Raw genomic sequence first — 129,700 nt, forward strand, 5'->3', positions numbered from 1 at the left:
CCACATTTTTATAGATGAGGTAGGTAATTGAGACAGACAAAGGTCTAGTGATTTGGCCAAGGTCACAGAGCTAAGTAAGTGCCAGAGGCTGAATTCAAACTCAGCTCTTCCTGACTCTAGACCCATCAACTTTATCCACTATGCTGTCCAGCAGATCCACTGTGATACCTAGCTGTTTAAGCATGAAGAGAGATATAGGGAGCAGAAGAGCATGGGCTATGCTTGGGAGATAGAGTTTAGTTTGACTCCAGCAGAAAGAAGGATGAAGACGGGAAAAGGCTGGAAAGGTAGGGTAAATTCCTTAACGTCAGAGACACATTGGATTAGGAGAAAGATTCCTAAGTCTTTCTGTAAACATTCAGCAGCACCTGTAAGCTTCCTTCAACAGAAGTAAGACTCCAGACATTAGTAGGTCAGGAAGTTGGCCCTTCAGAAAGCACTGACTCTCACCAGGAGGGGGCAGTGTTTGACCACACAGGGTTCAGGTCAGCACTGCTGTTCACTTTATAGATGTTGCCATCAAAAGTCTTTAGCCCAGGCCTTCAGTGTGTGATGAGCCCCTGGTGCATCCAGACCTTCGCAAGAGAAGGAAAGTCGTGTTGGGTTGTCCATTGTGGTGCTTTTTCCACAATTATGAGTTTCCTGTTTGCATAGTGCCTAGTAATTTTTTAAGAGCAATGTGCAAAGTCAAGAGCCTAGGACTTGGATCAGGAGGCCTTGGTGTTAATCCTACCTATGTGATCTTGGATGCTTCTTCACCTAGTTGGGCCTCACTTTTCTCCTCTGTAAAATAGGGGTGGTAAAACTTGCAGCACCTTTTGAGAGGAAAACAAGGTAACTTACACAGAAATGTTTGATAAGCTAAAGCACCATACAAATTAAAGGATGATAATGATAAGAAAGGCAGTAGGGTGTACTGGATAGAACAGGGCCTAGGGTCAGGAAGTCTAGAGTTTAGGTCCTACCTCTGACACAAATTGCTGGGTGACCCTGGGCAAAATCAGCCTACTTCTCAGGTAGGTAAATCTATGAGACAATAAGTTACCATAAACAAGATGTGCTGATTTGCATAGGTAGAAGGATTTTCCTCGCTGGGAATTCCTTATACCAATGAAATCATTGGTCTGGACAGAAAATCAGAGAGGCAGTATGGCGTAATGGATGGAAAGCTAGTCTTACCTCTGAAATGTATGGAAACACTCCAGGTCTGAGTGGGAATGGAACTGTCAGGTAGTGGGAAGAAAGGAAGGAAACAAGCATTTATTGTGCTTGTTGTATGAGTGTGGGTAAATCACAACCTCCCAGGGTCCTAGATAACTCTTCAAGGGAACAGGTTACTAATCTCCATCTGTGGAAAGAACTTCCTACCCTGGTGAAAACACAGGTCCGAAACTGACCTCGTCCCCCACTCCCCCATGTGATTCCGTTGCTGTGTCTTTGCTTCCAAGGCTGGGTGACTAAGCTGATTCTTACAGAATGGCCAGCTCTCCAGCCTGGGAGCCAGCGTCAGCTCATGAGGCTGCCCCATGTTTCTGGGTGGGAACTGAAACCCAAGAGAGTATTGCTACCCAGTGAGGTAGCTAGGTGGGTTGAGCTCCAGGTGCTTCTGAGGCAAGGGCTATATGTATATTTAAAGAATCACAAAATCAGATTGCAAAATCCTAGAATCTAGAATTTGGATAGGGCCTTAGAGGTCATCCCATCCAACTCATAGATGAAACACAAATCCCTCTCTCTGTAGCTTCCTTGACAAAGGATCCTCTTGCTTCTGCTTGGAGAGGTACAGTGACCATTAACTCGTTAACTATGGAGTTATTCCTTTTTTGGGCGATTCCAGGCCGTAAGACATTTTTATTCAGAAAGTTGAGATTATCTCCCTGTAATTTCTTCCCGTTGGTTTGGGGCCAAGCTCAATGAGTCTATTCATCTTCTACGTGACAGTTCTGCAAATACTTGTAGGCAGCTATCCCATACCTCCAAGTCTTCTCTTGTCCAGACTCTAAACTCAAACAGTTCCTCCAACTGACATTTATATGTGAATCAAACAGTCATCTTATCATATTGTTATCCACTGAATATCAATAAGATAAAAATGTCAATAAGTGTTTGAGGGGAGAAAAAGCATTGAAGTCCTATAAGCTCTGCCATTCCATAGGATGATAGATTTAGATCAGGAAAGGATTTTAGATTTATCTAGTTCAACCACCTCCTTTTTGCAGATAAGGAAACTGAGGCCCAGATAGGTTAAGTGACTTGCAAAGGCAGAATAGGTGCCAGCCTGGATTGGAACTAAAGTCCTCTGACTCCGCATTCCTCACTCCATTGACTGCACCATGCTTATACAAGGTGTACCAAAAGTCTTTAAACTACACTAAAACTTTTGGGACACCATATATATGAGACATTGGGAAAGTCACTTAATTTTTCTGGGTTTCTCTTTTCTTAATAGATAATGAGAGAATTATATTAAATGACTTCTAAGTTCTCTTTCTTAGTTTTCACATTCTGCAATTTAAATGAAGGCTGAATAAGAAAAGTTTCATCATTTTCTTCCCTCACCCAATAGTATTTTATTTTTTCCAATTACATGTAAAGATAGTTTTCAACATTCACTTTTATAAGATTTTGAGTTCCAAATTTTTTCTCCCTCCTTCTTTCGCCTCCCTCCTTCCCAAGATGTCAAGCAATCTGATATAGGCTATTCATGTACAATCATAATAAGCACATTTCCACATTAGTCATGTTGAATGATTCACTGAAGAGATTCATCATTTTCTAAACCCCAGGTTTGTTTCCACCAGGATGCCTGGTTCAAAGCCTGAAGTTACTTTGTTTTCCACTAGGTGGCACAAGTGCACAAGTAGGTTGATCTTTCAAGTGTTTTCCATTGGCTGCTTCTGGTAGCTGACAAGAGCTAGGGTAAGATGTTAGGAAATGAAGAGTAGGAGATTTTCAGGTACCACAGGATTTAGAGCTAGAAAGGACCTTAGAGGCCATGTAAATCTTCATTTTATAGATGAGGAAATAGAGGCCCAGTGAGATTGTGAACTCATAATCTAATAGAGACCATGACATGTGGACAGGCAAATATAACACAAATTAGAATACAGTAAGCATATAAGACTAAGACAAAGTGCTTTGAGATTGAATGAGGAAGAAAGCATGTCCAGCTAGTGGGGGAATCAAGGTTTTTTGGAAGAGGTGGCATTTGATCTGGGTCTTGAAGGTCATTTTTAGATGAGCAAATCAGAGAAATGTGAAGCTATAACAGCTGGACCTCCTTGACTTTGAACATATATCTTAGGTGGATACAACATAATACCCAGATAAACACAAAGTATATATGTAGTAATTTAAAGAAGGAAAGAATATTAGCATCTGGGTTGGTGGGGCTGGTAATGAGGAAGGTTTTATGCAGGAAGTGATGCCTGGATTGTATGTTGAAGGAAGTTAAGGAATTGAAGAGGTAGATGTGAGAAGGGAATACATTCCAGACTTGGGGCAACCATCTGTGCAAAGGTGTGGAGGAAGGAGATGGGATGTTGCATGTAGGGAAGAGCTATAATGGTTAGTAGTCCAGTTGAATAGTAATCCAGTAGTCCAGGCAGAGCATGATGGGGAATAAGATGAAAGAAAAGGGGAAAGGTAGGCAGAAGCATTAATTATGGTAAGCTTTAGAATAGGATTAAAATAGGATTTTGTATTTTATCTTTGAGTTAATAGGGAGTCACTGAAGATTTTTGAGTAAGGGTATAGATCTATATTTTAGGAATATCAGTTTGACAGCTGTATGGTAGAAAGATTAGAGAAAGGAAGGACTGAAAGTAAGAAGACGTATCAAAATATTATTGCAATATTTTTGATGAGAGGTGAGGAGAATCTGAACTAAAGTAGAATTTGTAAGTAGAGAAAAGGATATGTATGGAAGAGACATTCTCATAAAATAAATGAGATTTGGCAAGGATGACTGAGAGACGTGGCTGAGATAAGGGTCTCATACTCACCCTACCCCAACCTTGGTAAAAGTTTTACAACTGGATCTCCCCTCCCCCCAAATGTAAGTAGGACACACTTTTCAACTTAATCAGCATTATTAATATTTTCTCCATCACTTTCTTAAGTCTAGAAATGAATCAAACAATAAATCAAGCCCCAATCCATAGCATTTGCTGATTTCTGAAGTATAAACGCTTATGCTGAAAATTTAACAATTGACTGAAGGTTCCGCTACAGCACACCTTGTTTCTCCCTTCCCCCTCCCCCACCTCCAGGCTATTACCATAGGTGTCATTTTTCAATAAGCATGTAAGTAAGCATTTTTATTTGTGATTCTGAATTGATCTTGAGGAATCTTCTGTTAGCACTTTCCATAGTCCAACCCTTTGCTAACCATGAACAATTTCTCTTTCATCATTGATGAGAGTCAGGGCTGGGCTGCTATTTTGGGGAGTACAGAAGGGTTGGAAGGAGCACCTAGGACTAAAAGTCCAGGCTCTATCTGCAGAGTCAGATTTGACTCCAGAGGCCAGAACTAGGAAAAATAGGTTGAAATTGCAAAGCAACAAACATAGGCTTGATGTAAGGGGAAACTCCCCAATAATGGATACTAGCCAAAATGGAATGGGTTACTTCAGAAGATAGTAAAATTTTCGTCACTGAAGGTTTTCAAGTGGTACCTGAATGAACATGTGTAGGGGAATATTTTGGAAGGGAATAAACTTGATTAGGAGACCTGTAAGAACCCCCCCCCCCCAGGGTTCTTAGTTGTGATAGCTAATTAGGGGATGTATATGGTAGGCATATGTAAAGAACAGGCAAGAAACCTTGCTAGTTCAGGTCACAGTGTGGGATGAAATGAGGCACTCTTGGTCACTGAACAAGTTAACTCAAAAAGGTTTACTTATCCCAGCCATAGCAAGAACATACAACCAGGATACAGTAGCACTTAGGTTCTACAGATATGTCCCCCTCCCCATTTCCATTTGGAAATGTATCTTTTTATCATGGCAGGATGTTGTGACTTGAGCGGTCTCCTGGCATTCACTGAATCTGAAGAGCCCCAACCCCACCTTTTCTGCCACCTGAGTGACTAGAAAGCCATATCAAATCATCCAGAAGCCACAAGAAAGCTATTAGAGGCAGAGTTTGATCTTTGCACCACCTCACAGGCCAATCAATTCCTGGTTTTGTTGGATTTTAGGGAAAATCTGGCCTGATCAATGTTAGGGCAGCAAGGAGGGCACCCTGGTAGAGATTTGTTATATTACGACATAGATATTATGAATTCTTTGGAAGTTGGTACCTGTATGGATACGAATGGCAGCTTGTGTGCCAATTATTGTGGGTAGAACTAAATGGAAACTCTTGGAGTTACTTAAACAATCTCATGTAGTTAATATTAAATAATATAGGGTCCTGGAGGGCTGGCTTATTAAAGCTCTTTCCTTCCTTGTAATTGAGATGGAGGAGACTAGAGAGTGTTGCTTTACAAACTCCCCTTATAATAACCCTATGTGGCCAACATATAAATTGGATGGTGCCTGGTAACTAATAGTAGATTATCAGAAGCTGAATTAATCTGTTATCCCCTTTGCCATGGCCATTCCTGACTTTGCTAATGAGTTATACCAGGCAGCTCAGGGTGTAGCTAAGCGGGGTGGGATTATTGGTCTTGTCAATGTCTTTTTTCAATTTCTGTGTCTGAGACAAGTTGGAGTAGTCTACTTTTATCTGGGAGTTCAGTATACTTTCACCATCATCCTTCAGAGTTACTTGAATTATCCTTCACATTGACACAATTTAGTGAGCAGAGACCTGAAAGAGCCCCTACTTTCCAAGGGCATCAATATCCATGCCTATATTGATGATGTAATGTTACCTTGGGCTGATGAGGCCATGGTAGTAGTTGGTGGTTCATATGATAGACAAGGGGGAGGGGAGATCAATCCTAAGGTTCAAGATCTAGCTCACTCAGTTAAGTTGTAAAGAATACAATGTCTGGAAAGAACCCAGACAATTCTTTATATAGTCCATAATAGGCCCCCCCAACTAAAAAAAAGGTCAGAGGGTGGTTGGATTCCTCAGGCTCTGGACAACCCATATTCCCTACCTGAGTATTTCAATGGCTTGCATTTAACGTCACTCATAAGTCTGTCTCTTTTGAGTGGTGACAGAAACAGCTTAAAAAGGAACCACAGCAGAAACTGAAAGGTAGCTATCCAGCAGTCTCTTCCAAGCCCAGGGCCCTTATGAGCCTATGGGGACTATTTTCTTGGGAGGTTCAAGGCCTTCTCTCCCTGGTTCCCCAAGAAGTCCATATTCTTTTCCTAGTTCCATTCTGCTTCTACCTTTGGTCCAAGCTAAACTTCTCTGGTCATTGTAGGAAATACTGGCTCTCATTTGCAGCATTTGTTAATTTCCAATGTATATGTGCTCGTGTGAAAATTTAACAGTTGGCTCTCACACACCAATTTCTATTTCTGGTATAGCCTGAGTTGTATCTCTTGGCCTCCTTCATTTGTCTTGGGTGGGAAGAGCCATCTGCATTTGAGGTCAGAGGACCTGGGTTCAGGTTCTGACTCTGCTATTTGTATTCCATTCAACCAATTTTGTTTAAGCAGCTACCATGAGCAAGGCACTATGCTCAGTCCTGGAAATACAAAGACAAAAATGAAATAGCCTTTGCCCTCTTGGGGCTTCCATTCTACTGTGAGGTAGGCAGGGGTCTGGGAGAAATAGGGATATTATGCTGGAGCCAGCTTGTCTGGGCTCATGAGAGTTAATTGTTAAATTTTCAGTGTGAGCATAGGGAGTACACTTTGGCAATCAATGAATGCTGCAAATCAGCATTTATTGTTTTGTTGATTATCTAGACTTAAAAACATGATGGAGAAAACATTAATAATGTATATTAAACTTACAAGTGTGTCCTCCATACATCCGCTCCTCCACCTCCCCGAAGAGCCAGTTGTTAAACATTTATAGCACAACTGGCAGAGATGTGTTTCATGCACAGATGAATATAATTGAAGTAATTTTAGATAGCGATTAACCACTGGGGGAGGGGGAGGGAAAGGAATCAAGGAAGGCTTCCCAGAGGAAGTGGCACCTGAGCTGAGCCTAGAACATAAGGATGCTAACAATGGAAAAAGGTCTTGGCCCTATGTGTTTGTTAGCTATCTTATAGGTCAGGCAGGTAGAGGGAAGAAATTAGGCAAGGTTGTGAGTGAGCTCTGACTTTTGTCTCCTGATGGGAAAGCTGCCATAACAGGTCGACAAACTGACAGCCAGAGAGCTTGCTGTTGGGTGAGTCACTGCCCCTCTCTGGGCCTCACTTTTCTCAGCTGTGAAATGGGGAAGTTTGGACTGTGTTACTTCTAAGGGCCTTTCCAATTCTAAATCCTGTGATGATAATAATAGCTAACACAGCATAGCACACTAAGTTTTGTAAAACACTTGACATTTGTTATTTCATTTGATGTTCTCAACAACCCTGTGAGGTAGGTGCAATTATCACCTCCATTTTACAAATGGACAAACAGAGGCAGGAAGAGGTTAAGTGACTTGCTCAAGGTCACATACTTGTTTCAAGTCTGAAGCAGGCTTGGAACTCAGATCCTCCTGACTCCAGGTTTAGTGCTCTATCCACTGCCACATCGCCTTGTCTTGTTGTTAACATGTATCAGTAGCAGGTCTTTCTTGGTATGCTTTTGTAGAACTTTAAGGAAAGCCTTCCTTTAATTTCTGCATCTTGCCTCCCATACTGATGCTTTGTTTCTACCTTTTATTCACTGTGGAAGCTGAAGATTGACCCATGGGGAGCCATTCAGTCCTGCTGATTAAGTTTGCTTACCCATTATCAATTAACTTTTAAGAATTACATATATATATATATAATATAGTAATTAGCATGCAAATGAAGGCTTTTTTTTTTTGACAGAGGGAATTTAAGGTAGAGAGATATAAGTGCTAGTCCCAAGGAAAGCCCTTGTGTTCAGGAAAATAAAGTGAATAATAAATATAAATAAATAAATAAAAAGTATAGTGAAAAATCTTAGGATCAGAAGAACTGGGTTCTGGTCTGGCCTATGAGACAAATGATTGGCCTCTCTGAGCCTCAGTTTCCTTAATGATAAAATGGGGAAAATATACAAATATTAAAAAATAAATATGTACTGTTTACCTCAAAGTGTTGTTGTGAGGGTGATGTCCTACAGACTTAAAACACAATGTAAATGTGAGTTATACTACTACTACTGCTGCTGCTGCTGCTGCTGCCGCTGCTGGTGAATAGGTTCTGTGGGGTTAGAGGATGCTTCCAATTCTCCTCTTCCATTATTGTACCTCCCCAGTCTTTCCTGAATCAGCTGTGGTAATTTCCTAGAGTTTTTTTTTTTTCCACAGTTTATACTTAGTAAGGGTATGAATCTAGCATTCAGCTCTGGCTGGAGTTCATCTTGTCCATATGATATCATTTGGGTCTGCATGGGCCAACTCAAGGAAAGTTCATAGGTCCATAGATTTAGAGGTAAAATAGACCTCAGAAATCACTTCAAACAACTATTTTACAGATGAGGAAACTGAGATGCAGAGAAATGAAGTGATTTATTCAAGGTTATCCAAGGTAAGTGGCAGAGTCAGGATTTGAACCCAGGACTTCTGACTCAAAATTCAGCACTTTTCCCATAGCCCCAGCCCCTCTCAGGATTTCAGGATAAAAAATAATTAAAAAGCCTTGAATGTTGGGGTGCTTACCATATATCTGAGTCAAGGAATGAACAATGGTTGATCATTTTCCCGTGTTAACATATGCTGAAGTCCATAATCTTGGTGCAACCAGGATGTGACAACAACACCTTGCACGCTCTTTTCTAAGCCTAATGAGCCTCCTTTCCTCAGTGTCTCACCAGTGATTAGCATAGTGCTTGGCACATAGTAGTTGCTTAATAAATGATCATTGACTGACTGGTGTGTGTGTGTGTGTGTGTGTGTGTGTGTGTGTGTGTGTCTCTCTTCTAGTTTTTCCTTCTTTCTCTATATATACCAACCCCCTCCCCCTCTCTCTCTTTTAACTGGTCAAAATAGGAAAATGAAGTTTATTTTTAGATAATGATCCCCATTTATCTAGTGCTTTAAGGCCTACAAAGCAATTTCCTCACAAATCCCTGTGAGGCAGGTAATAACTCACATTTATATAGTGCTTTAGATTTTATGATGCATTTTTCCTCACAATAACCCTGTAAGGTAGGTAGCTGAAATATTATTAGCCCCATTTTACAGATGATCTATAGAGAAGTCTTGCCCTTGGTCACACAACTATTCAGGGTCAGAATCAAGACTTGAATCTAGGTCTTGACTCCAAATGCAGCTCTTTTCACTATACCATGCTACCTCTCATTTAAAACAACCTGTATTTCTGTATCGAGTAACATTTATGCCCCTATTATTCATTTAAAAAGCAGTTGAGTTACTTGCTTTATGTTGCTCTCTGAGGGGAAAAAACCAATAAATGAAATTGCACTTAACTTTAATTGATTTGTTTCCGTGAGCCTGTGGCCCTTGATAAGGAAAAAAAATTCTTTATTCCTGATCTATAAGGGGTGGCAAACGTGTGCTTCTTCTAACAGAGTCTGAGAACTCTGGGCTTTTGGTGCTGATCCCCAGTGAGAATGGTTGGTTAGGTCTGGGCTGGTAGTGGTAGTAGCGCTGAGTGCCACTGACTCAGAAAAAGGAGGAGTTTGCAGCTGCCCTACCCTTGTTCTTTATTAGTCCAGGCCAGGTGTGTGTGTGTGTGTGTGTGTGTGTGTGTGTGTGTGTGTGTGTGTGTGTGTGTGTAGGGTAGGGGAGGTGGTGGTGGGCAGTAGCTATAGGGGGCTGATTTGAATTTTCCCTGGTTTAGGAAGAAAAGGGACCAAGCATCTATTGAGCACTTAATTTGTTCTTGGAAGAGGCAGTTCGGTGTCTCAGTGGATAGAGTTCTAGACCTGACAGAGAAACCAGATCAAGACCAGAATTCACAGCAAGGCCCCAAAGGGGCTATTAGGAAATGAGGTCTGGGGTTTAAGCTGCAAGGATTCACTAATAGGCAAGTCCAGAAGACCTGGGTTCAAATATAGCCTTAGACACTTGCTAGATGTGTGACCTAGGGCAAGTCACTTAACCCTGTTTGCCTCAGTTTCCTCATCTGTAAAATGAGCTAGAAAGGAAAATGGCAAGCCATTCCAAAATCTTTGCCAAGAAAACCTAATATAGGGTCATGAAGAATTGAACATGACAAAATGACTGAACAACAACAATGTGTCAGGCATTATGGTAGGCATTATCTCATGTGATCCTTGTGACAACTATGGGAGGTAGGTGCTGTTATTACCCTCATCTTACAGATGAGGAAACTGAAGTGGGCAAAGGTTAAATTACTTGTCCAGGGTCATACAGCTAGGAAGTATTTGAGGCCACATTTGAACTCAGGTCTTTCTGATTCCAGGTCATCTAGTCCAGCCCTCTCCAATTTTTGATTGCTGAGGAAACTGATGTGCATAGAGCTTGTGACTTGCTCAAGGTCATGCAGGTAGTAAAGGGCAGAGAGCTGGAATCTGAGTTCAGGCCTTCTGACTTGAACCTGTACATTTTTTTTAACTGTACCAGGCAATATCATGGGACAAATCTGCTGCTTTTTGTACCTCTGTGGGGAAAGTTGATCACTGAATCTTTGTACTGGGGTCAGATGGCTATTTCCTTTCCTGGAGAAAGCAGCTTTCTGTGGTTTGGGGCATCTTGTTCACAGAGTTACCTGTTAATTGTGCCAAGAGCCTGTCAGGGCCCCTAAGGTCCTACCCTCTTCCTGTCAGAGGCTGACTTGGGCTCGTGGTGGTTTTCAGGAATTCTGTCTTATTCTTTGTTCTCAATGCTGATTCAGGGAAGGGAAATGTCTCTGATCTTGGCCTTAAGTTTTATTTTATTTTGTGAGTGAATTTATTTGTATGCATTCTTTTTGCCTATTTGCCCCAACTCTGCCTTTTTTATTCTCTGCTGACTGCCTCCTCCTCCTCCTCCTCCTCCTCCTCCTCCTCCTCCTCCTCCTCCTCCTCCTCCTCCTCCTCCTCCTCTCCTCCTCTCCTCCTCTTCTTCTTCTTCTTCTTCTTCTTCTTCTTCTTCTTTTCTTCTTCTCTTCTTCTTCTTCTTCTTCTTCTTCTTCTTCTTCTTCTTCTTCTTCTTCTTCTTCTTCTTCTCTATCCAGCTCTGATTCAGCCTCACTTGGCCCATGTGTCTCCTTACTTTTCAGCTAAATTTCCATCAGTGGGTCGTTCTCTTTCCTAATTATCTTTTTGCTCCTCTTCCTTGAGTCCTTCATGAAACTGGTTTTGGCTTATGATTCACTGAATTGACTTGTTCTTTACCTGCAGCAGAAAGTTTCCTGGTGCCTGGAGACTAGGGAATTCACCTTTTTCTCCCAACTTTTCTCTTCTGTCAATTTGCAGACAAAAGCATCAAGTGTAACAAAGTGACCCAGAGTTCTCGGTATCAGGAGGTGGTATCAGGCAGCAAAGTGATTCTGTTCTGCAGATATAAGGCTTCGTTTTCGGATCCATACTTATACTGGTATCGCACACGGTCTGACTCTTCCATCCAGTCTATCCTGCATGGCTCTAGATATTTAAATACACATCTTGCCAAAGGAAGGTTTTCTGTGCAGCATAATGACGCCCAGAAAATCTTCCACTTGGTGATCTCTGAGGTGGGTCCTGAAGATGCTGCCTTTTATTACTGTGCCTTGTGCACAGAGGTGCAGGTGTCTTGGGGAGCTTTACAAAAACCCCTGTTGACCCTGATCAGAACCATATGGGGAATTCCCTGTCACTCAGTGACACACCTACTTTGAATGAGAAGAACTCAGTACCTCAAAGAAAGTGGCATCTAGTTCAGCCCTTGAATCATAACCCTTAATTTTATAGATGAGGTAACTGAGGCCTAGAGAAGTCAAACCACTTACCCAAGGTCACACAAATAGGAAGTTTCAGAGGCAGGTCTGATTCCTAGCCCAGTGTTTTTCTCTGCAAAATTATAGCATATTGTTATTGTTCAGTTGTGTCCAACTCTTTGTGACCCCTTTTGGGATTTTCTTGGCAGAGATACTAGAGTGGTTTGCCATTTCCTTCTGCAGCTCATTTGACAGATGAGGAAACTGAGGCCAACAGGGTGAAGTGACTTGCCCAGGGTCACACAGCTATTACACGTCTGAGGCCAGATTTGAGCTCAGGAAGATGAGTCTTTCTGACTTTAAGTCCAGCACTGTATCCACTATACCACCTAGTTGGCTTCATATTTCCCCAGAAATAGTCTTTTGAAGTTCTTTGGCCTCTTTTCATTTCAGTCCCATTGGCATTTCCCCTACTTTTCTATGTTGGGTGTTTGGATCTATTTTTTTTTTAAAGAAAAAATGAAATAGGCATGACTAGGTGGATAGATCCATAATCTCATTAGAGTGGGTACACTTTTTCTGGTGTAGAGCACAATCCTTTTATGCCTTTTAATTCCATGGGATTTTTCTGGTGTTTCAGTTAATCTTCTACCTAAAATGCTGGAAGCTTTCCTGTGGATATTTTAATATCTCAGAAATACAAATGTAACAGTTGGGCTGGATTCTTGAAGGCTATAGCAATGGATGGGAATACTGGAAAATCTTACCAAATTGGAAAGTTTGGTCCCGATGGTGGACTTTCTTGGCTAGCTGAGGACCAGTTTAGCCAAGTATGGAGACACTTAGCACCAGAAAAGTTGACTGAACTTTTTTGACCTGAGATGACCCTTGAGTCACAAGGCAAACTTTTAAAAACGTTTCTTTAAAAATTGTTTTATCTTATTTCTATTGATCTTTTGTTTTAACAGCACATTCATTCCCCAATATATCCCTCTCTCTTCCCTTACCCAATGAGCCATTCCTTGAAACAGAGATTATAAAAGCAAGGGGAAAAGAAAGCAGTTCAGCAAAATTGACATGTTGACCGTGTCTGACAGTGTATGAAATATTCCACACTCCTGGTCCTCTAGCTATGCCGTGAAAGGAGGGAGGTGCATTTTCTCAGTTGTGCTCTGAGGTCAATATTGGTATTATACTTACAAAGCAGTCGGTTTTTTCTTAAAAGCATTTTTGACATTATTCTCCCTCAATTTTTAAATCTCCATTTTCCCCCTCTCCCATTCTCTCCCCATGAGGGAATTGAGTGAATATCAGTGATTCAAGAGTGTTGAATTTGGAGTCAGAGGAAGTATGCTCAAATTTCAATTTTACTATTGACATAATTATTTTTCCTCGGTTTCTCTTTGGCTCTCTGTTTTCTTATCTGCAAAATGAGGTGTGTGGCCCAAAAGAGGGGAAAAAAAGAGTATGAAGCTTTGTAGTTATGTTCAGCCTCTAAAGGATACCATCTTTTCATTCTTTGCCCTAAAGAGCTGATGGGGCAATAGAGAAGTGGAATTTTAGAATGTTAGATTTGGAATGAACCTCAGAGATCATCTAGTCCAACTGTCCATTTGGCATATGAAGAAAATGAGGCCCAGAGAGTTTAAATGCCTTGTCCAAAGTCACATAGGTAGAAAGTAGCCAACCCAGCACTTGACCTTGGGTGCTTTAATTCCATGCTAATTAACCTTGAATGATCGAAATAGAAAGGACCTTAAAGGTTATCAAGTGCAACCCTTTCATTTTGCAGCTCAGGAAACTTGAGATCCAGAGAGGTTTAAACAGAAATAATGAATTCTCAGTCCATGGCTGCCAGATTGTAGTTTAGAAACTGAGTTATATTCTGACTGCTGACAAGAGAGGAGGGGAGGCATACATACTTGTTCATTTGGAGTCAGAGGAAGTATGCTCAAATTTTGATTTTACTATTGACTAATTGTTTTTCCTTGGTTTCTCTTTGGCTCTCAGTTTCCTTATCTGCAAAATGAGGTGCATGGCCCAAAAGAGGAAAAAAAAAGGGTATGAAGCTAATAGTGGTTATTGTGAGTGTCGCTAACACTGATGAATATAGAATAAAGCTTTGAAATATAGGGGAATCTCCATGTATACAATTATGGAGGCAAAGTGAGAGTGGCTCTACCTCTTCCCTCTTAACTCGAGTGACTCCTCCTTTTAACCCACCTCTACTTCAGTATAAATGAGCAGGCAGGTGTTCTTTCTTAGGTTTGGTTTTCTCCCTTTGCCCTTCTTTTTCAAGCTTGGCTCACAGACAAAGAACAGGCTCACTCTGTTCCAAGTCCCCAAGGCCAACACAGATGAGCACGTACCTGTTCTCCCTCCTTAAACACAACAAACTGCAATTCCCAAGGCCGGTGCAAATAGTTTGTGATACAGACTACTGACTCTCATTTTTCACTTGCACTCTCTATATTCTGGTTAATTATGACGTATGAGGCTAGCTTACTTGGATGGCAGAGGAATGCTGTCATTCCTCCAACTTCTTCAAGTCATGTCTTGTGATAAAAAGGGCTTTACCCCCTGATGTATCTAGACTTTGAGATTTGGATCTCTTTACTATGACAGTGGTTCATCTGGCAGCCTGACCCTTGCTGAAGTGTGATTAAGGACATTCTTGGAGCACTTGCAAGGAAGAGGTCTAAAAGTAGAACATGCCAGTTGGGTAATTGCTAGCCCCTCTGTGTTCTCTGGTCTAAGCTGACAGCCAACTGAAGGAATCAACATTTCTATGATCTGATGTCAGAACTGACACACCTCCTGCCCTTCATCTATCACTTACAGCCTCAGGCTAGAACAGGAGCTCAGACCTAAATGAACCTTCTAGGGAGACTGGGAGCCCCGGATGTTCCAGTGGTATACTTGTTCATGCTGTCTGTCCACTGAAGCCTCTCCGAGCCAAAGGTGCAGTGAGGATGCCACCAGACTCCAATGCACCCTCTCTCCTCTTGACATCCGTGGTGATTGAGAAGCCTGTAGAAAGGATTTTGTTGTTACATCAGTCTTCTCCCTTTAGGCATTCCATTTTAGGAGAGACATTGAAAAACTGGAGTGTGGCTGGAGGAGGTTGATGCAACCAGTGTATTCAGGTTAATTTGGTAAGGAAACTTGAAACAATGTCACCTGAGGACTGGTCAAAGGAACTGGGAATGTTTAGTATGGAGAAATGAAAACTTGAGGTGAGCATTGTAGCTGCCTTCAAATATCTTAAAGATTGTCATCTGGAAGGGGGATCAATCAATCAATAAACATTTATTAAGCACTTAGTATGTGATGGGGTCATGCAAAGCACTGTGGATACAAAAAAAGGCAAAAGACAGCCCCTGCCTTCAAGGAGCTTACAATCTAATGGGAGATTAACATATAGAGTAGAATAACATATAGAATAGAATAACACATAGAAACAAATGGAAAAGTGGGGGTCAGGATTGGGAGGGCAGATTTGTCTACCAGTAGTTGGGTGGATAACAACCAGATGACCGCACTGGGCCCCTCCCTTAAATGGAAGATCTGTGAGGAGGTATAACATGCCCACCTTTTACCATCTCCAATCAGATTATTTTTTTTCAAAAGGAGACTAGATAGTGTAGTAGGTAGAGGACTGAATTTGGCTTCAGGGAAACCTGGATTCTAATTCTACCCCTGACACCTACTAGCAGCATGGTCACAGGCAAGCCATTCAATGTCTCTGAACCTCAATGTCCTAAATGGAGATAATAATAAGAGTAGTAGCTACCTCCTAACTTACAGGGTTGTTGTGAGGCTTAAATGAGATAATATCTCATGTAAAGTGCTTTGTAAATTTTATAGTACTACATAAATAACCATTTTATTTTTTTTCTTACCTCTAGACAATAAAATTTCACGGAGGCTTACTGGAAGAACTTGCTGGGTTCCAGAATGGAATATTGACAGATATTGTAAGATTTCTTTTTGCATGGAGGCCTTTAACACAGGACAGGTTATTATCTGTGGGAATGATATATTACCTCAAATTGTGGTCTGTGGACCTTTGGGAGTCCCTGAGATTTTCTATTTTCATAATAATACAAAGATGTTATTTAGCTTTGAAATACTCCTCTTCTTTCCCATTTATACAGGTGTGGGCCCTGATTTTCTACACATATTTTAACTAAAACAACATATCATAACAATTGAATGCAGAAGTATATATGAGAATCCAGCTGGCTTCCATTAAGCAAGATATTAAGGAGATTGTCAAAATATATAAAACTGTGCCCACTCTTCTCTCTAAATTTTTTTGAAAATATGTTTTTTTTTATAAATAATGTTATATATGTTAACATACAATAGGTTTGTTATTGTTATTTTAAAATGAACAAGCATTTAAAATGCTGTCAGTTTTAATTTCTAATATAGCCAATATCAGTAGTTATAACGCATCTAAATGAAAACTCTTTGGGGTCATCAATACTTTCTTTTTCTTGTGGTTATGCAATGAGGTTGAGTGACTTGCCCAGGGTCACACAGCTAGTAAGTGTTATATGTCTGAGGCTAGATTTGAACTCAGGTCCTCTTGAATCCAGGGCTGGTGCTCTATCCACTGTGCTACCTAGCTGCCCCATCATTAATACTTTTCAAGAGTGTAAAGGAGTCCTGAGACCAAAACGTTTGAAAACCACTGCAGCCAAGATGGTGGAGTGAAAGCTGTGACTTGCTTGAGCTCTCCTCCAAACCCCTCCAAATACTCATAAAAATGGCTCTAAACAAATTCTGAAGAGGCAGAACCCACAAAAAGACAGAGTGAAACAAATTTCCAGCCCAAGACAACCTGGATGATTGATCTGAAAGGTGTATCATGCCGGGCTGGGAGCACAGCACAGTGCGGCTTGCGTGCAGGCCAAAGCTGGAGCAGGCCTCAGAGGACTGAATCTCAGTCAGCTGTGGAGGTTTCCAGACTCCTCAATCCACCAATGCCAAAGACAACTTAGAAGGTCAGTGGGAAAAGTCTGTTTCTGTCGGTGCTGAGAAAGGAAGGCGGAGTCTCAGCTCCATTTCTCAAGAGCATGGTCCTGGGGGGGGGGGCAGCTGCTTCCCGAGCTTCCAACCCACAGACTGAGGGGGAATCCAGTGGCAGATCAGAGAGGGATTGCAGGGATCTCTTTGCCAGTGCTGAGGCAGGGATCTCTTGCTTTGCCCGTGTTTGGATCTGGGCAGAGGTGCTAGGGTGAGGAGGAGCACTGTATTGGTGGAGCTTGTAGTGGCTGTAGAGAGGAACCCCTCCTCACAGTTACAGGACAGAAAGGAGTACTTGTAGTCACAGGCCAGGAAAGGAGTAAGCACCTCGCCCCTTATCATACCACCTTGGAAGAACTGAAAATTTACAGGTCCCTACAAGTATCTCTGAAAACAGCTGTACAAACCCCCCAAAGCTTGGGACAGTACATTCTCCATATTGGAAGCAGACTCTTAGCTTAACAAAGAGTTTAAAACTCAAGTAATTGGCCAGGATCATAAGCAAGCAGCGCAAAAAGAGTCAGACTATATTATCTTACTTTGGCAAAAAAAGAAGATCAAAATATACAACCAGAAGAAGACAACAAAGTCAAAGCTCCTACATCCAAAGCCTCCAAGAAAAATATGAATCAGTCCCAGGCCTTGGAAGAGCTCAAAAGGGATTTGAGAAGCAAGTAAGGGAAGTAGAGGAAAAACTGAGAGTGATGCAAGAAAATCATGAAAAAAGAAGTCAACAGCTTGCTAAAGGAGACCCAAAAAAATACTGAAGAAAATAACACCTTAAAAAATAGCCTAACCCAAATGGCAAAAGAGGTCCAAAAAGCCAATGAGGAGAAGAATGCCCTAAAAAGAAAATTGGCCAAATGGAAAAGGAAGTCCAAAAGCTTACTGAAGAAAATACTTCCTTAAAAATTAGAATAGAGCAATTGGAAGATAGTGACTTTATGAGAAATCAAGACACAGTAGAACAAATCCAAAAGAATGAAAAATTAGAAAACAATGTGAAATATCTCATTGGAAAAACAACTGACCTGGAAAATAGATCCAGGAGAGAGAATTTAAAAATTATTGGACTATCTGAAAGCCATGATCAAAAAAAGAGCCTAGACATCATCTTTCAAGAAATTATCAAGGAAAACTGCCCTGATATATTAGAACCAGAGGGCAAAATAGAAATTGAAAGAATCCACAGATCTCCTCCTGAAAGAGATCCCCAAAGGAAAACTCCTAGGAATATTATAGCCAAATTCCAGAGTTCCCAGGTCAAGGAGAAAATATTACAAGCTGCCAGAAGGAAACAGTTCAAGTACTGTGGAAACACAATCAGGATAACACAAGATTTAGCAGCTTCTACATTAAAGGACCACAGGGCATGGAATATAATATTCCGGAGGGCAAAGGAGATAGGATTACAACCAAGAATCACCTACCCAGCAAAACTGAGTATAATCCTTCAGGGGAAAAAATGGTCATTCAGTGAAATAGAGGACTTTCAAGCATTCTTGATGAAAAGACCAGAGCTGAATAGAAAATTTGACTTTCAAATACAGGACTCAAGTGGAACATGAAGAGGTAAACAGGAAAGAGAAATCATAAGAGACTTATTAAGATTGAACTGTTTACATTCCTGCATGGAAAGATGATATTTATAACTCATGAGACCTTTGTCAGTATTAGGGTAGTTGGAGGAAAAAAATTATATGTATGTATGTATGTAGAAATAGATAGAGGGCACAGGGTGAGTTGAAGATTAAGGGGTCATATCTGGAGAATAAAATTAAGGGATGAGAGAGGATTATACTGGGAGAAGAAGAAAGGGAGAGGTAGAATGGGGTAAATTATCTCACAAAAAAAACAGAAAAGAAAAGTCTCTTACAGTGGAGGGAAACAGGGGAAGGTGAGAGGGAATGAGTGAATCTTATTCTCATAGGATTTGGCTTAAGGAGGGAATAACATACACATTCAATTGGGTATGGAAATCTGTCTTACCCTACAGGAAAATAGGGGGAGAAGGGGACAAGAGAGCAGGGGGATGATAGAGAGGAGGGCAGATTGGGAAAGGGGTAATCAGAAGTAAATACTTCTGAGGAGGGACAGGGTCAAAAGAAAGAATAGAATAAATGGGGCAGGATAGGATTAAGGGAAATAGAGTTAGTTTTTACAACATGTCTACTATGGACATGCTTTGCATAACTGCACATGTACAACAAGCAATATGAGTTGCTTGCCTTTTCAATGAGGGTGGGTGGGGAGGGAGGAAGAGAGAAAATTTGAAACCTAAAGTTTTAAAAACATATGTTTAAAAAAATATTTTCACATGCTACTGGGAAATAAGAAATACAGGAAATGGGGTACAGAAGTCTATCCTGCCCTACAGGAAAATAGAAGGGGAAGGAGATAAAAGAAGGGGAGAGAGATAGAAGAGAGGACAGACTAGAGGAAGGAATATTCAGAATGCATGCCATCTTGGGGTGGGGGAAGGGGTGAGATGGGGTGAAAATTTGGAACTCAAAAACTTGTGGAAGTGAATGTTAAAAACTAAAAATAAATAAATTTATATTAAAAAAAAGAAAAAAAAAGAAAACCACTGCATTTGAGTATAAGCTCCTGGAGAGCAGGCACTATCTGTTGCCTTTCTTTACATTCCCAGTGCCTGGCCCACAGTAGGTACTTAATAAATGCTAGCCAACTGACTGATTTTGGGGTGAGGGATTACTTAGTTGACCTGCAAAGGGCCCTACTGTAACTTACATGATACTCATAAGTTGTAAAAGTTCATAAGCCTGTCACATGGGAAGTAGCTTTTCTCTGAAAAATCAAAGCCACGTCTTATAGTTGAGGTGAACCAAAGAGTGGCAAAATCAGTTATGCAGTTTGGGACAGTCGAGATGGCCAGGCCCTGTCCTCATTTTTTTTTTTGTTTTTTGGTTAGGCAATGGAGGTTAAGTGACTTGCCTGGGGTCACACAACTAGTAAGTGTTATATGTCTGAGGCAGGATCTGAACTCAGGTCCTCCTGAATCCAGGGCCAGTGCGCCATCCACTGAGCCACCTGCTGCCCCCTCATTTTTTTTTTTTTGCCAATGGTATTAATACACCTTCTGCTTTTTCTCTAAGATGCTATCTCTACTACCCTATATTACTTGCCTCATCCCAACCAAATGAAAATGAAGATGATGCTATATATGCTGACTACCTTCTAACCCTATTGGGAAAGTGACTTTGGGCATGACACTTATCCTTTCTGAGACTTGGTGTCCTAATCTGCAAAATGGGGATAATGATACCTGTAGGGTCTGCCACACATGGTTCTTGTTAAGCATTAAATGAGATGAGGTGGGTAAAGTATTTACCAACCTTTAGTTGCTATCTAAATGCTGATTCTTGCTGTTGTTGCTGCTGCTACAATTATGTGGTCAACCATTTTCAGTCATGTCTGACTCTTTGTGACTCCATTTGGAGTTTTCTTGGCAAGGATACTGGAGTGGTTTGCTTTCTTTTACAGCCCATTTTACAGATCAGGAACTGAAACTAATAGGGTTAAATGATTTGCCCAGGATCACACAGTTAGTAAGCGTCTGAGGTTGGATTTGAACTCAAGAAGATGAGTCTTCCTGACTCCAGGGCCAGCACTCTATAGACTGAACCACCTAGCTGCCCGTAACAGTTATAACACATGTAAACATACGTTAGAAGATGCAGGCAAGGCATAACGGTAATGGGCTCATTGAGTTGCCTGGGCCTGAATGATTTGTATTAGAGACTAGTTCTTACCCTTTCTTGTGTTAGGGACTCCTCTGGCAGTCTGACAATGCCTGGAGAGCCCTTCTTAGAGTAATAGTTTTAATACATAAAATAAAACTAAATACACAGGATTATATAAAAAAAACAACAACCCGAAGGTTAGTGAAATAAGGTAGTTTTTTTCCCATTCCCATTCACAGACCTGGCCCTTGTAGATCCCAGGTTAAGAACCCTTGTTCTAGACAGTTTTGAATTTCCTTGGTTAATTTGTTTTGTCTGTATAGAACCTGGTTGGGAGTCTAGCCCCTCAGTGAGAAAATGACCTTTCATGGCTACCACTAGGTATCTGTTCTCTTACTGATAGCCAGAAAAGTTTTCTTTCGCACCATCCTCTACCATGACCCCCAGTCTTTGAGATTCTGATGTCGGAGCGGTTAAGCCCGGAAAGACCTGCAAACTTGCTGAGGCAGGGGAAACAGAAACTTGTGAGTCATATCAAGTGGTCTTGCTGGTGCTGCTACCAGAAGGAAACCTGGGGGCTGGGTCTCAGGGAGCTGTGGTGTGACCTTGGGGCACTCAGCTCTGATTCAGCTTGACTAGCAGTGAGCCAGGCAATCTTCGAGGCCCACCCAGTTCTCTTCATGTGGTCTGCAAATGACTTAGAACCCCAGGAGACAGGAAGCACAAAACACCACTTAGTATAGGGTAGTACAGACAGCATCTTAGAGAAACAGCAGAAGGCGTATTAATACCATAGGCAAAAGAATCAGGACCTATTTTCTCCCAAATCATCCTTGTCTTTGGAATCTCTTGTTAGCTGAGGATCTAGCCTGAGTAACAGCCACTAGGTCTTGCTATCACCAGAGCGGAGGTTGTAAGGGAGTGAGTCAGTAAATGTACTTCTAGGGAGGGAAATTCAGCACTGGATGCTGTGACCTTAAGGTCTTATTTCTACTCTGAGTTAACTAGATTTTGGGAAGTAAGACATGGTCCTCTCTCCTCTATGTATTGGTCTCTCTTTGGAAACACCAAGATAAATGTCTGCCTAAGCTTTTTGGTGACTCTGTAATATGTTCAGAGAGTGTCAAGGAGGAGGCTTGATGTCATTTTGTCTGTGAAGAGCTAAGTAAATTGAATGGTCCCAGGACAGAAAGAAGAGCTTTGGTGGGTTGTAGGCTCAATATTATTCAACAGCGTGACATGTCAGCCCAACCAAGTAACATAGATTTTGGATACATTAATGGATACACGTACAGTGTCCAGAAGGGGAGATTCCACTGTACCCTGCCCTGGAGGGACATAGACAAAGTGGAATACTGCCAAAGGAGAATGACCAGTGGAAGGAGAATCAACAAGTCAAGTCAACAAGCATTTATTAAGTGCTTACTATATGTCAGACATTGTATTAAGCTCGGAGAATACAAAGAAAGGCAAAAAATGCAAGTTGACTATAAACCAGGCCATATAAAGATGAGTTGAAGGAATTGGGGATATTTAGCATAGAGAAGAAAAAACTTGGGGGGCAAGGGGAACTATATATTAAAATATTTGAAGGGCTCTTATGTAGAAAAGAGATTAGATTAATTCTTTTTAGCCCCTTTAGGAAGAGCTGTGGGGAACAGAGGGTAAAGGGTTAAATGAGGCAGTTTCAGTTTATTATAAAAACACTTCCTAATAATTATAGCTACAAAACATTAAATAATAATAATAATTGATAAAATAATAGATTTAGACCAAGAAGGGACCTTGAAAGTCATTGAGTCCAACCCTGTCATTTTACAGAAGAAATTGAAGCCTAGATAAATTAAATGTGACCTTTGCCCAGGGTCACAAACTGGTTAAGTATCTGAGTCAGAATTCAAATCCAGTTCTTCCTGATTCCAGCTCCAGTGCTCTAATACCCTGCTTACCCTCCACTATGCCATGCTGCCTCTAATGGGCTGCCTCATGAGGTAATGAGTTCCTCATCACTAGATGTCTTTAAGTAGAAGCTAAACAGTTATTTGTCAGGGATGTTGAATGCATGCTGCAAGTAGGGGTTGGTTGAAATGAACTCTGGTGTCTTTTCTAGGTCCAGGGTTCTAGAAAAAAGGAAGTTTCTGACACTACCTCTTTTTGTGGCTGCCAAGGTGAGCACAGAGAAGATGGGCACATTGGGAAGAGTGGGTGTGGGGTTTGGGACAAACCTGAACATTCTCCTCTCTCCCCTTGGTTCAAATTCTGGAGGCTGTAGAAATCAGAAGGGTGGGAAAACACTTTTCAAATGTTTAAGTCTGATAGCCAAAGTGATGAAACAATTCCATTTCCCTTTTCAAAGTTATAGAAATGCATCAGTATATAGAATCAGAAGAGTCAGCCACCTCCTCCAGGACTATCTTTCCACCTGGCTTTGAAAAGAGTTGGGTCTAATTTTTCCAAAGCAAAAGCAGTTAGGAAAAAAAAAACCTGCCAGTCGAAATAGTTAGCCACAGAGCTATTTACATCACAGCCAGGGGAAGTCAAGGGAAAACATCTCAGTGGATCCTTGGTTTCTTTTTTCCCTGTGCTGTAGAGAAGCCTGCAAGTAAAGGAGAATGGTTAGTCAATAACCTGTCCTTTGGAAGCCCTTTAGTGTAGCTTGATGGAAAGTTTAAAAATATTGGGTTAGCCCAGCCTCCCATGTCCGAAGCTTGGGGAGCCTGGGGACAGGACCTAGGATTAGGGAATATTTGGTCAAGTTATTGATGCCAGGAGGAAGTTAAAGGAGCAAGGAATGGGAGTCTTCGAGGCAAAGAACTAGAGGTTAAATATGTTCATTAGCCGATGGCCCAATGGCCCTAGCAAGTGTCATGTGAAGTGAGTAATTAAAATAGCCTGACTCTCATGTTGCTTCTTCTGTGAGGGTCCCTCAGTTTGGGTGGAAAGTGAGTGTGGCCAATTTTTATTCTCACCTTAGAGTAAAAAACATTTGATAGTCAAGAAAAAGTTGACAGCGATGCTCTTGGCGAGTAGCACACGGAGTCCCAGCAGGGTGATGGACAGCAAGTTCACTTTCTCAATTTGTACTATGGAAGAGGAAAATGAGCAGAGTAACATTGGCTGTGACTGGATTCTAGCCCAAAGCAAGCCACTCAATGGTGACTCTGTCCTTCCTGTGCCCTGAATTACTCTTTTTTTCCCTCCCTGTAATCAAACTTACTCTTAGGCAACATCCCAGAGATCCAAGTCTCTGCTGGGGTACCCCCGATCGAGAGCTTCTCTGGGATTCACACTCACAGACAGTCCAGGCAGCTCTGCAAGGGGTCTCAGAGGTTGTAGATTCAGAAGGGACTTCAGAGGTTGTCTAGTCTAATGTCCTCATTTTACAGATGAGGAAACTGAGGCACAGAAAGGTCAAGTGAATAGTACAAAGTCATACAGACAATAAGAGAACGAGTCAGAATTTGAACCCAGGTCATCTGACTATAAATCTAGTGCTCTTTTTATTGCTGCCTCTTTTTTCAACAAACCTTTATTAAGTGCCTACTATGTGCCAAGTGCTATATAGTAGATTCTGGGGATATAAAGAACAAGAAACAGACCTTGCTCTCAAAGAGCTTACAGTGTGTTAGAAAATTAAATTCTTCCTTCCTTCCTTCCTTCCTTCCTTCCTTCCTTCCTTCCTTCCTTCCTTCCTTCCTTCCTTCCTTCCTTCCTTCCTTCTTTCCTTCCTTCCTTCCTTCCTTCCTTCCTTCCTTCCTTCCTTCCTTCCTTCCTTCCTTCCTTCCTTCCTTCCTTCCTTCCTGCCTTCCTTCCTTCCTTCTTTCCTTTATCTATCTATCTATCTATCTATCTATCTATCTATCCATCTATCTATCATCTATCTGTCTGCCTACAAACTTTTCTATCTTGAGGCAGTTAGGTGGAGTAGTAATTAAAGCACTGGACTTGGAGTCAGGAAGACCTGAGTTCAAATCTAGTTTCAGATACTTACTGGCTGTGTGGTCCTGGGTCAGTCACTTAACTTTTGTCTGCCTCAGTTTCCTTATCTATAAAATGAGGCTAATAATAGCACCTACTTTGTAGGGTTGTTGTGAGGATCAAATAAGATATTTTAAAAATATTCTATAAATACTAGCAATAATAATAATAATATATGTATATACATACACATACATACACACACAAAGTAATTTTCGGAAGTACTACCAAGTGTGGGAGGATTAATCGCTATACACTCCCATATTTCTTAGGTAAAGTTTCTGTTAGTCTCTAATTTCAGCTGTTTTTGGTCCCCCTCTCACTCCATATGGGAACTACAGAATTTGGTCTTAAATTTCTTCTGCCCCCATTTGGATCCTTTCCTGAAACTTACCTGTGGATTTGAGGCACTCTTGGGAAGATGATGGCTGGCCAATGGGTTCCTCTAGGTCTAGAAAAAATGAAATAAAAACATAAATCTCTGTATTCTACTTCTAGCCAAAGCAATCATAGCATTTCAAAGCTCAAAGGCATCATCTGAACCAGCCCCTCAAATTTACAGAAAAGATAAACAAGGCCTAACGAGGTTGAGTGCCCTTGAAACTTCCTCTGTCCTCTGGAAGCTTGTTCTATTAAACATTCTCTCACCCATCTTCAGTTGCTCCCTCTCTGTTGCTCCTTTCATCACTTCCTATATGTATAACACTCAGATCTGTCCTGGCATATAACATTTTTTCCCCTGATCATGCCACCCTCCTATTTTCCTTCCTGTACTCCTAACTTCTAGAAAAAGTAGTTTATACTCCTTACCTTCACTTCCTCACCTTGCATTTATCAGTTAACACTCATTTGGTGCTAGATGGCGCAGCCAGGTGACACAGTGGATACGTAGAGTGCTGGCCCTGGAATTCAGGAGGACCTGAATTCAAATCCAGCCTCAGACACTTATTAGCTGTGTGACCTTGGGTAAGTAATTTAACCCTGTTTGCCTTAGTTCCTTATTTGTAAAATGAGCTAGAGGAGGAAATGGCAAACCACTTCAGTATCTTTGCCAAGAAAACCCCAAATGAAGTCATGGAGAGTCAGACATGACTGAAACACCTCAACAATAAAGCAGAATTGCTTGACTGGAGCAGCAACAGGTGGTATTTATAGAGCACTTTGAGGTGCAAAGAGTTTTTTTTTTTTGGTGAGGCAATTAGGATTAAGTCACATAGCTAGTAACCGTCAAGTGTCTGAGGCAGGATTTGAACTCTAGTCCTCCTGACTCCAAGGCTGGAGTTCTATCCACTGCACCAACTAGCTGCCCCATGCAAAAAGTTTTTACCTTTGCTATCACATGCTATGTTTCAGTCACTGTGCTAAACACTGAGGCTACAAAGGAAATTTAAAAATCTAGTTACTAACCTCAAGAAGCTTACAATGAAGGACAATACATAGAAAACAAGGTGTGTATATGAAATGCAGAGAGTAGATAGAAGGTAATCTTAGAGGGGGCTGCTAGGAGCACCAGAAAAGACCACATGCTGAAGGTGGCCGTGAGTTGAGTCTGGAAGGAATCCAGGAATCTAGGAAGTGGTGGTAAGAAGGAAGAGCATTCCAGATATTAGGGTTTGCCAGTACAAAGGCATGAAGAACTGTGTACAGCTTGGCTTCCAATATCACAGGAAGGTGGGGAAATTACTTTTCAAAGGTCATCAGCAGCTTTTCAATTGTGAAACACCAACATCCTTTCCCCCAGTCCTCACATTTTTCTGCAGCATTGACTACCATTGAGTTCTTTCTCCTTCTGGAAATCCTGCCCATTTATAACTTCTATTACACTTCTCTTTCTCACTTCTACTTTTCTGACTGCTTTTTCTCAGTCTCATTTTCTGGGTCATGGTCTTACTGCCCCCTTAAGTCTATGTCCCTTGCAAGGCTCTGTCTTTCCTCTTTGGGATTTCTTCCATTACCATGGCTTTAATTATTACTTCTATGCAGATGATTTCTTCCAGAAATCTAGGCTCAAAAACTAATTCATCCTTTGACTCTTCCCTCTCCTTCTCCTCTGCCCCTGTCAAATTCAACTGGTGGCCAAGTCCTGCTTATTCTATCTCCATAATATCCTTCATGTCTATCCCTTCCTCTCAACTCACTGCCACCATACTGATTCAGGCCCATTTTGCTTGATTCATTGCAGCCCACTAACTCCTTACCCTAGTCTCCTTCTTCTCCAATTTATATTTTCCATAACTTCAAACATTATCTTGCTAATGCAAAGTTCTGATTCTGAATCACTCTACAGTCTGGCATTTAAGGCCCTACACATTTTAGCTTCAATCTACATGTCCAAACTTATTTCATATTACTCCCATTAATGTACTCCATATTGCAGTCAAAATAAGATTACTAACTGTTTTGCAGTATCATTCTGACTTCTCCTTCCTCTTACATGTGCACAGGGCATTCTCTGTGCCTGGAATATACTACTTTCTCACCTTTGCTCTTCTGAAATACTTTCTTTCCTTCAAGGCACAGCTCAGGTGTTATCTTTTCCATGAAGCTTTCACTATCTCTCCATATTTTTTTTTTAAAGGCAATTGGGGTTAAGTGACTTGCCCAGGGTCACACAGCTAGTAAGTGTCAAGTGTTTGGTTTGGGGCTGATTTGAACTCAGGTCCTCCTGACTTCAGGGCCAGTGCTCTATCCACTGCACCACCTAGCTGCTCCAACTATCTCTCCATCTTAAAGTGATCTTATTTCTCAAAATTTCTAGAGTACTTTGCAGTTTTCTTGGACCCTATGACATTCTACTTTGAATTGTATTCATTCATGGTCATAGCTTAAACCTATAGTAGACTATAAGCTCCTTGAGGTAAGAGATTGCCATTTTTCAACTGTGTGCATTTAGTACCTTGCATATAATAGGCACTTAATAAATGTTTGTTGAACTGAATTACATTGAAATGACTTGCCCACAGTCACATAGATAGTATGTTATGCTGTAGTGATAATAGTGCTGGATTTGGAGTCAGAAGACCTAGGTTTGAATACCTCCCAGTGTTGTTGTGAAGAAAGTGCTTTATAAATCTAAAAATGTGAGTTATTAATTATTCTGACTTCTAATCCAATGTTTTCTATTGCTTCATGATTCCAATATTTAAAGTTATTTGGCTGGCTCTTTAAATGCATAGCTTCTGAAGGAGTTTGCTATGGTTATCCGATAGCTAGGACAGGCTGGGCTGCTTCCTTTTGGGGGAAGCTGAGCACCAGTCTAGATTGGACAGTGCCCCGTAAACATTCAGTCTTGAGCAACAACAAAGAGAAAGTTATGTGGAAAGGGCTGATTGGCTGGTGGAGGTTCATAGGGGAGATGAGAATAATAACTTACATTTATAAAACACTTTATAGTTCACAATGCACTTTCCTGATAGTGACATGAGCATTATTTCCACCATTTTTACAGATAAGAAGATTGAGGCTAAGTGCAGTGTTTATGGTCACATCAACAAAGTAAATGTCAGAACTAGAACTCAAACCTAGAGTCTTTATGTATGCTGTTTTTCTTTTCACATCTTACAAGGGTTTCCTCCCAATGTCCCAATTAGTGATATAGAAATGCATGTGGTGTGAGTTTTCTGGGGCCATGTACTTGAATTTTCCCTTCTGCTACTTACCTTCAGTCACAAGATGTTTGAACCAAGCGCCCTTGCCTGGCTATGATTCATTTCTCATATGGTGCCATTTTGAGGCTGGAGATGAGTTCAGTATTCCCTTCCACAACTTCCCTTATTCTTTTCCCACTCCTTGTTTGCCTGAGATCCTACCTGAACTCTTGTCAGTGGAATCCTCATGAGACTTTTTGTAAGAAGCCTCCACAGTCTTATTGTTGTGCCGAACTGTACACTTAATTTGCTCCAGATCTTTCTTGTATTGACCAAGCTTGACAGCACTGAACTTCCCATTGGCAGTGGTGACCACTCCTTCTGTTGTATTGTTGTCTGGGTCAAGATGTATATCCACAGGCTTGGGGTAGAAGTCCTTCACCAGACATGCAACATTGGTCCCATTTTTCATGACAAAGACTGAGGGTGTAGAAGGTTCTTGGAGTTCTGAAAAATATAATCAACCTTCTCTGTGAGGTGACTACCCAAAGCATGGTAGAAATGGTTATTTTAACTCTAAAGATCAACTTTCTACCAATGATCTGTATTTTTTACTCTGTTGTCTGCTTGCTGATTCCTGAGCACGTGAGAGGATGGGCAGGGAAACAGAAAGAGATGCACTATATGAATGTTCGCTGTTATCATTATCAATGTCATGTTTATATGGCTAATGAGGGGATGATTATGTTACTCGCAGTATTCTGATTCAGCATTGTCATTCTTATTGCCACAGAACACAGGATATAGGAGTCATCCATCATCCCTGCCTTTGGCAGGACTATACCTAATTATCTTCTGAGTCTTTAGTTGTGCACTCTGTGGCAGCAGTCAATTAGCTGTGGAATACTGGATATTATGGATAAAAGCTCTGTGCTGATGGTGTCATTTTGAGCCTGCACCATGGCTGATAAGTTTGACGGAAAGTTATGGTCAGAATGGCTCAGAGTCATTGTGCTGCTGAGTGAGTAGACTTTCTTTCAGAGAAAGACAGTTAGCCCATGGCTGAATTAGGGCTCTGGACGAGAATATCTATGTGCCTATTTCCTTGCTAGCCCAGAATTTCAGCCAATAAATCAGACAGGTTAGAGAACTACAAAGCCCACCCCTCCCCAAGATCGGGGGTTTTTACCTTTGAAGCTACCATCACTTCAAGTGCTAGGGGCTATTAGGGATGCTGAACATGGAGTTCACATTGAGAGGATCACAAAGGCAGGGCTGAGGAATGCAGAAAGATGAGGGTGACATTTTGCCCTGTACTGGCTCTCAAGATAGGAAATTTATCTGCCAGTTCAGTGAGATGAATACCAGAGAAGAGCCAATATAGCTGGTGGTATTTAAAATGCACTTAAATGATGAGTTTAGAATTTCTTCCTAGAGAACCAGCTATGCAGAACAGTAAGTTAGAGAAGGAGTTCCTACTGGGTGGATCTTCTACTCTGGTTTTGACTATAGGTTTCTAACCTCCTGTGTTAGATGGGTCCTGAGATTTCTCCACTGAAAATTTTGGTGTAAAGATATGATTGTGCTCATTTTTACTGAGTACAGGAGGAAGGTTTCTAAAAGGCTGTCTTCCCATCATCAGCTTCTCATCATTTAAGGGTAAAGACCCCTCCCTTTGTGCTCTCCCAGCACCTGCTTTCAAACACCCCAGTACTAGATGAGAAATCTCTCACCTTTCCCTCCTTTAGCTGAGACCAACTGACAACCTCAGTATTAACGGCTAGAAACCACACATGACAAATGGCTTTCTGTTTTCCTTCCCCACTCACCACCCTCTCTCTTCCATATCCTCTCCTCCCTTCTCCCCTTCTTAGCAGAGATACTTCAGTTCGATCTCCCAGGTTTGATCTTGGACTGAAACAAATTTCTGCTGGTTTTATGGACACTCAGTTTCCTCATCTGTAATGAATTTTCCATGAATTCTAGCAGCTTCTTGACTTGCCCTTAATAATTTATCTTGATTACAGTCATATCCATACCAGAGAAGCATGACATCCTGATTGAGGGGGATTTGATGGCTTCTGGAGTCTCTTTCAGATAGAGAGCAAGGATCTCATGAGGTGGGGAAGGTGATCGAATTAACAAAGAAAAAAATCATTTACCATCATAGACTTAGGTCTACACAGCTGCAATAATGCAGGTTACCATTTCTGTTTTTCAAAGGTTGTCGGAGAACTAAAGGAAATCAGGTTTTCTACGCTGTTGTAAATAAGCTTGGTGAGAGCATGCCTGGATTTCTTTCGAGCTGGAGTTACCAAGCAAAGACCCCATTCTGGGCCCAAAGAAAGAACACTTAAGTGGACCTGGTTGACCCTGGTTATGGTGTAGTCTCTGCTACAAACTACTTTTGTGATCTCAGGAAATTTCTTTCACTTCTGTGGGACTCATTCCCCTCATCTATGAAAACAGACTAGTTGGAACATACAAGTTTGAACATTCTATAGTTCTAGAAAGTCAAAGGCAATTCCATTGACTCGAGCTGTGGAATGCTGACCTGAGATTCTTGATCCTGACTCAGGAGACAAGCTACAGATTCACAGAGTTGGAAAGGACCCTTAGGCCATCTAGTCTAGCCCGTACCTGAACAAGAATGCTCTTTACATCAAACCCAGACTTTGCTTGAAGATAGCCCGTCCCACTTTTGGTCTAATGGGTTAGGGTAATTTTCCTTATGTCAGGTTTAAATCTGCCTCTCTGCAATTTCCACCCATTGCTTTGAATTCTGCATTTGGGGGCCATGCAAAAAAAAAAAAACGGAATTGCTCTTCTGTATGGCAGCCCTAAAGTATATAAGAAGAGGCTTATGTTTTTAACTATAAGCTCGGGAAATGATAGTCTACTGTTGAATACTGTTGATGTGCTGAATTTGATCATAGTATACTGGTTTGCTAGAATATTTCGTTATGTTCCCTGTCTTGATTAGTGTCAAGACTAATCAATAATGAATTTATAATAATTGAGCCCATAGTTGGGACTAATCAATAATTTTCAACTAACCAATAATTACTTGAAAAGTTAAAACATCTTTATAATCAGTTATATGACATCCTAATGATTAAGCAAAGGTTGTTTAATTTGGATTAAAATAAAATAAGACAAAACCAAAAAACCTTGGATATGGTTAAACATGGTTCATATGTGTAAACATAATATAGAGGTTCTCAGCCTTTTTTTTTGTGTGTGAAAGGGACCCTTTTGGCAGTTTGTGGAAACCTGTTGACGTCTCAGAATAATGGTTTTAAATGCATAAAATAAAATGCATAGGATTACTAAGGAAACAATGACATTTAAATGCAGTTATCAAATTACATTAAAGAAAAAGTTCATGAATCTCAGGTTAAGAACCTCCGGTTAAGATGTTACACTTTGTTTCAATAATAATAATAGGTGACATTTCATAGTGTTCTAAAGTTTACAAAGCACTGTCTTCTTAACTTTATAAGGAAAGTAGTGCGAATATTATTTACTCCCATTTTATAGATGGGAAAACTGAGGCTCAGTGACTTGCTCAGGGTCACACAGCTAATAATCACTGTAGCTGGGATTTGAACACACGTATCTCACTTGACTTCATATCCAATGCTCAAAAAAATTGAATTTTGAAGTTGAATAAAGGTCATTTTTGGGCTCCTATGTCTATAACATTCTACCATGTATCACACTTATTTTTGCATCTTTTTTACTCTTTTAAATCATAAGCTCCTTAAAAGTAAGACCCGTGTTATCTTTTATTGATATTGGATTGAATTGAAATGTGCTCCGAATTTACTTCTTTTGGATTTTCTGATTTTTCACACCCTTCCTCTCCCCAAATAGAATCACATTTGCTAATTTAAAAATGTGATTTGTTTTGAATTTACAATCCTACTTTAGGTCTTTCCCATTTTCATGGAAATCAATCACAGATTAAGATTAAACTGTCAGACAGAACACTCAAATAAGCGTACACTTCACCTTGAACTTGCTTTATTTGCCTGGCAGCTTATGTATGCATATCTATATGTATCTATATCTCAACATATCTGCTATATTTTTGATGGTAGTGAGTGTACATTAGATGTTTTATGTAGCACTGTGTCTGAAAAAGGGGTGTGTGTGTGTGTGTGTGTGTGTGTGTGTGTGTGTGTGTGTTTTGTCCTGACCTCTGGACAGTAGTGTCATACTTCTTTCATTTCCTTTTGTCTGTGTGCTTTCTGGAATGCTCTGAAGATTTCTAAAACAAAACGGAGTTTCTTTCATTCCCTAATCAAGTGTCCCCTACTCTATCCTGTTTTAAATCTGCAGCTCACCATCTCTTGTAACATTCCCTAAGGATTGTGACCATCGAAGTAAAGAAAATGGTACCATTGAGAGAGATGAAATTAACCTAAGAAATAGACAAAAAACTGTAACTCACCTGGCTCTACTGATAGCTCTGTACCAGGTCCGAAATACATTGCTCGGGTGTGCCAGGAGCACTCTGCTGTACAGCCATGCACATAACTAGCCCACTGCTGACTTAGGCCCTGGGCAAAAACATCTGTGCCAGTTCCTCAGCTGGCCTGGAGCCTCAGTCAAGAAACCAGACAAGCTAGGGAACTACAAAGCCACCCTCACCAAGGCCAGGGGCTGGTTGTATGAATTCTCTTCTACCTTTGAAGCTATTGCCACTTTAAGTGCCAGAGGTTATTAGAGATGCTAAACATGGAGTTCACATTGACAGGATCACAAACGCAGGGCTGAGAAATGGGGCAAGATGAGGGTGACATTTTGCCCTGTACTGGCTCTCAAGATAGGAAATTTATCTGCCAGTTCGGTGGGATGGATACCAGAGAAGAGATAAAATAGCTAGAAGGCAGACCAAGAGAGACTTTTTTTAACGGTTGAAAAGCCAGGGATGGAGTGATTTAGAAATTTGTCCTATCTTTTATTCTGGTGAGTAGGACTCTCTTGGGTCATAGGAATGGCTTTTCCACTAGAAAGAAATTCTCTATCCTCCTTTTCCTTGCAAATCTTTTCTGTTCTAAATCGCTCAGACAGAGCTTTACCATAGATTTGAATCTGCTTTATGATTCACTGGGCCAACTGAGGTATTTTCCACTAACCTCCGAGCCTAGAAAGAAAATCAGGAAATTGGCTCTTTTGGGGGGTGCTTTCCATCCCTATGTGTCACGGATGCCTTGCAGAGAAAATTCCTCTTTCTAGAAAGCATTTTTAAAAAATAATTTTGTTTTATAATTCCATGGCATCTGGACTTGGATGCAAGTCTCATGAGGTTTCAGTGAATATGGGAAATTGAACTCCAAAGACTACTCAGGTCACACTTTGTTCCACCACTGAAAAATTGGTGTCTGGACGGGGAGGTTGGTGGTTAAATAAGGGGTTGATATGTTGTGCAAATCTCTCTGGGGTGAGAGATTTGATTAGAAGCACAGACTTCACACTCCTTCAGTTTCAAATTTGTCACCTCATACCCCATTCCTTCAGAAAGTATGTCTCCACTAGTGGAAAACCAAGTAGAGAAGATGGTGCCTTTGGGTAATGTGGATCAGCTCCATTGGGCAGGGCTTGAAGTCTTCATCATTTTCCTCTCTCCGACCCCTTGAAGGAATAGACTTAAATGTTTGATGGAAGTAATTCTCATTTCCAAGTGGAAATGAATTAAACAAAAAACCTCAAATGTTTACTTTTTTTCTCAGCTGCCATTTGCCAGCCCCAGATATTCACATAGCAATTAACTATAGCTCTTTTCTGTCTCTCTCTCCTTCCTCCTTTGCATTGCATTTCCTCCTGTTCCTTAAGAGTGGATTACCAGATTCAGCTAATAGAGGTAAAGGCAACGAAAGGACCCTCTGTTCTAGAAGTTTACTATTGACTGGGAAAGTAGAGACACTACTGGACACCAGTCTGAATGGCTGCCTCATCCTTCCCAGTCCACAGTGTCAGCTGAGAAATCCAGCAGTACAGAAGGTGACTAAGATGAACTTGCTGAGCTCAGGGGATAGGCTATGAAAACCCCTTTGGGACCTATTCGTGATGAAGAGAATCCCAGCCCCTTTGGCTCTGTTTTCTGGTTGCAAAATCCTGGGCCAGAAGTCCTATTTCAGGAATAAGTTTTTTTTTTAAACAATTGAAAAGGATTTGTCAGCCAACACCAGGCTCTGAGACAAACCTGCCAACTCCAGTGACACTTTCTTAAGATAAATCTAATGGGTTTATCTTCAGAGTTTAATCAACTCTCTTTGCAGAGAAGTAGGTATCCATCTAATGCTGTCAGTGTAAGCCTGGCCACAGAAACATGCCTCATTGTGAATCTTCATTTCCCTCTGGGATACGCCAGCTGTGGATCAGTGGGGAGACCCACTTCACTGGACTCTTCATGCTCCGAAAATGACTTAGCATTAAAGTACAATTACTTTGTGTGGACTGTTCACAGGTCCTCAGGCAATAGATGAACCAACAGTTAGGTTGCTATAACGGATAATCTCCTGCCAAAGATTGTCTAGCACAATGAACATCATCCCTTCCCTCTCCCCTAGGTCTCCAAACACTTCCCCTATGGTTCAGGAGCCTCCAGGAACCATCAGTGCTCATTAGCCTGCATAGTCAAATTGGGGTCTATTCTAAAGATAAGTTTAATAGCTGGGTGCCTGCTGGTAAACTGAGGCTGACTCCCCTAGGCTCATAGAGGTATCGGACTAGGCGAGAAGTGCTCTGAAGTATTGATTGTGGCAGATGCTACCGTTGTGTTGCTTTCTGAAATCTGGAAAGAGACTAATTAACATGAAAGGGCTCTACACAAGCGGGTGCTCTGGCTGCCCAGTTTTGTGTGGTCTTTGAGCCTGAAGCTGGGTGCTTTGGCATAACGGCAGCATTATGTAATGCTCAGAAAAGAGCACAAGCTGGATGTCTAGAAACTTGGGTTCTGGAACCAATGCTGCAACTAACATGCTGTTATGATTTTGGACAAGTCACTTACCCTTTTTGGATCTCAGTTTCTTTGTCTGTACAGTGAGGAGCTGGACTAGATTATTTCCAATTTTTTTTTTTACAGTTCTCACATTCTATAGTTATATGGATTGCAACTAAACACAGAGATTGTAACAAGACAGTAGCATGATGCTCTTCCTCTTACCTGAAAGAGCAAACATCCTCTCTGCTATCTATCTATCTATCTATCTATCTATCTATCTATCTATCTATCTATCTATCCTTTTCTCTTTCCTTTTTTCTTCCTTCTTCCTTCCTTCCTTCCTTCCTTCCTTCCTTCCTTCCTTCCTTCCTTCCTTCCTTCCTTCCTTCCTTCCTTCCTTCCTTCCTTCCTTCCTTCCTTCCTTCCTTCCTTCTTTGCTTCCCAATTCAGTTCTTGGCTCTTCTTTTCCTAAGCACAGAAGAAAGCCTTATCACTTCTGGCATTGCCTTTCCACTGGGTGTCAAATACGATGTCCCTAGCCAGAAGCCCTAACTCAGAAATGGATTTTATTTAAATGGATATAAAGGGCCTGTCTGCCAACACTGAACTCTGGAATAAGTCTGCCAAACACAATGACATTTCCTTAAAGTAAATCCAACAGGTCAATCTATGGAATTTAATCAACTCTCTCTGTAGGGATGGGCTTTTCTTTAAGAGTTTTTCATCTCCCCAAGGAATTTTAGCTTTTCAGAGCTGTGGGAAGCTCTCTCTTGTGGAGGGACAAGTGTCTCATCTCTAATATTAGGGTAATAGAAAAGTGTGATACTTACTTGGTTCCACAATAAGCTGAGTTGCTGTTCCAAAGATGAGCTGTGCAACATAGGCACTGTTGAAACGAAATGTACAAAAACACCCTTGCTGCATCTCTGTTCTCCCTCAATCTGGCTGCACAACTCAAAAAGAGGAGGTCAGGGGGCTTGACTAGAGACCCACAGATCTATGGGGTTTTCTGAGATCTAAGCACATGTGTTGGTATCACGTTTGAAGTCTGGTACCATCTGGGTGCTAAGATTTTTATAAAATCCCCTGGGTTTCTTGGTATCCCCTCTACACTGACATCTTTTACCACATCATGAAAGGAGGACTGTCCCTGGCTAACCTTTATTTTCCTCCTGGTCTCTGCCCTTAAACTCTCATTTGCTCTCATTGACTGTTAGAGGTGGAAGGGACATTTTACCTTATCTAAACCAATTTCTTTATTTTAAGAATGAGGAAAAAATCCTATAGAGATGAAGTGACTTTTCTAAGATCAGACAATAACATTTACTAGTGGAGAGTAGAATCTTTTTGACTCTGCTGGAGAATTTCCCAGTGGTCACTGCCTATTCGGATGGTGATTCAATCCATACTTCTTGTCTGTCTGACCATTGTTCTTTCTACAATACAGTACACCTCATTACAGGTACGTTCAAAATCCATTTATTTGCTGCCAACTGGGTAGGACCTCCAAAGTTTGTCAGAAAGGAAAAGAAAGAGAAGCAAAGAACATTCAGGATAAGATGGATAATCATGAGGGCAGTGTTGTAGGGAGAATCTTTCAGTCCCCCCCAAATTAACTTGAGAAACAAGCCTAGGAGAAACAAAGCCAACCTTTAGTCTCAGAAGGAACACTGAGTCACAGTCACTTACTTGGAATGCCCTCCAGTTGGGTTCCTTTCCCAAAGATCCATGGATTAGTTAAATATGAAATATTACCTGTGGTCCCAAGAAGAAAACTCTTCTTTTCTTATTAACATAACTCTGCTCTTGGCATCAACAACCAGGTAGATGGATTCTTAGCTCCCTAGCTCCAGGTTTTTAGTCCTGTTTTGACCTCTTCACACTCAGCCTTGAGGAAGGTCTTTTAAAGAATAAGCATTAGAAAATGGAAACCTATTTTATTTTCAAATATAATTTGAAAAGATTGTTATCCATATTTTCTAGCTTTCCTGTGCTAAAGGGAATAGGATATGTGTGGAAAGGTTAATGGAAATAATAATAATAATTATTATTATAATAATGATAACTATGTATATCAATCTAATTTTCTACTTCATTGATTTAGGGAGCTTCTGATGAGGTAATTGCCTTTATCAATGCAGATTGCCAAATGCTCTGTAGCTTACAGTCATAAACTTGTCTGGGAACTAAGTTATATCTAGTCAATAAACACTTATTAAGTAGCTACTATGTGTCATACAGGCAGCTAGATGGTGCAGGAGACAGAGCACTGGGCTTAGAGTCAGGGAGACTCATCTTCATGAGTTCAAAGCTGGCCTCAGATACTTACTAGTTACGTGACACAAGGCAAGTCACCTAATCCTCTTTGCCTCAGTTTCCTCATCTGTAAACTCAGCTGGAGAAGGAAATGACAAACCACTCCAGTATCTTTGCCAAGAAAACTCCAAAATGGGGTCACAGAGAGTTGGACACAACAAACAACTGAACAACAACAACAAATGTGTCAGACACTGTACTAAATACTAGGAATACAAAGAAAGGCAAATAACAGCCTATGCTCTCAAAGAGCTCACAGTCTCATTGGAAGACAACATGAAAACAACTATGCACAATAAAGATTATCTAGGTGGTCTATAGATCTACATCTACATATGTATCTATAGAACTATATATGAAATTGAAGATAATAAATGGAGCATTAGCGCAATGGCACTAGCATAGAGATAGGGAAAGGCTTTTTGTAGAAAGTTTGATTTTTAGCTGGGACTTGAAGGAAGCCAGGGAAGCCAGGAGATGGAGAAAAGGGGGGAGAGCATTCCAGGCATGGGAGACAGTCAATGAAAATGCCCAGAGTCAACTGTGGGAAGGCAAGTATCAACTGGGTTGTAGAGTATGTGGAGCAGAGTAAGAAGACTGGAAAGGCAGAAAGAGGCCAGGTTTTAAAAGGTTTTAAAAGGCAAAAAAGGATTTTATTTTTAATCCTGGGAGTGATAGGGAGACATTGGAGTTTTTTGAATGGCAGGGGTAGGGGTGACATGGTCAGACCTGTTCTTTAGGGGGATCAATTTGACAGCTGAGTGGAGAATGGACTGGAGTGGGGAGATCAACCAGGGCTATACAGTTAATATCTATAAGAGGTTAATGTCTGAGGCTGTCTCCATACTGCCTCTTTAACATAGAACACATTAAATTTTGTAAAAAGCCTTAGGCACATGGTCATTTTCGAGCCTTGTGAGAACCCTGAGGAGTAGGTCCTACAATCATTATTTGTTCCATTTTACAGATGGGGAAATTGAGGTTCTGAGAGGTTTGAGACATCCCTATAGTCACATAGCTATATCCCTATCTTTCTAATTCTAAATCCAGTATTTTCTCTATAATGCCATGTTGTCTCCTGAGTATGTTTAAAGGAATTGGGTTTAGTTAGGTCTGAAAGAGGAAGGTTAATGACAGCATCTAGGTGAATCTAGAGATTGTATTATGTAGAAGGGAGCTCTTACTATCAATACTCCTTCTTGTGGGAGTAAATTATAGTGCTTATTGACTTCATATGACTTAGTGCCCCAGACAAGTTTATGACTGTAAGCTGCAGAGCATTTGGCAATCTGCATTGATAAAGAGAATTTCCTCAGTAGAATTTCCCTATATCAGCGAAGTAGAAGATTAGAAAGATATACATAGTTATTGTTATTATAATATGTCAGATGGTGTCCACATGTTTAGCAAACAAGAGAGGATGTGGAAGAGAAGAGGACTTACTGGCCTTGGTGTCAGGAACCCTAGGTTTGAGTCCAAGATCTAATAATTATTAGCTATGTGACCCTGGGCAAGTCGCTTAATTTCTTTGAGCTTCAATTTCCTCACATGTGAGGAACTACCTCACAGGGCTATTGTGAAAAAAGCCCTACAAGGATATGAGCTATTATTTTTCTATTAATTTCTATTATTTTTCTATTTGTATATCCAGCACTTAGCACAGTGGCTTTGCACATAGTAAACAGTTAGTAATTGCTTCATTCATTTATTCATTCACATCTTCCAAAGGATAGGGTAAGAGGAAGGAGTCTTAATTTGCTGCAGAAGGGAGTTAACTAAAAGAACCTATGGAGTTGGAAAGAACTTTAGCAAGCTTCCCATCTTACAAATGAGAAAACAGACATGGAGATGAAATGTCCCTTGCCTACCACCCCACAGCTAGTTAGTGGCAGAATTGGAATTACAATCCAGGCCTCCTCCTTCCCCTTCTAGTGCCTTTTCCACTCTGAAGCACTGCCTTGTTATAGATATTTTAGCTTTTCTATATGATTTCTGCCAGCTGGGTTGAACTCCCAAAGTTTGACAGATAGGGAGAGGAAAAGAAGGGAGAATAATCAGGGCAAGATAGATGATCATGAGGGAGTATGGTAGAGGGGAATGAATTGGGAGAAATGTACTTAGGAGAAACAAAATCGACTTGCTCTCTAGGAAAGAAGAACAGAATGTCACCATCACTTACCCGGCACGACCTCCAGGTGTGTTCCTTTCCCAAAGATCAGTGCATTACACTGCCTGCAGTCCCAACACAAAAACCTCTCTTTTCTTGTCAGCATAGCTGTCTTGGCATCCACACCCAGGCAGCTGGGCTTGCTCCTTGTTATCCCCACCCCCACTTTTTGCTTTCAATCATATTTGAAAGAGTTGGGTTTGGTTAGGTTTGGAAGAGGGAAGCCTGGAAAGGAAGACTAACGACAGTGTTTAGGTGAATCCAAGGATTTTATCATATAGAGAAGGGCTCCCACTGCCAATACTGATGATGCCTACATGTTCAGCACACAAGAGCAGATGGGATATTGTGGAAAAGTACTGTTCTGGGAGTCAGAAAACCTGGGTTTGAGTCTTGCTCCATCACATTAGTTATGCGATTCTGGGCAGATCCCTTAACCTCTCTGAGCTTCAGTTTCCTCATCTATAAAATAGGGAAAATGATATTTATACTATCCACTTCACAGGTTATTGGGAGGAAAGCCCTACATAAATATGGGCTCTTATTATTATTTTCCAAAGGAGATTATTATTATTATTATTATCTTCCAAAAGAGGAAGTGGTCTTAAATTGCAGCAAGAAGGAATTTTGCTAGTTGAAAAAAAAAACCAGAATTGGAGAAAATCCTAGTGTACAACCTTCTAATTTTACATATGAGACATCATTTCCTTAAGGTCACATAGCTAATTAATGGCAAAATTAGGATTAATTCTCTCAGCCCAGGGATCTTTCCTTCATATATCACTGCTTACAGGTACATTTGAACATGCATATTCACTACCAGTTGGGTTGGACCTCCAAAGTTTGACAGACAGAGGGAAAAGAACAGAGAATAGTCAGAATAAGATAAGGTGAACATGTGAGTGTTGCAGATGGAAACTTTCAGCCTCTTAAAAGTAATTAAAGAAATGTACCAAGAAGAAACAAAGCCTATTTTCAGTCTTGGAAAGAACCTAGCCATAGTTACTTACTTGGCATGACCTCCAGATGGGTTCCTTTTCCAAAGATCAGTGTTGTATGTATAACACTACTTTTTCTCCCAGCATAAAACTCTTTTCTTATCAGCATAGCAGATCTAGCATCAACACTCAGGCGAAAAGGCTCTCTTGTTAAAGCCATCTATAGTCATATGAAAAAATGCTCTAAATCACTATTGATTAGAGAAATGCAAATCAAAACAACTCTGAGGTACCACATCACACCTATCAGATTGGCCACCATGACAAAAAAGAAAATGATAAATGTTGGAGAAGATGTGGGAAAATTGGAACACTGATGCATTGTTGGTGGAGTTGTGAAATGGTCCAACCATTTTGGAGAGCAATTTGGAACTATGCCCAAAGGGCTTATAAAAATGTGCATACCCTTTGACCCAGCAATAGCACTTCTAGGGCTGTATCCTAAAGAGATCATACAAATGGGAAAAGGACCCACATCTACAAAAATAGTCATAGCGGCTCTTTTCGTGGTGGCAAAGAGTTGGAAATTGAGAGGATGCCCATCAGTTGGGGAAAGGCTGGACAAGTTGTGGTATATGAATGTAATGGAATACTATTGTGCTATAAGAAATGATGAGCAAGCAGACTTCAGAAAAACCTGGAAAGACTTATATGGTCTGATGCTGAGTGAAGCAAGCAGAACCAGGGGAACATTGTACACAGTAACAGCCACATTGTGTGATGACTAATATTGATAGATTTAAACCTTCTCAGCAATACAAGCATCTAAGATATCTCCAAAGGCCTCATGATGGAAAATGCTATCCACAGCCAAAGAAAGAACTATGGAGTTTGAATGCAGATCAAAGCATACTATTTGCTATTTTTTTCTGTTGTGTTTTGTTTCCTCTTTCTGGTAGTTCCTTCTATTGGTTCTAATTCTTCCTTACAACATCACTAATGTGAAAATATGTTTAGAAGGAATATATATGTATAGCCTATATCAAATCGTGTGCTGTCTTGGGGAAGAAGGTAGGGAGGGAGGGGGAGAAAAATTAAAAACTCAAAAGCATATGAAAGTGATTGTTGATAAATCAAAATAAGTTATTTAAAAAACAAAAACAAAAACAAAAAAAACCAAACCAAACCCAAAAAAGGCTCTCTTCTCCTTAGCTCTCCATCCCCAACTTTTCAGTCCCGTCTGGCCTGACTTCTTAACTCCTCATTCTCAAAGGAGGCCTAGTTAGGAATAATCTGTGATTTGGTTATTTGACCAAAGTCCTGCAGCTAATTAGTGTAAGAATTTGAAATAGAATCCAGGTGTCTTGATTCTCAGCTTAGGGGCCCTCTATACCAATGCTGTCACATTCATCTAGAAATGAGGCCACTAAGGATCCCTGTGGGCTGCACATTGATTAAAAAACCCACATATGAACATTCTCTATGTTCTATTGTATTTTTATTTATTTTGTTGAATATTTCCCAATTACAGTTTAATCTGGTTCCTGCTGCACTCTGGAATGGTGGCTGCAATGTGGCCGGTGGCCCAGGTGTTTGACACCTCTGTTCTACATCACGCTGCTTCATTACAGCTGCATTATAGTGTCAATTTGTGAGTGAGAATCATGTAATCATAGATTTAGAGCTGGAACGGCCAGCTAGTTCAATCCTCTCATTTTAGAGATGAGGAGATTGAGGCTTAGTGAGTTTAAGTGACTGGCCCATAGTCACACAGTAGATACCAAAGTCAGGATTTGAACCCAGGGCTCCCTGACTCTAAGTCGAGAACATTTTGCATTATGTTCTACTGGCAGCTTGGTGGCTGAGTGGAGTGGACAAAATGCTGGATGCAGAGTCAGAGAAACCCAAGTCAAATCCTGCCCCAGACACTTACTGGGAGAGCTAGTGCTCTATGACCCTGGGCAAATCATTTAACCTTGCTGCCTCAGTTTCTCATCTGTAAAACAGGGATAATGGTAACTCATACCTCTCAGGGCTATTGTGAGGGTAAAGTAAGATGACATTTATAAAACACTTTGTAAAACTTAAATAGCTATATATGTGATGTGATGATGATGATGATGATGTTGGTGATGATGCCATGCTGTCTCTCACCTGCAACCTAATGGGTTGGTCAACCAAAGTTCAACATATGGAAGAGTGATGTGAATGGAGAATATTTAGGGGAGGAAGGGTGATTATGAGGGCCAGTTGTCAGTCTATAATCCATATTGGATAGAGCAGGAGATTCTGTCCTTGTCTGTCATATCTGACCCTTCATTTGTTTCTCTGCCATCCCTCTGCTAGGTTGGGGAAGGGAGGGTTTTTTTTTTATCCAGCTCATGAGTGGAAGAGGTAGGACTAGAAGCCATGCTTCCTCTAGTCATGAGGGGCTTTAGGCACTGAAATAGGTTGTTGAGTGAGACTGTGGAAGAATCCTTTCTGAAGGTCTTTAAGAATAAAGAACAGACACCTACCACTCTGGGATGGTTGAGCTGCCTTCCCTCCTGGGAAGGGGGTTGTTACCAGATGACCCCTGGGGGGTCTTTACCATTATGAAGAGGCTTTGAACAGTCAAGAAGCACAATCTCTGATTTCTGACTCCCTTCATTTTCTCATGGTTTTTTGTCATGCTCGCCATTTCAGTCTTTCATACTTTTTTCTGATTAAAGAGCTGGAGGTAGATAAAATTTTCCTCCTTTTCAATAGAGCCTGAATCCTGTGCTGTGCAATGCACTTGTTGGATAGAATTTAAAGCAGAGAAAAGAAAATTATTTTGACCAAAGTCCTTGAGATTGATGAAGAATATCAAATCTATTTTGCCCTATTATTCTCTCAACAATCACTTTATGAGTGCTTAGGATTATAGAAAAATAGATTTGTTTGTGGGAAGGACTTTCAGAAAATATCTATTCTCATTCTTGCTATAAGACCTTCTGTTCAGAGTTGGAAGGTGTCCTAGAGATCCATAGAATCTTAGAAAGGGACTTGGGAGATCATCTAGTCCAAACCTCTTATTTTACAGAAGAGGAAACTGAGGTCCAGAGAAGTTATGTGACTAGTTGGACATGACACAAATACTAAGTAGCCGAGTTGGAATTTGAACCCAAGTTCTCTGACTTCAGGTACAGCACTTTAATCTGTGTTACAGGGTTATTATGCAGTAATATAGGTAATATGATCATTATCTACATTTTATAAATGAGGAAGCTCAGGCTTATAGAGGTTAAGTCACTTACTTGCATTTCCATCACTAATAAGTAGAAGACCTAGGCCTAAAAATCAAGTACTTGGCTCTTTGGCCAGTGATCTTTCCATTGCATAATTAAGTGAGTCCAGGTGATGTGTGTGTGTGTGTGTGTGTACTAGTGGTACTCCAGAAATGGGACTATAACTCTCTTAAAGGGTCTCCTCACTGTGAGCACTTACTCATCACAGGAAATGGCTTGAGAAGAGTTTGATATGTAGAATTTTTTTTTTTTGTAATCCCATAAATGAGAACTTAGAAATTGCTTCAGAGGATAAATAAAAGGGTTGGGAGAGGAAGGGCCTCCAGAAGAGAAGACAAAGGAGCTAGGATTGTAGTATCATTGATGCAATTAATATTGTTTTATGAATGAATGCATTAATTAATTGGCTAATTAATGCATGAATATTGGGTTATCCAAAAGATTATATAGTTCTGGGAGACTGCCATCTTCACCAACTGGTAAACTATTTTCTATTAAAATAGAATATTAGCAAAGCTTGGTTGATTCAAAGTCCAATTTGTATGGTCCATTTTAAATGAATAAGAATTGACTCCAAATGATCCTGTTCTTAGGATCATAGAATCCCAGGGGTTGGAAGACCCTTCAGAAGGACATATAGAATCACAGAATTCTGAAATCATTTAGTACAATATCTTTATTTTATATATGTATAAACTGAGACCCAGATAAGTAAAGGGGCCTTCTCATGGTCAGGTCAAAGAGTTCTTTAATTATGGAGTATAGATTAGAACCAAGGTTGGTATCCTGATACCCTGGCCACTGTTCTTTCCACTACTCCATTTTGAATATGTTTTGTGGTAATTGATTGGCTGTTTAAGATATGGGACAAGGAAGGGTCAACAATAACAGTGGGAAAAGTACAGAACAAATAATTTAATGTATGGGATATCTATAGGATCACAGGATTATATGACTTTAGGAAAAATTATATTGAAATATGTTGTTTTTTCCCTTCCAAATTCATGGACTCTCTGACATCAATCCACAAATCTGTGGATCCCAAATTAAGAACCTGTGTTCTATATGGAGTCTTTGCTAATTCCCCCAGCTGCTACTGCCTTTTCACCTCCAAATTATGGGCAGGTAAGTGGCAAAGGGATAGAAATTCCTTCAGCAATTGCTGCTAACTAATTATTCAGCCTTTATCTGAAGATCTCCAATGACAGGGAACTTACTATCTGGACTTCCCCTTTTCCACCAAGGCAGCTCATTTCATATTTGGACAATTCTAATTTTTAGGAGGTTTTCTTTATGATTGCGTTCAAATTTTCCTTTCTATAACCTTTGTCCATTGGCCCTATGTCCACCCGTTAGGTATAACAGGTCATAGGATCATAGATCTAGATCTGGAAAGGACCTCAGAGGTTTTCTGATACATTTTACAGATGAAGAAACTGAGGACTAAGGAGGCTAAGGGACTTGCCCAAGTTCACAAATGTAATAATAATAATAATAATAACCAGAGGTGTAATTTGAACCTAGCTTTTCTCAGTGCTTCTAACAACTTTCCTGTATAACAACTCTTCAAGCAGGTGAAGACAGCTGCCATGTTTTCCCTAAGCTTTTCTTTTTCCCCAGGCCAAATATCCATAATTCCTTCAAGTTCCTTCACACTGATCGTCTTATTAAGCATAGTGCAGAATCCCTTTATTATCTTGGTTTCCCTTCTCTAGTCAATAATCAATCGATAAACATTTATTAAGCATCTACTCTGTGCCAGCACTGTGCTAAGTGCTGAGGATACACAAAGAGGCAAAAGATAGTTCCTGCCCTCAATGAGCTCACAATCTATTGGGGAAAAACAACATGTAAATATATAAAAAGCTATAAATACAGGATAAATAGTTGATAATTAACAGAAGAAATGCACCAGAACTAAGAGGGGTTGGGAAAGGCTTTCTTTAGAAAGTAGGATTTTAGTTGGTGCTTAAGGGAAGCCCTATCAATGGCATTAACAACAACAACGATAACATTTATATAATGTTCTAAGGTTTGTGAGGTATCTTACAAATATTATCTCATTTTATCCTCACAACAACATGGGAGGTAGGGGCCATTATTAACACCATTAGAATCCACACATCATGATTCTTATTTAGTTTTATGTTCTGCAATATCTATGATTTTCATCATATTTTATATGAATATATATATATATTAATATTTATTATTCTTTTTATCTATTTTATTTTTATCTATGATTATGAATCAGTGATTCTTTGAGCAGACAAGTAGCAGAGCTGAGTGAGGAGAGTATGGTTCCCAGTTCATGGAGCTCATGGCCAGCCTCTAAAACTAGAGATACTTTAGTTTCTGGTGCCTGATCAAATCTACCATAAAAATTGTGAGCTTATGCCAAATGGGGAAGGATTTTTCCCTCATTGTTTTTGAAACAGAAAGACTTTTTATTTAAATGTCTTTCAAATGACTTCACAAGATGACCTCTGAATTACCATGGGATGTTTAGCATTCTCTCATTTGCAACCATTAATTAAAGAATCTGCACTATCTCCTATTATTGGAGAGGGAGATAAACAAAATAAAATGACTGCTCTTGGGTAGAGTAGAGAAATTTTAAAGTCGAAAGTATTAGCTTCATTCTGCTTGGAACTTAGTCTCCCATTTGAAAATATAAAAGGTCAATTAAAGTTTTGACCATACTTTATCTAACACCTTAAAAAAGAAGAAATACCTATTTGTACTCCATTTTTTCTAGAGCAATCATTTTCCTCCAATGAATAATTAATTAGTTTGATTAGAAACAAACATGATATTGGGAAGTGGAACAGACATTCCTTGTGTGATATTCTAAAGGATGCAAGTCAACATTGGCCCTAATCTCTGATCTCCTCATCTTGGATGCTGATTCGGTTTTAGGCTGACCAGAGGAGTGGATCTGTCTCAGGATGGGTTCTGGGATTCATTCAGAGCTCTATAATCTCTAGCAGAAAGAGACTGGCCCCGAGTAATTCTGGTGTGAGGTATATTCGTGGACCAAAGATTTCAGAGGAAGAAGGGACTTTAGAGACCATCAATTCAAACTCCTGCTTTTTATAAATAAGGAAAATTAGGCTCAGAGAGATTATGACTTGTGAGGGTAATCTAAGTTCTAAGGTGGGATTTATACTCATCCTGACTACAAATCCAATGCTCTACACACTACACCTTGCCTTTTGTTTTGGGATTTGTCTGCTTTGGGAGGCAAGGTTCAGAAAGTATAGTACCCTTACTGGAGCGGGAGGTTCCAAAAACAAATCAAGCCTTCTTTGACCTTTTAGATTGCTTTCGAAACTGTTCTGGTCTTCCTAGAGCCCTATATACTGGCTGTGATCTTAGGTCAGTCCTCCTCATGTGGAGCTAGTGATCATCAGGTCCTTAATAGAATCAGAGTTTTATAGCTGGAAGGACTTTTGAAATCACTTAATTCAACACCTGCCTGAATAGGAATCTTTTTTCCCCCCAGCATGCCTGACATATAATTGTACAATTTTAATTTGAAAATTTTTAGTAGTGTGGAATTCTGTCTCCGAGAAATCCCCTTCCCTTCCCAACCCCTAAATTCTGTTCCCTACTTTCCATATTCATGTTACCCTCTGCCCTTTTAAATCCTCCAACATTTTCCCACCACACCTGAATGAAAGCTTTGGGAAAAGCCTCAGTGATAGAGGTGAGCAGAAAGAATGAGTACTTACGTGGCTCCACAGTCACTTGGGTTCCCCATCCAAATGTTAGTTTCTCTTCAGCATACACTATGGTGGGAGGGGCTGCAAAAACTCCAAAAATGTCTATTTTCCATCATTTATTGGACTTAGGCCCCAGCAAGCCTTCACTTCCATGCTCAGCAGAATGGTCCTTGTCACTTAATGTGTCCTAGTCATTTCTCCTGAGTTCCAGTGGCAGCACTGGCTTAAGAATTAAGTCAAGAGAAGGTTAACACTCCCTTTAACCTTTCTAAAATATTAATGTTTTGTTCTTCTAGCTCTGCATTCTCTGCTTCCCCCAGCCTGTCATGATTAGTCATTGCTGTCTAAGGAAACTTGAAGAGTCAGTAAGAACTCTAGAAAGAGGGACTTGCTTTTACCTAGCACCGAGATTCTAAAGCATTAGGAATGTTAGATTATTAAACTCCGTGAACAATCAGGCCAAGAAATGGAGGAAGTACACCCAGGTTTTGCTGATTGAGTCCAATTTTAGAACAAGCTGGCAGGACAAACATTTCTCTCCAAGCCCTCCTTTCCACGGTGAAAGCTGAGAGGATTTCTTTGGGGTTTTCCAGAAGCAGGTGTCTATTAGCTTCTATCCTGAGATGGAATGAATATTCAGCAGTTTTGTTCTATTTCCTTAAGAGCTGTAGGCATCTTTCCAAAGACACATATCCTTGTATTCTCTCAGGTGCAGCCACAAGAGAAGACACAGATACTCTCACGGATCCATCACCCAAGAAATGTGACAAAGAATCTTTGGATTTAGGAAGATAGTGCCTCAGTCTGGAAGAAAATCTTCAACATAACCCCATTGGAACAGAGTGGAGCATGGTAGACAGACAAGTAGGGCAATGCTGAATCCTTCTCTGTCCAGTTTCTCCTGAAGTTGCTTCCTCAGCACATGAAGTTGAGAGCAGGTCCACTGCTATGGCTGCTTCCTGGGACATTGTGATTAGGGTGAATATTTTCCATGCAAATGCAATTTCCCTTAAGTTGATTTTTTGTACGGGTCCCTATGGAGGATGTAACACTGTGGATATTCCCCCAATCACAGTGCTACAAAGCTTTACAAAAACCTGCCCCTAAATAGTGGTTTCTCAAACCAAGCTCTGGTGAGATCAAAGGGTTTTCAATGGCAGTTAGATTCAAGATGGATTTCTCCAGGTGTTACTGTCAAAGATAAATTTGATATTATGTTCATGTGGACTTGAACTAGTCAATCCCTCTTTCTTCCTGGCTAGGTGGATTATAGAAGTTTAAGGTTGGAAGTGACTCCAGAGATCATCAAGTCTCCCACTCCTTGCCTTCTGGAAGGTCTATCACTGAACCCTTCCAGACAGTCATCTGTATTGACCATTTTCTGTTATACTGTCAATTCTTCTTTTCCGCTGTCTGAATTAGACATGTTGTGACTTTTGGGGAGAAAATGTTTGTCAGTATAATTTTTCTCTGTCCTCAAATCTGTCACCAAAGACTTCTCTTGAGAAGTGTGCTCAAGGGAATGCAAAAGCTATATTAACTTTGGATAGCTAGATAAAGCTTACTATGAACCAGGTACCATGCAAAGCAAAATTTGGAAGAAAAATTTGTTGCAAAAAGTTTCTTATCATAGAACACATTCCAAAACCGAAACAAGATGACTTTCATATCATCCAAACTTTATATTTCCCGTGGTGCCTAACACACTGCTCTGTACACAGTAGGGTCTTTATAGATTTTTTTTTTTGAGTGGATGAATTGACTGTTCACACCATGACCTGTCAAGAGGTGATTGTACTTTTATGAAAAGAATCTTAGAATTTTAGAACTGGTAGGGATTTTAGAAGTGATCTTGATTCCCCATCCCCCTTCCTAATTAATACTTTACCGATGAGGAAATTAAGACTCACAGAGGAAGAAGGGGCTTACCCAAAGGTCATAAAAGAAGCTGATACGAAAAGCCATGTTTTTAGACACTGTCTATGGCTCTTGCCACTGCACTGAATAAATATCAGTTTTTTTCAGGAGCCCATTCTAATGTCCAACAGGCCTTATTTTGTGATCAGAAAGTGTTTCCCAATATCTCTTAAATTCTCTTTCTTGTTGTAGTCCAAGAGTGGCTTTTGAATATTTTGTCAGTTTCCTCATCGCTAAACAACTATTCTCCACGCCATTGTTCGCACATGCTATTCTTCATACTCCATCTCCCATCTTTGTGTCTTTACACACCCATGTCTGGAATGTTGTTGTTCACCCTTCATTTTCGGAGAGGACCGATGACATCTCAATGTTGTGGTTAGAGTACAGTGTGTTTGGCTGTGACTAATCAGTCCAATATGAGTTTGGAAGCCTCTACTAGAAGTTGGGCACGAGTAGTATGATGGAAGATTTGGGATGGAGATGGCTCTGAATTTGTGCAGCTCATGTTTTCTTTGTGCTGCTGCAATTTTGCTTTGCTCCTGGAGAACAGCTCCTTTGAAGTAAACACACCATGCTGGGAGGTCCTGTGTCTGTGTCTCTCACGTCTCACAATCAATACCAAAGTTCTTCAGAGAAACCTTGAGTGTGTCTTTGTGCTGCTTCTTCTGACTATCATGTGAGTGATTGGCTTGTGTGAGTTCTCCGTAAAATAGCCTTTTAGGTAAACATATGTTTGGTATTTGGGCTATGTGGCCAGCTCATTGGAGTTGCGCTCTTTGCAAGTCTACCTCTTAGAATCTCTGGTTCCCTTCAGAGGTAAGCACAGGTATCACCTCCTGTAAGAGGTCTTTCTTGATTCTTCTAGATGCTAGCACTTTGTCCCTTCTCCAACCACTTGTTTTTATTTTGTATATATATATTTTATATCCATGTGTACATATGTGTACATATTTTCACTCCTAATAGAATGTAAGCTTCCTGAGGGCAGAGACGATCTTGCTTTTATATTTATATCCCTAGCACTAAGCACAGTGCCAGGCTCATGGCTGGCAACACTAAATATTAATTGGTTTACTGGTTGATTGATTAGTTGAATATGTATGGGAAATACATGTTACTGGACATGGAACCAGAAGATTTAGATGTGAGTTGTGGCTTTGTCCGAGTCCTGTGACTTTGGGAAAACCATACAATTTCTCTGGACCTCAGTCTCCTCATCTGTATAATGTACTTAATAATTCTTGCTCTACTTATGCTGCAGGGTTGTTGTGAGGCAAATGCTTCATAAAACTTAAAGTGTTTAGTTTAAGAACAGCCGTTAAAATTGTGTCTTTCTATTGCTGCACAGACATTCAATTGGTGAGGCCCATGAGGCTGAGGCTGGGAGGCCTCATAGTACAGTGGAAAGAATGCAGGCTCTGAAGTCAGATGACCGGGATTTGAATCCTGCTTTTGCACTTACTGTATGTATGGCCTTGGGCAAATCACTTAACCCACTTGGGCCTCAGTTTCCTCATCTGTAAAATGAGGAGGTTGGACGAGCTAGTCTCTAAAGTCCTTTCTAGCTCTGCATCTGTGACTGGCCTACTCTTCCTTTAGCCAACCAAATACCACCTCCTCACACTAGAACGACAGTGCAATTTCCCACGATTGTAATTCACCCACTCCTTGTAGCATATCTGGGCTGCTCAATTATAGCTCTGATGATAATAATTAGATAATTATTAGATGTTAATTAATAGCAATAATAATAATTGCCATGTAGACATCTTACCCCCTAAACACTTTGCATTCTATTTGAACTCTGGAAATCAGGCAGGTGATTACTTCATTCTAAAGAAGACTTGCTGAGTACCTACTGTTTTTCCTTTATACTATTATCCTGCTGAAGAAGAGCTCCACAATCCTCTAATAAGACAGTCTAACACAAGAGTCCATGAGTAGATTTCAAGTGCATCTATGAACTTGGATGGGAAAAATTACATCTCTATTTTCACTAGCCTTTAACATGAATTTATAATTTCCTTCAACTATTTAATAAATATTACCCTGAGAAGGGGTCTTTACCAGATTGCCAATGGTGTCCATGACACAAAAAAGGTTAAGAACTTCTTGTCTCACTGCTGTATCAGAATAATAGCCAATCTTCAGGAAGGATTCATGCCTCTAATCCTAGGTTTACGTTTGTAAGGAGAGTAGCTCAAGAGAAATCCAGCTGAGTTGCCTAACTTGTTCAACTCCTTAATTTTTCCTTCCTATTAGATGTAGCTATAATATTAAAAAAAATTCAACAGAATCCTTTTCCCAAAGGGACTGTGGAGAGGCAACAAGAGATTTCTTTTGTTCCATCTCTTAGGTGTGTCTGGAAATTATGGTAGTGAATCACATGACTATGAGAGTGGGGCCCAGAGACAGCTGTTCAAGGAACACGGTGGACCTGTTCATGTGAATAGAAGAGTTTCTGTCAGGGCACATTTTCTGGATGCATTAGACTCCTGCCCTACTCTTCCCCCTTTTCAGTCTGTGTGATTTAGAACAATGAAATATATTCTGAGGGATTAGATGCCAGCACTGAGCTGTGCCCATAGTGATTCTTCTCAACACCAGCCCATCATCATTCCTGGGAGAACTGAACATTAGTTTTCAGGGAAGTTTTACTTGAAATATCTCCTGTAGCTTGGAAAATACTTTCTCTGTTACAAGACTTGACTTTGAACGTAATAGTAGCGATATGTTAGGTCTTGTCATATGCCTTAGATTGGAAGAAATGCTTTAAGAAAGAAGGGATAATTGGGTTTGGGGAAAATAAGGCTTTCTCTGCCATAGCATTGGGCCATTGCTGTTGATAAGAAACTGCAGAGGGAGGAAAAGCTGGCAGTTTCCCAACAAGATCTCATTAGGTCCTGATTACCAGGGTATGCGTCATGCGTGGTGATATACAGTGATACAAAATCTTTTATTATTTTTGTCCTCTCTTAACCTTCTGCTACTGTCTTATGTTTGATGTTAAAGCCCTTTGCAGCAACATGCCTTCCTGTCTACTTTTCCTTCTTACCCGTCATAGCCATTCTCACATAGTCTATGATCTAGGACACTGGGCAAAAAAGGATGCCTCTGTACTGGCTCTCCCTCTTGCCTGGAATGCTCTCCCTCCTTCCCTCCACCTCCTAACTTCTCTGGTTTCCTTCAGCTCAAATCCTGCCTTCTACAGAAGGCCTTACCTCATTTGTGCCACTGCTAGTCTATTTTCTCTGAAGTTACCTTCCATTTGCATTGTATGTATCTTGGATATACTTAATTATCATCTCCCTCATTAGAATTTGAGCTCCTTGAAAGCAGAGACTTGCTTTTTTTTTTTTTTGGTGAAGCAACTGGGGCTAAGTGGCTTGCATAGAGCCACACAGCTAGTGAGTGTTATGTGTCTGAGACTGGATTCGAAATGAGGTCCTCCTGACTTCAGGGCCGGCACTGTAACCACTGTGCCACCTAGCTGCCCTCCAACTTGCCTTTGTTGGTATCTACAGTGCTTAGTAGAGTGCTGGGCTCATAGTTATTACTTAATAAATGCTTGTTTACTGACTAGTTGATTGACTCTGCTGTCCCGAACACTTCAGAAAGTTCCTTACCCAGAGCATATTCTTGTGTTCAAGGAGGACTAGCACTGCTGCTGTGAGGACTTAATGAGCTCTTTTCAGGGATGCTCGTCCATCTTTGGTGTTCTCCTTAACTCTCACCTATGGATCCAAGAAGTTGTAGAATATGCAGCAGCCACACCTGTGGATCTAAGAAGTTGTAGAATACGCAGCATCCACACCCTGGCAAAACATCTGGGCAGAAAGATAAAACTAGATTGAGGGCAACTGATGGGCCATAAACCCATAGGTGAGTTAGTAGGGTGTCTGCTCCAAGCATGTGAAGACTTCCTCCAGTGGAATAGGTGGATGAGAACAATTTGTTCCAATGGTCATGAAAGCAGCTGAGGCAAGCTCTGTGGAGCCTGGTCGGTCATCAAAGATACTGAGGTCATCTGCTGTATCCCAGACAATTGCCAGTCATCCTGACTTTTGCTTTGCCACTGGACTTCATTGACTCTGGATGAGAGAGTGAAGTTGAAGACTTGTGCAACTCTGCCTCACTTAAATCCAATTCACATATGAGTCAAGACATCACCCTGTGATGTCATTGGTCCTGTTTGAAAATGAAGGACAAACAACAACCCAGAGCATATTCTTGTGACTAAATATTATAAAAATCAGAGCCATAGAAATGGGCTTTATGGAACAAAAGAATCTTAAACTTGGAAGAACATTATCTAGTCTATCCAATGCAGAAATTCCCTCTGCAGCATGCCAGAAAGATCATCATAAAACCTCTCTTTGGATATTTCGACTTATGAGGAACTCCTTACCTCATAAAGCAGCCCATGACATTTTTTGACAGCTCTATTATTAGATGGTAATCTCCATAATGATTGAGTCAACTTGCTACCACCAATGCTTAGTATAATTACATAGCAGGAACGTAATATATTTTGTTGAAATGAGATTAAATTTCTCCATGAAACTCTTACTCTGTTGTCTTGTGGTGTGTTGGAGCTCATCCTGGGATCTTATAGACCAGAAGAGAATGGGCTGTCACAAGAACCTGCAGGCAAATAATGTCCCATGACATTATTTGACAAGTAAAGCCTCATGACAGGAAGGTTTTTTTTGTGAAGAAATGCAGATTTGTGGACACAGAAACTCACCAGGAACTGTTCAATACTTTGGTTTGTGGAATAAATACCAGATTTAGTATAAGAAGACCTCTCTCTATCATTTACTAACTGTATGAACAGGGTGTCATATTGTCTTGGCATCTCCCTGAGCTTCAGTTTGCTTGTCTGTAAAATGAAGATATTCATACAATGGACTTCACAAGGTTGTTGTGAGTCAAGTGGTTTGAGAATTGTAAAGCACTATATAAATATGTATGATTTTCTTAAGACTCTAAGGGTTCTAAAACTTTTTTTTGGTTGGAGACACCTTGGAAGTCTGGTGAAGCCTATACATCCCTTCTCAGAAAAATGTTTTTAAATTTATGAAACAAAATATATGGGATTACAAAAGAAACTGATTATATTAAAATGAAGTTATCAAAATATTTTAAAAAGCTCGTGGACTCCCATCCTAAATTATAGAAATGTTGCTATCTAGACAGGAGGAAGGCATATCCATTAATCAAATCCTGGCACTTTTTTTTCTTAAAATTTTTTTATTGAGATATTAAAAAAAATTCCAACTAACAAGTGCTGATTTTTTTTCTCCTTCCTACAAGTGCTTATTACAGTGCCTGGCACATAGTAAACCCTTATAAATGCTTATTGATTGACTGGCTACCTCCTCCCAATGGGAAGAAAAAAAGAAAATCATAATCTTTGCAATAAATATACATAGTGAAGCAAAACAAATTCCCACAGTGATCATGTTAAAAATGTATGTCTACTTCTACATCTTGAGTCCATTATCTGTCTCCCAGGAGATGGGTGGCAAGCTTCATCACTGGCTCTCTGAAATCATGGTTAGTCATTGCATTTTTGAGATGTTTGGTTTTTACATTGTCTTCTTTTTCAAATATATCCCTTCCTTCTCCCCCTACCCAGAGAAACTTCCTTATAAGAAGGGGGGGGGAGAGAAAGACAGAGAGAGAGAAAGAGAGAGAGAGAGAGAGAGAGAGAGAGAGAGAGAGAGAGAGAGAGAGAGAGAGAGAGAGAGAGAAGCACTTCAGCAAAACTAATCAACCCAACAATTGAGTTTGACAGTACATGTAGTGTTCCATACTCACAGACCCCATATCTCCAAAGAAAGAGAAGCACATTGAAATCATGACTCTTTTGAAGATGAAGGCTTTGAATTATTTCTCAAATGACAAGTTCTTCATAAGTCCCAAACTGTTTGCTCTAAGTCTATCCATTGATCTCAGTTCTGCTCTCTGGGGCCAAGTAGAATAAATCTGCTTTTTCTTCTACATGATCATCCTTCAGATATTTGAAGACAACAATAGTGTCCCCCCTGCTTTGTCTTTTCCAGTCTAAACACCTCTACTTCCTTCAATAGATACTTATGTATTATGGCTTTTAGTTCCCTTACAATCCTGCTTGGCCCATTCTGGACACTCTTGTAAATATTCCTCCTAAAGTACAATAAAGGAGTCAGAGAGGAAGTGGGTCAAATTGTCATAGCAACAGTGAAGCATCATGGCTGTGGGGGGCTAGTTCATGCATATTTTACCTGTGGGTAGGTTTCCTCAATGTTGTGTAAATTCCTTGGGGAAGTCTTATGTGCTAATTCATATTGCTGTACCTTGAGGCACTGAGAAGGCCACAGGAATTTGGCAGTGAATGTAGTATAGTCATCAACTATTCCAATGATAACCATGTTCTTGATGGTATCTGTGAAATGTTTCCTCATAATTCCATCTATTTGTATCAGAGGCTTTTGGACCCTAGTGTTTTGAGATTATGGTACTCTGATAATAGCTATGTTTGCTTTCCAAGTAGAATGGTATAAGATCTCTGGTCTTGGAGGCAGAAGACTTGTTTTTGAATCCTTCAATCACTCATTGGACATGTGACCTTGGGCAAGTAACTTAACCTCTCTGAACCTTACCTGTCTTATCTACAAAATGGGGACAACAATATGTCTGCTATCCACCTCATAGGGTTGCTGACAGAGTCAACACCCTTACTGGAATGTGGTTGTGGAAGGATCTATTTTATTCAAAAGGAACAGAACAGAAAAAGGGGTCGGTGGTTTAGTATTGTCTGTCACACTACAGATTCATAGGATTTACAGGAGGAAGTTCAAGAACTGGATAGGGGAAACACATTGGAAAGGATTTGGACAAGGCTCAAGGGAGGAAGAAACAAAAGTGATTAATTTTGTAGGAGCATTCTATAGACCAGAGATGTCAAACTTGAGAGCCAATGGGAGGTGCATGGGCCCCCAACACTCCTGCTGCCAAACAGATTAAAATGTAAATAAAAATACAATAAAACACATGTAATGTTAATTTGTGGCTTTCTAAGTCAACATGTAGCCCACAGGGATTTATTTCTATTTGAGTTTCAGACCACTAGTATAGAGCATCAAATGGTTAAATAACTTGTCCAGGGTCACACAGACACTACATGTTAGTGGCAGACTTGAACTCATATCTTTCTGGTTTGAAGGCCAAGCTCTGTATCCACAACGTCATGCTGCCTTTTTAACAAACCTTGAAACACTATGCAAATGTGAGTTATTATTATTATTTTTACCAGGAATTCTCCTCTACCACCTCTAGTGCATTACTTTCCCCAGTGCATTGACATATGCAAATGAATTTAATAGTGTCTACATATATTTGTTGAGTTGAATCCTTTATGAATTGGATCACTACATAATTGGATCCTAGATCTAGAGGTAGAAGAGCCCTCAAAGGTTAGCTGTTTCTCATTTCAAAGATGAGAAAACTGAGTCTAAGGGAAGTGGTGACTTGCCCAAGATCACAAGGCAGTAACCATCAGAAGAAGGATTTGAATCCAAGAGTGGTTGCATTTAAGGAAAATAAGATTCTTGAATATCTTCTCTGTAGTAGACATTGGAGTCTTCCTATCCTTGGAGAACCAGAGTGGGGAGAAGATGGGGGATTTTGAACAAGAACTCTCCCTAGCTCAATCACTGTGGAAATTGTATAACTCCCCACATTGATACACAGTAATACAAAAACCATCTTTCCATCTGTCATCTCTTGGCATGCTGCCACTCACCACTCTCTGCTGTCTAGATTGGCTCAGAATGCTCCTTACCCAGAAAATATTCTTGTGGCTAAATACTGTAAAAAATCAGAAGCACTAAGACTGGGCTTTATTAAATAGCAGACTTAGTCTTGGATGGGTCCTTGATATGATCTAGTCCAGTCAAGAACTCAGTGTAGGAGACCTCTATTTTACATTCTATGTTCTTGGATACTTCAAGTTATGGGGAACTCATTACCTCACAAAGTATCCCCATTCCATTTTGAGTCTGCTCTGTTAGATGATGAATTTCTTGAGGACATAGATATCTTGGTCCTTCTAGTTCCTAGTATACAGCTAAGTATATATAGATGTATGTGTGTGTGTACATGTGTGTACCTGTATACACAATACATACATGTTCATATTTTTGCAAACATATATATGCACTTAAAAACATATGCATGCATATTTAATTAGGCTTGTGATTTCATTGGTGTTTGGAGTTCCTGGTGAGAAATTTCCTCTACTAATTCTAGATTGGCATCTTCTCTGCAACTTATACTCTTAGAGAGGGAGATACAGCATGTAAACAGATAAATATTTATATGATACTCTGAGGGAAATGAGAGCACTCTCAAGTAAGGGCAACAGGAAAGGCTTCCTGTAGGAGGTGGCATGTGGGTTGAGCCTTGCAAGATGCCACAGAGTCTACTAGATGGAGGTGGGAGAGAGTTCATTCTAGACACAGGGGACAATCTGTGCAAAGGCATGGAGAGGGGAGTGGAATACCAAGTTCAGGAACCAGAAAGTAGATCAATTTGGCTGGAAGGAGACTACTGTGAAATGAATATTTTAGTATGGAACTAGATTGTGAAGGACTTTAGATGGTAACCTGAGGAGTTTGCATTTTTTCTTAGAGGTAACAGGGAGTTACTGAAGTATCTTAGGAATCCTTTGGTTATGTTGTGGCTTAGGGATATTACTTTGTCATTTGTTTGAAGAATGTCTTGGAGAGACAAGAGACTGGAAACCATGAATAAGTGGGGAGCTTGTGGTGATGGTTCAGGCAAGAGGAGATGAGGGTCCGTCATTGAAGTGTGAGTGGAGAGAAGAGCATAGAGGAGAGGCATAATGTGGAGGTGGAATTGACAGGACTGGGCAACTGATTACATATGGAGGGTGATGAGAGAGTGGGAAGAACCAAAGATGATCCGAAGTCATGAACCTGGGCGACTGATGAGAGTCTCGTGCCCTCATCAGAAATGCAGGAGTTTGGATGGACGGTGCATTTAGAGGAGAGGACATTGACTTTAATTCTGGACGTGTTGAGTTCGAGGTGCTGATGGGGAACATGTGTGAAGGGCAGTTGTTAATAGTTGGTGATGTCAGACTGGATTTCAGGAGGGTTGGTCGCTGTCCTCCATTCCTGAAGAGAACCAAAATGACATCACCGTGTTAGGTGTGTCTGACGGTGGCTGAGCAAACCAATATGAGCTTGGAATGCTCTACCACAGGTTGGGCATAAATAGTCTGTGTGAACATTTTGGGTGGATTCTCTAAATCTGTACATCTTGAATTTCTTTTGAGCTACTTCAATTGTGCTTTACTCACAGAGAACAGCACCTTCCCTGATGTGGGCACACCATGCTGAGTGGTCCTGTGCCAGCGTCTCCCACATCACACAATCAATCCCAAAGTTCTTAAGAGAGACCTTGAGAATGTCCTTATATTGCTTTTTCTGACAGCCATGTGAGTGCTTGCCCTGTGTGAGTTCTCCATTTCTTTTTGGCAAGTGTACACTTGCCATTTGAACAACATTTTTAGTTCAAGAAAGGACCTCAGTATCTTATCCTGCCAGCTGGTCTTTAGAATCTTCATAAGACAATTCAAATGGAAGCGATTCTGTTTCCTGGCATGGTGCTGGGATACTGTCCGGGTTTCACAGGAATACAACAATGAGGTCAGCCCAACGGCTCTGCAAACCTTCAGTTTGGTAGTCAGTCTAAGTCTCTTCTCTCCCACACTTTCCTTTGGAGACTTCCAAACAATGAACTAGCCTGAAGGCTATTGATGAGCCAAAGACCTATAGTGCATCTCAATTATTCAGTGCTGATGGAACCATATTGATTAGTGATAAAGACCTGATCCTAGACAGATGGGCTGAGCACTTCTGTAGTGTTCTCAACAGACCATCATCAATCAATGATGAAGCCATTGACTGTTTACTTCAGTTAAGTCAATCCCTCCCTAGCTAAAGTTCCAACTGAAGAAGAGGTTTTGAATGCCGTTTTAGGCTCTTTTTGTGTGGCAAAGCACTTGGTGATAATCCTAGTCCACATGAGATTTACAAGGTGGGGGGGGTCCATTGCTCATATAAAAACTGACTGAAATTTTCTGGGTTATATGGCAAGAGGAGGTTATCCTCCAGGAGTTCAAGGATGCTTCCATTGTCCATCTCTATAAAAGTAAAGGAAATAGATTATCCTGTGACAATCACTGGGGTCTCTCTGTCTGTCTCTCTGACTTTCTTAGATCTCAGGAGGGAGATTAGGGTTGGATATAGTTTTGGGAGACATCTGTTTATCTTTATCTATACCTATGTGTGTGTATTTATATATACAGTATGTAAATAAATGTATATTATATATTGGCTATCTATAATCTATATCACACTAGTTATCTATCTATTTATATTGAACCCATGGGAACTCATGACATCACCAAGACAGAAGGTGTAAAGTGAGAAAAGAAGAGGGTCTGCATTTGGGAATGCAGTCATGGGTGTAGGATTAGCTGTTCTCCACATTATTCAGAGCCATTGTCTAGTGTCACATCTAGTAAAATTTGTAAAAATATTATTTTCAATATTAGCCTATCTGTTGCTCTCTGTCTCTGTCTGTCTCTGTCTCTGTTATCTCCCCCCCCCTTCTCTTTATATACAGTGTTAATAAGAAGTAATCTCAGAAGGAAGGCACTAACAGTGGGGGTGGGGAGTAGAAGACTAGGAAAGGCTTCTTTTTTATTTTTTAATTTTTATTTATTTTTAATTTTTTTTCCATATGCTTTTAAGTTGAAAATTTTTTCTCCCTTTTTCTTCCCCCCCCCCCAGATGGTGCATAATCTGACATAGGCTTTACATTTACATGCCCATTAAACATATTTTCACATTAGTGAAGTTGTAAGTAAAAATTAAAACCAATAGGAGGAGCCATCAGAAAGATGAAACAAAACTCAACTGAAGGTAAAAATAAGTGAGAGTGATTCGACTTCCATATTTCTTTCTTTGGATGTGGACAGCATTTTCCATCCCAAGGCCTCTGGGGATGTCTTAGATCCTCATAATGCTGAGAAGGGTTCAGTTTAACATTCTTAGTCATTGCATAACGTGGCTGCTATTGTATACAAAGTCCTCTTGGTTCTGCTCACTTCACTCAGCATCTGACCATATAAGTCTTCCCAGGTTTTTCTGAAGTCAGCCTGTTCATCATTTCTTATAGCACAATAGTATTCCATTACATTCATATACCAAAACTTGCTCATCCATTCCATAATTGATGGGCATCCTCTCAATTTCCAATTCTTTGCCACCACAAAAAGAGCTGCTATGAATATTTTTGTACATGTGGGTCCTTTTCCCATTTGTTTGATCTCTTTAGATATAGCCCTAGAAGTGCTATTGCTGGATCAAAGGGTATGCACATTTTTGTAGCCCTTTGGGCATAGTTAGGAAAGGCTTCTTGAAGACAGTGGGGTTTGAGCTGAGTTTTGAAGAAAGGTGTAGAAGGCAGGAGGCAGAGGTGAGGAGGGAAAAGCATTTCTAACATGACAGGATTGTATTGTGGTGACATAGGTTGTATTCTGGTGACATAGGTTTTAGGAACTTAGGGTTGCCTCCTTACCATGCTAGAGCACTGAAACAGGCTGCTTAGTTAAGGCACCAACGTTCTAGGCTTATGAGAAATTTGCAGGCCTAAGGGTTTTATCTAGCTACACGAAAGAGTATAATACTCGGTTCATGGCAATTCCCTTAACTCTATAGAGGGAGAGTGATAATAGGCCCTTTAATTCCCAACAGAAATGAAAAAGTGGCTGGAGATTCCTGGGGTGAAGTCCACCAAGTCTTGACTATCACATCAGACTTGATTCCCCGAAGCCTGGGAATGTTTCTGAAGCTGGTTCTCATGCCTTTCTCTGGTGGTTGCTTCCTGTGCAGATAGTTGGCAATCAAAATTCACATCTGTATGTGAATTGGCTCTTAAGTCACCAGCTTTTGTTCTTCGAATTGGAAAGGAAATTAAGTGTGAGGTGCTTTATGGGAACGGGGGAACCACAGGACTTTAATGCCCTGGGTACTTTGATGGCCCATCAGGATGTGTCTGTGTGGAATCAGGAAGCTGGTGAGAACAATGAGTCACCAACAGATCCAGACAAGTTTCTCACCACTGACTCCCATTGGTCCTTCTGCTTTCTATTGCTTTCTCCAGGACACAGACCTGGTATAGCAGGTAGAGTGTTGCCATTGGAATGAGGAACCCAAATCCTCCTTCAAACCAATATTTATTAGCTTTGAGACCATGAGCAAGTCAAAGAAACTCTCTATGGTTCAGTTTCTTCATTTGTGAAATAAGGAGGTTGGACTTAATGGTCTCTAAGGTCTGGCTCTAAATCTATGACTATAACTCTGGTTTTGCCAAGTGGATTAAGATTAAGTAGGGTCTTTGGCATTTCTGAGTGATGGGGATCGGTAGGAAGGTGCCGATTTTTTGGTGGAGGATTAGGGGCAAGCACCAATGACTATATACTGTAGGCCAAGGAATTTCTTTCTCAAGATCCCATTGTAAACTGTAGAAATGGGACCTTGAAGTCAAAGAAGCCATACATTTATCTAAATAAAATAATACCTAACCAACTGATAGCCAAAATCTTCACACAGAGAACAAACCCTGGGAGAAAAGAAGGCTTCCACTTTGCTTTTCTAATTCAACAAGTTAACAAACATTTATTAAGAGCCTACTAAACTCCTACTATGAATATTGAAGCTATTAAGCCAGGAGATGGGACAACTTCTATCACCCAGGCTGCACAATCCTTTTTCTTTTTTAGGCAATTGGGGTTAAGTGACTTGTCCAGGGTCACACAGCTAGTAATTGTGAATTGTTTGGTCTGAGGCTGGGTTTGGACTCAGGTCCTCCTAACTTCAGGGCCGGTGCAGTATTCATTTTATTTGTTTATTTATTTATTAAAATTAATTTGTTTTGATTAATCAACAATCACTTCCATAAGCTTTGAGTTTTAAATTTTTCTGCCCCTCCCTCTCCACCTCCCTGCCCAAGATGGTGCATGATCTGATATAGGCTATACATATACATTCCTATTAAACATATTTTCACATTAGTAATGAGCAGTACTTATTTTTAAAAATACATTCTTATTGATACCTTTTGTGTTTTACAAATAACCCTTTCCTTCCTGTCAACAAAACAAGGAGGATTTATTTATTAAATGCTTATTATGTGCCAGGTATCACCTCCTCCCACTTCCCAGAGAGCTACCTTAAATAACAATTCTTTTAAAAGAAAAGGATAATTTTGGCTCATGTGACCAATAAAATGGAGGACTAGATACTTTATCTGATTCTTTCAACCTCTCTCACACCTTTTAAGAATAGGAATTATGCATGAGATAAAGCAATTTCAATTGTCTCAACTGTCTTAGTCACCAAAAACCCCAGTGAATTAACAGCAGAGCAGAAAGGCTTATTCCTAATCCCAAACATTTTTGCTCAGCACTCCCTTTCCCATCAGCCACCATGCTCTGTCAGGGCTGAACAAACTGACCCAGAGGTTTGCAACAGAAATCAACATTCTTTCTTTTCCTCAAACCAAAGAAAGCCAAAAGGCAGAACTTTGCTCCTGCTGGGACTGCAGTATGATTGAACTCTGTACTGCAGTAGTACTTAGAGTAATACTTAGAGAACTGAGGAATAGAGCTTCAGGAAGCTTGAAGGAAAGAATCCAACATCCAGCTGGGCTCAGTTTTATCCCCTTAGAAGTCACTTGGGTTAGAGAACTTGGCCAGTGAAATGTTAATTCCCCAGTGAGAGAGGAGATTAAGACAGCTTTGAAGTCCAACCTTCAGAATGACCACCATCAAAGGAGAAGGAATCAGAAAATGAGAGAAAGGAGCATATAATGAAAACATCAAAATTACCTAAAATATGAGTGGGAGAAAACTCAATTAAAGACCTTGACCATGAGGGGATAAACCAACAGGGAAGATATTAATAGCAGGAGGGAATATGACTTCCAGATTAACAAAATTAATTCAGATATCTATGGATAATACTGCAAGACAAAGGAAAGTGAATCAACACCTAATGAGGCAGAAAGCCCTATGTATTCCCAAGAAAGAATGGAAACACAGAAAAGTGTCTCTTAATTGTTAGAAAAGAGAAATAAGAATTATGAAAGCAGAATTTATGGCCTACACAGAAGAAATAAAAAATCAGGAAAAACAACAACAACAACAACACAAATCCATACTAGTAAACTTGCCAAAGAGAAAAAAGAGAGAAGGACTGATTAGGAATGCAAATACACAGATGTGAAGCACAATCTGGAAGAAGAGAAGTGAAAAGCAATAATATTAAAAGAAAACATGATCTCTGTATAAGCAAAGCATATTGATCTAGATAGGATGCATAGAGACAATTTAAGGATTATAGATTTTGAAGGACATAATGAGTGAAAAAAAACCCCACCAAACCAAACCCAAAGCCATAATTCAAACAGTAATACAAGAAAACTACCCAGAACTTCTGAACACAGAAAACAAAGTGTCAATTTAAAGAATCCACACATAAACTCTAGTAAAAACAAACAAACAAACAAACAATGTGGCAAACTCAAAGACAAGCAATATTTCAATTTAACAATTCTAGTAACAAAGAACAGATTCTGCAAGCAACCAGGAGAAAGAACTTCAAATATAAATGAAAGGAAATTCAAATAACACAAGACTACTCTGTACCTACCAGAACTACAAGAGGAAAAGGAACAACGTATACCAAGAAGAAAGGACCTCAAGATACAACCCAAGGTGACATGCTTTGCAAATCTGAGCCTACTCATTAGTGAAAAAAGATGGACATTCAATAAAAAAAAGTGGTGTTAAAATCGTGCCTGAAAAGAAAACCCGAACTGAACATATTGTTTGCAAATACCTCAGACAACAGAAACATAAGAAAAGTCAATAAATATAGCATCCAATGAAGGGACAGATAACAAAATAAGTTACCTAGAAAAAAGAACAAAAAGCTAAAAAGATAATGGCATAACTCAATAATAAGAACAACAACAACAACAAAAAAACCAAAAGAGAGATCATTAAGAGATTTCTTCCAAAGTACATAAGGAGACAAGAGTGAAAGTGATGGTGCAACAGACTTGATACAGCATCTCATAACAACTTGCCTGTAGATGAATCAATGTTATTTGTGGGACTAAATTGAAGAATTGTGAGGCACTTTTATAAAAGGGAAGAAGGGAGAAAGAAGATAGAGAGGAATATGTAACATACTCCAATCAAACCAAAGGTTAACAATGAAGACAAAATAACTCCTGTAGTCTCTTCGGAAGAAGAGGGCCTGCAAGAGAATAGGTGAGAAGGCAAAGGGAATGACTGAACTAGAGAAAAATTTTTTTTTCAGTATTTGGGAAGGGGTTCCACTGACGGATGAACGGTCCTATGGAGGAAGAGAGATATCCTATAAATTGAGATGGGGACTTTATAATGAGTATGGTTTGTAGAGATTTTGTGCTTAGTGGCACCATGCATCCTACCTTAGAAGAAGGGGAATCAGAGATCCTGGGGGTATCTGACACTGAGAAGAGTGGGAGAACACGGACTTACAGAGGAGACTTCATGGAAAATAGGAAAAAAGCGATCATGGAGGAGGGTGAAGAGTAGTAATGAATGGCATAATCAGGTACATAGTAAAATTTCTACCATTGAGAAATATTTCTATACTTTCTTTCACCTGAAGGAATTGGGTATTTCTAAGAGTGAGGCAACACACATACACACAAATGAGACCAGATGACAAGATCTACATGGTAATAACAAAGGAACAATTCAGAAAAGGAAACTCAAGATAGGAACCTTGGAAGCCTTAATTCCACTAGGAATATAAAGACTAAAGAAGGAATAAATAAGCATAAGGCCATGAACCAAAGAATAAAATCTAAAATAGACAGAAATGAAGGAGAAATAACTATGAGAAGGAGGGAAAGAAATCCTTTCCAGAAAAGGATGCAGAAAATGAAATTTAAAAAATTAACAAACAAAATAACCTGAAGAGCAGAGGAAGGATATTTTAATTGAATACTTAACTGAATAAAAATAGGGAATATTTAGAGAACTAGATAAAAGGAAAAAAGGAAAATGAACTAGTTCCAAAGTTTTCTTCTTCCCTCCCTTCCTCTCCTGTCTCCCCAAGACACATATTCAATCACATTAAACATATTTCCACATTAGTCATGCTGTGAAAGAAGAAACAGAACAAAAGGAAAAAAAAATGTAAAAAAAACCATAAAGAAAGTTAAAATAGTATGCTTCAATCTTCATTGAGACTCCATAGTTCTTTCTGTGGATGTGGATAACATTTTCTATCATGAGTCTTTTGGAGTTGTGTGTTTTGGATATGACGACTTTCCTTTGTATTTGTTGTTGTTCAGTCATTTCAGTCTTGTCCAATTCTTTATGACCCCATTTGGGGTTTTCTTGGCAAAGATACTAGAAGGGTTTGCCATTTCTTTCTCCAGATCATTTTACAGATGAGAAAACTGAGGCAAATGGTTAAGTGACTTGCCTAGGGTCACACAACTAGTAAAGTGTCTGGGGCCAGATTTGAACTTGGGAAGATGAGTCTTCCTTTCTCCAGGCTTGGTGCTCTAGCCATTGTGCCCCCTAAAATATCCTTCTCAGAAGAGATCTGTAGGGTACACCAAAAAAAAGTTAAGAACATGGAAATAATAGCTCATATCTCCCTAATACTTAAGATTTACTAAGCAGCTTTTTTTTTGTCATACCAATTTTGTAAGGTAGGTCAGGCAAGCATTATTATCACCATTCTATAAGATGATGAAACTAAGGACATAAAGTGAGAAGTGAAGTGAAATGTCCAAGGTCACACAGCTTGTAAATATTAGAATCAGAATATGATTCCACCTACCTATGCTACCTGAACCAGCTAAACAGTCATTGAGAAAGTAAATTAGCTTCTAAGGGTAGTTAGATAGATCTAAGTGATATGTTGTTTTAGAGACAGAGAAGTCAAGTGTCTTGGTTTCCAATCAATCACACAATGCTTTTATTAAGTACCTAACATATACCAGGGTCTGTGTTAGGCAGTGGGGTCATGAATTCAAAATTAAGACAGTCCCTACCCTAAGGAAACATATTCTACTAAAATGATTTTCACTGGAGACAGAGACAACCTTCATTTAGATGCTGGAGATCAGTGATAGGCTTTTGAGTCATTTGCCCGAATTTACACAAGCCTAGGCAAGGTTTTGGGTCTGGAGTCAGTTTTCTTCTCCATGTTGTGGTACTCCACAGTAGTACACAGCTGAATCTTCTTGCTCCAGGTTTTCAATTTCTAAGTAGAGTAGGTTGCTGGAGGTATGTATGGATATGAAGGCTCTCCTTTGCATTGTCTTTGGGGTATATCCATTTTCTCTATTACCAGACATAGAGCTTATATACTCCAGCGTCTTTCCCTGTACCTGGCGGTACCAGTACATAAAGGCATTTTCAATTTGGATTCCTGATACTTTGCAGGAGAGACGTACAAACTGTCCAATTTCTTTTATCTCATTTCCACTTTGCTCCAACTTAATTTGTGCCCAAACACCTGAAAAAACAGAAACATTGAACCAGGCTCTCTCCTCTTACCAAGAACATGTGAATTCAATTTCAAGTTGAGCTGTCAAAGTAATTTTCCCTAAATGCAAGTCTGACCATATGACTTTCTGCTCAATCTATCCAGGGGCTTCCTTTTACATATGGAATAGATGGCAAATTCCCTTGTTTAGCTTTTAAAGCCCTACACAACTGGACCTCTACCACTCTTTCCAGCCTTAACGGACATTAGTATCCCCATGGCACTTTGTGATGCAACCATATTGGCTTCTCTGTTTCTCACACACAACACTCCTTTTTCCATTCCTTTTGGCTGCCTGTCTTATTTGCCTGGGATGCTATCCCTCCTTCGCTCCACCTCTTAGAGGCTTCCTCTTTCAGATTCAGCTTAGGTACCATATTCTGGATTAAAAACTTTCTTGACATTCCCAACCACTAGTATCCTTCTTCCCAAGCTACTTTGTATTTAATCAATTTGTATAAATTTGCATTCATGCTACTTACTTACCTATGGATGTCTTGTCTCTCCCATTAAAGCATAAACTCTCTGTGAGTAGGGAGTGTTTCATTCTTCCTACTTGTATGCCTAGTACCTAGAATAGTGCCTGACACGTATTAAATCCCTTAATAAATACTTTGATTAATTGATCAATTGCTTGATTGCATGGGATAAAGTGCTGAAAATAAAAATTTTCCTTGTTACTGGTAATTATGGAGTGTTGAATTGATGGTAGTTTTGCTGTCACCATCTAACATCTGGCAACCTTTCCCTTCTACCCACTACTCCAGAAGCAGGACACTTGGAAATCTCCCAGGTCTGAGCCAGGTCCTTCAGAGAACCTTACCTTTGTAAAGACTCAGGATGACAGTGAGAGTCAGGTGAAATCCCATACTAATGCCTTGAGAACAGGTTGTAGGGAGGTCGGCCCACTGCAGACACATAAGTGATGGTGTGGTGTCCCAGACTTATGGTGATATGAACAGGAAGGTGGAGTGGTATGTGACTCAAACAGGAAGTGGAAAGAGTTGGTTTGCATCACATTAAGACATATTACTTCAATGTTAAGAGGGAAATGGCTCAGAGTCCAGAGCCCAGCATGCTTGTAGTTGGAGGAGGTCAGGTTGATGGAACCACAAAATGGAAAGTGGAAAGATAGACTAGAAAGTCTTCTATGCAAAGAGAGTAGCAAAAACTCGAGTTTCTTTAAAGAGATAATGTCAGTAGAAAAGGAGAGGTCCAAGATAAAATGTCTCCAGATATTTAAGAAGAGAGGCCTGAGAAGAAACCAAATGAGTGTTTGGATGCAAAATAGCAGTCACATTGGCAACACCTTTTGCTTGCATTGTGTTTAACTAATCCAGAGCTCCCAACCCTTTTGAAATTCCATCTATGAACCCCTAAAGCAGTTTAGTGCAGAGGATAGTGTTGGAGCAACACTGTTCCTGAAGAATCAATAGGAAACAGATCATCTAACTTATCCATGGATATTGCAAAGGATAAAGAAAAGGTGATCAATTCTGAATGGGCAGGTAATAGCAGTGAACATGGAACATTTCTATTTTTGTATCTCAAGCACCTAGAATGAAGCAGGATCTTAATAAATGTGTTTTTATTAATTCATCCAAAATAATTACCTTGGAAAAGAGTCAGAATAAGGATGAATCCTGCCCTAAAGAGTATGTTGGTGACCTGAAGTCAAGCTTGAGATTGGGAACATGACCAGCTGAGAAGTATGGCTTCTTTCTCCTCTCCTACAACTGCCAGACAAAGACCTTGGCAGAAGCTCAACAGGAAACAGAGTTGCTCTATTTGCATATCCTTTTTTCATACTGAGAAAAAAACCTCAACTTCGAGTTTTAGAGACTCAGGATGAAGCTGGAGAAAGGAGGAAGGAGAGAAGAGTCCTGGAGAGGAAAGTGAGAGAGAATCCGGGGTTTAAGACAGGTGTCGAATTCCAGGTTCCACTTCATTGGCCATGAATGTATTTCATTTGATTTCTTTTTTATATAACAGCTGCATCGTCTCTCCAAAGAACATGCCCTTGGAAAAAGGGAATTTAATTCTATGAATTAAATTCTCAGTGGACTGAGCCAGGTAGGGATCTATTCTTTCAAAAGCTGTTAAGCTGAATTCTTTTAACCATAAGATGCTTCTGGTTTTTCCTTGCTGGGCATGGCTTCTTTGGAATTTAATTTTCTTTCTGTATCCAGGGATTCTTGAAGTGGGGTCCATGAATTTGTTTTTGTTTGACAACTATATTTCAATATAATTACCTTTCTTTGTAATCTTAAGTTTTTTATTTTATGCATTTAAGAAGATTATTGTGATAAGGACTCCATATGCTTCACTTGTCTATCAAAGGAATTCATGATGATAAAAAGGTTAAGAACCCCTGGTGTAAAAAGGATACTTCATTCTGTGATCTGCTGCTATCAGTGGGTGAGAGGGGTTCATCTCCAAAGTCAAAAGTTTTCTCTCTTCTCTACCTTACGTCTCCAGTTCATGCTCTGACCACAGGGACATCCTCCACCTTATCTTTGTCCATTAGCTTCATTTATTTCCAAGGGCATGGGAACAGTCAGGACTGAATCCATCAAGATGAATTTGCTCTTCACACTTTGTATCTAGCAAAGTTGCATCTAGAACCCTTCTGAGCACAAAGCAACCTTACTTCTCCAATACTTTTAAGACTGCTGATTTCACCCGGAATGTGTTTTGCAAAGGAAGGCACTATGGAACTGTGAGTTATTATTATTATTTATCCACATGGGAGCTTCCTTCAGCAATGCAGACTTCAGTTCTTTGGCACCTTTGTAGATAGATGGTCTTCATGAGTTACTCTGACTGAAAAGTGGCTCATCCTTTGATGACATGCCCCTCCAAAAAATAGCTAGGCTGGTACTCCAGCTACAGTCATGAAATCTGTCCCTGGGTTGATACCTGAAGCTTTTCTAATTTGATAGGACCTGGAAAGGCTTATACTCATCTAGAATAGTCTGAAAGGGTCTATGTTACCTCTATGCTATTATGAAGGATCAGAGTAAGACTTTAGAAGAGGATAAGATAGCCATTTTTCCTAGAGAACACCTACATTATGTCTTAACATTACCTAAGTAGGATCATAAAGATGGAAGAAGCCTCTAAGGACATTTGGTTCAATCCCTTTATTTTACAGAAGAGGAAACTGAGTTCCAGAGGGAATTAAGTGATTTACCTAAGGTTGCACAGGTAACAAGAAGCAGAAGCAGGATTTGAACCTAGGTCCTCTATTCCAGATTTTGGAGTTCACTGTATTGTATTGCCTCCAATAAGAACAAGCAGCTTGAAAGGGATCTACTTAGATTCACCAGTTTTTTTCTTACCTCTGCCCTGAATTAGGCTTTCAGACCTGTGCTTTGATGATGGAGGACCCTGAAGGGTGGATTCATGGAGTTCTTACTGCCCTGTCTGGTTGAGGGAGGTCCTTATTTCCTTGGATGCGCATGAGAGTGAAGACACATTGCTTAGATACAAGGCTAGGGAGTCTTCTCTCCCAGATCAACAGAAGATTACCTTACTTTGCAAATTTTCTTATAAAATAGAGAAGAGATCATTCTAGCCCTGAAAGGTCAAAGTAGCTGAATATAGGTTGGTGTGCGGAAGCCCTTGGGGCCAAAGCTGAATATGGAGAGGGGAGTCTCATTGGCCAAAACTTGTCTCAGGTATATTTACGCTGAATCAGATGGAAAACTGTGGGACTTGGGGGAACAAAATACCCTCTCCTCATCAGCACTGGTGGAAAGGGTGCAGAATAGATCAAGATGGCTAAATGGCATAGAGGAAGCACTAGACTTGGAGTTAGGAGGCCTGAGGTGAGATGCTGGTTCTGATACTTACTAACCATGTGTCCATGGACAATCCTGTCATCTTACTGAATCTCAGTGCTCTTGTTTGTAGAATGGGGATAATATTGTACTTCCTGCCTCACATATTTGGTATGGGAAAGTGCTTTGCAAACCTTAAAGTGCTTTATAAGTTGCTGGAGAGCAAGAAAAATATTGTGATGGTGTTTTGTCTTTACACACTTTTTTACTGTATTCTGAAAAAAGGGAAGTATACAGAGGGTCCAGGCAGTAAGAACATTCTTGATATTTTGAAGTATGTTGCAGTAAAAAGATGCCAATAAAATCTTTTGGTTTTCAGAAATGACAACAACAAGGTGTAGTTGAAAGAGACAGAAGTAAGATTGATGTCAGAGGACCTGGGTTCAAATACCATTGTCGACATTTTCTAGCAGTGCAACCATCGACAAGTCATTTAACCTCCACCAACCTGACTTTTCTTATCTGTAAGACAAGGGTAATAATACCTATAGTACCTTGTTCTTAGAGTTTTTGTGAGGCTCAAATGTAAAGTACTATATAGATGTCAGTTATCATTATTACTATTATTTTTGTGCTTTGGACTCAGTACTGACTCAGGACCATGGCAAATCAGGTGGTAGCCCAGAGCTCCATCTCCTAAAAGGAGTGCCAAAATGGTATCTCTTAAGGGAATGCTATATCTATACATATCTAGAATATATATGTCACATACACTTACATATATAGTATACATATATATATAGCATACATACATATATATATAGACACACACACACACACACACACACATATATAGTATAAATGTGCCATTGTTATAGCTGTATAGTGATAAAGAACTCTCAGTGTTCAGGAGATTTTTTTCACCCAACTTTATTTTGCTTACATTTAAAAGCATTTGTCTACTTGTAACTGCAGAATTAATGTTCATCATTTTCCTTATGAGAGATCCAGAAGTATAGTTATTAAACTATACTTTGAACTCTCTACTCAATTTTCCATTTCTCTTCTTAGCTGGGCAGCTCAGGACTGTAGGAAAACTCTGATCCCATGGGAAGGGCTGACCAGTTCTTACAAATACTGAGAGGATGGCCTATAATCACTATATCATATAGTGGAGTGAGCAACATACTAGAATTCAGAAGAGGTGGATTTGATTCCCAGTCCTTCCTCTTACTAGAATTGTGTTGAATGGCAAATCTTTTCTCCTTTAATTGTGTTAAATGGGATCATTCTTGCTTCACCCAATTCACAGGACTGTTTGTGAGAAAGCTGCTTTGTAAGACTTAATTTGCTTTTGAAACATGAAACTATTATGTTTACTTTTTAGAAGCAGCACTGCCATATTCCTGACTCTGCTATGTTTTGAAAGAAGAGGAACTTCAGTTCTGATTGGAGAATTGGAGCCTGCCTGACAAGATACCCTATAGCTCTGTTTCCAAAGGCAGAGGTCACAGGCACAGTACTAGACAAGGGAGGGCAGCAGAAGAGGTCCATGTGAGGAGAAGAATCCAGGCTGAGATATGAACAAAGATGACAATATTTTTTATTCGTTTATTCAACAAAAATTTCTTGAGTCCCTGCCATGTATTGGGAGCTATTATGGACCCTGCGGGAAGGATACAAAGAATGGTATTGTTAGAAAGGGGTGGTTAGGTGGCACCATAGTGCATAAAGCACTGGGCCTGGAGTCAGCAAGACTCATATTCCTGGGGTCAAATTTGGCTTCAAACACGTATTAGCTGGGTGACTCTGGGTAAGTCACTTAACCCTGTTTATCTCAGTCCCTCATCTGTAAAATGAGCTGGAGAAGGAAATGGCCAAATCACTCCAGTATCTTTGTTAAGAAAACCACCAACGGGATCATGAAAAGTCAGACATGATGAAACAATTCAATGAACATAGGCTCTGTTGCCCAGGAGCAAACTCCAGATGAGGCTCCGTAATGCCTCTATTGTGAAATCCAGTCTCTTCTATTGACATTTAAAGCCCCTACTATCTGACTTCAGCTACTATTACAGGCTTATCATGCCTTACTCTTTGTGTGACCACATATTGATCTTGGTTCATTCACATGTTATATTCTACCTACAGCCTCTGAACCTCTGCAGAGGCTTCCTTTATCCTAGAATGCACCTCATCCTCACCACCACTTCTTCGAGATTCTCTGATTTTCTTCAAAGCTGAGCTCAAGCCCCACCTCCTACAATACGAGACCTTCCTTGATCCCCCAATTGTTACTATCCCATTCCTAAATTATTTTCTATTTATTTTTTATATAGCTTATATATACTTAGATTTGTATGTGTTGTCTCCTCTGTTTAGAATGTAAGCTCCTTGAGGGCAAGAAAAATTTCACTTTTGCTTTTGTAGCCCCAGCACTTACTTGGTACAGTGCTGGTGCTTTATAAGTGCTTGTTGATCGATTCAGAAAACAGATGGAGCTGTAGTCAGATTTAGAGCATGGTGTCTCAAACAGGAATTCTTAACTTTTTTGTGTGTGTCATGGGCCTCGTTGACAATCTGGTGAAGTGTATGGACCCCTTCTTAGAATAATGTTTCTAAGTGCATAAAACAAAATACATAGGATTGAGAAGGAAATCAACTATATTGACATATGATTATCAAAATGTGAAAAAAAAATAAGTTCACAGATCCCATGCTAAGAACTGGTTTAGAGTTCACACACCCAGGACATAGTAATGTAATTCTTACTCCAGTGTGGTATTCTTTGTATTATGGAGCTGACACTGGGTTTTTGAAGGCAATGTCAGCCAAGGAGAAGATGGAATAGTTTCAAGTACAGGGCAGGTGATAGACTAGTTCAAAGACCAAGCTAATTGAATTTGGAGAAACTCACCCCCAAAAGACTGGTTTTCAGATGGTAACCTCTTTTGGCCAAAACAACTCATGAAGACTAAGATCGGTAAGAGTTGTAATCTGCACTGGTGGGAGAAATGCCCATACTGATGAAATCAAAGATCCTTGAAGTATCTGTATATGTGCCTAGAAGTATATAAGCACCATGAGGGCAGGGGCCATGTTTTACTTAAATTTTTTCATGTCCACCCAGCACCTACTGCATGTTTTTTGAATTGAATTGCAAATTAATAGGGTTGGATGAGATGACATCTAAGCCTTCACAGCTCAACTAGTCTATTACAATTGTAGACCTTGAAATTGAATAATAAACTATGAGTTCAATTCTCCTTCTTGAGTCTAAGAGGACATCAGGAATGTGTGTAGTGGAGGGGGCAAAGAGCCTGTATTCTCACCACTAGTAATATTTACCTGTTGATTGGAGAAGAGACACTAGCCTATTGGTCTCAGTTTCATTTAGGTTGTGTAGCTGCCAGGAGGGCAGTGTTGCCTTATTGCCTCCCAGGTGAGTATAGCCATGTTCTTTCAGATTGTGGTCACGTAGAAAAATCTCCCTCTCATGCCAGTTTGGTGCTCTCACTTCCTTCTTGCTCTGCCTGGGCCATACCCACTTTTAAAGGAAAGTAGACCTAGAAAAAAATACCTAAGTAATTGGATGCTATACTATGGGCAAGTCACTTCACCTCCTTTAGGATACTGATAATAAGAGATGGGCTGAATTTTGTACAATTTTCAGTTTGGCTTTCCAACGTGAGGTTGATTATTAGTCAGAATCACACAAGCACATGCTAGTAGCATCTCTGAAGTGGAAAAGACCTCAGAGGTCATCTAGCCCAATACATACTCAAGAAGAAACTCCTTCTATACCAACCTCAGCAAGAAGTCATCCATACTCTACTTGAATACCTCCAGGGATGAGGAATTTACTACATCTGGATGGAGCCCATTTTCCTTTTAGACAGGTTTTGTTGTTAGAAATTTTTTTCTTTACAGATATCAAAGCATGCCTCTCTTTCAACTTCCACCCATCATTCCTAGTTCTACCCTCAGGAGCCAACCAGAATGAGCCTGATTATTTAAGGGTTATGCTGGTGTAGTGGAAAGAGTTCTGGGCTTGGAGTGCAGAGAAAAATGAACTTTATCCCTACTTCTGAAAGCAGTTGTATGACTATGAGCAAGTCACTTTTAACCTCTCTGAGCCCAAGTTTGCTCATCTGTAAAATGTAGATAGCCTTGCCTGTAGTACCCTTTTCACATGAATGTTGTTATGAGAGTCAAATGAAATGATGTATGTGAAGTGATTTGTAAATACTCAGAAGATGGTGCCTGAACTGAACCTTGAAAGGAGATAAATATTTCAACATGCAGAGATGAAGGGGGAACTCATTTCACATGTGGAGGCATGCTCAACGTGCATGAATGGAGGCAAGAAGAGAAATAATTCAAATAATGGCTACTAATGCATTTTTGCTAAAAGGTGTAGTGTTTAAATAGGGGTTTGAGGTGGGGTGGGTAATGTGAAATAAGAATGGAAAGGCAGGATAAAGTTGCTTATGGCTGGCCATAAGTGCTACAGTAAGGAATTTGTATTTTATCTAATAGACATTAAGAAACCACTGAAGGGTTTTGAGCTGGAAGTAATGTGGTTGGACTTGTGCCTTTGGAAGATTATGGGGAAAAGAAAAGTTCAGTTTTGGACATGTTGAGTTTGAGATGCTATCAGGATATCCAACTGGAGATATTTGGTGGAAGTTGGAAAAGTGGGGCTGGAGGTTAGGGGAAAGATTGAAGCTGGTGGTGCCAGTATACTTGAGAGACAACTGTGTGGAGATGGTAATTGAACTTATGAGAGTTATCAACAGTATAAATGCTGTGAAATGTTTGAAGAGGATGAGAACTGAGAAAGCATTATTGAATTTATCAATTAGAAAAGAGATTAGTGAGTCAGGGGAGGTTTTTTAAATTTAGGAAGGAGAGGTCTGACTGTGTTTGTAGTAGGGAAAGAGCCATGAGATAGGAAGAAATTAAATATGAGTGGGAAGAGAGGAGGGGAGAGAGAGAAAGAGAAAAGAGGAAGAGAGAAGTAGAGAGAGAGGGAAGAAGGGGGGAGAGAGAGAGAGAGAGAGAGAGAGAGAGAGAGAGAGAGAGAGAGAGAGAGAGAGAGAGAGAGAGAGAATGATTATAAAGCAATTGATTGATGAAATTTCCTAGAGGAAACTGGAGGGAATGGAGTCAAGATTATATATTTTACTTTGTCCAGAGGAAGAGAGTAAAGGAAGAGAAGACCGATGAACATGCAAAGAGAATTTCAAATGTGGAAAAGAGGAAAGGGGATGAAAGAAGTGATGGTAAATGGCCCAAATTTTTTCCATAAATATCAGGTGAGGCCATCTACTGAAATGGTGAATTGTGGAGGGCAAGTCATGTCCAAGCAGTTAAGGTTCTCACTTCTTTCCAGAGAATCTTTTACCTCCCCTTGACCAGGAGAGGAGGTTTCTCTCTGGACCTAGATTACCTCCTGATGTTGAAGCAGTTGTTATTTGAGAGGTGGTCAGTACCATGGAAATGGTCATGGTGAAGCTGAAAGTTTTTGGCTGATTCATCAATGAAGTGTTGAAACTAACTAACTACTGGGCTATATTCTGCTATCATTATGGCATGTGAGGAGGGGGATATTACAGGAGATATTTAAGGAGGAGGAGGTGATTAGCAGTGTCGGTAGATAAAATTAGATTGGCTCAATTTTGTACTGTTTTTGTTCTGGATTATTCATAGAGTAAGACCCTGGTGAATTTCTAGGTGCTGACATCAGGTACAGACTTCAGTATTTTGAGTACTTATCTCATAGTCCATTTTGTGATTAGAAAGCCTTTCAGAAATAGATTAGTTACCTTTTCTGATATGGCTCTAGTTCAGAGACTGTACCATTAACTAAGGGGTCCTGAATTTGAATCTAAGGTCTCTTCTTTCTATTTGTTCAATTGTAATACCTAGGGACTTTTCCTACTTCATTATGTAGGTTGCTGTTATCTTGATTCGGTCTACTCATTCTTAAACTTAAGGGTCCATTGGACTTTTCCCAATGAGTGTTAAATATCTCTCTTACTAACTTTGATTATTATTTTCCATTTCCATCAGCATTGATGTAGGAAACACTTTGGTGCCTGTTCCAGGGCTTGATGGTATCAGTGCTTCCTGAATTCTTTGAAGCTGAATCAAGAAATAATGATAGAGATCATTAAAGACTTCATTAATACTTCCTCCAAATTTCTCCAGTTGTATCCAAAGAGAAAACACTGAAAATTACAATGAAGTAAGTACATAATCATTTCAGCTTGGACTCATGCCCCATCTTGTCTAAGGGATAATTCAGGGAGGGGATAGAAGGAAGTTACATGTGTAGGTGAAGATCTTGCTTTTTTTTTTAATGCTTCTGGGGTGGAATCATCCTGGAGACCAAACAGGAAACTGAACCACTCAATTTGCATAGACTCCCAGCTGTGGTTTTAGGAAGGCAATGTGGTGTAGAGGAAAGAATAGTGGCTTTGCAAACAGCAGACCTAAGTTGGAGCCCCAGGCCTGTCATTTACTATCTGTGATCTTGAGTAAGTCAATTAATTTCTGTGAACCAAAATTACTTAATTTGCTTCATTCTTCATTCATGTGGAGAATGACATTCTCACTCCCTGATTTACAAGGTTGCTATGAATATCAAAAGGCATGATATTGTGTACATGTGAATGATGACTTAATATTAGTATTTGGAAATGAAGACTTATGGTCCTATAAATTTGATCAGGAAAATGGGTAGAGGAGACCAGGGCAGGAGCTTCAGTTTCCAGCATAGTGTGTTTTGCTATGGAGGCCTTGCTCATAGCACTGTAGTGAAGGCTGCTACCAGGGATCGCTCTTTCTCCTCCCTCCCTATAATTACAGGTTAATAAGAACTTTATGTATATTACTCATTTGTGCTTCATGATAATCTTGTGAGGGAAGTAGTCTCCTTTTACTGCTGGGTCTCATAGGTGATATGAACTGCCTATGGTCACCCAGTTAATTAATACCAGACCAAGACTCAAATGTACTTTTTCTGGCTTCATCCTTCTGTACCCCACTGCACTACCTTTTATATGACAAGCCCGTACAAGGGGTAAACCAGCATTATAGGATGTACTTCAGAACTTTGGGTACCTAGGGATAATCTGAGATCATTCATTCATTTGACCCTTAGCATATACTAATTATTATTATTTTTTATCTTTTTAAGTGTCCTGTCTCCCCAACTAGACTATAATCCCTTTCAGAGCAGAGAATATCTTCAAAGAATGCACCATGGCATAACAGAAAGAGTACTGAGCTCAGAGTCAGAATACCTGGATTAAAATCCAGGCTCTGCTATTTCTTTACTGAATGACTCTTAAGCAAAAGGTCTAAATTCCTTGGATTATGGGTCTTAAGGCCCCTTCTGGCTGACTCTGCATAACCTTAATGCTTGGCATGGAATCAGAGCCATAAGTAGCAATTTTGTTGTTGAGCTGGGGTGGGGAAACCTCGGCCTTGAGGCCACATGTGGCCTTCTAGGTCCTCAAGTGCAGTCCTTTGACTGAATCCAAACTTCATAAAACAAATCCCCTTAATAAAATGATTTGTTCTGTAAAACTTGGACTCAGTCAAAAGGCCACACATGAGGACCCCAGAAGGCCACATGTGGTCTTGAGGCCGAGGGTTCCCTGACCCCTGGAAGCAATGCAAAACATAGCTGAGGTTTATAGCATGAAATAGTCCTCAAGTGGACTTTTTAAAGCTGAGGAGAGTGGGACAAAATAAGAATAAACCCACCCGAGAGACATCTTCGGGAGATGGAGAAGGAAGGGGGTAGAAGTTGGGTCATTTGATTGCTTCCTATTTTAAGTAATTAGCTTTCTGACATAGGTGTCAAGTTATTTCTAGCTGCTAAAGAAATGCAAGGGCTGTTAGCATCCTCTACATTTTGGTGCTCCAGGGCAAAGACCTTGTCACACTGCCTTTATTAGAGCTTGGCATAGATATGTAGAGAATTTGGCACTTGTAAAACCTAATGGGTGATAGGATGTCGGGAGTATGAGGTTTTGTGGTAGAAAAGGGAGGGTGAAAGAGGGCAGAGAAAGAATATGGTCCTACTTTCTTTTAACCTTTTAGAAACAAATGACTGACTATAAGTATGCCTTGGCAGCAGGCTTATAAAGGAATGCTGTTTTCCTCTTAAGAGCTTTCCTACTCTCTTGCAGAATTCCAGCCTTTGACTCCCAATTCAATAATAGAGGTAGTTGTTATCTTACTTCGGTCTATCCATTCCTAAATTCAGCAGCCCATTAGCATTTTCCTAATGAGTGCTAAATATCTCAGTTTAACAAAAATTTGTTTAACATCTACTATTAAGCACTGTCATCGGTGCTGAAGACATAGACAAAATCAAAACAACTGCTGCCTTCAAGGAGATTGAATTCTATTGGTACTTAACAGTTTCATTTGGTCTTTAGAATATATAGTGGGGATAGGGAGTCTGAGAAAAGAGAGAGAGGGCTGGCAGGGTTAGTTATATGGACTAGAGGATGGCCAATGAGATGATCCCAGAATCAACTTTAACTGCCTGAAATCTGAAGGATTCATTTAGGGATTCATTTCTTTAGTTAAGACGCTATTCTAAGACACTTTATTAAAATGCAAATACTTCTAGAAGAGAGTAACATATTGAGTCATTATTGAATCATAAGTACATCTTTGTGCAAATTTACACTTCAGATCCTTTACACCTAGACATCTTAGCTAAGAGCAGGTTTTGATAAGGAGTGAAGTCTAGAACAAGGAATGCTTCTTGAATGGGAGCTTCCTGGAGCATCCAGGGAACAGTATGAGAGTGTTATTCCCATAGGTATAAAAGTGTAGTCTCTTATGATTGGGCCTTCTCAGGTTTACTGCAATAGTCCCAAATATGGTAGAATAGAAAGAATGGTGAATTTGGAATCAGGGGTCCTGAGTTTGAATCTAAGGTCTCTTCTTTCTATTTGTGTGACCCTGGGTAAGTTGCTTTATACTCACAACGACTTAGTTTCCAAGTCTGCAAAATGAGGGAATTGGATTATTGGATCCTTATCTATTTTTTATGATTATTTATGATTATTTATTTACTTATCTGTATATGTCCGTATCTATCTAAATACATATAAATCTATATTTATGATTATTTTATCCTAACAGGGCTTACCTATACTGTTTCTCCCCTATAATTCATCCCCCATATGTCTTTGAAGTTAATATTCCTTATGTCTCCAGCTCTCTATCTGTGATGCTATGATTCAATTATGTAACTTCTCTGTCCCAAACGCTCAGTGGATCACTGTTGCTTACTGAGCGGTATTCAAGATCTTTCAAAAGCCTGCTAGCACTATGCTCCTTTTCCAGCTTTATCTCATGCAACATCACTCTAAGCATTGTATATTATAACCATGATAGTTTATGCACCATGTTCTGTACTTATCCCTCACCTTTCTACTTCTGAGCCTTTTTTGCTCAGACTACTTTTTGTAGTTTATGCCTTCAAAGTCTTTTCCATTCCCTCCACCTGTTGATATCCTACCTATATTTTAAGGAAGTCCAATGCAAATACTATCTCCATCCTGAAGCATTCTTCACTCTAGTTCATGGTTTGGCAAACTATACTCTTCCCCTTCTCTCTCCATCACTCTAGTTTGCTGACCTCTGCTTTAGTAATTATCTCTTCCCTTCCCCCAAACTTGGACTCAATACTTGTTATTGTTAATTGTTTAATTCATTTTTCAGTCATGTAAAACTCTTTGTGACCCATTTAGGGTTGGCCTTTGGGCATAGTTCCAAATTGCTTTACAGAACGGTTGAATCAGTTCACAACTCCACCAACAGTGCATTCCTGTCTCTTTTTTCCCACATCTCCTCCAATATTTGGCATTCACCTTTTCTGTCCTACTAGCCAATCTGATAGGTTTGAGGTAGTACCTCAAAATTGTTTCAATTTGCATTTCTTTGATCAATAGTGAGTTAGGGTATTTTTTCATATGGCTATAGATAGCTTTGATTACTTCATCTGAAAAGTAATCCTATCTTTTGACCATTTATCAATTGGAGAATGGCTCTTATTTTTGTAAATTTGACTCATTTCTTTATGTTTGAGAAATGAAGCCTTTGTCAGAGAAACTTGCTTCAAATATTTTTCCCCACAGTTACTATTGCTAACTGTATTTCTCTTCATCCTATTCTCCCCCATTGTTTATTCTATTTTCTCTCTCCTTTCACCATGTCCCTCCTCAAAAATATTTTGCTTCTGACTACCCCTCCCCCAATCTGCCCTCCCTTCTATCACTCCTCCCTTCTCTTATCCCCTTCCCCTCCTACTTTCCTGTAGGGTAAGGTAGATTTCTATACCCAGTTGAGTGTGTATGATGAGAGTAAGGTTCACTCGTTCCCCTTCACCTTCCCCCTTTTCCCGTCCACTGTAAAAGCTTTTTCTTGCCTCTTTTATGTGAGATCATTTGCCCCATTCTACCTCTCCCTTTCTATTTCTCCCAATACATTCCCCTCTCATCCCTTAATTTTATTTTAGATTGACTATCAATGGGAATATGGACTGAAGAAAAATGCCTCATGTATTGTGCCCCAAACTTGCATGCTCGTCCTCTCTCTTTATTTGGTAAATACTCCTCACTATTTGGAGGTCATTATTGCATTCACATTTTTATGCTTATGCTCTCTGTCTGATAAAGACCCACTATTTGTTCCACTAATTGTGACAGCATGATGGCTTTCCCTGGGCACATATGGGCTTCTTTTCAGAAACAGGAATCATAGAATCATAGGATTTAGAGCTGGAAGGGAAATTAGAAATTATAGGCCAACTGATCATTTTGCAAATGAGAAAACTGAGGCACAGAAAAGTGAAATTAGTCACTCAAGGTCACACAGGTAGTCAAGTGTCAGAGCCAAGATTCAAACCCAGGACCTCTAACTTCAAAATTTTTTTGCTTATTCCACTATACTACTCTCATATTTTGTAGGGATTCCTGATCAGTCCCAGACTATATCAGATGGCATTTAAAGTTCCTTCTAGCAAATTCAGCTTCCAACACCCAGGCCCATGAAATAGAAGACCAGTAACAGTCAGTTTGTGATGGACAGGGGTTCATGGGAGAGAAGCTTGTCTATATGGCCTTGAGCAAGTCATGAGCTCACCCTATGAGCCTCATTTTTCTCATGTGCAAATTGAAGGTGTTGGAAGAGGAGATCTCTGCGGTTCCTTCCAGTTGAACAACTACAATCCTATGTCAAGCAGAAGAAAGAGGCAATATGAATAAAAATTAGAAGAAAGAAGCCTTGATTTTGCTATGCCCACTCAGTGTTATGAGGAAAGATTTATCAAGGATTGCTAGGGCAGTCAGAAGAGCAGAGGCTGTTTGAGAAACAGGCTTACCTGTTTTGCCTTTACCTAAGAAGGGTAAGTTTTGGTTGGAGCCTAGATTCTCTTTTTCATGTCGTGCCCCTAGCACAGTAATACACTGCTGTGTCTTCTAGTGTCAGGTTGTTCATTTGTAAGTACCCAGAGTTGGTGGTGTCATTTATAAAGGTGAGGAATCTCCCTTTCACTGTTTCAGAGTAAGATACTCCTGAGCCAGGTTGAATGTAACAGATAAATGTGGGTGCTTCCTGAAGAGTGTCACGGTACCAGTATATCCAAGTTTCACCTATATTGAAACCATTTGCCTTGCAGGAGATCTGCAGAGTTTCTCCGGCTCTCCTTACATCCCCCCCGATTCCTGGAGCTGAACCTCTGCACCCATCCCTGTGAAATAGAGAAACAGTGACTCCATGGGCTCATGAACCCACTGTTACTTCCAGAGTCTCTGATGGAGCCTAAGAAAAAAAAATTACCTTTGAAAAACACCAGAAGGAAGAGGAGCTCCCTGCCAAATCTCATGCTGGTGATCCGGGGTAGAAAGCAAATGATTTAGGAATGGAGTTGAAAGGAGATGATGTGAAAGATAGTGGGACCATAATTGCTCTCCCCAAGCTTAGGGAGAGAGACCCCTCCAGAAAAGGGCCAGGAAGCCGGGCTTTCATTTGACTGCTTTGCACATGATGGTATCAGGCTCCACCTATATCTAGAAGTTAAAGAGAACTGCACCCAACATAGAAATGTTCAAAGCACCATATGGCCTTGGAGATGACCAAAGTTTTCAGAAATTGATGCTAAAAACTTGGTTCTTTGGTATATTATTTCTTCAGACTAGGAAATAATGAACCAGATATTGCAAAGGATTTTAGAGGACTCTTGGAGATGGATACTATTTTAAGACACTGGCCTCTTCTCACATGTGGGTCACTTGAAAGTGATTTTATGTCTGAGGCACCTTATAGGTCAACATCACTCAAAATAGCAATATGGCTTTTTTTTTGAACCAACCAAGCAGAGGACATAAAAGTTCAAAGTAAAATACAATTAACAACATAGCAAAATAAGTGATAATAAAAATTCTTTCCATGCACACAGGGTCACTCACTCCCAAAGATTTACCACAGCATTAGTGGGGAGCACAAGGTAGAGAAAATATAAGGCTAGGAAAACTCAATACTCTAATGTTGTTTCTTGTTCCACTACAGGGCCAGTGATGTCTCTGGTGCTGTCATCAGGTGAACCTTATTCTCTGTTGAGTTGGGATCCTTTGCTGGTCTCCTCTCTCCACTGAGCTGCTCTTTGCTGGTCTGTTGATTTTCTGCTTCCTGCTACCATCTACTGTTCTTCAGCTGCTATATGTCTTCTTTCTACATAGTGAGAATAGACCAATAGGATCTTTCAGTTATAATCCCAGTTCTTTTGTGATGTAGAGTTCGGGTGGCTATAACCAGTCAGCTAACTGAAGAAGCCCTTAGTCATTCAAGTTTGCTCTTCAAACTGACTTTGCTTCTGTTTCACTAGCTATACCCTGATGCCAGTGTTCAACTTTCTTTGGGGTTAGAAGATTCCTTGCAGTGACAATTGCAGTGTAAGCAAATTTCATCCAATACTAAAAAGGGCTAGTTGGAGCTGGCACCCTTTGCCCATTTTCCCTGAAGGTAGTGAAGTTACTGTCCTCTTTCCATTAGAATTATATGGTCATAGAGTTGGAAGTTACATAATCCAACTTCCTAACTAATGAAGGAGTATAATATATATAATTGTACATATATATATATATATATATATATATATATATATAAAACTTCATGCTCTCTGTATACTCTCTATAATATATATTATACTCTAGAATATAAATCTATAATATCTTTCACACATGGTTATAAAGCTTCTGCTTACCCACTTTCAGATCTCTATTTTATGAGGATGCTTACTTCATTGATGGACAGCTCTAATAATTAGAAAGTTTTAACAGGTTGAGTTCAAGTCTCACTTGTTGGAACATCTACTCATTGGTCTTAGAGCTTAATTAGGAATGTCAATTCTACCTCCCCTTTCTCTCCACTCACCTGACCACCAGTCTAGCTCAGACCTTCATTATCTCACCCCTGAAAAATAATGATGTTTATCTCTTTATTGGGCTCCAAGCTTCAAGGCACTCTCCTCTCCAATCAATCTTCCACTCTGCTGTTGAAGTGATTCTTTATAAAGCAAAAGTCTGACCGTGTTTATTGAGCAGATCATGACCTACTCAATAAACTCCAGGGCTCCCTATTATTTAAAAAAAATCCAACATGAACTCTTCTGTTTGGCATTTAAAGCCTTTAACAATATAACTCCAACTTACCTTTCCAACCTATTATACCTTACCCTCCCTCTTCATTCAATCCAACCTTGCCAAATTGTTCTACTTACTATTACTCACACGTGACACTGTCTTTATTCTACATGCCTTTGTACTGACTGTCTCCTATGCTTAGAGTGCACTTTTTCATCACCTCTGCCTCTTTAGCTGCCTTAAAAACTCAGCTCAGATGCTATTTCCTTAATGAATCTTTTCCTGACTCCATGAGCTGCTAGTACCTCTTGTTCCTCATTTAATTGTCTTCTGCATTTTTGGGGGGCATTTAATAAGTTTGTATATACTTGTACATATTGTTCATGTTATGCCCTACTATAGAACGCAACTTCTTTGAGGACAGGGAATGTTTGATTTTTGTTTTTGTACCCTCAATACCTAGCAATCCTTGCCACAGCACAGGAGATTAACAAATTCTTGTTAATTTATTGATTGTTCTGGACACTTTTTGTTGATACAGCCTAAAATCACATTAGCTTTTTAGGCTCCTACATCTCAATATGAATGCACTAAGCTGTATGTCTTTTTCACATGAGTAGCTCTCCAGCCATGTCTCCTTCACTATGCCCTTATATGGTTGAGTTTTTGAGGCCAGATGCAGAACATTTCATTTATCCTTATTAAATTTCATCTTGTTGGTTTTAAATCCATTGATACTTTTTTGAATACACAAAACTGATAAATATTCCACTTACACTTTCATCCACATCACTGAAATAAATGTCAGCTAAGGAGAGGCTAGGTTGATATAGATCCATGAATCAATACTTTTGGGTTATTGCGGACCCAGCTACAAATCCATGTAATCACAATAATCATTGAGACTATGTTTCTCCATTTTGATAAAATTTCCTTTGCTGAAATCAATATGCACTCCCATGTGGCCCTTTGGGTCTACTACATCCCATTGTTTGGATATTTTCACCTCCCCACAAACTTCAGGATTTGGTTTACTGGTGCGCCCTTCTGGCATTTTGATGGCGTAAGTTCTGCTTTTGGAATCTGGCTCCCTCAACTTGGTTCTGAGAGAAGACACGGATGCACCTCTTTTTCCTGTCTACAGTAAACTGTTGCCTTAAAAAGTGTTTTAAGGGTTTTATTTTGCAGCCTCATGGAGAAATATACAAAAACTTCAAATGCTTTCTTAAATAGAAAATTTAGATATTTATTGAGTTCTTAATAGTACTGGCTCTGCATGCCACTGTAACCAGAACCTGACCTTAATCTTTCCGAGTTCACCACTTCTCTTGTCTGACTGAATTCATCCTCCATTATCTTGGCTTTTGAGTCAGTCAGCCTATCCACTCTTCTCTGGCCTGGGCACTAGGTTAAGTTCTAGATTTCTAGCATACACATATACACATGTATACATGTATGTATAAGTATATGTATATGAGCTCTCCATCAACCTAGAAATTCTGTGGCCTTGCCAATACATATTCTTTTTGGGTTCCAGTCTATAAAAGGCTTCCAGTCACCTTCCCCACTTTAAACACACTGGTTATGGGCTGTGTCCTTTCTTCTTGGCACCCAAGGTCACAAAGTCCTTTCTTTGGTTAGTCTTTGAAATTTGGTCATAGGTTGGACTTCCAGATCCCTTTACCAGAGGGTATGACTAGGAAAAGTCTCCTGAATCTTGAAGGAATCCAGGGAGGCCAATAGGCAGAGGTGAAAAAGGAGAGACTTCCGGGTCTGGCCCATTCTCTATCACCAAGGCTGTCTTCTCTTCAGAGTTCTAAGATGCACCTTTATTTGTTTATAAGACAGTACTGGGATGTTCCTTTGGTGCTTCAAACTCAAAGTCTTAAATTCAATATATTATTCCTTCTGCCCCTCCCCATCCACCCAATTTTTCATGTTTACAACTTTGGTGTTAACATGACCCTCCTTTTTCATAACCAGTCACTTGGATCTACTGATTTCACCTCTACAATACCACTCACAGTCATCCCTTCTACATTCACATTGCTATCTATCTGGTAAAGGCTCTTATTACTGCTTGCCTAGATTATTACAATAGCCTCTTTAGGGATCTCCCTTCCTCTACACAGTATCCTCCCCACCTACCAATCCATTTGGTATACTACAGTCAGAATAATCTGAGATCTGCCTACGTTGCTTCTCTATTTAAAAAGTCTTCAGTGACTTCCTATTGCATACCAAAGAAAGTTCACATTTTTGTGTGTATTGACACAAAAGTAGACCTGTTTAATTAAACCTTCCAACTTTAGTAACAACTCTTCCTCTTTCTTAAATATCCCTGGGAATAGGGCCCCTGTACAATGTCTCAGTGGTGATGCAGAGCTGCTCAGCTTTTAATGGCCTAGAACATTCCTCTATTTCAGTGGCAAACAAGCTGGCTACTCTCAACTTTATCTCAATCACCATCAGCTGTTTTAAAATATGCCATATACAAGCTTTACCAGATACCACTCCATCATTTATAGCTTCTGTTTGGCACCTTGGCAGCTCACAGACTAGGGATCAGAAACCAAGGGGAAGGAAAGAGTCAGTGCTTAAGAAACAGGACACAGGTAGAAGGAAGGATTGCTTTTAAAAAAATTTATAGGTTTTAAGCTTTTGTAGTAGGAATTTTGGGGACTAGTTAAAATTTGCTAATACCGGGTGCTATTCCAAGAACTCATAGAAAAAGTGGTCTAACACAAGGATCTGATTATATCCAACATTTCCCTTTTCAGGCACAAACTCCAGTAATATAAGTGACTTTTCCCAAGATTCATACCATTTCTACATGACCTGTCCATGCAAACTTGTGAGTCAGAATTAATTTCAGAGAAGCTTATCAGAGTAAGTTCCCTTCACTGCTTCCTATACTTTCTGAGATAAATTGTCAGAAAAAAATCAAGGAATTTATTACAATTTAGTACAATGAAACTTCCATTGTATGTTCAGATAGTTGGAAATTCCCCAATCACTGTTATATCTTGTCTTTGAGAACATTTTAAAATTTGTGTTGGAAAGCCATAATGTCTCTTTATCCAGGTGATCAATATATTTTCTGTTTCATTTTATTTTTTATATTTGCTCAAATATTCTCCAGTGTAATTCTATACTTAGATTTATGAATATATTTTTTAGCATGCAGAACTACTTTTCCATCCCCTGCCCTTTTTATTAAGTTTGTTTCTTTTGAACAAGGCATACCCTTTTGTTATTCTAGTTTAGTTACAGATTCCACCCCACTGATGTTTGATGTTAACTATGAAATCTAATAGTGTTTGTATCTTTGTGCTAAGTTTACATTGTCTATTACTTATACACTATATATTTAATAGCTATAGAAGTGATATAGCTCTTTATCCTTTTACCTCTTATTCAATGCAGAGAATTATTAGATACATTCTCTATTGCAGTTAGTTAAAATTAAATGGAGGGATGACTTACAGGTCTTTCTTGGAGAGGCAAATTGAAAATCTGGAAGACGTGGTTTTATTATATCCAAAACCAAGAAGAAGCACAATATTATGGGGCACTTGATTCTCTTATATTGAAATGGTCATGATGAAAATTTGTAAATGGTGAGCCATGAAGATTATTTTGACTTGCACACTAACTTTTCCTGCAGAGGATGATATAGTAGATAAACTGTGACAAACTTTAAAGAGCCTTCAAATTAAATCAACATATACTTTGCTATTTGATAATTTCAATGCAAAAGTGGGAATAGGCAATGAAAAATAGCAGACTACACAATAGTGTTGATCCTGTATATCATGACTACTTTGTCTTAGAAGCAACTCAGGAAATGTTAGACCTGGCACAAAAGCTTACTTCCAGATTCTTAGAGAGAAGGTTGTGGGAGAAAGATCAGGACAAGAGGTATGGATTTTTTTCTGAATAATAAGAAGGAAGAAGTTGTAAAGGTTATTTGGAGACATTTGGATTTGTGAAGGAGGCAAGGGCTTGAATTTTGGAAGGATATATATTGAAGAACCTGAGGAAAAACTGAATAGTTTGAGCTGAAAGAAAAGGCCTCAAACTAAAAAAGGATTTGATATGAAGGAACAAAAGGATTAAGGATAAAACCTGAACAGAAGACCTCAAAGGAAAGGAAATAAAGAAGGTACTTGGCAACGAAAGGTAAAGAAGAAAAGGTAAGTAAAACAAGTTGGCATATTAAGTTGGCAAAACGAATGAAAGATTAGTGAGAGATGGAAAGGTAGGAAGGACATATGACTTTCAAGTTATTAGGAAGTAGATAAAAAGTTCTCAAGTTCTTAATGAGAAGCTTAGAAGATGATATGTAGATACCCACAAGCAGATCAGAAAAGAAGTCCAGGACTCAATTAGTATGGAGAATAGGTAAAAATGTTGAAGTGATTTTCATTGAGTGGGTGATGTTGGTATTTTTGTCACAGCTAAGTGACTATTAGGTTTGTTTTAAGGGCAGGCTTCTCGTCATACTAGAAGAGAAGGTGAAGGGGTTCAAACCAAACTTCTATATATTCCAGGCCATCAGGTATAATAGAGTGTTCCTAAAAAACCAACAGCCACTTAGAAGAGAGGTTTCAATAGGAGAAAACAAAAGGATCTGAAGTATCAGAGGGAAAATTTTACTTTATCAGAAATAATATCACACAGAAGTAGGAAAGGAAAGGGTCAACTATACATTTGGAGCTAAAAAAAAAATTGTAGCTCTTCCTAAAGATGAAGGAATTGTATGTTTTGAGGAAGCAGTAGCTGATTGTTCTCCAATGAATGATGAAGTAGAACCATAGAAGCTATTAAGGGAAAGATCACCCAGTAAAAATCGGAAAAAAGTAGAGAAGGAAAATGATGTTTGGTAAATCCCTGATAGGAGTATTGAGACAATTATTTGTCAATTTGATAACAATAATAGAGAGGTCTATTGTCTGCCCAAGGCATGTATCCAAGACAAAACTGAGAACCTTTGAGGACATGTTAGAATGAAAAACTACTACCTATTTCTGGTGATTCACATAGGCAAAAATGACACTATCAGAGGGAACCTTAGAAAAATTTTGTCAAAGACTACAAACTTTTGGGCAAGAAACTAAAGAACAGAACTGGCAGTATTTTCCTCACTATTGCCCATTGACAGCAAGGGTTGCAGAAGAGAAAAAGCAATATGGAAAGTAAATAGCTGGATAAGAAGGCAGTGTTTGGGAATGGGATTTGGACTTCCAGACCATAGTTTAAATAGAGGAATAGTGTGCTCCTAGCCAGGGATGGAGTACAACTAACAAAAGATGATAAAAATGTGCTGGTGTCTTAAAAATCTAATCATAGGGGCTTACTCAAAAGGATGGTGAAGGGAGAAAACTATCTATACAACCAACTAGATAGAATGGAAAATAGTTATAGCAAAGAAAGAAGAACATCAGTTGAGACATGACAGATTTATAGAAAACACAGTCTAAGAAAAGAGTCAGTATTAAGGACCATTGGCTCAAATATCTATACACAAGGGACCCAAATTTAGGCAAAAAACTCAAAATGAACTTGAGCTTCTAATAAAAGGAGGTAAATTTGACCTCAGAGGCATCACTGAGACTTGGTAGAATTTAACTCATGATTGGAACATGATATTGGATGGGTATACTTTATTAAGGGTAGCTAGGTAGTTCAGTGGATAGAGTGCCAGGCCTGGAATCAGGAGGACCTGAGTTCAAAGTTAGTTTCAGACATTTACAAACTGTATGACCCACTTAATCCTGTTTTGCCTCAGTTTCCTCATCTGTAAAATGAGCTGGAGAAGGGAATGGCAAATGGCACTGTAGAATCCTTACCAAGAAAACCCCAAATGGAATAATGAAAAGTTGGATATGACTGAAATACCAACAATGCTTTGTTAAAAATAAAGAAAAGTAAAAGAGGATAAATTGGGTTAGCACTATATAGTAAGAAGGAATGTATGTGTGAGTAAATACAGGAGCTGGTAGGAGTAGAGGGAAGCATACTGGAGAGGATTTAGATAAAGATCAGTGGAGGAACAGATAGAAGTGATCTTGTCTATGAAGTATATTAGAGATCAAATAGACTGAAGGATGAAAGAGTAAATAGATGAGAAGTTCTAGAAATAAATCACATGCCTAGCACAGAAACATAAAGGTGTGGTAGTGATTGGGGACTTCTGTGATCCAGATATCTGCTAGAGCACTCTTCCAGTCAAAAGTAGAACAACTAATTTCTTGACACATTTTAATTATATTTTCATCCTTAAAAGGTAGATGAATGAATTAGGAGATGGTGTGTCTTGGATCTCATTTTCACTTATAAGATGAAACTAATTTCTGGTATGGCAATGATGAGACTTTGAGAAGAAGTGAACACTTACTTCTAGTGTTTGTAATAGAAAAGAGGAAAACCATAGTCTGGCATCCACCTAGATTTAAGGAGAACAGATTTCAAAGGGGTTAGAGGAAATCCAGGTCTGATCCAGAAGGGAACTAAAACTCTGAGGAAAAGTCACCCCAGGAAGGATGAGAAAGTTTTTAAGAATGAAATCCTGAAGACAAAATGGAAAATAATTCTAAGGAGGTGGGAAAATGGGAGTTGTCTGAAGAGACTGATGAGGCACAAAAGAGCTCACCAACCAGCTTTAATTTTAGAAAGATATGTAAAGAATATGGAAGCAAGGGAGAGTAACAGAATGAATCCTAAAAGATCTTGTCAAGCTAGATCATTGTGTTGAATCTAGAAATATGGGATTTAATAGGGACAAGTGCAAAGTCTTATACTTAGGTGAAAAACATTAACTTCACAAGGATAAGACCTATGAGTCCTAGTTAGATGGTAGTTTTTCTGGAAAAGATCTGATGATTTTAGTAAACACAATATATATAAACAGTGTAACCAGGTACTCCCAAGGATAATGAAATCTTTGGCTGTATTGAGAAAGGCAGAGATTTTTCTGATTTTCTTAGTATATGTAAATGCTCATGTTTGTCAGTGATTTTCTAGCTCATAATAAAAAAGAAATAAAAAAGAAAGGCATTGTTTCTAAGAATAAAAAAGTGATAATCTTGCTGTACTCTGCCCTGGTTAGATCACATCTAGAATATTTTGTTTAGTTCTGAACAATACAATTTAGGAAGGATATTAATAAATTGGAAATTGTCCAGAGGATGACAATCACAATGGTAAAGAAATTGGAGTTCATGCCACACAAGGATTAGCTAAAGGCACTGGTAACAGTTAGCCTAGAGAAGACTCAGGAAGGGCATGATAGTTATCTTAAAGTATTTGAAGGCTGTGATAGAGATTGCTTTGTTTGTCTTCAAAGGAAAGAACCAAGGGCAATGGGTGGATTTGTCAAATGGCATATTTAGACTTAATGTAAGAAAAAATATCCCTAATAATTAGAGTTATTAAAAAATGAAGTGGCTATCCAAAAGGGGAAGATGAGGTAGTGAGTGGGTTTCCTCTTATTGGAGGTCATTAAGCAGGGGCTGGATGACCACTTATTGAGTGTACTGTCATAAAAATACTTGCGTATTCATAAATTGGATGCGATGGCCACTGAGATCCCTTCCAACTCTGTAACTCTGTGATTTTGTGATGAAAATGAATTTCATTATATTTTAACAGACAGAAAATGACTGGCTATTGATACGAGTCATTTCTGAACCAGTTCTGTCTTAGTTAGCTCATGGACTTCTTAAAGCAAGGATTAAAATCGATATGAAATTAGAAGAAAAAATGAAAACGAGAAGATATGCCAGGCAACTGAGGGAGCGCCATCCTGGCCTATTAAACAAGCAATACTGCCAATGAAAAATAGGAAATGGATAAAAGGAAAAAATTGATGTAGCCTGTCTCCATTTCCTAAGGAAGCTGAACTGTAACAAATCAGTTGCTGTAATGAGGAATCCCCAAATGTGTAGAATCCATTTAAACCAGTAAACACTTGAACTTCTTTCCAAATGGAGAAATGTAGCAGCCAAGGGCAATACTAATTTAAAATATAAGCTCATTTGCAAAATCTCATGGAGGAAGAGCATAGTAGAAGATTCTATACCACTTTCTGTAAGCCAGATCATCTCCAAAACACTTAGCTATGGACTTAGAAGGAACGCAAAACAAAGATAGGAAATAATCTCTAAAGATTACTACGACAAATCTTCCCCTGCCCCATGCACCTTCCTCACAATTAATGACAATGGAGCCACATTTGGGTCTTAATAGCATAGTCCCCAATATATTCAATAAGGAATTAGGGAAACCACTAAAAAAAGAAGAGAAGAGCAGCTGGACCATACCAAGAACATATATTTAAGGCAATACTCCATACATTAATAAAGATCGATTATAGAGAGATAGTGTTGCATAGTGGATAGAAACCTGACCTTGAAGCCTGCATTTGCCTTGTCTCTGACATATATTGTCTTTATGGCTCTGGGCAAGTCACTTAGCTTTTCAGGACTATAGGAAACTTTCTAAGTTGCAGAAAAAATGCCTGCTTTTTGTACAGTAAGTTTTCTTATCCAGAAGTTCCCTATGCCAATGAAATCACAATTTCAGTCCCTATCCTTGTCCTGTGGTTGATGAAGGTGTGAGAAAAGAACAGATAGATATTTTCAAATGATATTCTAGAAGATATCATATCTTTATAGTCACACAAATGAATAAACAGTGTAGAAAATACAAGAAATCTCTATTTGTTGGCTACAAAAATGATCTGATAAAACAAAATGCTGCCTTTCCCCCCTCTTTTAAACAGTATTTTATTTTTTCCAATTACATGTAAAGACAATTTTAAAAATTTACTTTTATATAAAATTTTGAGTTCCAAATTTTCTCCCTCCCTCTCATCATCCCTCCCTAAGATGGTAAGCAATTTGATATAAATTTTATATGTTCAGTCATGTAAAACATATTTCCATATTAGTCATGTTGTGAAAGAAGAAACAACAAAAGGAGAAAACCATGAAAAAATAAAAGTGAAAATAATATGCTTTGAGCTGTATTCATACTCCATTAGTTCTTTCTCTTGATGTGGATAGCATTTTCCATCATCAGTCTTTTGAACTTGTGTTGTATGGTTTTGCTGCTGAGAAGAGCTAAGTCAGTTATAGTTGATCATCACACAATGTTCCTGATGCTGTGTACATTGTTCTCCTGGTTCTGCTCACTTCACTTTGCATCAGCGCATGTAAGTCATTCCAGGTTTTTCTGAAATCTGCCTACTCATCATTTCTTATAGCACAACAGTATTCCATTACATTCATATACCACAACTTGTTTAGTCATTCCCCAATTGATGGGCATCCCCTCAATTTCCAATTTTTGCCACCACAAAAAGAGCTGCTATAAATATTTTTGTACATGGGGGTCCTTTTCCCTTTTTTATGATATCTTTGGGATATAGGCAAGGTATTGCTGGATCAAAGGGTATGCACAGTTTAATTTCACTTTGGGCATAGTTCCAAATTGCTCTCCAGAATGGTTGGATCAATTCACAACTCCACTGGCAGTGCATTAATGTCCCAATTTTCCAACATCCTCTCCAGCATTCATAATTTGCCTTTTCAAAAATATTAACTAATCTGATAAATGTGAAGGGGGTACTTTAGAGTTGTTTTAATTTTCATTTCTCTAATCAATGGTGATTTAGAACACAAAATGCTGCTTTTAAGGAACTTTTCTGACAGTATCCATACCCTGCCTATATTCAAATTATCAAAGACTTCTTGAAAGATGTAATACAATATAACTTTGTTCAACAATACTCTTATCATAAATATTAAGCAAGGCATGAAACAGGGAAATATGCTTGTCAAAGGTGATTACCAACTCTGTGGAGGATGTCATGCATAGAGACCAAATTAAGGAAGAATTGCCACGGACAGTGAAGTTATTCAGATGTTCTTGTTTTTAGATGACATTTTATAGATTGTACTAACCCCTGAAACATCACAGAACTTCCTAAATAACCTTCATGCAAAGTTCCACATGGGAAAAACCAAGTGAATGAAAAATGCCTATTGTTCAACCCAGGATATTCATGGTGGTCGATCAGTACATTCTTCAGATGGATGATGAATTTATCCAAGAATTGAATGGGAAGAGAATGAACTGGATTGCTTTGGGGAAATTATGCCATGCTTTTAATGACCCTAAGCTTCTCTTTCAAACAAAGACTCATCTTTACCAATATTCTTCCAATGATGCTATATGCTTCAGAAATAGGGAAGACCAATCTCCAAATAATTAAAATTGTAGGTCACTTAGAGGACAATGAAAAAATATGTATTTTCATGAGCAAACATATCATTGACTTAGAACTACAGAGAAGACGCAGTGCCAAAGATATTATCAAAGATATTTATAGTTGGAAAAGTAGAAAGGCCAGTCACATAGTAAAAGAAAGGGATAGTTGCTATTCAGCCTGTGTGATCCACTGATGCTCATATAATGTCATACAATGTCAAGAGATTTAGAATAACTGCTCCCACACTTCTAGATGCAAAGGGGAAGAAGGGACTTTTCTCCACTTTCCTGCAGTCAGGTTAATGGTGGGTTTAAGAAGAGGAATAATTATCTGCCATCTATAGCCTCACTTGACCATATCTAGCAAAAACTTTTATAGGGGCCCTAGGGAGCTGATGAGTGCAATCTGGGGAAACAATGTAAGGGTAACTGCTGATGTTACCCTTCCCCACCAATTCTCACTTGTCCTATACTGGGTCCTATCCTCTTTAGGAATTATCTAAATGTCTCTGTAGTGCTTTGTTCAAGTCTTAAGTGACTGAGTAGGAGGCAACATAGGGCAATTGAAAGCACACTGACTGTGAAATCAGAAGATCTGATTTCCAATCCCACATGTGAGACTTACTTGTAACCTTGGGCAGGCAATTTAACTGGATCTCACTGTTCTCATCTGTAAAATGAAAGGCTGAGACTTGATACCCTCTGAGGTCCCTTTCAGCTCTAGCTCTGTAAACCTAAGTAAGAAGATCTCAATTGGCTCTGAGATTCAACCTTTCCTTCTACCCATTTTCCTTTTAGTTCTTCTGGAAGAAGCAAGGCTCTTCTTGGAGTTCTTTGACTGTAGGTTTCTGAATTACTCAGAAGTGGAGCTGAAGCACTGTGGTGATGGGCTGCACAGTAGTAGATTCCATTGTCTCTCACTGATGGCTTGATAATTTTAAGCGTGAACTTATTGTTGGCAGAATCAATCTCACTCTGAAAATTCTCCATGTCACAGAAGTTTTCATCACATATAAATGTCAGAGTGTTGTCCTGGTTCTTTCTGTACCAGTACATGTAATAGCTATGCATATGTCCTCCTGTCATGCTGCACTTGAGTGTGCTGATCCCTCCAATCAGGACAGTCACAACCTTTTCTTGCTGTTCTAACACAATCTCTGGCATGACTCCTGAAAGGAAAAGAAAGGTCAGTGGGGGAGCTCCAGCTATGCTGGGACTGGAGTTGTTGAGCAAGAACCACTGGGAATCTCCATCCTCCACCCTCCAAAGCAGAAATCTCAGGACACAGATCTCAGGAGACCTCAGTCTTTGCACCTCTGATTATTTTGGCTATTTTTGTTCTGAAGTCCAAGGACTAGTTCTTACCTTCACCAAAAAGAATGAAGCAAATGAGGGGGTAGATCCACTGCATGGCTTCACTGTAAGAGTGACTCTGCCTTTGAACTAGTCAGACAGTTTCCTTCTCTTCCAAGCCATCACATGTTCAGTTGACAACCTTTCATTTGAAGAAACCAGCCCTGATCAGCTGATGGGCCAATCCCAGGAGAAGTGTTTTGTCAATCACAGAAAGAACACAATGCCTGTTACCTTTTCATGTGGAATAACCAACACCAGGTAAAGTGAGTCAAAGGAGAGAATTGGTTCAACAGCAGGCTTCTAATTTTTCTTTTTATGTGTTAACTAATAACTATGTCTCTCTGATGATATAATTAGAATTAATCATTTTCATATCAGATGTTTCTGCTGGATGCTTGGTTGGTCACCTTGACAAAGCTAATAATGAGCAGGGGAATTATTGTCAATCTCAAGTATTCTAGCCAGCATGATCATTGTATTTAGTGTATTTAGATGGCTTTATTTTGCCTTTTAGGCAAAGTTGGAGGAGGTGATTTATCTCAGTACAATGAAACCCCATATTATTTAACTTGGACTGAATTTCAATTCAACAAATATTTGGGTGGACAGGCATGATAGCACAGTATGTGGTAGCAGAATGCTTAGCACATAAAAGACACTTAATAAATGCTAGTTGACTGACTTGAGTGATTAATCCATGATATGGGAGAAAAAGGATGGTGGATAGATTGAGCCTGTTAGTTCTCAGCTGCAGTAAAACTAAAGCTGATCAACTATCTATACTTTCTTATACCAATATGATGAACCTCCTGGAACAGGGTGCCACCAGGATGCCTAAGGAGGAAGAAGCTGGCCGAGGTTGGAAATGGAGAAGGTCAAATCTTCTGTCGTGATGGTCAGGGCCTGTTGCAATCTGGTCTGGGAGAGTTTCAAAAAACAAACAAATAAAAACAACAAAGCTCAATAACATCAACACCAAAACCTCTAACACGTCTATTAAGTATCTAGAATATGTCATAGGCATTAGGGAAAAAAGATAAAAAAGTGGAAACATATTTCCTGCCCTCAAAGAGCTTAAATTTTATAGAACATGAACTAAAATTTCCTGACTTTTACTATATTTGCTTATTCTCTGTTTTCAAAAGTTATCTTTGTGAGACTATATAAGGTAAAGATATAAAAATACAGAAATATACCATTTGCATGTCAATCTGTATCAGCTTTGTTTCACAGTCTGAGTTTATTTGATCTTCAGAACAGAAATGTCAAATTCTTGTGATCTATTTGTTTATTTAATTAAAATTTCTTGAATTAACAAATATCTATTTTCCCTCCATCCCTCTTTCCTTTTCTTTTCTTCATCCCATTAAAAAAAGAAAAATAAAACAAAATCCTTGTAACAGATATGCAAAAATAAAGCAAAAACAATCCCACCCTTTTGAAATTCTTAAAATAGGGGAGTAATGAAACATGGGAAGTGAGGAAGCAGAGGCTGGAAGGAGAGGGCCAATCATATTGCCAAAGATGAATAAAGACCACTTTTGACTATGGCCAAAATACCTTCTCCCCTCTACCCCATTTATGTAACTACAACCATGGAATCCTAGCATTGAAAGGAATCTCAGAGGTCATATTAGGTTAATAATTATTAGTTGAATTGGTCTATTAGCCCAACTCTTACACTGCCTCAAACAGCAACCCCCTTTCCAATTTCTCTGACAAGAGATCAGCCTCTGCTTTAAGACCTAATGTCAGTGAGCAGGTATTTATTAAGCACTTACTCTACGCCAGGAACTGTGCAAAAGAAAAACAAGATCTTTCTCCTTGTCCTCAAACTTACATTCTAATGGGGAAAAACAACACATTTATTAAGTTTTCTTTTGTGTAATGCTATTTTCTATAGCATAGTTCCTTTCATAGAGGAGACACTTATTTTTGTTGAATTGTTCTTAGCATATGGACTATAGCTAATTTTTTCAAGATAATTCCTTTTGGGGGTAAAAGCAGGGTTTGGAATGGGTGACCTCTTAAGTTCCTTCCAACTCAGATTCAATTATTCTCTGAAAACAAAATTGCCTCCCTGGCCCCACTGGGGGGACAGATGGTTCAGAGTTCTTGTTTGAATGAAAAATCAATAAGGCAGGCAGAAGACAGGAAAAGAGAAAAAAAGTGAATTAATTGAGGAGGACCAGAAAGGATGTACTACTCATAGAGCCTGTGGAGATAGGAAAGAAGGGTATAGTTGAGGTTGGAAATAAGAAGTTGGGGACAAAAAAGATAGCTCTATCATTTCCTCCAGTAATTTGGGGAGCTCAGAGACAGTTCCATTTAGCTTAGGGGAAAAAGGCAGGATACAAAAAGTATAGATATAGATTTTTCAGAGAGTTATTCACAAATAGACTATACTAAATGACTAGGTAGAGATACTTAGAATTAAGAAACCTCTAAGAAGGATGTAACTGATAGGTTGGATCACGTTGGACTCTGTTTCTCCAGTTACTTTCCCTCTCTGTGCCTCAGTATTCTCATATGTAAAATTAGAGGACGATCTTGAAGGCTCTTCTGAATTCTGACATCCTGTGCATTTGTAATTACTGCCCCTATGTAGTTCATACTCGTATGTACTCATGGCTTCTGTGCAGTAAAATACTTGAAATATGTCCTATTCAATTTATCTTAAGTGACCCCCTTCTCAATGAAACGTTGTTAGTTACTCCAGTCCATATTGATTTCTCCCTCCTCTAAATTCCTATCGTACTGAACCATATGTATGACCATTTTTATCCTTAATCACATAGTTTTGCATTGTATTTCACTCTTTATATGTGTATACATGTGTGTGTGTATGACTGTGTGACTTGTATACTTAATTAACTTATAAACTTCTTAGAGGTGAGTATATTATAGCTGCTTCTTAGGTGATGCTAAATTAAATTGATATCATTTTTTGTTGCATTTTGATGCTGAAGGTCTCATGGCTAATAAGCGGCCAAACTGGGACTCAAATCCTGTTTCCCTGACTCTGCTGGCTAGTCCCAAAACACCTCTCCTGTTATGAACCAGATCCCAGCCTAGGAACTGGGAGAAGGGGTGGGTGCTGGTAAAACTTTAACAATTGGCTCTCCTATATACACACATACATACATGTATACATACATATAATATATATATAAACTTTTAAAGTTTAATTTGCATTATTAATATTTCCTCCATTACTTTCTTAAGTCTAGACAACTAACAAAACAGTAAATCAAACCTTGATTTGTAGTGGTTGCCTATTTTTACGGTGTAAATGCTCACCCTGAAAATTTAACAATTGACTCTCACGAGCTGGTCTGAGCTGGCTCCAGAACAACCCTGGTGGGGTAGGACACAAAGATGGGTAATTCAGGAAGTTTTGGAGCCCTTTTATGATGGGCCTTTCTTGTTTAAAGGTCCACAGGATTATTCTTACCCACACAGAAGAGTATGGATCAGACAAAGAGACAGGTCCGCTGCATAGTTTTACAGGGAGGGTGATTCTGCCTTCGGGCCTATGCCCAAATACTCTCCTTACTTTTTCAACCATCAAACTTCCAGTGATATATTTGTGTACTCTTGACCTTAACTGTACACTGAGGAAATATTTCTCAACTAGCAGCTGTGCTACCTCCAGGAGATATCTGGTTGGCTATATGTAGAGAGAGTCTGCTGCCTTTTCTTTCTTTTAGAACTGACTGATTGGGCACATTGCTTAACCTCTCTGGTCCATGGTTTTGTCATCTGTAAGAGTAGGGGGTTGGATTAGATGACCTCTCTCAGCTCTAGATGTACGGTCCTATGACAGTTCTTTTGCCAGGGCCAGTTTGGACAGGAGAGGTTTGCTATTTAACTCTTGACTGCTCCCAATGGATCTCTCTCTCCCCACATTTATGGATGTGACTGCTAGTTTTGCTACAATTTATTCATCCAGAAGGGAGCTGCTTCTGAGCAAGGGACTTACTGAGTTGTCAAATCCCCAACCTTCTGCAGCACCGAAATCACACGACTACAGCACAGAGTATAATAGAAGACATTAATATATCTGGCATTATTTTTAGTAGAAGCTAAGTGCCTGATACAGTCCTCTGCCCATGGTGGGCATTCAATAAATGTTGATGGCTGACTGAAAACAAATAAACACAGAAACAAAATGGGAAGAGGGATTTGAGTGTAATTGAGAATTTCAAGTAAACAAAAGAAGACAGTAAAAATATGAAAAAAAAGTTTCACGTCCCACTGTGTTATCGAATTCTTTGCCAGAAGGATGTAATAGGATCAGCTCTTCAAATAGAAAACAGATAAATAAAATAGTGTGAAGGAAATGAAATATGAAGACAAACAACATGTAAGAAGAATTGAGGACAAACAAACTGGAGAAGGTTAGGAAGGCAATAGAGGGTAGAAATTACAATGCCATGGAATCCTGTTCAGGGATGGGGACAATGCCCTTTTTCTTTGTCATATTGAAAGAGATGGATACCAGAGACCTGACTTCTGAGCAGGTGTTTATCTCCACATAGCCCCCATGCACTTTCCTTCCTCTTGGAACTGTAGCTCCCTTCACAATTCATTAAGAGCCCTTCATTTCCAGATTTTCCCAGTTATTGGCCAACACCTCTCTACCCTACCTCATTTGAAATCACTTTGCGTGCATTTTGTATATAATCACATATTTACTTAGTAGCTATAGGTTTAGGACTGAAAAGGATCTTAAAGGGAGAGGCAGTGTGGTATGGTAGAATAAACAGAGAAGATCTAGATTAGGAGGATCTGAGTTCAAATCCTTTCTCTAACGCTTTGTTGTTCAGTCATTTTCAGTCATGTTGGGCCCTTTATGACTCCATTTGGGTTGGGTTTTTTTTTGACAAAGATAACTAGAGTGGATTGCCATTTACTTTTTCAGGTCATTTTATAGATGAGGAAACTGAGACACTCAGGGTTAAGTGTCTAATAAGTGAGTGAGGCCAGATTTGAACTCATGAGACTTTCTGATTCCAGGCCCAGCCTTCTATCCACTAGCTGACTCTAACATTTACCACCTGTTCAAACCTGGGCAAGACACTTAGCTCTCCTACCCACAGTTTCCTCGTGGGCAAGGTTAAAGGGTTGGACTAGATGGCTTCTGGTGTCCCTTTTAGAAATATGAGCTAAGGCTTTTTAGTCTCGAATTTCATACAGGAGGAAACTGAGGCACTGAGACATTAAATGAATTAGACAAGATCGTATAGGTAGTAAATGGTAAAAATCTGATTTGACCCTAAGCTCCTTGACTACAATTTTCTATCCAGTTTTTTTTTTTTACCATACTTCACCAAATTGTTTGTGGACACATTATATCCTCCCCACCCCCCTCCCCCCTTTACAGCAGAAGGTCAGGTTCTTGGGGTCAGGGGCTTACCACTTTTGTATTTATATCCCTAGTGAGTAACAGAGTGTTTGGCATGTAGTAGGCACTTACTACATGCTTACTGACTGATGGATTTCAGTCCTGACAACATTCTATGACTGTTCTGTGACTGGCCAGCATTTAATGCTTGAAGAGACAGAGCAGGGAGTGCGGCACCAGCCATCTATTATTGTTATTACCTATAGTGCCTTGCACATTTATTATAGGCACTCATTAAATATTTGTTGCATTCTCGTCTTCCTGACCCATGTCTGGTACCGCTGTTATGAGTCAAGTTGAGTTAACTCCGAATCTGCTAGTTCCTGGCCCTGGCTACGTAGACTGGTTCTTGATCATTGCCTCGCCCTGGTTTCTTCTCCCCTGTGTCCTATCCTGTTCCTCTTAGAAGAGGGAATGCATTCAGAGGAACCTGATAGCTGTGAAGCTTTATAATCTATTATGATTTTATTGCTATGAGTAGAAGTGGGGGTGGAACAATTGAATTTACAGCGTTAGAGTCTGAAGGAGCTAAACTAAGACGCTTTCTAATTAATGTGCTGCTCTTTAAGAAAGCCATTTTTCAACTTTGAGCTCTCTACTTTTTGTGCTGTCCTTTTTGGAGGGTAGGGGAGTGTATCCCTTAAAGAGAAACAAGGAATTTAAAGAATGTTTCCTTTTGGAGGTTTGGTGAATGACTCAAAGATGGCATACATCTCTCTTCCTGGGTTTGGCTCACTTTTCCCTCAAGAGTTTATCTCCAGTAGGTCAAGAGTATGTATGTATGTATAAATGTATATGTGTGTAGGTATATATGCACATATGCATATGTGTATGTATACATATATATGTGTGTATGTATATACATGTATGTGTGTATATATATGTGTATATATATACACACACATACATATATATATATATATATACATATAAAAATGTGTGTATGTATTGTTAAAGACTGTTAAGAGGATTAAGGGGTCCCCTGAACTTATCTTTTTAAGTTGCCATATTTTCCAGAAACATTGGAGCATGCAGGAGGCCCTGAACATGTCAAGGATAAAGCTCTGCACAAGCTGACTTCAGGGCCAGTGCTCTATCCACTGCACCACCTAGCTGCCCTTCATTTATCTACTCAGTGGATTACTCTATGAACATCATCCATTACTTAGTCACAACACCATGGTTATTTACCCTTCTATAGACGAAACTTCAGCTCTCTTTCCTCATCTACCAATTACACCCTTATATAGTTATAGCTTTTCCCTAATTATAAGAATGGGATTGACTTTATTTTGTTTTTCAAATTTTTGCTGATATTCTTTGTTTTTACTTCTTTATTTCTGAATATATGCTTTCTCCTCCTTCTCCCTAGTGAGTCATTCTTTGTAACAGAAAAAAAAAGAAAGATAATAAAACAGTTCAGCAAAGCTACCCAACATATCAACCGAGTCTGACAGTAATTGCAATGTTCTGCACCCACTTTATGCCCTCTCTGCAAAGATTGGAGGAAAGTGCATTTAAAAAAATCTCTTCTCTGATGTCAAGTATGGTCATCAATAAATTACACAGTGTTCAGTTTCCTTTCTTTGGTCTTTCAATTTACATTGTTGAAGTGATTGTGTTCATTATTTTCCTATTTTACTTACTTCACTCTGCACTGGTTCTTTATAAGTCTTCTCATGCTTCTCTGAATTATTCATATTCAGTCAGTCAATAAACATTTATTAAGCACCTACTATGTGTAAGGCACCATTTCTTATGCATTCTAATCCTTTCACGCACCACAATTTGTTTAGTTATTCCTCAATCAACGGTCATCAATTTTGTCTTCAGTTCTTTGCTACCACAAAAGCACTGCTATGCCTATTTTGTTTTGTATGGGGACTTAGTTGACATAAACACATTTGTTATAGGTTTAATATTGAACATAAGCAAAACTAATCAAAGTTTCTTTGTGACTGTTTTTATTTAAATTAATACTTTTAATGACTAAAACATTTTAACTTTTCAATCATTTTCTCTAAATCTCCATCACGATTTTTTGATCTGTTCATTCTCATTCACTTTGCCTTTTTGATGGTGGTAATTAATGTGTATTCTGTTTCTGCTTTTTTTCAATTTGCATTATTTCATAAAAAATTCTAATACTTGTCAATGTTAACTATTATCACAGTATTCCATTATGCTAGTGAATTATGATTTATTTAACAATTCTATTACTGTTGAACATTTAGACTATGTCCTAATGGGTTTTTTTTTGCAATCACAAATAACACTGCCACAAAAAATGTTTGAATTCATAATTTTTCTTTCATTTTTTTTGACACTACTTTCTGAATATATTCCCCACAGTGGAATTATTAGGTCAAAGAATATGGCTGTGTTTTGTAACTTTTACTATTTGGCTTAGTCTGCTTATAATTGGAAGAGAAAAGAGGAAGATCACAGACACAACAAACAATAGGTTTGCCCTGGCAGATATACTTTTTCTCTGGAGGTCTATGTCTGATCTAGGATCCAATTCCTTTTATGTGCACCAGCCACACAGTAATACATGATAGCACCTATCTGCCTCAAGTAGCTCACTTGTAAATATAGTTAATTTTTGTTATTTTATCTGTATGTAACAGGGGACTGTCCCACTCTCACTCTGGGCTAGCACGTGCATGGAAATAATAATGCAGAACTGCCCAATGAGCACAGTTCTTAAGGACATATACAGAGTGCTTGCCTGATATACTTCCTTTTCCTTCATGTGGAAGAGACTGAGGAACTTGCTTTGGAGAAGTTGGATACAGAAACTGCACAGGAGATATTAAAAAATCTTTTATTTCCTTCATGCCACCATTGTATTTCTTCATTTGAATATAAATGAATGAAGGATAAGAGAACATCCTACTTTCTCCATTTCCTCTTGTTCCTCAGTGTATTAATAGTTAGAGAATGAGGATGGTTTGTTTTTAGTAAGGATTATAATGAAAAACAATGTTAGTTGGAAACCCATATTAGTGATTCAACTTGTCACTGGGGTTGAGGGATGGAGCAATATTACTTAAGTTAATTTACTTATTCAGTACCATAACAATCAAACCATGAAAGAATTACTTTATAGAACTAGAAAAGGGAAGAAGATCTAGCAGCACTATATGTCAAATTATTCTACAAAGCCATAATTATCAAAATAATTTGGTATTGGGCAAAAAATAGAGAGGTCAATCATTGGAACAGATTAGGTTCAAAATATACAGAAGCAAACAAGACCAGTAGGTTAGTGCTTCATAAATCCAAAGATCTCAGTTATTGGGGCAAGAACTTACCATTTGACAAAAGTGACTGGGAAAACTTGAAAGTAATCTGGCAGAAATTAGGCATAATTCTTCTCACATAGTATGTCAAGACAAGCTCCAAATGGATACATGATTTAGATATAAAGAATGATATCACTAACCAATTAAAAAAGTAAGGAAGAAATTACCTGTTGTCTCTATGGGTAGAGGAAGAGTTCATGACCAATCAAAAGATGGAGATGTTCACAGAAGGTAAAAATTACATAAAAAATTAAAGTCTGCATAAACAAAACAAACAAAATTAGAAAACAAGCAGACAATTCTTTGCTGTAGATTTCACTGAGAAAGGTCTTATTTCTAAGATATATAGGAAATTGAATTAAATTTACATGGAAAAGAGCCATTGCCCAATTGACAAATGGTTAAAGGATGTAAATAAGTAGCTGTTGGAGGAAGAAATCCAAATTATCAGTAGCCAAAAAAATGCTTTAAATCATTAATAATCAAATGCAGATTAAAACAACTCTAAGATACCATCTCACATTCATCAGATTGGCAAAGTTGACAAAAATGGAAAATGACAAATGGTGGCAGGGCTATGGGAAAATAGGTACTAATTAGTGCATTGTTGGTGGAGCTATGAACTGGTACAGCTTTTCTGGAAAGCAGTTTTGTCTTACACCCCCAAAGCTGTAATATTATGCATATCCTTTGACTCAGTGATAACACTAGTAGGTCTATACCCCAAAGAGATTAATGAAAAAGAAAAAAGAAACATATGCACAGAAATACTTATAGCAGCTCTTTTCAAGGTGGTTAAGAATTGGAAACTGGGTGAAACTATTAATTGGGGAATGGCTGAACAAGTCATAGTATATAAATGCAATAGGATACTACTGTGCTATAAGAAATTATAGAGGGAGTGGTTTCAGGGAAGCCTGGGAAGACTTGTATAAAGTGATGCAAAGCAAAGTGAGCAGAATCAGGAGAATAATTTATACAATATCAATAATATTATAAAGACAAACAACTTTTAAGGACTTACTGTGATCAAAACAATGACCAATCATGATTCCAGAGGATTCATGATGAAACATACCATCCATCTTCAGACAGAGAAAGAGAAAGAAATGGACTCAGAGTACAACCTGAAGCATTTTTTTGGACATAGATAATGCTTGAATTTGTTTTGCTTGATTATATATATTTCTAACAGTTTTTGTTTTTCTTACTTTCTCAAAGGATGGTTGAAAGGAAATCAGAGGGAGATAATTTGGAATTGAAAATAAATTAAATTTAAAAATTCATAAGGCTTCATTGGTGTTAAGTCATCACTTATTCACTCATTCAAGTGGAGCATTCTGCTAGGGGTTGGAGCACATACAAAATCTAGGTATGACAGAATCAATGACTTAATTGATCTTACAGTTTAGAAGGGCAATATAACATAAATATAGATAAGTATAATATTTAAGATAAGTTAATTAGAGAGTATACCAAATGTAGTCAAAGGGGAAAGACTATTACCAACTAGGATGAGGGAAAACTTCATGAAGGAAATGGCATTGGAGCCAGCATGTGACACTTACAAGTGTCACATAAGCAAAAGCTGTATAAGCTTATCCAGGTGAGACTCAAAAGGTATGTCAGACATCCAAGACTCAGTTAATTTCAACAAATATTTATTAAGTGCCTACTACATACAAGGCACTGTCCTAGGTACTGGAAGTACATATCTGAAAACAAAACAGTCCTCTCCCTCCTGAAGCTTACATTCTGTGGGGTGGTGGTAGTATATAATATGTGTGAAGATAAGTAAATACAACTTAATTTGAAAAGGGTGAGAGCACTGCCAGTTGAGTACATCAGGAAAAATTCCACAGGAGAGTTTGTCCTTGAGCTGCAAATTGAAGGAAGATAAAGATTCTGAGAGAGAAATTCTGAGAGGGTAATTATTTCAGGTATGAGGGACAACTTGAGTGAATGCACAGAGAAGAAAACTGGAAAGTCATGTGTGAAGTACAAATTTGGTTTGGTTGGAACACAAAGAACAATATGAAATAAGGCTATAAAGATGGTTTGGATGCAGATTGTATGGAGACTTAGAAACCAAGCTGAGTTTGCATTTTATTTAAGAAGCAAGAGGGAGCCATTTATAGCTTTTGAGCAGGGGAATAGTGTGGCCAGACCTATGCTTTAAGAAAATTATTTTGGCAGCTATATGGAAGGTAAATAGAGAGGAGAGAGACTGGAAACAGAGATACTTATTAGGAAGCTATTACAATAGTTTTAGTGAGAATGAATGAGAGGGATGACCATGGGTTTGGCAGGGTGAATAGTAAAAAAAAAAAAAAGGATGGGAGTGAGAGATATGGTGGAGGTAGAATCAATAAGATGTAGAAACTGATTAGGTGATAGATGAGAGAAAGGAAAGCATCAAGGATGATTCCAAGGTTATAAACCTGGGTGACTGGCAGGACAGTGGTGCTTTCAGCAGAAATAAGGAAATTACAAGAAGGGGAAACTAATAAGTGACATTTCTTTTTCACTCTTAAACTTTGCAAAATGCTTTATATAATCATTTATAACACCTATGTGAGGTAGTATTTTGAGGGTAGTGAAAATCTAGTTCATTGAATCTGGGAGACAAGCAAATCATATATCTAGCTCTGCTAAGGTGAATGGGTAATCAGTCCTTCTTACATTTGAGATCTGCACCATACTTATGTATCTGTTGTTCAACTTTTATTCAGTGATTAGCATAAAGAGACATTTTTCAGCTGGACAACCTTAGTAAGGCTAATATATGGCGGCTCTAGAACCATGATATTTGTCAGTTTAGTTCCTCAGGAAACACGCCTTCTGGGCCAGTATAAATTTCAGACCAATGTCAATAATCGTAGGACCATAGACTGAAAGCTGGGCAGTTCCTAACAGGACATTTAGTCCACAACACTTTTTTTAATAGATGAAGAATTAAAGCTCGGAGAGGCTAAATAAGTTACCCAAAATCACACAGGTAGTAAGAAGACAACCCATGATTTAAACCCAGGTCCTTTGACTCTAAGTTCAGCATGCTTTCACTATATCACAATGTCTTCTGGTAACATATAGTGGCAGTCCATGTTTAATTATGCATTTGTTTTATATTTCTTTTGCAGGTGCTATCTCTGTCTCACACTTCTAGGGCTATATTTTGATATGTTTTGGCTTTTTAATTGGTATTAGTCTTTCTTATGGGATGGTCTCTTGGCAGATAGACTGACTCAGATAGTCTTGGTGAAACTTCTTATCTTACATAGGATGTAGACCTTTCAGAATATGTCAGGGCTATTTCCAAGCAAATAAAAGCCTTACAGATATACACGTATTATTTTAATTACATTTTTTGGACCTCTCATGTGGGGCTTGGACTTTTGATTATGTCAGCAGCAACAAAACTTTCCTAAATTGCAGGGTAGAGTGAAGTATTTACACAATAAGTGTTTTTACAGGAGCTATAAAATGAATTTCTTAAATATTGGTACTCAGTTATTTACAGATAAGCTATTTAAGACTTCTTTCTTGGGGATGATTTAGTTACTTTTGGGGCTCTATGCAGGTACTATAGGAAGAGATGATGAGCTCCATTTCGGAAATGGATTTAGAGCTGTAAGAGATCTCAGAAGTCATCGGATATAACCCCCTTATTTTACAGATGAGATAACTAAGACCCAGAAAGATTCCTTGACTTGAGCAAGGTCACACAAGTAGTCAGTATTAGAGTTGGTATTTGAATCCATGTCCAGGGATTCTTCTACTGTATCATTCATGCTGCCTCTTTGTATGTCTAGTTTGAGACGATGAGGTGGAGTTGTATAGAAGATAGTTGGAGATAAAGGTCTGAAGTTCAGAAGAGAGATAAGGGCTGCATGTTTAGAATCATATGTGGAAAAGATGGTGTAGTTCAACCCACAATAGCAGATGAAATCATCAAGAGAAAGATTGGAAAGAGAAGGAAAAAAAAAGTCTTAAATGTGAGACTTAGGATATTTTTGTTTGGTTGTTTCAGTTATATCTGACTCTTTCTGACCCCATTTGGTGTTTTCTTGGCAAAGATACTGGAATAGTTCACCATTTCTTTCTCTAGCTCATTTTACAGATGAGGAATTGAGACAAAACAGGGGTAAGTGATTTGCCCAGGGTCCCACAGCATGTAAGTGTCTGAGGAAGGATCTGAAACTCACGAAAACAAGTATTCTTGATTCCAAGCCCAGCACTCTTGTCCACTGTTCCACCTACCTGCCCCTTGGCACACTTGAGATACACTCACACGATGGGCAGGAGATAACCTATGAATCAGCATAGTCGACCAAGAAAGATTATTTAAACAGGAGACAAAACAGGGGAAAGCTGTATCATGGAAGCCAAAGGAGGAAAGACTAATTGTTGAGAGAGGTGTAGGTAACAGTGTCAAATTCTGCAGAGAAGATCAAGGAGATGGAAACCTTGAGTAATTTGGTGACTAGGAAGTCCTCTGAGAAGGCAATTTCCACTGGGGATAGAAGCCAAATATAAAGGTTCGAGGAATAAAGGACTGAAGAAAAAATAGAAGTATTAGGCAAAGAGAACTTTTAAAAGACTGTCTCTTTTAGCTCTAATATTTGTGATTCTTTGCATAAATCTCTATGACCTTATTCAATATCACTCTTAGAAATGTGTATGGCCTCAGTAAATGATCACATCCAGCTCTCTGCTTTCATATAAATGAGTTATTATTATCCTCATTTTATAAGTAAACCAGTGGTAACTTGCCAAATGATAATATGCAGCATGGTGCTTCTTCAGTCATCTTCTAAAAATAGTGGGGAGCCTTTTTTTCTTCTAAAAATAGGAAGCTTAGTCCAAGATGTAGCCCATGGCCCAGAGGACCTTTGGGTTTATACAAACTGAGTTTGACAGTGAGGGTGGGAGCATCTCTCAGTCATTTTTTTGTTTCATGTTCCTATCCAGGATTTAAATCTTGCCTCTGAGACATACTAGCTATGTAACTCATGGGCAAATAATTTAACCTCTCTGAGCCTCAGTTTACTAATAACCAAAGTGAGAATAAAATTACCTGCAAATGAACATTTCACAAGATTGTCATTAGGCTCAATTTACATATATATGTATATGCATACACGTATATAAATTTACATATATGTATGTGTATATATATTTACACATATATGCATATATATGCATATAGCTTCACAGGCTGCATAAATAAAACATCATCATCTTCATCATTACTGTTGTCATTGCTGTTGTTTCTGTTGTTATTGAAAGAGAAAATCAAAAGGTACTCAGATAAAAGGTCGGAAGGACAAATGTCACTTGCCACTGTTAAGAACTACTGATTCAAGATCTCTTCAGGGCCTGAGGAACCTTCCTCATCTCCTCACTCAAGTCTGAGCTCAGGATCACATGTTCTGCATTGACTAATCTCTAGAATAGGAAAATAAGTGGTCAGGCCACAGCTCCAGCATGCTGAATTTCAACATTCCCTGGCTAGAGCAAGAGTTTCAATTAAAAACCATAATGTTTCTTCTTGCTTATTTTCTCATTTATACGAGAGGGGGGAACTCCATGGAGGATATTTTGTGAAATAATTCATTAGTGGTTGTAGCATGCCCAGAATGCCAGATGTGCTGGGTGAAAACAGACAAGTAGACCTTTGCTGCTGTATCTGTGACCAAAAGGCTTATCCTGGTCTGATTGAACACATTTTCCTTTTAGTATCTAGCTCATGCAACAATTTGTTTCAGGATTCTCCCAGCTGGGGTTGTGTCTTTTAAATGCAATAGGTTTTGGGCATTGATTCCTCCAAATGGAGATGCTCCTCCTCTCCTGCTGTAGCTTTGTGACTTATGAATGTTCCATTGATTCCAAAGAGAAAATGCCATTTATTTTCCTGTTCTAGAGTTTAGTTATAGCAGAAATACTGGAATTATTGATGGTGAATCTAGAGGCATTATGGAAGATCTATAGAGGCTCATTAGCTTCTTTCATATCTCCTCTGAATTTCATTAGCTGAACCTAGGCCCAGATGCCCAGAGATGAGAATACAGAGAAAATTAGGTGGTGCAGTAGATAGTAGATTCCTGAGCCTGGAGTCAGGAAGACCTGAGTTTAAATCTGGCCTCAGATACTTACTAGCTTTGGGAATGACTCTGGGAAAGTCATTTAACTTCTGTTTACCTCAGTTTCCTCATCTGTAAAAGAAGAATAATAATAGCACTTACCTCCCGGTGTTGTTATGAAGATCAAATGAAATAATTATTGTAAAGTACTTATATAGTGCCTGGCACATAGTGAGCACTATATAAGTGTTAGTTATTATTATTATTAATTATACTGATGCCTTCTTAGAGTAACACTTATTCATAAAGTATTATTTAATAAAACCTCTTGACATGAGTTAGAAGAATGCCAGGATCTTTGACTCTGTCCAGTATAAAATCACTCAGGTCTGATATTTTCGACTCCCAGGTGCATACATCTCTATTTACGTCTCTGAGCTAACAGGGTTGAATTGGTTACTGGATCTTTATTTAAGAAAGAGGAAAACAGGGGCAGCTAGGTGGCGCAGTGGATAGAGCACTGGCCCTGGAGTCAGGAGGACCTGAGTTCAAATCCGGCCTCAGATACATAACACTTAGTAGCTGTGTGACTGTGGGCAAGTCATTTACCCCCACTTGCCTGACCAAAAATAAAAGAGGAAAACAAACCTTGATCATATGCATACAAAAATATAACACACATACATATGTAGATGTAGAAACAAACAATGCTTAGGTACATATATCTGTATACACGTACATACATGCATGTACACAAGGCAGCATGTGTGCATATGTACACATGTGTAACACACATGCATATACATACAATCAAATGTATTTCTTTCCTACATATTTATATAGAGATCCAACAATTCAGCACAAGCTGATTAGCTCAGAGGCGTATTGAAAGAGATATCTCCAATTGAGGTCTTTGAGTATATCAGGCCTGTTTGAAACAGGAAGCCCTGACATTCTTCCAATTAGTACCAAAGGGCTTTATTACACGAAGGGCTTACGTATAGATATTATTCTGATTTAGCATCTTAGCATTATTCTATGTGACTCTCTACAGGAGGAACTTTGTGTAGAAGGTGGTAATTGAGATGAGTTTTGAGGGAAATTGGAAAGTCTGGCCTGTTCTAGGAAGAGCCAAGGGTGACCCACTAGGATCATTAATTTCCAAATTGCTCAGTTTGTGGCTGTTATTATAGTCGACCTTTTTCACTGCTTCTACTCCAAGTTCTCAAGCATGCTCATAAAAATTATTTTATTTCATACAAATTTGCATCTAATTCTCATGCTAACAATTTAACTAGACTAGACCTCATACAACAAAAATATAGTCCATTACCCTAAAACCCCTTCTGACTTGGTTTGACCTTATCAATGTCTTCCTAAAATAGAACACTCAGAATTGAACACAACTCCCAATGTGGATTGACAAGGTAGAACTTTAACTCTGTTGGAGGTAGCCATGTGACACAGTGGATAGAGTCCTGGGCCTGGAGTCAGAAAGATTCATCTTCCTGAATTCAAATCTGTCCTCAGACTACTGTGTGACCCTGGGCAAGTAATTTAACCCATTTTTCCTCAGTTTCCTCATCTGTAAAATGAACTGGAAAAGGAAATGTTAAATCACTACAGTATTTTTGCCAAGAAAACACCAAATGGAGTCACGAAGAGTTGGACACAACTGAAGATGACTGGACAATAGTAATAAACTCTGTTGACATTGTCTTTGAGAGTTCAGGGTCACTTCCATGTTTACAATGAGCCACTGAGTTGTAACTTCTATGCCCTTGGCTATCCATAATACTGAGAATATGCTCTTTTCACTTTTGTCTCTTAAAAATCCCTAATTCCCTTTAGAATTCAACTCAGTTACCACCTTATATATTGACACCTCCCTCCTCCCCTTAGTGTTTTTTCCCTTGCTGGAATCTTAGCTCAGCATCCACCTCTCATTTTCATTACTTGACCTCTCTGGACCTCAGTTTCCTCTTCCATAAAATGAGGAAATTGTCCTATGTGGCTTTTAAAGGCTCCTTCCAGCTCTGGGTGTATGGTCCTACCTGTGTGACCTTGGGTAAAACACTTAACTCTTTTGACATAGGGATAACTAGAGGCCAAGCTGAGGGGAGGAGTGGACTAGGTTACTTACTGATCTTTTTTAACCCTAATCATCTATATTCTACAGTCATCTAGCCCATATTTATTTTCCTTGTCTATAAGGTTATCATGACAGATTTCATTAAATGCATTGCTGAATTAAAAATATGTTATACTTCTGATTTTCCAGTCTTTTACCTTTTAGTCATCTAATAATGCTATCAAAAATAAATAAGTTTAGTTTAGCATGACTTTTTTTTTTCAAGTGCTCTTCTTTACCTCCACTTTTTAGAATTTCTAGTTTCCTTTAAGACTCAGCTCAAAGGCCACCTCCTGCTGGAGGCCTTCCTGGTCCCCAGATGCCAGTGTTTTCTTCTCTAGAGCTACCTTCCATTTTCTGCGTACATTCTGTATGTACCTATTTCTGTACATGCTGTCTTCTCCCATTAGAATATAAGCTCCTTGAGGTCAGGGACTTTTTCTTTTTCTTTTCTTTTTGTTTTATTTTTTAGGGCAATTGGGGTTAAGTGACTTGCTCAGGGTCACACAGCTGGTGTCAAGTGTTTGGTCTGAGGCCAGATTCGAACTCAGGTCCTCCTGACTTCAGGGCCAGTGCTCTATCCACTGTGCCACTTATCTGCCCCGACTTTTTCTTTTTAAAGCCACATGGTAAAAGTTTAATAAAGGCTTGTTGATTGAGTCCATGATCTTAATGTTTACTGTTATTTTTTTCCTAAGAGCTCAAAAACCATCTATTTAGTGCTCTTTTCAAGAATTTGGCCAGGAATTGAACTAAAAACTACTTAACTATGGTTTCTAGAATCTGTGCTTTTCCTTTTCTTGGAACTTAGGACATTTTCTCATTTCACGTCTGCTGGAACCTCTTCTGTTATCCATGATCGCTCAGGCGCTTTTGTCATTCTTCTTGAAAGAGAAGGCGGAAAGAAATAAAAGTTGTGCGGCTCTGCCTTTTCACTGTCATTTCTTAACACTGTACCATCTGCCCCAAGCAGTGGAACAATCCCCTTCTTCTTCACTTTTCTAGCTCCAAGCTTTAAAAATCCTTTTTTTTTTTTTTTTTTTGGTGACTGTACCACTTTTAAATGACTCGGCTTACTTAGGGCTTTGGTCTTCTTTTTACTACTTATATAGGTCCATGCCACATATATTAATTCTTGGTTATATTCCCTTCTTTCCTTGAGGTGTAGTCCTGGACTCTCGGACTCCTGGACTCTTTTGCATCTTTGCAATCTGATTTAATCAGAGATCTCCCTGTGAAGCCATACTGGATTCTTTAGCTGTTTTTTGCCTTTATTAACTATTGGGATTATTGATGACTGCTCAGTCAGAATTTTATTTTCAAAAGCCTCCCATCCCTCTTTTCTTTTAAAGTCTCTGACCACAAGATCATACCTACTCTTTTCTGATATTTTTGAGGGAAGTTTGCTTTTTTTTTTTTAACACCAATAATACCTTTCTGCTTGTGCCTAGTGTTCCTTTCTTTTCTGGTGTCACAGCCGTTTCAGCAGCATGGGCCTTCCTTGCTGGTTGAAGAACATCTGGAGTAGTTGTTTGTGATTATTCTTCTGCCTGGATCATAGACTTTAGAGGTGAAAGGGATATTAGAAATCATTTAACTTAATTCCTCCATTTTGCAGAAGAGGAAATTGAGGCCCAGAGAATGACCTTGCCCAGGGTTAGTGTGAGAACCAGGTAGAACTAAATGAGTTTACAACTCGCTAGTTGAACAACTTTGCCCAAAGAATATTGATTAGTGGGGCCAATGTCAACTTGGAAAGAAATCTCCAGAGAAAGTGCTGTAAGATTCCACCCTTGTCCTTGTTCTGTTAAGTCTTTTTAGTCAGTGACTTGGATGAAATCATAGGAAGCATGCATAAGAATTTTGTAGTTGACACAAAGCTGGGAGGAATAGCTAATATGTTAGATGACAGAATCAGGATTCAAAAAGATCTCAATAGGCTAGGTCAAACCCAATGAGATGAAATTTAACAAGAATATGTTTAAAGTCCTTCATTAAGTTTCCTAAAAAACCCCACAAAAAATACCCTCAACTGCACAAATATAGACTGGACTTGACTGTGGTTTATGATAAAAAGATTTAGGGGGTTGACTCTAAGCTCAATATGAGTTGACAGTGTGACAGAGTTGCCAAAAAAACAGTTGCTGCAATCTAAGGCTCCATTAATAGAAAACACAGTGTTCAGAGCACAGGAGGTAATAACACAGCTCAATTCTATGCTCATCAGACCACATCTGGAATAATGTGTCCATCCATGGGTAGTACTCTTTATGTCAGCCACTGACAGGTTAAGTGTGTCCTAAGGAGGACAGCCAGGATGGTGACAGGCCTGGAAATCATGTCTTCTAGGATGAAGTGAGTCATTTGCATATCTTAGGCAAGGTCTGAAAATTGCTCCTCCTGTGTGTCCACTGGAGTCTTTGAGCCTTCACTTTATCACACTTATCAAAAAGCAAATACCTTCATGTCATGGAAAGATGAATTTTCTGGCATTAAAATATGCATGTTTATATAAAGGTTCCTCATTGTGCTACACTGTGTATCTCACTCTAAGTAGCTGCTCATGTTACATTTAAGGAACTAAGTAAACTAGAGATATTTTGCCTGGAGGAAAAAAAAAAGACTCAAGGGATTGCGACAGTATTTGAAGGACTGTCACATGGAAGAATAAAGAGAGTTATTCTAGAAGGCAGAGCCAGGACCAAAAGGTGAAAGTTTTAGGGGGATAGATTTTAGTTCTATACAAGGAAGAATTTCTAACAGGCTTACCTATCCAAGTATAATGGGTTTACTTATGAAGTCATTCATTCCTCATTACTTGAGATGCTTAAACAAAAGACAAACGGCCATTTGTCCTGGCTATTGTAGAAAGGATTCTTATATTAGGAGAGAGGTTGGACCAATTGACTCTAATGGTTCCTTCCAACTCTGAGAATCTATGATGCTAACTCCTGAATCCCAGAAAGTTTCCTGGTAAGAACGATCTCTACTTGACTTCTCCTTTTACATGTTTCCATATTTGTATAATTGTGACTAGAGCTCAGCAGCTGTTCTCCCCAGTCACAGCAGGATGTGATATGCTCAGAGTACATAATATATTGTGTCGTATTAAATTAGGAAACTCTCTCCTTGGCAGATTCTGCCTCTGGTATGAGTAGATGGAAAGATTATTCTTGCATGATTTTCAATTCTCTTCTTTTCATTAAGCCTCTCACACTATCATAAAACATATTTTTTCAGGATGAGGTTATTCATTTGTCAGTCCAGTTAATCAGTGAGTCCTGTCCCTGAAGAGGGTTAAATATCCTTCTTGTTAAGTTGATGTGAAGTTTGTCTTTCCAATTTTCTATCCATTCAGGAAATTCATTTTAGACCCTACTGAGGAGCCAGACTAAACGGACAGGTTGTGCATCATATAAGTCAATAAGCATTCATTTATGAAGTACCTGTTATATGCCAGGCACTGTGCTAAGTGGTAGGGATACAAAGAAAGGCAAAAGAGTTCCTGCTCTCAAGGAGTTCACAGTATAACAGGGGGAAAACATGCGAACAACTATGTATAAGCAAAATATATTGGTGGGAGATCTTCAGTGTGGTTATTCTGGTCATCATGGGAAGGAAGCACACCAAATCTCACCCTTCTTCTGGAGAGGAGGTGAGTTAGCCAACCTCATGTTGGCACTCTGGGGCAAAGCTCTGTTTGCTTCACACTAGTTACATCTCATGTGTTATCCTACCACATAATCTATTTGGTTTAAGTTTTATTATATCTAAATGAAGATGGTTGAGATAAGATCCCCTTTTCCCAACCACTGGTCAGCAGCAAAGTTCTAGTGGCTTGCAAAACTTTTACTACCAAAGACATTTCCTTCTTAAAACCTGTAAACTTAAAAAATGCTTTACCTTCTACTCTTTGTTTCCTAAGTCCCACCACACTGAGGCTATAGAGGGCTAGTGCAAAGTTGGGAATTTAGATATTTTACTGTTCGTCCTTACTATACCTCCCAGCTCCAATATTCTAGTTCTATTTCTTGATATCCCAAGAATAAGCTCCTTTCTAGGTGTCAGGGGAGGGAGGGGATAGGGATCAGGGACATCCATGGAAAAAGTCTGGCAAAGGAAAAGTACTCATGGCTTAGCTTCGTGGATGGGATAGGATGAGGAAGCAGGCACCAGGACATACACAGGCAGTAGCACAAAGAGTTGAACTAACAGAACTGATGGGATGAAAGTTATCCACTTTTAATAGCTTATTCAATATCTCACTTTCTTAAGGAACACATTTATTTGTTTGAGACTAAGCCTCTGGAAAATGACACCGTTTATCTTTTCTTACAGAGGTAAGAGCTAAGAAATAGCAGGAGCTGGGGAAAGTTTGATTAGAATAGTAATAGGAATCCAGCCCTTTTTCTTTTATCTGGTTTATACACACTGTTGCCTCTGGACCAAGTGGTGGCAGTCAGGATATTAGAAGTTCTCTTTGTCCCAGGCGCTTGATCATCACCAAGAGCAGGAGGGAGGGTTCTCAGGCAGCATTACAAGCTGTTGTTTCAAGCCCTTCTTCAGTGGGCTCAGAGACAGGCAGGTGCAGAGGCCCCTCAATGCCTCCAAATAAGTCTTAAACTGCCTCTTCTGTCATGGACATCCCCATCAGAGATAAGGAAAAAAATCAACAACCCACAAAGCCAATTATGGAGATAAGGACATCACTCCCCAGTCTTCTCTGAGTCTCATATCAGATATTTCCTGGGCTTCTGTTGAAATATCAGATGACATCATCTCGGATCTGGTACATTACAGCCAAAGATAGGCTCTGATTGAAGCTGTCACCTACTCTTAAGATCCCCTGGGTTTATGAATGACTCAGAAGTAGAGCTGCCACACAGTGGATAACTGAGCCACAGTAATAAGTCCCAGTGTCCTTTACTGCTGCCTTGACAATTTTAAGTGTGAAGAAATTGTTAGAATCTATACTCCCTAAGAAATTTCCCTGGAAACTAAGACCGTATTTGTTCTCGTGTTGATATATTAAAGTCAAGGAGTTATCCCTGTTTTTCTTGTACCAGATCATTTGATGGCTGTTCAAGTCTCCTCCTTTCAGGGTGCACTGTAAGGTGATGGCCATTCCAACGTGGACAGACAAAGTTCGGTCTGGTTGCTCCAGCTGGATATCTGATATGACTTCTGAAAGGAAAAAAACCCATTATAGAGACTTTAAGGAGTCTCAGGAGAGGCTGGATGTACTGAACCAGCACCACAGGGAGGGATAGCTCCCATTTCACCTTCCCGGGAGAGTATTCCAATCAGCAGTACATACGGTAGGAGAATGGGAGCCGAGGAGGCTTTGGTGCCTCCTTGCTGTTAGACCTCTCCTGTGTTCTTACCGGCATAAAAGGTGAGGAAGGCAAAGGGCCCAACCCACTTCATGGCTTCAGTGCAGAGGAGAATGAATCAGCAGTGTGTGAGGCCCTTTCTTGGTCTCACCTGAAGAAGTCAGCCTGGATTAACAGGTGTTCTGACTGACTCTTGAGAAGTCACTTGTCAGTTATAGAGGGAGTATGGTGCCTGCCACTTCCTCAGGAGGTGGCTTATGAGAATATTTCCTAGAGTATAGGTATAAAAAGCGATGTCAGCAGATTTAGGTCAGAAATAGCTTTAGCATTTCCTGTGCTCCACAGTATAGTGTATTGGAAACGATGCAAACTTTTAGAGTCAAAACTGCAGTGCAAAAAGCACTGGATTTAGAGTCAAGAGGACCTGGGTGTGAATCCAGACCTCTGTTACTTACTCATTCCATGGCTCAGAAAGGTGAAGTTGGCCTAAATGCTGGTTCAGGTGGGACCTTGAGCATATTACAATTTCTCTGTGCTTCAGTTTCCTCATCTCTAAAATTAGGGGGTTGGCCTACATGGTCTTTAAGGTGTCTCTTAGCTTTTAATATGATGACAAGGAAGCCTGATTTTCCCTGCCTACCTAGATTTTGAAAGTTGATTTAATTCCCATTTTATTATTTTAGTTCTTTTTAGTGGAAAAAGTAATGGACCAGAAATCAAAAGCTCTTGGTATGTGGCTTTGGACAAATCACTTGTGGGATCCATGCCTTGTTTCCTTATCTGTAAAATGGGGATAAAAATGCCCACCCTACGTAACTGAGAGTGTTATTGTGAAGATACAATGAAATTATGAATGTGATGGTGCTTTGAAAAATAGTATAAAATGCTACATAAAAACAATACATCTCTTTGTCTTTTAAAGCCTTCTTAGCCTGTCTGCTACTTATCTTTGTATAGGCTTATTATTCTCCATCATGTATTCTATTTTCTAGTCAGTCTGGCTTGTTTGAAGTTTTATGTACACAACATTTTCTCTCCTATCTCCATGCCTTTGAACACGACGCTGCCTGCCATCCCTTCCAGCTGGGATACACTCATTTCTCATTTCTATCTTGTAGAATCTCTAGCTTTCTTAAAAGCTCAGCTCAGAACCCATCTCCTATAGGAAGCCATTTCTTGCAACTTTTTTGTTTTTTGGCTAGGCAATGGGGTTAAGTGACTTGCCCAGGGTCACACAGCTAGTAAGTGTTCTGTGTCTGAGGCCAGATTTGAACTCAGGTCCTCCTGAATTCAGGGCTGGTGATCTATCCACTGCGCCACCTAGTGGCCCCTAGGAAGCCATTCCTAATTCCCTTTAATTGTTAGTGCTTTCCGTTAGAAATCATTTGGCATGCATTTTATATTTCCTTTTTTATGTACATATTTCTCCCCCAAAAGAATATAAGCTCCTTGAGGTCAGGGACTACTTTATTGTTATCTTAGTATTTAGCACAGTGATTGGAACATAACACTTAATAAATGCTTGTTAAATGGATGAATTACCATTTTATGTTAATATTTAATTTGCCATGATTTGTTGGATTCACCTGAGAAGCTCCTTAGAGGGAAAGGAATTATTGACATTCATAATTACCGAACAGTCCTGAACGAGTCAGCAAATATGAAAAAATGGAATCATCTGAGGATAACTTTTCCCTTCACTTCTCATAATTTCTTTTTGAGCAGGGATAATTCAACCAGATGTCAAGGGAACATGTCCTTCACCTTCCAACCTCTGTACCTTTGTTCATAATGTTCTTTATGCCTAGGATGTCCTCCTTTCTCACTTCTGGAAGCTGAAATACTACTTATCTTTCAACACTTCCTATTCTGCCCTTCTCCATTAACTCCTTATTCCACCTCCTTTGGCACTCCTGGGAAAGAAAGAAGGAATGAGGGACATAAGCACCCACTATATTCCAGGCACTGGACCAAGTGCTTTCCAGATATTATCTCATTTAATCCTGACAACAACCATAGGAAGTAAGTGCTATTATTATCCCCCTTGGGGAAACTGAGGCAGGCAGAAGTTAGGTGATTTGCCCATTGTCATACAGCTAGCATCTGAAGCCAGATTTCAATTTAGATCTTCTTGACTTCAGGCTCAGCAATATGTCCACTCTCCCCAGTGGTGATCTAAGTCGTGAGGCAGTAGGATCCAGCTCATAGGGTCATAGTGAGGAAAGGGCTTTGCAAATCTTAGGTTAGTATATAAATGCGAGTCAGCATTCTATTGCTTTGAGCTGTCCATGTGTGTGTTGTTTTCCCAATTACACTTCTTTCTTTTTAAAGAAATTCTCAAAGGTCTAATTCTTTTGTCATTTCCTGCCTCCTTTTGCACCCCCTCCAATATTACATAATATAGCACAGCACAGTATATAGTATTGCACAGAGTAGGTCCTAAGTTGATTATTTGCTGAATAACTAGTTAATCAATAAACATTTATTAAGCACCTACTGAGGCCAGGTACTATGCTAAGTGTTGGGAATATAAAAAGAGAAATTACAATCTCCACCCTTGAGGAGCTTACAATCCAATGAGGGAGACAACATAGATACATGTATCTACATATATATCAAGCTCCAAGTGGAATAAATAGGAAATTATGATTTGAGAGAAGGCACTAGAATTAAGAAGGATTGGGGAAGACTTCTAGAAAAAGATGGGATTCTTATTTTTACCTTCAGTTGAGTTTTGTTTCATCTTTCTGATGGTTCCTCCTATTGGTTTTAATTTTTACTTACAACTTCACTAATGTGAAAATATGTTTAATGGGTATGTAAATGTAAAGCCTATGTCAGATTGTGCGCCGTCTTGGGGAGGGTGGGGGGGGAGAAAAAGGGAGAAAAAATTTTCAACTCAAAAGCATATGGAAAAAAAAATTTAAAAAAACAAAAAAAAAGAAAAAGAAAAAGATGGGATTTTAATCGGGACTTAAAGGAAGCCAGGGAAGTCAACAGGTATTGCTGAGGAAGGAGGTCATTTCAGGCATGGGGGACAGTCAGAGAAAATGCTTGGAGCCAAGAGATGAAATGTCTTCTTTGTGGAACAGCCAGGAGGTCAGTGTCACTGCATCGAAGAGTACGTTATCAGGGCCTAAGGTATAAGAAGACCAGAAAGGTAGGAAAGGGCTAGATGAGAAGGGACTTTGAATGCCAAACAGCATTTTGTATTTAATCCTAGAGGCAATAGGCAGCCATCAGAGTTTACTGAGTAGGGCTGAGTGTGTGTGTGTGTGATATGATCAAACCTGTACTTCAGGAAAATCAATGTAGTGGTTTTTAATAACTTACATTTACTTAATATGTAAGGTTGATCCATATAGTCACCCTATAAGGGAAGCAGATATTCACTATTCACTATTCACAGATGAGAAAATGGAGGTTTGGAGAGCTAAAGTGAATCTAAATTCTGCTTCTGCCAATTACAACCTTACAAGGATCTCAGAATTGCTAGACAGACTCAGACGTAGGATTGTAGAGCATAGTATTTTAATCTGTATTGGTGGCACTAAGAACATATAAAGAATTGGTAGAACCAGTCCCTTGACGTCAGCCCCGAACATTCTGAAGCAAACCAGTTTTCATGAATCAACCATTTGGGCTCTGTCCTGAATGCATACACATACTTTTTTGGGGAATTATCTTATTTTGTCAGCCTGGACCCTTCTAAGGGTAGAAGATTATGAGTTGTTTCATAAGTATTTTCTACTCTTAAATTATAGAACTTTAGAGTTGGATGGGACCTTAGAGACCATCCCATCTAACACATTCTGGAGTCTACCTTAATTTAAATGCTATCTCAGGGTAGGGGCATTGAAAGGACCATAGATTTATAGAAGCATAGATTTAAACCCAAAGAAGGCTCAGAGGCCACATAGTACAACCCCTTTAGTTTACAGATATGGAGACAGAGTCCCAGCCAGGTTGAGCAACTTGCCCAAGATCACACAAGTAGTAAAGGGGAGAAGCTTTGAGCAAATTCCCAATATCAGGGAACCTTGAGACCTATATGGGCCAAGAAGCCTTGACCAAGAAACAGGATCTGGCACCCACCACCACTAACCCTGAAACAGTCTTTACTTCCTGGGTTTATATTCTTCGGAAGTATAGAAAGAAGGGAAACGAACCTGTCCTGTTCCCATGGCAACAGTGAGACTTAGTTGGCTTGCTATGTTTTCTGCTTTGCCTGGATAAAGTAAGGGAAGTTAGTGCCTTGGGGCAATTCCCTGCCTGAGGTTCAGTAACCTGAGGGTGACCAGAAGAGGATAATTTTCAAGGCCTGGACTCTTAGGGAAGACCCAGTGAACTGAACAGTTTCAAGAATGTCTGGAATGATTCTCTGACAGAGAAATCTATGTGCTGAGTCTAATCCATATGGAAGATTTGTGTGAGGTCAGTGGCAGGTATTAACAGCAAGTCAGAAGGACGCCTTTGCCCTTCAGTAAAGTATTGTCTTTGGCAGCATGGGAAAGAATGACAGTTATGCCTCTTGGTATACTTTAAATGTAGAAAAAAAATACAGAAAGAAAGAAATGAATAATGATCAAGTTAGATCACTATGTGTTTTTTGGCCTCTTGCTTTGTACCTGGCAGTGGAGTGCTCCCATCTAATAGAATCTGCTGTCCCGAGAAATTTATCATCAGTTTTGTCTGTCAGTCAGTCATCAAGCATTTAGTGAGGCTGGTGACTTTGCACAGCCCTCCTTCACTTAAATCCAATTCACTTGCAAGTCATGGCATCACCTCCCTGACATCATGTTGCTTTTTGAGAATGAATGACAAATAATAACAAAAAACAGTAAGCACTTACTGTGTGCCAGGCACAATGTTTAATGTTACAAAGAGTGACCAAAACCACACACCCTGTCTTCAAGAAGCTCGCATTCTGATGGAGGGGGCAACTTATGGGCTACTATGTGCCAGATACATATAGAGTAGATTAAAGGTGTGTAAACAAGGATGTGGGAGCCACAGTGTGAGGAGTAGCCTGACAGAGGCTTCTTTCTGATTGGAAGCTTGAGAGTTTATTCACATTTGATTATAAGAATACACCTGAAACTCCAATTTTCTGCTTGGTGTTATTTGGGAAATGTATCTGAATTTACAAAAGAAAATCCTTGGCTTATTTTATCTATTATCTGAACATCTTAGGCAGCAATGTCGGACTCAGATGTGTGCCTCTCTGTCTATTAGCTAATGTATTTCTTTTCCACTTGCCCCATTTCTGATTTCCAGTTGCCATCAGTTTTTGTCCCTGGTTCTCTGGGAAACATAAAGAAGGACCAACACCCATAGGCATGTGTAGGCTATACCAGTCACTGAGGAGTGGCGATAGATACTGATGAAGGAAAAAGAAGCTATGCTTAACTTCCTGTCACTTTGGAGAGATATCTTTAGTTATAGCATCAGTTGCAGGGAGTACGAGACATCCTTTTGATAAGTATGTGGTTCGTTCTCTCCCACCAGACTTGGCTTGTGCTTGGAATACTTAGGCAAGTAAGAGCACTCTTCTGTTCTTCTGTTCCTCTGGAATTTCTGGACCTAAACGGGTGTTTTAACGTAAACACAAGGCAATTTTGGAAATCAATGAGGAAGGTTAATAGGCGCCAAGGAAAATTATAGTGCATTTATCTCTAAATCATCCTAATGGCTGGTATCCCAGCTGCAACATACATACAGCTGTATGAAACAAGGAAGAAGCTGCTCAAGAAAATTGGGAAAGGGCTCTGCTAGAATTGCTCTGATTCTGATTCTGCTGATGTCACGTTTTGGATGCAGAAATTTGTAAGGCGGTTCCATATTTTTTCACAATTCAAAGCTCTATTAGAAACCTTCCTTGGCTATCCCCAAACCTCATATAATTCAGCATCACAAGCTTTTAACCACACCTTTCACTTAATAGTAACCTTTCTGGTTTAATTGCCATCATACAGGGTGTCCCAAAAGTCTTAGTGCTGTTTCAAGCTATCAAAGCTGAAATATTGAAGATTCAAAATTGAACATTAAAAAATTAAAGCTTTAACAGCACTTTAATTTCAAATAGCACTAAAGCTTTTGGGTTACCCAGTATATTTCTGTTGACTCTATGTGTGCCTATCTCATTTTTTTTAGATTATAAGCTTCTTGGGAAAAGAGTTATTCTTTATATATTCTTTATATATTCTTTAATATATACCTTAGCAGCTTTATACATTGCCATGAATCTTGGGGATGGGCAAAAGAAATTTCTATTGAGTTTGCCTTTGGGAGGCAGAATTACAGAGTAGAAAGAGCTCTGGAGTTGGAGCTCTTTCTAGTCCTCAGAGATAAGAGACCTGGGTTCAAATCCTGACTGTGATATTAACTATATGACCCTAAAAGCTCCTAAGCTTTTCTGAGCCTCCATTTCCTAATCAATAAAATGGAGACAATATTTTTACTGCTTACTTCACATGGTTGTAAACCATAAAATGCTAAGACATATGAATTATTATTTCCCTTTGTTTCATCCCGTATTATCCTATGATATGGAGATGACTGCTATCCAGTTATGCTTGAAGGACTCACCTAGAAAGGGGGTGAATTATAGAATCTCTAATATTCTTTTCAATAATTTTATGATTATGGAAGAATTGGAGAAATTACTAGGAAAGTATTTCTTCCATAAAGATTTCACTAGTCTTCTATTTGGAAATGATATTTCCATATTCTGATCCCATATAGCATTTTGTAACTTTTCTTGTACTCTTATTACACTGTATTTTGGTCTGCATATGGTTTTTGTAGAGTAGTACACATATGTGTATTCAGGGGTTTTGTGGTAAATGTTTAACAACCAGATCTCAGGGCAAAAAAATGTGTACATGATGCCCTTTTAAGTTTAACTTGCATTATTAACATTTTCTCCATCACTTTGAGTCCAACAATCGACAAAATAATAAACAAGCCCTATTTCCAACGCACAAATGCTCACATTGGAAATTTAACAACTGGATTTCCAGAGCTTGTCAAAGCTTGCTACTGCAAATGCACCCCTGAATGTGTACATGTCACATCACCTCTTATGGATTGTAAGCTCTTTGGAGACAGGGATCAATTCTTAATTATTTTGTATCTCTCTTAGTTCCCTAGCCCAGTGTTTTGCACATGGTAGATGCTTAGTAAGTGGTTGTTGGATAAGAAAATTAATGCATATTTTAAAATAGGAGCAAGCAAAGCGTCTTGTAGAACAAAGATCTGCATGTTTATATCTCCAGATAACATTGTTCCCTCTGCCACCTTTACCTAAGCTTTTAAATGAGGGTGATTTTATGAAATATGAAAAATTATTTCTTTTACTATGTCTCTCAACATGTAGTAATAGGGGCAGAATCAGTGACATGGGCCTTGAAAAGGGTCAAGTGAACCCTTTGTGTTTCCTGTGTTGTTTGTGGCATGAAACTTGTCTTTAAACTTTGCCTCTACTGAGGACTTGCTAAGGAGAAGCCTGAGGGCTTCAGTGGATTCTTGTTAGTACCAGAACAGAGTCTGGTTACTGGAGCTGTAGGTTGCATTCCAAGGTAAATGAGTCACCCATTTGCACTATCACTTCCCTCTGTATCTGTGTTACAGACTGACCCTGGAGACGCCCTGCAGGAGAATAAAACAGAAATGCCAGTTCACGGAACCAAGTAGACTATTGCAAGAAAACAAATCTAAATGTGCTGTGGTCCCATTAATTCAAATTCTTAACTTCCAAGCCCTTTAATCAAAAGAGCTTCATTGCCTTCTTTCTTCACCCCAGCCAAGGCTTTTTGGAATTCTCAACCACCATAGTGGTTGCTTAGTTGGAAACAACTCCAACAGATCCCAGAATTTATTGATAAATGAGAAAGCTTCTGGGGCTGCAAGGACACTGAGGTTTCTTTTGAACTCATCAGACCAGGTCTGCCGGGGCATGACTGGCAGGAGAAGGGAAGGCATAGGGAGGGAGTCCTCACTTGTTTTCAGCTAGCATCAATAATTCACAATAATGGTTAGTTCCTTTGGGTTTTCTTGAATGAAGGGAGGCTGATGTAAGTGTGTTTTTAAAAGGCTTGCACCTAATAACAAATTCATTTGGAAGAATAAAAAGTCAAGAATATCAAAGGAACTAATGAAAAAAAAATGTAAAGGAAGGAGGCTTAGCAGTTCCAGATCTTAAACTATATTATAAGGTAGTAATTATCAAAACTATCTGGTATGGGCTAAGATATAGAGAGGCAGATCAATGGAACAGAGTAGACATATAATTTACAGCAGCTGATAAATATAGTAACTTTGTATTTGACAAGTGTAAAACTTAAGATTTTAGAATAAAAATTCATTATCTGGTAAAAATTGTTGGGAAAACTGGAAAGCAGTGTGGCAGAAATTGGGCATAGACAAATATCTTATACCATTTACCAAGATAAGGTCAAAATGGATACATGACCTAGATGTAAAGAAATATTACAAGAAAATTTGAAGAACATGGAACATATTACTTATCAGACTTATGGATAGATGAACAATTTATGAATAAACAAGATATAGAGGGAAGAGTGAGATATAAAATGGGTAATTTAGATTACATTAAATTAAAAGGTTTTTGTACAAATAAAATGAATGTAGCCAAGCAGAAAATTGGGAAAAACTTTTATAGACAATTTCTCCAATAAAGATTTCATATCTCAAATATATAAAGAACTTTGTAAAATCTATAAGAATACGAGTCATTCCCCAATTGATAAATGATAAAATGATATGAATAGGCAATTTTAAAATAAATCAAAACAATTTTTAGTCATATGAAAAAATGCTTTGAATCTTTATTAATTAGATACATACAAATTAAAACAACCTTAAGATATAATTTTATACCTATCAGATTATCTAAAATGATTGAAGGTGAAAGTGACAAATGTTGGAAGGGTTGTGGAAAAATTGGGACATTAATTCACTGTTGTTGTAATTGTGGACTGATCCAACTATTTTGGAGAACAATCTGGAATTATACCCAAAGAGTTATAAAATTCCCTATATCCTTTGACCTAGCAATACCACTACTAGCTTTATTTCCAAAGATGATTAGGGAAAAAGGAAAAGAACCTATACATTCTAAAATGTTTATAGCAGCTCTCTTTGTAGTGCCAAAGAACTGGAAATTGTGGGGATGCCCATCAACTGGGAAATGGCTGAACAAGTTGTAGTATATGATTGTGATGGAATACTACTGTGCCATAAGAAACGATGAGCTTGATGATCTTAGAAAAACATAGAAAGACTTGCACAAAATAATGAAGAACAAAATGAGCAGAACCAAGAGAACATTGCATACACTAACAGCAATATTGTGTTAAAAACAAATTTGAATGACTAAGTCATTTTGACTATCCTAAATATCCAAATCAACTAGAAAGGACATGTGAAGGAAAACACTATCTACATCCAGAGAAAGAACTGATAAATGGAAGTCTATATGGAATGATTTTACACATATATAGACATATTTGTGTCTAATGGTAGTCATCTCCAGGGTAGAGGAGGGAAGAAAACAATTAATATGTTAACTTTATTATATGTTTAAAAGGAGTAGCAAGTTGTACATAATAGGTTTGCAGTTTTGTGTGAAATCATATTTTTTATTGGACTATGTTATGGAAATGCTTGTTTTATTCCGTAAATTAAAAAACGACTTACACCTGCTTTCCTATGCCTTGTCCCTAGCTCTGAGCTCAATGGTGCCATAGGAAGCTTTAAGATTGAGATTTGTTTCTTTGTTTATCAGATGATGCTTAATTTAAATAATAATCTTTTTTTTTTTATCACCAGGACTCTCTTTAGGTTCTATAGAGGATTTATGATATCGTGGCAATAACTACACCCTTTAAAAAAACCAGATCTCTGATTTCGTTAGCTTAACGTGCTCCCTAGATGGCTTCTTCTATCCATGCAGGTCAGCATCTACTCTCCAAATGAAAGTCTTAGAGAGTTGCTGGGGGACTACGATGTTAAGTGACTTACCTAGGGGCACAGAATGGCATATGGAGAAGGCAAGACTTGAATCCAAGTCTTCCTGGCTCCCAGGCCAGCTCTCTACCCACTAGGTTTCATGGCCTGTAATCTATACATTTATTGTTCTGTTAATGAACAAAAGTTGCCACTGAGAAGCAGAACAGTAATCTAGAAACAGTTCCAGTTGACTTTAGGTCAGTTCTAACTGCCCTGTTAAAATTTATTCCATTAGTCTCCCCATTTATAGGTAAGGACCCAGAGGAATCCTATTTTGGCACTTCACGAATGTACTCTGTTTATGACAGGTCCTTAGAAAGTCATCCCCTCTATTTTTTTTCATGTCTTGAGCCACTGGCAGCCAGTGGAAAAAACCTCTAGTTAAAGTTGAATTTCCTTCTTATCCTTCTCTTGGTTTCAACTGAGATTTGAATCATAAGCAGAAGAGTTTGGATTCTTTCTGGTTGAATCCAGTCCAGACAAGCATTATTGGCTTAGTGCAGTGACTGGCACATAGTAGATGCTTAATAATTGCTTATTGTCTTGGCTTATTCAGTACCTGCTATGTTCTAGAATCTGGAGATATGTAGAAAATATGGAAAAGAGTCCTTTAAGAGCTTACTTTCTGCAGAGAAAGGTTGCTGGGGGATACAATAAATAAACGCCATCAAATCTTCCTCGAAGCAATGAGGTGGTATGGTGCATAGAGCATCGGGCCTGGAGTCAGGATATCTTGTGTCCAAATCCAGCCTCAGAGGCTTACTAGGTGTGTAACCCTGGGCAAGACACTTAACCCACATTTGCCTCAGTTTCTTTATCTATAAGGTGGGGATAATAATAGTACACACCTTATAGGGTTGTTGCAAGGATTAAATAAGATAATAAAGTGCTTAGCACAATGCCTGGCATAGAGTAAGTGCTATATGCATGTTAGCTGTTATTTGCTCTTAGGAGATAGAGCACTGGGTCTGGGGTCAAGAAGACCTGAGTTTCTCAGTATAGATGCTCATTAGATCTGTGATGCTGCTCAAGTCATTTAACTTCTGTTTGCCTCTTTTTCCTCAACTATAAAATGGGGATAATAATAGCATCTATTTTCAGGGTTGTT

At 39.2% G+C, this 129,700-nt stretch overlaps 1 pseudogene and 1 gene segment (V, D, J or C); one reads left to right on the top strand and one right to left on the bottom strand.

Moving 5' to 3' along the window:
• Positions 1 to 22,050: 22,050 nt before the first annotated feature.
• LOC110206803 (T cell receptor delta constant-like) lies at positions 22,051 to 96,416 on the bottom strand. The segment is given in 8 exon segments: positions 22,051 to 23,251; positions 23,625 to 23,738; positions 25,028 to 25,084; positions 28,443 to 28,727; positions 40,666 to 40,706; positions 51,159 to 51,171; positions 95,821 to 96,111; positions 96,308 to 96,416. Coding segments are annotated over 7 exon segments (846 nt in total).
• On the top strand, positions 76,111 to 102,494 carry LOC144456321 (uncharacterized; annotated as a pseudogene).
• The last annotated feature ends 27,206 nt before the right edge of the window (positions 102,495 to 129,700 follow it).

The sequence above is a fragment of the Phascolarctos cinereus genome, unplaced genomic scaffold, assembly GCF_003287225.1.
Source record: "Phascolarctos cinereus isolate Bilbo 61053 unplaced genomic scaffold, phaCin_HiC Scaffold_3;HRSCAF=262, whole genome shotgun sequence".
In the NCBI taxonomy this organism is placed as follows: domain Eukaryota; kingdom Metazoa; phylum Chordata; class Mammalia; order Diprotodontia; family Phascolarctidae; genus Phascolarctos; species Phascolarctos cinereus.